This window comes from Hyla sarda, chromosome 2, assembly GCF_029499605.1.
Source record: "Hyla sarda isolate aHylSar1 chromosome 2, aHylSar1.hap1, whole genome shotgun sequence".
Classification (NCBI taxonomy): Eukaryota; Metazoa; Chordata; class Amphibia; order Anura; family Hylidae; genus Hyla; species Hyla sarda.
In genome coordinates this window covers 407,046,484-407,190,662 of record NC_079190.1, presented here as the reverse complement: position 1 = coordinate 407,190,662, position 144,179 = coordinate 407,046,484, and the positions used below count along the sequence as shown (strand labels likewise).

The window sequence follows — 144,179 nt, the reverse complement described above, 5'->3', positions numbered from 1 at the left end:
CACAGACTCATATGAGGGCTTTTTTTGCATGATCAATTTGTAATGACAAAATATTTTTAGCGTGTGGAAATTGGAAACCGCAATTTAGCTAATTTTGTAGGCTTCCGTAATTCACGCTGTACATTTTACAGTAAAAATTATTTTATTTAATGTTTTCTTTATTCTGTGGGTCAATACGATTAAAACGATACCCATAGTTACGTGTTTTTCTATTATTGTACTGCCTAAAGGGGTTATCTAGAAATCGAAAAACAGAGATAACTTCTTTCAAAAATGGCCCCGTGTCTGTCTCCAGGTTGGGTGTGGTATTTCAACTTGGCTCCATTCACTTCAATAGAACTGAGCAGCAGAAGCACACCGAACCTGGAGACAAACAGGGAACGTTTTTTGAAAGAAACTGGCTCTGTTTTTTGATTCCTTAACCTCTAAAAAAAAAAAAATATATATATATATATTATTTTGACCACCTCTAACTTAATAATTTTTCAACATTCAGGGCTGTATGTGGGCAAATATTTTGAGTCGTGATCTGTAGTTTTTATTGGTACCCCATATTAGTACCGCTTATATGTAACTTTTTAATTGTATATCGCACAACAAAGAAAGAAAGCGGAGCACTCACTGTTCCCGCTAAAGGCCTGACGAAGTGCTCAGGGGCGTGACACGGTCTGTGGCCTGACATCTGAACTCCCACCAGATCCACCTGCTGCCTCCCTGTTTGGACCGATGTGGTCTATGTATTAGAAGTCCTTGTCTGCCTGCAACGGGAACGGTGAGCGCTCCTTTCTTTGTTGTGTGATATAGATGCTGTGTTTTTTTTGGGCGTGTAGCGCCACCTGCCATCTGGACACCTGGGTCCGTAATCTTGTGCAGTTCTCAGTATAATTGATTTGTGTTGTGGTGGTGCCGGCAATTTTCTCTTGGGGGATCAGCAACTTTTTAATTGCTTTTTATAAACATTTTTTGGAATGTGGAACAAAAAAGAAACAATTTTGATCTTTTTTTCCTTACATCACTGCCGGCTGTCTCCCACACAGAGAGGAAAGAAGAGGAGAAGAACAGGCACTGTTATGTATATAATATTCTATACTTTTTAGAATAACAGTGCCCGTTCTTCTCCTCTTCTTTTCTCTCTGTGCGGGAGATGCAGTGGGTTCTTTTGCATTTCACAAGAGACAGAGAGCTTGTTTACTCTCTGCCTCCAGTATTGCCCAGGCGCATGGAGGCATCAGACAGAGCGAGTGAGCTCGCTCTGTAAGGTAACATCAGATGGCACTCACATAAGAAAAGTAAGGGGCACATGCTCTGGGACCTGGGTGTTAATCACACAGCAGTCCCAGCGCTGGTGTACAGGGGATAGGCGTGGCCGCCGTAGGGAATAGCGAACCCCAGGCCGCTCCTATCCGACTGTCGGTGGCTGCAAGTTAATACGTTTTTTTGAGATAATAAAAGCTGTAATAAGAACGATATGGATGATACATATTCTACACATCATACACAGACTATGATTAGATTATATGCTCCAAATCTCATGATAGTTATGCCTTTAACATCCCTTAAGTGACCAATTTCAGAGTGACCTTTGGTACCAACAACTGATCATGAGTATAGGCTGCAGATCAGTACTTACCCTGTACGTTGGGAAGGGTTTAATGAATTGTTTATATATTTATTGTTATTGTAATAGTGGTGGGGCAGGGATTGTAGGCATCTTCTTTAAAAGCTTCTGATATATTTAAACTTGTCACAAATTTTTGTCTACATTTTATAATGTTACAACAGGATATTTACATAGCGGAACCAAGGGGGGAATTCATTATTGTAGCATTTTTGTACACCTTTTATTGTGTGCTTGTAATGTGTAGGTGCACCACATTTATTAAAAGGTCACGGAGAAATTAATACATTTTGTGCAGGTACACATTTCTAGGATTTTCTCTGGTTTATTCACTGCAAAAAATTTTGCAACGTTTTTCTCCTTTCTTCACGTACACCATAAAGCTAAGCCTGGTGTATTTTTTCAACTTTTTGGAGGTGTTTGTTAACGAATTTATGACTTTTTATTTTTATATAAAAAGTTACAGTTGATAAATTCATTACCCCTGCACAAGACAAACCTTAACAGCTGGTCTGTTCACAGTTTTGAAAAAAAGGTGTACACCAAAAAGCTGCAAAAATATATACACAAATATACACACAAAAACAGCTCTAAAGACAATAAATGCCCCCCATAGTTCTTTTAGTTAGGCATATAAAATAACCTTATATTTGTATTGAATAGTAATTATTGGAACAGAGACTGCTAGCTGTGTAGTTTTACTGTAAAAAATCTGCGTTAGTTTCCAAGGCTAATCCACACTTCTATTGACTTTAAAGGGGTTATCCAGGAAAAAAACTAACGTTTTTTTTATATATATCAACTTGCTCCAGAAAGTTAAACAGATTTTTATACTACTTCTATTAAAAAGTCTTAATTCTTTCAGTATTTATGAGCTGCTGAAGTTGAGTTGTTCTTTTCTGTTTAAGTGCTCTCTGATGACAAGTGTCTCAGGAACTGTCCAGAGTAGAAGCAAATCCCCATAGCAAACCTATTCTACTTTATGCAGTTCCCGAGACAAGCAGAGATGTTGCCAGACAGAAAAGAACAACTCGACTTCAGAAGTGATAATTATTGGAAGGATTAAGATTTTTTAATAGAAGTCATTTATAAATCTGTTTAACTTTCTGGAGCCAGTTTATATATATCATTTTTTTTTTCTGGAATACCCCTTTAATGGGTGTCAGGGACCTGCACACAAAATAAGTGGCATATCATGGGCTTCAGGCCCACTCCACCCTTCTTGCACTTCCCATGGCTCAGGTAAGGCCTTGGTGGAGCATTGCACACAAATTAGGATAATGCCCCTGTGCCAAAGCTATGTACACAATTTACCTGTAAACACCATCAAATACTTCTTTTGAAGATATCCCAAAAGTCCTTTCATACTGATGTTTTCCTTCTCTGAAATACATAAAGGAACATCATTTAGTTAGAATTATACGGGTATAGTAGATTGCTCCTTTCTTTTTTCAGAGGCAACTCAGTAATTTTTCCTCTGGACAGGTTTTGATAAATCTCCTCCATAGTTTCCAGACATTTCATTACTTTTTGCTTATTTTTTTTATGTCCATTTATCTGGCATCTCCATTCACGTACATACAACAACACAATTGCCACTGAGGGGGAAAGTTAGGTTTTAGTAATGTACAGTTAATTGGGAAAGTCTTCAGACCCTTTAACTTTTTCACATTTTGTTATGTTGGGACCATATGCCAAAATCAACAAAATTCAAGATTTCTGTACTCAATACTGTATACCATAATAGATACATCAGATCAGAGAATCTTGTTTCTTACAGTCTGAGAGTCCTTTAGGCTAAGTTTCTACTTGGTTTTTTTGTGGCCCAAAAAACACCAGAAAAAAATGCCAGAAAAAAACACCACAACATTTTCCTGTGTTTGGCATTTTTTTTTCTTGCGTTTTTTGCCTTTTAGTGGAAATAGCATTTTTGGCCCCTTTGCCGTTTTTTGAAAATGTGTTGGGTATCAAAAATAAATAAAATGCAGAATGCAGTAGTGATGGAAAAAAATGTATTTAACGAAATTCATAATTTTTTCCATCACTACTGTATCTTTTTTTTTTTTTTTTTATGCTACCCTACGAATTTTATTTAAAAAAGTCCAAAAAAAATCACTAAAGTAAAAAGAAAAGAGTAAAAACCGCTTGCAAAAACGCCAAAGTTAAAACCCACATGCTGTTTTTCTTGGCATTTTTTTTTACTCCCATAGACTTCTTTGGGACAAAAACACCACAATTTCAGGAGAAAATGCTGTAACTTTGCAAAACCGCCAAGGAACTGAAAAATGCCAAAAAAGAGTGAAAAAACGCCAAACTGAAAAAGCACAAAAAACACAAAGTAGAAAAAGAATTTTGCGATTTCTCATTGATTTATAGCTAACATCTGGCCGCAGAGCTTTTCCAATGAAAAAACGCCATGGGGCTGTTTTGGCGTTTTTTGGGAGAAAGATGCACACAAAAAAACTAGTAGAAACTTAGCCTAAGATGATTTGTTGCAAACATCAGACAGGCTATTGTATTGTATATGATTGCCTGTCCAAAATAAGGCCAGTTATTGATAACTCCACCTCCAAATTTGCATAAGCCTATATCCCTCAAAAGTATGTCTCTGGGTGTGTGACCAAGCAGTAGGTGTAAGTGAACATGTGCTTAGGAGCTCCACTGCTTCTTCTACCTAAATATCCAAACCCTGTCAGTGTGCCAACATTTCTTTGGACCCTTTGCCTTCTGTAACCCTGCTGGAGTCCTCTGAAGTGTGTTCGGCAGCTTCTTACATGCTCGCAATGTGTATACCGGAGATCTGATATGCAGTGCAAGGCACTGTATTAGTAGCAGAGTACATAATGGGCAGGGTTAAAGAACTCCTCACACAAGAGTTAGAGACTATGCAATTTACCGCTACATAGATGACGAGCGGCAAAATACAAAATTAACTCTTTGTCACCGCAAGGGCTCAATGAGGTATCGGAAACCATTCTCATTTAAACCAATTATTTTATTGGTTAATTAATATTTATGATTACTGTAAAATATATGTTATGCCATTTTAATCTGTTTCCACTTTCACTGTGACCAATTATCTAGTGCATCATTGCCCCTTTTGTTTACTAATAATTTTCTAATATGCATTATTTTTTTATTACAAGAGATTGAATTTAGATCATAGTTTAGTGATACTTACCCTTAGCTCATATTGTTATCCAGTGCCACCCTGTCATTTCTACAAATGATAAACGGCATAGTCCACATTTCTATACTTATTTTCATTTTTTTGCTGGACAATATTTTAGCCCCGCCCATTTAGAACTCCGCTAATGCTATAGCGCTTAGCGCTGCATATCTGAACAGACAAGAGATCGAGTTCACAGCATAGCTTAGGCTTCTTTCACACTGCTGTTGGGAGCCGGGGAGAATAGCAGGAGAAGAAAATACAGCTTGTGCCATCTTTTTCTGCCTGAAGGCCCTCTTAATAGTGTAAGCGAGCCCTCGGGATCCATTGTGCCCCATCATGCGAACAACTGTTACACACAAAAAAAATAAAAAATGGGAAGCAATGGTAGTGGGAAAGGGGCCTAAGTTATATTAACCCCTAGATTAGATTGTTTTTCAGTGGTATTATTAATCTTTCTATACGCCACCCCGTCATCTCTGTAAGCGGTAAACGGCATAACTCTTGTGTGATGAGTTTTTAAGCCCTGCCCATTTTGTACTCCGATGCTAATACAATGCTTTGCCCTACATATCTGATCTCCTGTATACTCCTTTAAGTCCCGTTGTCTCCCGTCTGCTGCATCCTCCATCATAGAGCGCAGAAAATAGCCGTGCTTGATACGGCGATTGTCTATATCGCTATATTAACCCCTTAAAGACGCAGGGTTTTTCAGTTTTTGCACTTTCATTTTTTCCTCCTTACCTTTTAAAAATCATAACCCTTTCAATTTTCTACCTAAAAATCCATTTTATGGCTTATTCTTTGCGCCACCAATTCTACTTTGCAGTGACATTAGACATTTTACCCAAAAATTAATGGCAAAACGGAAAAAAATAATAATTGTGCGACAAAATTGAAGAAAAAATGCAATTCTGTAACTTTTGGGGGCTTCCGTTTCTACGCAGTGCATATTTTGGAAAAATGACACCTTATCATTATTCATTAGGTCCTATATACCTACTTATATAGGTTTCATTTTGTCGTACTTCTGTAAAAAATCATAACTACATGCAGGAAAATGTATATGTTTTAAAATGTCCTCTTCTGACCCCTATAACTTTTTTATTTTTCCCCGAACAGGGCAGTATTAGGGCTAATTTTTTGTACCGTGATCTGAAGTTTTTATTGGTACCATTTTTGTTTTGATTGGACTTTTTTTTACATTTTTGTTCATTTTTTAATGGTATAAAAAGTGACCAAAAATACACTTTTTTGGATTTTGGATTTTTTTTACGTGTACGCCATTGACCGTGCGGTTTAATTAAAAATATATTTTTATAGTTCGGACATTTATGCACGCGGCGATACCACATATGTTTATTTTTATTTACACTGTTTTATTTTTTTTTAATGGGAAAAGGGGGGTGATTCAAACTTTTATTAGGGAAGGGGTTAAATGACCTTTATTAACACTTTTTTTAACTTTTTCAGTGTTATCGGCGCTTGACTGCTCCTGCCTGAATCTCAGGCACGGAGCAGTCATTCGCCGATCGGACACCAAGGAGGCAGGTAAGGGCCCTCCCGGTGTCCTGTAAGCTGTTCGGGATGCCGCGATTTCACCGCGGCGGTCCCGAACAGCCCGACTGAGCAGCCGGGATACTTTCACTTCAGACGCGGCAGTCAGCTTTGTTTGCCACGTCTGAAGGGTTAATACAGGGCATCACCATGATCGGTGATGTCCTGTATTAGCCGCCGGTCCCGGCCGTTGATAGCCGCCGGGACCGACCCGACATGTCGCGCATATCGCGGGAGCCGGCGGAGGACATAAATATACGTACTTCCTCGTTAAGGGGTTAATACATCAGCGGCGCTTCTAATTTTATTTATATTTTGTTTGTTATTATATTTAGGATTGGTTTTTAATCTATCTGATACCTTATATATGATTTTAATCATTCAGTGTACATCTATGTACTAAACTGTCATTTTGTATGATCTTTGTGAATTGTTTAATTGACGTTACCTTTTAGATTACCTATCACATCTTAATCCTTCCAGTAGTTATCAGCTGCTGAAATTGAGTTGTTATTTTCTGTCTGACAACAGTGCTCTCTGCTGACACCTCTGCTTGTCTCAGGAACTGTTCGAAGCAAGACAAGCAGAGGTGTCAGCAGAGAGCACTGTTGTCAGACAGAAAAGAACAACTCAACTTCATCAGCTGATAACTACTGGAAAGATTAAAAAACTATAATAGAAGTAATTTACAAATTTGTGTAACTTTCTGGAGCCAGTTGATATAAAGACAAAAGTATTTTCCTTGAATACTCCTTTAAATCTCTCAGTTTGTATCATGCATTGTCCTGACGAAGGGTCTATTCCATGCCGGAAACGTGTTGAATGTGCTATAAATTAAACATGATTTTATTATTCCTTAAGAGCTTAGTCTCTTTTATTCTCATGGTCCAGCACTGCAAAGAAAATCTAGAAAATCTATTTTTATTCCTATTTAAACCATAAATCAGTCATTTAGGCCTTAAATGTGCACTGTGCCCTCTCCCTCCTGAGGTCTGTGATATTTGAAGTAACATTTCAAGTAAAAACTTTTGTATCAATTTAAAAAAAAACAAAAAAAAAAAACAAAGAAGGACCATACCATCCCTTGCCACCTGCTGCCCAATCTCTGCCTAATAATATCATTGATGAGGATTTTTTATACTCTTCTACTCCCTTTCTCCTCCATTCCCTTCTTATGTATAAGGCAAGAGGAAAACACTGACTGACAGGCGGTCCATTCGGACATGGTCCGAGGGCCCGGCCGGGTAAATGGCCCGCTGCAGCTGCTGAGAATCCAGGACACTTGTCCCGGATCCCCAGTCAGACAAGCGCTAGTTTCTGCTGATGTTTTTTTCTATATAAATATCCCTACTCTGCTCCTGCTCTGCGGAGACAGGCAGCAGCGCTGGGATGAAAGGTATCTCATTGATGGCTCCGCCCCCAGCACCGGAAGAGTATGGAGGCTGAGAGCTGACAGGCCTCCCAGGAACACAGAGCGGCCGTTTCATGTGAGTGATGGATGTCCCTATGTCCTGCCTCTCTCTCCCCTGAGTATAACCTGGGGGTGGGGGGGTGTAAAGTAGCAGCCCAGTGGGGTCACTTTCCCTCCTCCAGTGTCCACAGGTCATCAACACGTCACATTACCAGAACAAGTTTTGGAAAAAATTGTGGTAAAAATGGCGTGGTTTTACCGCAATTTTTCAAAAAACCATTTTTGCCACGATTTTCCCCCCCAAAATTTCTGGTAATATGACCTGTTGGTGACCTGTGGACACTGGAGGAGGGAATGTGATCCCACTGGGGCAACAACATGTGAACACACCGCTTGTTTATTTGTCATTAACCCCTTAATGGTCTATTCACACGTACAGTATTCTGTGCAGATTTGATGCAAAGGATTTTCTGCTGCAGATTTCAGTGTAAACTGAATGACTGAACACAGCTTGAAAAAATCCTGCACATCATCAGTATACTCACACACATCGCAGCCACTCCCCCTGCTCCCTGAGCTAGGCTGAGAGCAGCCCCGATGTGTGTGGGTATACTATGCATGCGTGCGGTGACTCACACATCAAAGCATGTCTGCTCATAGGGGCAGATTGCTTCTATGAGCAGGCACAGATGAAGGTACCCTGTAAGGTCCATTGCCGGCGGATCCGCAGCATAAAATACGCTGTGGATCTGTCCGTGTGAATGAGCCCTAAGGACGCAAGGCGTACATGTAAGCACTGTGCCTGCTCCCACTGTGTTGTATAAATCATTAGCTAGGACCCTCGGCTAATGCCAGACATGACCAATCAGGCTGATGTCCAACATTAAAGGGGTACTCCCGTGGAATTTTTTTTTTTTTTAAATCAACTGGTGCCAGAAAGTTAAACAGATTTGTAAATGAAAAGCAAAAAGAAGCCTATTTGTTGTACTCCCCACAGTCTGTCTCTCCCCTGTCTATTGCATGTGAGTATGCCATGAATAAAGAAGGATCTCACATGAACCAGCATGGTGAGTTGCCGACTTTTCATTCATTCTTCCACCAAGATTTGTAAATGACTTCTATTAAAAAATCTTAATCCTTCCAGTACTTATTAGCTGCTGAATTTCTTTTTGGAACACAGAGCTCTCTGCTGACATCATGGCCACAGTGCTCTCTGCTGACATCTCTGTCCATTTTAAGAACTGTACAGAGTAGGAGAAAATCCCCATAGCAAACATATGCTGCTTTTGAAAGTTCCAAAAATGGACAGAGATGTCAGCAGAGAGCACTGTTGTCATGATGTCAGCAGAGAGCTCTGTGTTCCGAAAAGAAAACCATTTCCTCTGTAGTATTCAGACCATAAAAAGTAATGGAAGGATTAAGATTTTTTTTAATAGAAGTAATTTACAAATCTGTTTAACTTTCTGGCACCAGTTGATTTAAAAAAAAATAAAAAGTTTTCCATGGGAGTACCCCTTTAACCCTTTAGACGCTGCTATCAAAGTTGATGGCAGTGTCTAAAAGCATTAAAACGCATGTGCTATTCAGTTAGGGAAGCTGATCGGGACAACAGCAGCAAAATCACAGAGTCCCAATCAGCTGGGAGGAAGGCTGAAGGGCCCTACCTGGCTCAGTTCCGTCAGATTGGCGCTCCAGGAATATAGGCAGCCTGAATAAATAGAACACCTATAACACTGATCAATGCAGTGCTATAGTAGAGCATTGTTCAGTGTTTGCAAACAAAAGGTTTCATGTGACAGTTCCCTATAGGGACTTAAAATGGTGAGAAAACTTTAATATAGGACTCAGGGCTTTTTCATTTTTGCACTTTGGTTTTTTCTTCCTCATCTTCTAAAAATCTTAACACTTTCAATTTTCCACCTACAGAACTATATGAGGGCTTGTATTTTGTGCCACCAATTTTGCTTTGGAATGACATCAAACATTTTTCCAGTATTGCTGAGTTTTGGTGACTTCATATACCTTCATCTATAATAAGAAAAAAAAGACCAAAGAGCCCAATCTGAACAAGAATGGTACAGATAAAAACTACAGATCACGAGTCCTCATACATCGCCATACACGGAAAAATAAGAGAGTTATAGGGGTAAGAGGATGATTTGAAACATACACATTTTCCTACAAAAAGCTATAATTTTTTTAAAGTAGTTAAATAATACAAACCTATATAAAGTGGGTATCGTTGTAATAATATACTATTATCATAAAGATAATGGCCCAGATTTATCAACCTGTGTGAGAGAAAAAATTGAGTGATTTTTCCACAGCAACCAATCACAGCTCAGCTAACAAACTCTGGTAAAGTGAAAACTGAGCTGTGATTGGTTGCTGTAGGAAAATCACTCCACTTTTTCTCTAACACAGTTGATAAATCTGGGCCAATGTGTCATTTTTGTGTAGTAACAAATCCCTCCAAAACTTGCAAACTGTGCTGTTTTTAAAAGAAAATTCGACCCATAAATATTGTTATTTGCTTTCACCATAAATTTTATGGTAAAATAAGTGATGTAATGACAAACTACCTAGCTAGTTACCTGGATACTTATATACCAGGCTACCTAATTACACACCTACTTACATACCTACCTGGCTACCTACCTACCTGCCCTTTTTACTGTGCAGGAGGGCATTATAACAGTTTGGGGTCTATAGATAGGGAGATTGTGTAGAGGAGGGGAGGGCACTGTAAAAATGCAGAGTGTAACATGTTTGTCTAACATATGTTTTGGCTTGAAGAAGTCGACATGGCGGTCTCATACGAACAGAGGGAAACGAAAAAGGACGACACTGATCAGAAAAAATGTTGATTGTGAGCCCTCAATTGTAACTGTAATCATTTATATGGTATACACATTGTGTGTACAGCTGGTATCTACCACTATTTGAGAACTGTATGGGGGAATACTGGTGTGTGTATAGTGGTTCAATTCAGTACAGTATGTTGGTATTATCCAGTTATTGTGTGGATATATATTTATATATATATATATATATTTACCGTATTTATCGGGGTATACCATGCACCGGCCTACAACACGCACCTGCATTTTACCAAGGATATTTGGGTAAAAAAAGCTTTTTACCCAAATATCCATGGTAAAATGAGGGTGCGTGTGTGTGCGTGTATACCCCGATACACCCCCAGGAAAGGCAGAGGGAGAGAGGCCGTCGCTGCCCGCTTCTCTCCCCCTGCCTTTCCTGGGGTCTAGAGCCCTGCTGCCGGCCCTTCTCTCCCCCTGGCTATCGGTGCCGCTGCCCGTTCTGTCCCCCTGACTTTCGGTGCCGGCGCCCCATTGCCGGCGCCGATAGCCAGGGGGAGAGAAGCGGCGCCGACAGCCAGGGGGAGAGAAGGGGCAGCGGCACCCATTGCCGGCGCCGCTGCCCCATTGCCTCCCCCCATCCCCGGTGGCATAATTACCTGTTGCCGGGGTCGGGTCCACGCTGCTGCAGGCCTCCGGCGTGCGTCCCCTGCGTCGCTGCTATGCGCTGCACGGCGCGGCGCATGATGTCAGTGCGCCGCGCCGTGCATAGCAACGACGCAGGGGACGCACGCCGGAGGCCTGCAGCAGCGCGGACCCGACCCCGGCAACAGGTAATTATGCCACCGGGGATGGGGGGAGGCAACGGGGCAGCGGCGCCGGCAATGGGTGCCGCTGCCCCTTCTCTCCCCCTGGCTATCGGCGCCGCTTCTCTCCCCCTGGCTATCGGCGCCGGCAATAGGGCGCCGGCACCGATAGTCAGGGGGACAGAACGGGCAGCGGCGCCGATAGCCAGGGGGAGAGAAGGGCCGGCAGCAGGGCTCTAGACCCCAGGAAAGGCAGGGGGAGAGAAGCGGGCAGCAACGGCCTCTCTCCCCCTGCCTTTCCTGGGGGTGTATCGGCGTATAACACGCACATAGACTTTAGGCTAAAAATTTTAGCCTAAAAAAGTGTGTGTTATACGCCGATAAATACGGTATATATATATATATTTTACCCCTTAGATAGCCCTCCATATGTGGTACGTAAATCGCTTCATGCTAGGCATGGGATTGGCGCTGCTTGATGGCTGGCACACTCCTGAATTGGATGCAGGGGGTAGACCAGGGGCCATGGGGGCTATATGGCCTCACAGCCTCAGGTCCCCCGGTTACTGCCAGACCTATGCCCTCTTTACACGGGGGGAGGAGTGGTGGTTCTGCATACCAGGGAGGCTCCCAGTCCTGAAATGCTAATAAGTTAATAGATACCCATACCCCTTGTGGGACTAATGCCAATGGAGTCGGCTTTCATAATGTAGAGAGCTTTTTCTTTTATATATATACTATTTTGTTTATTTTGTGTTTTTGTCATTATTTTCATTTCATGTATTATCTTCATCATTATTATTTTTTTATAAAAAATGTTTTTTTTTATTATTTTAGTTTTAATTAATTATTTTCATTTTTATTAATTATATTTTATTTTGCATTTTTCATTTACCTTCTCACACATTGTTAGGTATATTCAGCCATACAGACACAGACACAATACATGTATTCATTCATTGCACATTGGATATTTTTTTCACTTATTTATTTAGTTTTCCTTGCCCACGGCCGCTGCGTTTGTGTGTCAGTGGGCTGGACCCGGGTACTGGGCATCCATGTTAGAAGTGTTCCCGACGGGTGGTCTCCATGGAGACGGCGGTGCTGTCAGCGCCGCCGTTGCCATGGAGACTTTTGGTTGATGGTCACGTGTTAGCTCCTGTGATCGCATGGCGCCCCACGTGACTGGCCAGGCATCCTGGAAACAGGATGTGAACAGATTAGGAGATTTTCTGGCGCAGGCGCATACTCTTTGTATACAAGCCAAACGTGGCGAACGGCATGGCAACAGAGCGGGTAGGCGTTTTCTGTATATGTATATTTAATTAATGTTTATATGCATCAGTGGTGTATTATTAACTATTATTATGATGGAGTTTTGTATATTCAAGCCACATTGCTTTTAAAACTTTCACTGTGACACTGTACACATTATATATGTACCTATGGTACTCTTAAGCACTTTATTTTTTGTAAATTGCACTGTCATTTTATGTATTTTTATCACTGTATTGATTAATTATGTAATTACTGTTTATTATTGAGCTGGGTATATAACCCCAGCCTGTGTGTGGTATCACTATGCTTGAAAAAAGCTCCATTGAGGGGCTGAAACGTCGCACTGTTTGACATGTGGAATAAATAAGTTATTTTTTTGGATATTTGGAGTGCCGCACCATTTTTTGAAGTTATCAATTGGCTGTGATCGAGCCTGAGGAGCTGGCACCCGTCTACTGTGGTATAGTAGTGCTGCATTTTTTTGGACATCTATCTAATGATTGGTTTGCTGGCACACTAGAATGGAGTCTGATTTAGATGAAGTTTTTTCCCATGTCTCTTCATATGCTGAAGGGGAAGTTAGCAGGATTTTGAATGGCGTCCAGGGCGATGCTACTTTTTTAGCGGTACCCACTATTGCGGATATTAAACGTAATTTTGAATATGAATCCAAAAGGATCATTATGTTGGAATTGCACCTTGTGACTTTGGGTGAATACTATAAGTGCAAGAGAATACCCAGGGGCATGCGGTCTAGATTGAGACCAACTGTTTTCACTGATAACAATGACTTTAAAAAGAAATTTGAAGAGATCTCTGATCATTATGCTTTGGACATTATTTTACTTAACTTGGATTTTTTACAAAAGGAATTGTCGACAGCTAAAGAGAAAATGTGTGTATTTGAGACCAATTTGACAACCATGCTTTCGGGTGATGAACTCTCTGCATATAAAGACAAAACTAAGGAATTTTTTGATAAGTTCAGGAATGAGACCATGGATACTAAAAAGAAAAAGTGGCACAGAGATCTGGGAGACTATAACAAGGGACGTGTGTATACCTGGAACCAGATGGATTTCAATGATGGAAGACAACAAAGCGGGACTCCCTGGCGGGGGAAGAAGAATAAAATACCGTTTGTTAAAACCAATGACCAATCTTCTTTTTTAGTCAAGGACTCTTTGACTGCCGAGCCTCCACCCAATACCCCCTCAAGAGACCAACAAGAAGGGGCGGTCGGCGACGACACAGGCAACGTAAAGACAAGGAATCAGAAACAGGGCAAGTTACAGTTCGCGAAACCACAGAAGAAGAAGAACTGAGTTCCGCCAACACTGTGGTAAATATCTCCTCTTATGAACTCACTAAGTCACAAATTTTGCTGTTATCCAAAGGTCTAACCTTTTGTCCCATTACTAGTCCAGATTGGTTTGCTTTAGAGTGTGACTTACAAGGCTTTTTTAGACGTCTTAAACTCAAAATCTGGTTTGATGTTCATGATAATTCCAGTGTTACCCCCCTAGATGCGGAGAGAGGTTGTGAATTACATTTAAAACAGTTTGAGCTGTTCAATCAGTCCTCTTTCAATCCCACAGTGGTCTCCCATCCTTTGGAGACATATGTGGGACTGGTTAGGAGTGATATTGAACGGCTCAGAACTAACGTTGAAACCAATGGGATTCAACACAGTAATTTGTCCAAAGATGAACATGTGGCTTTGAAAGAATTGGTCCAGAACCACGACCTCACCATAAAACCCGCAGACAAGGGCGGTGGGGTCGTGGTGATGGACACAATTAAATACAGAAATGAAATATATCGACAACTTGTTGACACCAATACTTACTGTAAACTAGACAGGGATCCTAGAAGCGACATCATGACAAAACTGACTGGTTTGATTGACCAAGCATTTGAAGAGGGGATTATTGATGATAAGTTGAAAGAATTTTTGATTGTGAGGTTTCCTGTCACTCCTTCGATATACGTCTTGCCGAAAATCCATAAATCACTAGTTGATCCACCTGGAAGGCCCATCGTTTCGGGCCGGGACTCCGTCCTTAGCCACGCCTCTATTTTTCTTGATAAGATATTAAGACCATTTGTGTTTTCGGCAAAGTCGTATATACGTGACACTAGTGATTTCTTGAACAAAATCAACAACATCAGAGCTCCCCCCAATGTAATTTTGGTGTCCTTTGACATAACTAGCCTTTATACTTCTATTAGGCATGAGGCAGGTATTGATGCGGTTAAACATACATTGTCTAAATCACAGTACTCCATGGCGGCCCAAGACTTTATGTTGCAGTTACTTCATTTAATATTGACCCATAATTATTTTATTTTTGAAGAACAATATTTTTTGCAACTAGTCGGGACCGCCATGGGGACTAATGTGGCGCCCATGTACGCCAACCTCTACATAGCGGCCATGGAGGAAGGTGTCGTCTATTCATCCCACCACTTCAGACATTGTCTGGGGTGGTGGAGATTTATTGACGACATCTTCCTCCTATGGGAAGGGTCGCTGGAGGAACTAGAAGAGTTCCATACATTTCTTAACAGGATTGATTCTGCTATACAATTTACTATGGTTCAGTCTAGTGACTGTGTGAGTTTTCTTGACGTGTTGGTTAAAAATGAAGGGGGCACATTACACACAAGCCTTTACTCTAAATCTACAGATAAGAACACTCTATTGCATTACACCAGTTGCCATCCTAGGAAAATGGTACAGTCTCTCCCCTTCAGCCAGATGCTGAGGGCGAAGAGAGTGATTGATGACGAGGAGACCTTAAAAGAGACACTTGACAAAATGACCGGTGACTTTACTGTCAGGGGATACCCACGTAGATTGGTGGACCAACATAGGAACACTATATCACTTATGACTAGAGAATCTACTATGACAGCTAGACCCAAGACCAAGATGAACAGAATTCCATTCACCTCTACATATTCCACGTGCAGTGGACAAATTTCTACTATATTGAATAAACATTGGAATATTTTAAGCAGGAGCTTTGGTGATATTGTAGAATTCAACAATAAGCCACTAATGTCATACAGGAGGTCCAAGAACCTCAAGGACAGACTGGGACAGAGTACATTACCATCTAACATTGATCATGCCCAGACGACACTTGCCACACCTAAACTGGGTTCATTCCCTTGTTTGGGGTGTGTGAACTGTTCATTAATGGTCAAAGGATCTAGCTTTGTACATCCTCTCACCAAACGGACTTACTCTTTGAAGTTTTATCTCACATGCGACTCTACTTGGGTTATCTATGTGTTGTTTTGTCCTTGTAAACTCCTATATGTGGGTCAAACCACATGGAGCCTTAAGACAAGGATGAACAACCATAGATACTCAATTAGACGAGCGAAACTTGACTTGCCAGTTGCCAAACATTTCTGTGAAAAGGGTCACAACGAAAAACAGGTCAGATTTATGGCCATTGACCATGTGCCAGTCCCAGCGAGAGGGAGGAATAGACTGGCCAAGCTTAGAAAAAGAGAACTTTGGTGGATACACCAATTGAACTGTTTGAAGCCCAATGGATTGAACGTTGAATTTAATGCCATTTAGATAGAACCCTGAGAGACATTTTAACCTGCCATTCACTTCTTCCTTCATACATATGGTGGTGATACCCATATTGTATATTGATATCTTGTTTTTATACCTTTCAGATATGGAAGATAGGAAGGATTCGATGGAATGTGAAGAAATACGCCACCCGTTCTGTGCCTATTTACATATCACTATGTTTTTTGTGCTGTTCTGTATCTACAAAAAAATGTTTTTTATGGTAGTAACCTATTCTGACCGGTTTAATGGATGCTACAGCGCTCGGGTTCTAGCCTATGTAACTGATGTAGCGCAGCTGCTGTGGAAGGGACATCACTGATAAGATTACACACATTTTGCACTAGTGTATTTTTCTTCAGCATTCACCATTTTTTGTTTTTTCTTAAAACAATTTTTAATCTTATTTTTTCATTTTTATATTTTTTTATTTTTTTCATTTATTATTTATTTTTTTTATTTTATTATTATTATATTTTTTTGTTGTATTTTAATTAATAAGTTTTTTTCATTTTGTCTTTTTTTCTTTTTTTATTATTATTATTCATCTTAGGGTTCTGTAGGGATGTGTTTTACCCCTTAGATAGCCCTCCATATGTGGTACGTAAATCGCTTCATGCTAGGCATGGGATTGGCGCTGCTTGATGGCTGGCACACTCCTGAATTGGATGCAGGGGGTAGACCAGGGGCCATGGGGGCTATATGGCCTCACAGCCTCAGGTCCCCCGGTTACTGCCAGACCTATGCCCTCTTTACACGGGGGGAGGAGTGGTGGTTCTGCATACCAGGGAGGCTCCCAGTCCTGAAATGCTAATAAGTTAATAGATACCCATACCCCTTGTGGGACTAATGCCAATGGAGTCGGCTTTCATAATGTAGAGAGCTTTTTCTTTTATATATATACTATTTTGTTTATTTTGTGTTTTTGTCATTATTTTCATTCCATGTATTATCTTCATCATTATTATTTTTTTATAAAAAATGTTTTTTTTAATTATTTTAATTTTAATTAATTATTTTCATTTTTATTAATTATATTTTATTTTGCATTTTTCATTTACCTTCTCACACATTGTTAGGTATATTCAGCCATACAGACACAGACACAATACATGTATTCATTCATTGCACATTGGATATTTTTTTCACTTATTTATTTAGTTTTCATTGCCCACGGCCGCTGCGTTTGTGTGTCAGTGGGCTGGACCCGGGTACTGGGTGTTACGCCGAGCGCTCCGGGTCCCCGCTCCTCCCCGGAGCGCTCGCTACACTCTCGTTACTGCAGCGCCCCGGTCAGATCCACTGACCGGGTGCGCTGCGATACCGCCTCCAGCCGGGATGCGATTCGCGATGCGGGTGGCGCCCGCTCGCGATGCGCACCCCGGCTCCCGTACCTGACTCGCTCTCCGTCGGTCCTGTCCCGGCGCGCGCGGCCCCGCTCCCTAGGGCGCGCGCGCGCCGGGTCTCTGCAATTTAAAGGGCCACTGCGCCGCTGATTGGCGCAGTGGTTCTAATTAGTGTGTTCACCTGTGCACTCCATATATATACCTCACTTCCCCTGCACTCCCTCGCCGGATCTTGTTGCCCTTGTGCCTAGTGAAAGCGTTCCCTTGTGTGTTCCTAGCCTGTGTTCCAGACCTCCTGCCGTTGCCCCTGACTACGATCCTTGCTGCCTGCCCCGACCTTCTGCTACGTCCGACCTCGCTTCTGTCTACTCCCTTGTACCGCGCCTATCTTCAGCAGTCAGAGAGGTTGAGCCGTTGCTAGTGGATACGACCTGGTCACTACCGCCGCAGCAAGACCATCCCGCTTTGCGGCGGGCTCTGGTGAATACCAGTAGTGACTTAGAACCGATCCACTAGCACGGTCCACGCCAATCCCTCTCTGGCACAGAGGATCCACCTCCTGCCAGCCGGCATCGTGACAGTAGATCCGGCCATGGATCCCGCTGAAGTACCTCTGCCAGTTGTCGCTGACCTCACCACGGTGGTCGCCCAGCAGTCACAACAGATAGCGCAACAAGGCCACCAGCTGTCTCAACTGACCGTGATGCTACAGCAGCTACTACCACAGCTTCAGCAATCATCTCCTCCGCCAGCTCCTGCACCTCCTCCGCAGCGAGTGGCCGCTTCAGGCCTACGACTATCCTTGCCGGACAAATTTGATGGGGACTCTAAGTTTTGCCGTGGCTTTCTTTCACAATGTTCCCTGCACTTGGAGATGATGTCGGACCAGTTTCCTACTGAAAGGTCTAAGGTGGCTTTCGTAGTCAGCCTTCTGTCTGGAAAAGCTCTGTCATGGGCCACACCGCTCTGGGACCGCAATGACCCCGTCACTGCCTCTGTACACTCCTTCTTCTCGGAAATTCGTAGTGTCTTTGAGGAACCTGCCCGAGCCTCCTCTGCTGAGACTGCCCTGCTGAACCTGGTCCAGGGTAATTCTTCCGTTGGCGAGTACGCCATACAATTCCGTACTCTTGCTTCTGAACTATCCTGGAATAATGAGGCCCTCTGCGCGACCTTTAAAAAAGGCCTATCCAGCAACATTAAAGATGTTCTGGCCGCACGAGAAATTCCTGCTAATCTACATGAACTCATTCATCTTGCCACTCGCATTGACATGCGTTTTTCCGAAAGGCGTCAGGAGCTCCGCCAGGATATGGACTTTGTTCGCACGAGGCGTTTTTTCTCCCCGGCTCCTCTCTCCTCTGGTCCTCTGCAATCCGTTCCTGTGCCTCCCGCCGTGGAGGCTATGCAAGTTGACCGGTCTCGCCTGACACCTCAAGAGAGGACACGACGCCGCATGGAGAATCTCTGCCTGTACTGTGCCGGTACCGAACACTTCCTGAAGGATTGTCCTATCCGTCCTCCCCGCCTGGAAAGACGCACGCTGACTCCGCACAAAGGTGAGACAGTTCTTGATGTCTACTCTGCTTCTCCACGCCTTACTGTGCCTGTGCGGATATCTGCATCTACCTTCTCCTTCTCTACTATGGCCTTCTTGGATTCCGGATCTGCAGGAAACTTTATTTTGGCCTCTCTCATCAACAGGTTCAACATCCCGGTAACCAGTCTCGCCAGGCCCCTCTACATCAATTGTGTTAACAATGAAAGATTGGACTGTACCATACGTTACCGCACGGAGCCCCTTCTAATGTGCATCGGACCTCATCAAGAAAAAATTGAGTTCTTGGTCCTCCCCAATTGCACTTCCGAAATTCTCCTTGGACTACCGTGGCTCCAACGACATTCCCCAACCCTGGATTGGTCCACGGGGGAGATCAAGAGCTGGGGTATCTCTTGTTTCAAGGACTGCCTTAAACCGGTTCCCAGTACTCCCTGCCGTGACCCTGTGGTTCCCCCTGTAACCGGTCTCCCTAAGGCCTATATGGACTTTGCTGATGTGTTTTGCAAAAAACAAGCTGAGACTCTACCTCCTCACAGGCCTTATGACTGTCCTATTGACCTCCTCCCGGGCACTACTCCACCCCGGGGCAGAATTTATCCTCTGTCCGCCCCAGAGACTCTTGCTATGTCTGAGTACATCCAGGAAAATTTAAAAAAGGGGTTTATCCGCAAATCCTCCTCTCCTGCCGGAGCTGGATTTTTCTTTGTGTCCAAAAAAGATGGCTCCCTACGTCCTTGCATTGACTACCGCGGTCTTAATAAAATCACGGTAAAGAACCGCTACCCTCTACCTCTTATCTCTGAACTCTTTGATCGCCTCCAAGGTGCCCACATCTTTACCAAACTGGACTTAAGAGGTGCTTATAATCTCATCCGCATCAGGGAGGGGGATGAATGGAAAACGGCATTTAACACTAGAGATGGACACTTTGAGTATCTGGTCATGCCCTTTGGCCTGTGCAATGCCCCTGCCGTCTTCCAAGACTTTGTTAATGAAATTTTTCGTGATCTCTTATATTCCTGTGTTGTTGTGTATCTGGACGATATTCTGATTTTTTCTGCCAACCTAGAAGAACACCGCCAGCATGTCCGCATGGTTCTTCAGAGACTTCGTGACAATCAACTTTATGCCAAAATGGAGAAATGTCTGTTTGAATGTCAATCTCTTCCTTTCCTAGGATACTTGGTCTCTGGCCAGGGACTACAAATGGATCCAGACAAACTCTCTGCCGTCTTAGATTGGCCACGCCCCTCCGGACTCCGTGCTATCCAAAGTTTTTTGGGGTTCGCCAATTATTACAGACAATTTATTCCACATTTTTCCACCATTGTGGCTCCTATCGTGGCTTTAACCAAGAAGAATGCCAATCCTAAGTCCTGGCCTCCTCAAGCGGAAGACGCCTTTAAACGGCTCAAGTCGGCCTTTTCTTCTGCTCCCGTGCTCTCCAGACCTGACCCATCTAAACCCTTCCTATTGGAGGTTGATGCCTCCTCAGTAGGAGCTGGAGCGGTTCTTCTACAAAAAAATTCTTCCGGGCATGCTGTTACCTGTGGTTTTTTTTTCTAGGACCTTCTCTCCGGCGGAGAGGAACTACTCCATCAGGGATCGAGAGCTACTGGCCATTAAATTAGCACTTGAGGAATGGAGGCATCTGCTGGAGGGATCTAAATTTCCAGTTATTATTTACACCGATCACAAGAATCTATCCTATCTCCAGTCTGCCCAACGGCTGAATACTCGCCAGGCCAGGTGGTCTCTGTTCTTTGCCCGGTTTAATTTTGAATTTCACTTTCGCCCTGCCGATAAGAACATCAGGGCCGATGCTCTCTCTCGTTCCTCGGATGCCTCGGAAGTAGAGCTCTCTCCGCAACACATCATTCCTCCTGACTGCCTGATCTCCACTTCTCCAGCCTCCATCAGGCAAACTCCTCCAGGGAAGACCTTCGTCTCTCCACGCCAACGCCTCGGAATCCTCAAATGGGGTCACTCCTCCCATCTCGCAGGCCATGCGGGCATCAAGAAATCCGTGCAACTCATCTCTCGTTTCTATTGGTGGCCGACTCTGGAGACGGATGTTGTTGATTTTGTGCGGGCCTGCACTGTCTGTGCCCGGGACAAGACTCCTCGCCAGAAGCCTGCTGGTCTCCTTCACCCTCTGCCTGTCCCCGAACAGCCTTGGTCTCTGATTGGTATGGACTTTATTACAGACTTACCCCCATCCCGTGGCAACACTGTTGTTTGGGTGGTCGTTGATCGATTTTCCAAGATGGCACATTTTATTCCTCTTCCTGGTCTTCCTTCAGCGCCTCAGTTGGCAAAACAATTTTTTGTACACATTTTTCGTCTTCACGGGTTGCCCACGCAGATCGTCTCGGATAGAGGCGTCCAATTCGTGTCAAAATTCTGGAGGGCTCTCTGTAAACAACTCAAGATTAAATTAAACTTTTCTTCTGCTTATCATCCTCAATCCAATGGGCAAGTAGAAAGAATTAACCAGGTCCTGGGTGATTATTTACGGCATTTTGTTTCCTCCCGCCAGGATGACTGGGCAGATCTTCTACCATGGGCCGAATTCTCGTATAACTTCAGAGTCTCTGAATCTTCTTCCAAATCCCCATTTTTCGTGGTGTACGGCCGTCACCCTCTTCCCCCCCTCCCTACTCCCTTGCCCTCTGGTTTGCCCGCTGTGGATGAAATAACTCGTGATCTTTCCACCATATGGAAAGAGACCCAAAATTCTCTCTTACAGGCTTCATCACGCATGAAGAAGTTTGCTGATAAGAAAAGAAGAGCTCCCCCCATTTTTTCTCCCGGAGACAAGGTATGGCTCTCCGCTAAATATGTCCGCTTCCGTGTTCCCAGCTACAAATTGGGACCACGCTATCTTGGTCCTTTCAAAGTTTTGTGCCAGATTAATCCTGTCTCTTACAAACTTCTTCTTCCTCCTTCTCTTCGTATTCCTAATGCCTTTCATGTCTCTCTTCTTAAACCACTCATCCTCAACCGTTTCTCTCCTAAACTTATTTCTCCCACTCCTGTCTCCGGTTCTTCGGACATCTTTCCTGTAAAGGAGATACTGGCCTCCAAAAAGGTCAGAGGGAAACCTTTTTTCTGGTTGACTGGGAGGGCTGTGGTCCTGAAGAGAGATCCTGGGAACCTGAGGACAATATCCTAGATAAAAGTCTGGTCCTCAGGTTCTCAGGCTCAAAGAAGAGGGGGAGACCCAAGGGGGGGGGTACTGTTACGCCGAGCGCTCCGGGTCCCCGCTCCTCCCCGGAGCGCTCGCTACACTCTCGTTACTGCAGCGCCCCGGTCAGATCCACTGACCGGGTGCGCTGCGATACCGCCTCCAGCCGGGATGCGATTCGCGATGCGGGTGGCGCCCGCTCGCGATGCGCACCCCGGCTCCCGTACCTGACTCGCTCTCCGTCGGTCCTGTCCCGGCGCGCGCGGCCCCGCTCCCTAGGGCGCGCGCGCGCCGGGTCTCTGCGATTTAAAGGGCCACTGCGCCGCTGATTGGCGCAGTGGTTCTAATTAGTGTGTTCACCTGTGCACTCCATATATATACCTCACTTCCCCTGCACTCCCTCGCCGGATCTTGTTGCCCTTGTGCCTAGTGAAAGCGTTCCCTTGTGTGTTCCTAGCCTGTGTTCCAGACCTCCTGCCGTTGCCCCTGACTACGATCCTTGCTGCCTGCCCCGACCTTCTGCTACGTCCGACCTCGCTTCTGTCTACTCCCTTGTACCGCGCCTATCTTCAGCAGTCAGAGAGGTTGAGCCGTTGCTAGTGGATACGACCTGGTCACTACCGCCGCAGCAAGACCATCCCGCTTTGCGGCGGGCTCTGGTGAATACCAGTAGTGACTTAGAACCGATCCACTAGCACGGTCCACGCCAATCCCTCTCTGGCACAGAGGATCCACCTCCTGCCAGCCGGCATCGTGACACTGGGCATCCATGTTAGAAGTGTTCCCGACGGGTGGTCTCCATGGAGACGGCGGTGCTGTCAGCGCCGCCGTTGCCATGGAGACTTTTGGTTGATGGTCACGTGTTAGCTCCTGTGGTCATGTGATCGCATGGCGCCCCACGTGACTGGCCAGGCATCCCGGAAACAGGATGTGAACAGATTAGGAGATTTTCTGGCGCAGGCGCATACTTTTTGTATACAAGCCAAACGTGGCGAACGGCATGGCAACAGAGCGGGTAGGCGTTTTCTGTGTATGTATATTTAATTAATGTTTATATGCATCAGTGGTGTATTATTAACTATTATTATGATGGAGTTTTGTATATTCAAGCCACATTGCTTTTAAAACTTTCACTGTGACACTGTACACATTATATATGTACCTATGGTACTCTTAAGCACTTTATTTTTTGTAAATTGCACTGTCATTTTATGTATTTTTATCACTGTATTGATTAATTATGTAATTACTGTTTATTATTGAGCTGGGTATATAACCCCAGCCTGTGTGTGGTATCACTATGCTTGAAAAAAGCTCCATTGAGGGGCTGAAACGTCGCACTGTTTGACATGTGGAATAAATAAGTTATTTTTTTGGATATTTGGAGTGCCGCACCATTTTTTGAAGTTATATATATATATATATATATATATATATATATATATATACACACACTCCTTATATACAGGTATTATTGGTCATGTAAAATTATCTTACCTACGTTATATATATTTTATTTTATTTTGTATGTAGAAGTGGTGTATGAGGAGGGATTTGGGTAGAATAGGGGCAGGGTAGCGGTGTGGCCAGGGGCCGACAGGGGGCCCTTGCTTTATTTGGTCCGGGGGCCCTAAGTGTTGTCAGTCCGCACCTGGTTAACTATCTTGGTGCAGACCATATAGTTAAATGAAGATCTGGGACACCGGGATAAGAAGTGACACTTACAGTGGTCGGACCCCAACTGCTTAGACACTCCTCCCCTGATCTGCAGATAGGGGATATGTGTCTTCTGTGGACAAATCTCTTTAGCATGGTTAAATTCTATCACATGGTATATCTTAAAATAACTTTAAATACAAATGAAAAGAGTTTAAATGGTAAAGTGTTTATTTTATTTTTTTTATAAATGGGGGTCCTGGTCTGGGTCTTTCTGATTGTGGAGTCTACATATTTTTAAAAAAATCAACAACACAGGAACATTATGAGTCATGTTTTATGTGTAATTTTATCATCTATATTTACACACAGTACCTTACAGCTTGCGGTAGGAAGTGACAGGATTTATATACAGAATTAGAGTAATGGGTCATCATGTGATAGAGTGTCCTTGGGCTGGACTTGACCAAGTATTCAGTGGAAACATCAGAATTTGAATAATAACCTTAAAAGAAATAAAACAAAAGTAGGACATCTATCAGTTCCATGAAATTGCAGCTAACATTTTACTTAGCCTGTAAATATTGACTTTATCAATTAATAAAAGATCATATTATATTACTGCACTCAATATCCCAATGGGACAAAATGAAAACAGATTGTTAGAAATCTTTTCACATTTATTGTAAAGGAAAAACCAAGAATATTTTATTGATCCTTTACCTATTACATAGTTGAAGCACCTTTGCAGCATTTACAGCCTATTTGTTACGCCGAGCGCTCCGGGTCCCTGCTCCTCCCCGGAGCGCTCGCCACATCCTCGCTACTGCAGCGCCCCGGTCAGATCCACTGACCGGGTGCGCTGCGATACCGCCTCCAGCCGGGATGCGATTCGCGATGCGGGTGGCGCTCGCTCGCGATGCGCACCCCGGCTCCCATACCTGACTCGCTCTCCGTCGGTCCTGTCCCGGCGCGCGCGGCCTCGCTCCCTAGGGCGCGCGCGCGCCGGGTCTCTGCGATTTAAAGGGCCACTGCGCCACTGATTGGCGCAGTTGTTCTAATTAGTGTGTTCACCTGTGCACTCCCTATGTATACCTCACTTCCCCTGCACTCCCTTGCCGGATCTTGTTGCCATTGTGCCAGTGAAAGCGTTTCCTAGTGTGTTCCTAGCCTGTGTTCCAGACCTCCTGCCGTTGCCCCTGACTACGATCCTTGCTGCCTGCCCCGACCTTCTGCTACGTCCGACCTTGCTCTTGTCTACTCCCTTGTACCGCGCCTATCTTCAGCAGTCAGAGAGGTTGAGCCGTTGCTAGTGGATACGACCTGGTTACTACCGCCGCTGCAAGACCATCCCGCTTTGCGGTGGGCTCTGGTGAATACCAGTAGTAACTTAGAACCGGTCCACTAGCACGGTCCACGCCAATCCCTCTCTGGCACAGAGGATCCACCTCCTGCCAGCCGAATCGTGACAGTAGATCCGGCCATGGATCCCGCTGAAGTTCCACTGCCAGTTGTCGCCGACCTCACCACGGTGGTTGCCCAGCAGTCGCAACAGATAGCGCAACAAGGCCATCAGCTGTCTCAACTGACCGTGATGCTACAGCAGCTACTACCACAGCTCCAGCAATCATCTCCTCCGCCAGCTCCTGCACCTCCTCCGCAGCGAGTGGCCTCTTCCGGCCTACGACTATCCTTGCCGGATAAATTTGATGGGGACTCTAAGTTTTGCCGTGGCTTTCTTTCGCAATGTTCCCTGCACTTGGAGATGATGTCGGACCAGTTTCCTACTGAAAGGTCTAAGGTGGCTTTCGTAGTCAGCCTTCTGTCTGGGAAAGCTCTGTCATGGGCCACACCGCTCTGGGACCGCAATGACCCCGTCACTGCCTCTGTACACTCCTTCTTCTCGGAAATTCGAAGTGTCTTTGAGGAACCTGCCCGAGCCTCTTCTGCTGAGACTGCCCTGCTGAACCTGGTCCAGGGTAATTCTTCCGTTGGCGAGTACGCCATCCAATTCCGTACTCTTGCTTCCGAATTATCCTGGAATAATGAGGCCCTCTGCGCGACCTTTAAAAAAGGCCTATCCAGCAACATTAAAGATGTTCTGGCCGCACGAGAAATTCCTGCTAATCTGCATGAACTCATTCATCTAGCCACTCGCATTGACATGCGTTTTTCCGAAAGGCGTCAGGAGCTCCGCCAGGATATGGACTTTGTTCGCACGAGGCGTTTTTTCTCCTCGGCTCCTCTCTCCTCTGGTCCTCTGCAATCTGTTCCTGTGCCTCCCGCCGTGGAGGCTATGCAAGTTGACCGGTCTCGCTTGACACCTCAAGAGAGGACACGACGCCGCATGGAGAATCTTTGCCTGTACTGTGCCGGTACCGAACACTTCCTGAAGGATTGTCCTATCCGTCCTCCCCGCCTGGAAAGACGTACGCTGACTCCGCACAAAGGTGAGACAGTTCTTGATGTTAACTCTGCTTCTCCACGCCTTACTGTGCCTGTGCGGATATCTGCCTCTACCTTCTCCTTCTCCACTAAGGCCTTCTTGGATTCCGGATCTGCAGGAAATTTTATTTTGGCCTCTCTCATCAACAGGTTCAACATCCCTGTGACCAGTCTCGCCAGACCCCTCTACATCAATTGTGTTAACAATGAAAGATTGGACTGTGCCGTGCGTTACCGCACGGAACCCCTCCTAATGTGCATCGGACCTCATCACGAAAAAATTGAGTTTTTGGTCCTCTCCAATTGCACTTCCGAAATTCTCCTTGGACTACCGTGGCTTCAACGCCATTCCCCAACCCTTGATTGGTCCACAGGAGAGATCAAGAGCTGGGGTACTTCTTGTTTCAAGGACTGTCTTAAACCGGTTTCCAGAACTCCCTGCCGTGACCCTGTGGGTCCCCCTGTAACCGGTCTCCCTAAGGCTTATATGGACTATGCAGACGTATTTTGTAAAAAACAAGCTGAGACTTTACCTCCTCACAGGCCTTATGACTGTCCTATTGACCTTCTCCCGGGCACTACTCCACCCCGGGGCAGAATTTATCCTCTGTCCGCCCCAGAGACTCTTGCTATGTCTGAATACATCCAGGAAAATTTAAAAAAGGGGTTTATCCGCAAATCCTCCTCTCCTGCCGGAGCTGGATTTTTCTTTGTGTCCAAAAAAGATGGCTCCCTACGTCCTTGCATTGATTACCGCGGACTTAATAAAATCACGGTAAAGAACCGCTACCCCCTACCTCTTATCTCAGAACTCTTTGATCGTCTTCAAGGTGCCCACATTTTTACCAAACTGGACTTAAGAGGTGCTTATAATCTCATCCGCATCAGGGAGGGGGACGAATGGAAAACTGCATTTAACACCAGAGATGGACACTTTGAGTATCTAGTCATGCCCTTTGGCCTGTGCAACGCCCCTGCCGTCTTCCAAGACTTTGTTAATGAAATTTTTCGTGATCTCTTATATTCCTGTGTTGTTGTGTATCTGGACGATATTCTGATTTTTTCTGCCAACTTAGAAGAACATCGCCAGCATGTCCGCATGGTTCTTCAGAGACTTCGAGACAATCAACTTTATGCCAAAATGGAGAAATGTCTGTTTGAATGTCAATCTCTTCCTTTCCTAGGATACTTGGTCTCTGGCCAGGGACTACAAATGGACCCAGATAAACTCTCTGCCGTCTTAGATTGGCCACGCCCCTCCGGACTCCGTGCTATCCAACGTTTTTTGGGGTTCGCCAATTATTACAGACAATTTATTCCACATTTTTCCACTATTGTGGCTCCTATCGTGGCTTTAACCAAGAAGAATGCCAATCCTAAGTCCTGGTCTTCTCAAGCGGAAGACGCATTTAAACGACTCAAGTCTGCCTTTTCTTCTGCTCCCGTGCTCTCCAGACCTGACCCATCTAAACCCTTCCTATTGGAGGTTGATGCCTCCTCTGTGGGAGCTGGAGCGGTCCTTCTACAAAAAAATTCTTCCAGGCATGCTGTTACTTGTGGGTTTTTTTCTAGGACCTTTTCTCCGGCAGAGAGGAACTACTCCATCGGGGATCGAGAACTACTGGCCATTAAATTGGCACTTGAGGAATGGAGGCATCTGCTGGAGGGATCAAAATTCCCAGTTATCATTTACACCGACCACAAGAATCTATCCTATCTCCAGTCTGCCCAACGGCTGAATCCTCGCCAGGCCAGGTGGTCTTTGTTCTTTGCCCGTTTTAACTTTGAAATTCATTTTCGCCCTGCCGACAAGAACATTAGGGCCGATGCTCTCTCTCGTTCCTCGGATGCTTCGGAAGTAGAGGTCTCTCCGCAACACATCATTCCTCCTGACTGTCTGATCTCCACTTCTCCAGCCTCCATCAGGCAAACTCCTCCAGGGAAGACCTTCGTTTCTCCACGCCAACGTCTCGGTATTCTCAAATGGGGTCACTCCTCCCACCTCGCTGGCCATGCGGGCATCAAAAAGTCCTTGCAACTCATCTCTCGCTTCTATTGGTGGCCGACTCTGGAGACGGATGTTGTTGATTTTGTGCGGGCCTGTACTGTCTGTGCCCGGGATAAGACTCCTCGCCAGAAGCCTGCTGGTCTCCTTCATCCTCTGCCTGTCCCCGAACAGCCTTGGTCTCTGATTGGTATGGACTTTATTACAGACTTACCCCCATCCCGTGGCAACACTGTTGTTTGGGTGGTCGTTGACCGATTTTCCAAGATGGCACATTTTATTCCTCTTCCTGGTCTTCCTTCAGCGCCTCAGTTGGCAAAACAATTTTTTGTACACATTTTTCGTCTTCACGGTTTGCCCACGCAGATCGTCTCGGATAGAGGCGTCCAATTCGTGTCAAAATTCTGGAGGGCCCTCTGTAAACAACTCAAGATTAAATTAATCTTCTCTTCTGCTTATCATCCTCAATCCAATGGGCAAGTAGAAAGAATTAACCAGGTCCTGGGTGACTATTTACGGCATTTTGTTTCCTCCCGCCAGGATGACTGGGCAGATCTTCTACCATGGGCCGAATTCTCGTACAACTTCAGAGTCTCTGAATCTTCTTCTAAATCCCCATTTTTCGTGGTGTACGGCCGTCACCCTCTTCCCCCCCTCCCTACTCCCTTGCCCTCTGGTCTGCCCGCTGTGGATGAAGTGACTCGTGATCTTTCCACCATATGGAAAGAGACCCAAAATTCTCTTTTACAGGCTTCATCTCGCATGAAAAAGTTTGCCGATAAGAAAAGAAGAGCTCCCCCCATTTTTTCTCCCGGAGACAAGGTATGGTTCTCCGCTAAATATGTCCGCTTCCGTGTCCCCAGCTACAAACTGGGACCACGCTATCTTGGTCCTTTCAAAATCTTGTGCCAAATTAATCCTGTCTCTTACAAACTTCTTCTTCCTCCTTCTCTTCGTATTCCTAATGCCTTTCATGTCTCTCTTCTTAAACCACTCATCATCAACCGTTTCTCTCCCAAACTTGTTTCTCCCACTCCTGTTTCCGGTACCTCTGACATTTTCTCCGTAAAGGAGATACTGGCCTCCAAGACGGTCAGAGGAAAAAAAAATTTCTTGGTCGATTGGGAGGGCTGTGGTCCTGAAGAGAGATCCTGGGAACCTGAGGACAACATCCTAGACAAAAGTCTGGTCCTCAGGTTCTCAGGCTCCAAGAAGAGGGGGAGACCCAAGGGGGGGGTACTGTTACGCCGAGCGCTCCGGGTCCCCGCTCCTCCCCGGAGCGCTCGCCACATCCTCGCTACTGCAGCGCCCCGGTCAGATCCACTGACCGGGTGCGCTGCGATACCGCCTCCAGCCGGGATGCGATTCGCGATGCGGGTGGCGCCCGCTTGCGATGCGCACCCCGGCTCCCGTACCTGACTCGCTCTCCGTCGGTCCTGTCCTGGCGCGCGCGGCCTCGCTCCCTAGGGCGCGCGCGCACCGGGTCTCTGCGATTGCGATTTAAAGGGCCACTGCGCCACTGATTGGCGCAGTTGTTCTAATTAGTGTGTTCACCTGTGCACTCCCTATGTATACCTCACTTCCCCTGCACTCCCTTGCCGGATCTTGTTGCCATTGTGCCAGTGAAAGCGTTTCCTAGTGTGTTCCTAGCCTGTGTTCCAGACCTCCTGCCGTTGCCCCTGACTACGATCCTTGCTGCCTGCCCCGACCTTCTGCTACGTCCGACCTTGCTCTTGTCTACTCCCTTGTACCGCGCCTATCTTCAGCAGTCAGAGAGGTTGAGCCGTTGCTAGTGGATACGACCTGGTTACTACCGCCGCTGCAAGACCATCCCGCTTTGCGGCGGGCTCTGGTGAATACCAGTAGTAACTTAGAACCGGTCCACTAGCACGGTCCACGCCAATCCCTCTCTGGCACAGAGGATCCACCTCCTGCCAGCCGAATCGTGACACTATTGTCTTCTTAGATGTGATGCCACAAGGTTTACACACCTGGATTTGGGGATTTTCTGCCATTTCTTTCCCTGCAGATCCTCTCTAGCTCTGTCAGGATGGATGGTGGGCTGTCAGTGGAAGCCATTTTCAGGTATCTCCAGAGATATTAGATTGTGTTCACATCATTGCTTTGGCTGGGTCACTAAATGAAATTCACTAAGCCAATCCTGTGTTGTTGTGGTTGATAGGGGAAAATAAATCAAAACCTGTGATGGGAAGAGTGATAGCAACCATTCAGATAGCTTCTTTAATTTTTCAGAGGCCTTTTTTAAAAATGAAAGAAGCAATCTGATTGGTTGCCATAGGCAACTGGTCAACTACTCCTCTGTGCAGATTTTGAAAATCTTCCCCATTGTCTTGGGAGGCTTTTTTCTGGCCACTCATCTATAATGGCCAGGTGGAGTGCTGCTGTGATGGTCGACCTCAAAGTTTTTCGATGATTTGACAGTTAGCCAGCTGAAAGTGGATTTCTCATCGTCTTTAGTTACATGACGTGGTGGACATGTCTGCCCTAGACAGACTGTTCCATTTTCTCTCTCCTTGTATTGTGCCATCTCTGCAAACAGAAAGTAGGATGTGGCCAGGGTATGAGTACTGAAACTATGTCTCTACTGAGGCACATGTAGCAGCATCACAAGGCTGCGTGGGAGATTAGAGATGATCCACAACATGAGGAAAACTTTGCCCCCACTGCTGCTCCTTCAGATCAATCCTAACTGTCTAGCAGACAGGCCTGGTCTACAGGCAGCACATTCTCTGTTTCATTCTCATCGGGGTTGTGGCAGAGAGGGTGGGCCACTCCATGCAGTTGTTGGACATGCCACAGTAGATAATTGGAGTAGTAGGTATGGCCAGGGCCAATACAGGTCTGTTTCGAGTCACTTGCAGAACGAGGAAAGTGTAATGACACCTCTGTAGTGCTAAGCAGAAGGATAGCATTAGCCATGAGGGGGGAATTGTATGAGGATAGTCAACCTCTGGAGTGTGATGTTGAGATGCTGGAGGTGGAAGCAGTGGCTGGGCGTAGCACTAGTGAGGAGTTTGATGATAACTACAATGTAGTGTTGGACTAGACATAGGAAACAGGTGAGGAGTCAGTGAAGAACAGCGAAGCTGAGTTAGGGCCAGAATTCCTGTCAAACATAATAGATGTAGGTCTGCTGTTCTGATCACCTCAGGAGATGGCAATGCTGCTTCATGCTGTAGGTTCAAAAAGAAAACCTTCCAGAGGAGGGGCACAGGCAGGTGGTGCCTTCCCTGCCCGGTATTCTGCTATGTGGAATTTTTTTTCTACCTTGCCAGATGCTCAAAACGTGGCACTGTGCCATCTCTGCAAAATAAAATGTAGGATGTGGCCTGGGCATGAGTACAGAAAATATGTCTGTACGTAGGTACGTGTAGCAGCATCATAAGGCTGCGTGGGACAGTAGAGATGACCCAAGTGAGGGAAACTTTCCCCCTGCTGCTGCTCCTTCAGATCCCTCTCAATTGTCTTGCAGATAGGCCTTGTCTGTAGGCTGTACAATCTTTTTCTTTTTTTTGTCCTCATCAATGTTGTGGCAGAAAGGGTGGGCCACTCCATGCAGCTTTTGGTTCACATGCCATGGTAGATAATTGGAGTAGTAGGTATGGCCAGGGCCAATCCAGTTCTGTTACGGCATACTAAATCAAAATTCTGTAGATTGCGGTTCCACCACAATAAGGCCAGGAAATTATAATGACACCTCCAAGGTTGTGTCAATCCTGTTCAACTTCTGAAACCTGAAGCCTATCTTCCTCCTTATTCAAGTCTTCCTCCATGGACATTTTGCATCCACACAGGAAAAATTGTAGCTTACCCTCCTCCCCCTTCCATTAATCAGTGCAAAATCAAGCGTTGCTATGCTGCATTACATCTGCTAAGCCTGGGTGAGAAAAGCCACACAGTAAAGAATTAGCAGCCCTGTCTGCAACAGGAAGTTTCACGCTGGCTTTCTGGTCATGATCTGACATTAGGAAACATGGTAACCAATACAGCACAAACATTGTAAAAACTGAGTCTTGGTGGCATGACCCAATCTCCTTGTACAGCACACAAGCTAAATCTGGTCATCAAATGTTTCCTGAGAAATTGTCTGGCTACATGCAGGAAATTTTGCATTCTGTTTAGCTGTTCTTATGTTTTTAAACATATGTTTTTAAACATGCCGACCTACAGTGACAAAACAGTCTGCCTCAACACTGCCTCATTTGCGACATTCCATCACAGTTGAACTCAACATTACGCATGTTGGACTGCCTATACCAGCATAGCGAAGCAGTGACACGGATTGGCAGCTAATCAGAGACATCTGTCACATGTTCCAGCATTTCAAAGAGGCAACAGGATTTGTCAACAAGGACAACAGCGGAATTAGTGACATAATGCCGCCGATGATTGAGGAAAGAGGGATGAAAGAGAGTTCCCATCTGACTGAAATCTGCTGAAGACAGGGGATGAGGAGCCTACACAGGATGACAGGGATGATGATCCAAATGAGGACCATGACCAACTTTGGCAGTATGGGATGGAGGCAGAACAAACTGGGTTCTCAGAAGAGCTGGCAAGGATGACTAGCTATATACTTTCTTGCTTGCGCAGGCATATTGCACACTTAAAGAAACTAGATGATTACTGGATAGCCAAACTCTTAGACCCTCGGTATAAAGCCAAAATAGGGGATTTTTTTTTCACCTTCTGAGAAAGAGGCTAAATAGAATTTTTATAGGGAGAAGCTATGCAGCAAGCTTGCCATGATTTTCCAGCACCAAAACAGCTATCGAATGGGGGTCCAGTTCCTGCTCCCTGCTGAGTATATGCTGCACTCCCTCTGCCAGCACTACTACTGCAAGAGAGTGTTTTATGCTGTGCTTTATGTTCATGCCTTTTCTGTAGGTCTTTGTAATACCACATGGGCACACTAGCCATCTTTCCTGAATTTGTGGGGTCATCTTGTTATGAGAAATGCTACATGCTTGAGTTATGCTGTTTTATTAAATTATTTTATGCTGTGGCCTACAGTTTTACTGTTTCTGTTCGCAATCTGTCTTGTTTCCTGAACGTGTGATATAATTCTCTGCCTTATCCCTGGCATATTCACCTACTATGTCATTGTGTATGTCTTTTCAATAAAATTGCAATTTAAAAAAGAAATGTTGTGCTGGGAGGTTGTAAGAATCTGCCTCAAAGAGGAGAGCAGCAGCGGAGAAAGATCTGCTGGCGAGGTGGAGAGATAACAGCTGATCCCAGACAGCCTGTGTGAAATCAGTGAGAGAAACTGCAGCTGGACTGACCTGGTTACAGGTGGTATGAGGGTAAGCCTAAAGCCTTCTCCCCTGTACCACAACAGGACACCCTGTCTTCTTACTAAGAGTAGAGGTCTTGAGGTTCGGTGACGGACATTCACAAAGTTTTCACATCCCTACCTCAGATGCTCCGTTGGGTGGAGGCAATGCTGCAGATATGTACCCCAGCTCCCAGATAGCGGAGGCACGGGATCAGCCTGCCAAGAGAGGTAATACAGGTAGGGGACCCCAAAGACACGGGTGGGTATTTCTAAAAATGTGCTGTATGAAAGTGTGTGCTCTGTTACATGGCAACCACAGGGTCCCAGATTACTGAGAAAAAAAACTGTAATTTCATTGAACTGCTTGTATCCCATATTCAAAACTCCTATTAGGACATTTTATTTTTCTTGAAATAAAGTTACCTTTATTGTTTTGTAAGTCAACGTTCAAAAGTTTCAGTCCAACACAGGCATCAAGCAGCTGCTCCATCCCATCCACACTGGTGCCCAAGCGAGAAGCGATTGTTGCAGCTGGAATTGGTTCCTGTGCTTCATGTAGTAAATCAAAAACTCCCACTTCACATGCTGTAAACATGGTCTGCAAGGGAAAGAGCGACAAAATACTTTAGAGTCTCTACTTCCTATCAGTACTAGAATTATTATGACATATTACTAGAATTAGCATTAACTTTACAGTTAGTGAGGACCTGACCTCTGTGACCCAAACCAACAGTAGGAATGAAGGGGGCTGTATTTGCTTGTTTCTTTCAGAGTTTCCACATGCACAATTGCACTTCCAGCCTCTTGGCTGTGCAGGAAATTACAGCCAGTCATTTGTGTATGCCATCATTTTTTTTTTTATATAATGATGACTTAAATAATGGGTCTGCATCAGATTTTCCACAGCGGAGATATAGTCGCTGGAAATTTGCAAAGGAAGGCCACCCCCGATTCAAACTTGCAGCTGTCTTGCATTTAAATATGCCAATGTGAACAAACCTTTAAAAATGTTTGTCCATCTTCATAGATATATGGTATCAGAGCGTGAGTAAATGCCCGAACAAACAAAATATAATATTAATGATCCTGTATGGTGAATGGCGTAAACATAAAAAAAAAAAAAAAAGGCAGACTAACTGTTTGACTTGAGCAGGGAACAGAACAGAGCCTAAAGGTTGAGAATTTTAACAACAAGTAAACAGCAAAGTGTCTTATTATTACATAAGGAACAATATAATAAAAGTTTAGTTTGGTCACAGGTGCTCTTTAAGGCCAAAATGGGCTGTGTCTTTGAGGGGTTAAGCGGTTAAAGTATTATTGTCACTTATATAAACTTATGATATGTCATCCAAATGTGTCAAAAGTTTAGATCATATAAGGTCTCAGTTCTGAGACCTGCTGCGATCGTGAGTAATAACTGGCTGAAGCGCGCTTCACTGTCCGACTGGCCTCCCGATCCGACTGATGAGCTCTGACCGATCAAAGTGGAAGAAACACTGGGAACTGCCTGAATAGTATTCCTTTATACCAAATACAATCTGTAAAATGAAGCATGAGAAACCATGGCTGTAGGGTTGTGTTTAACAATAAAAATAAAAAAACAACTTCTAATTCTATGCTATTTTGTGTTCACAGCCTTTCTTCCCACCCCAATCACACAAAGAAATGCATTACTGTTGTTTAGCATTATATAAAATGTTCATTTTTTAGACATGTGAATATTTATTTATTGTAGTGTCTGATACAGAATGTCTTAAGACTTCAGTAATGGCTGATGCTGGTTCTTACTATTATCATGTTTTATAAATTCTAAACTATTGAGCACATTTATACAACTTAGTAAGACACATATTATTTTTTTCTTGTGCATATGTGATCCACACAGCATTTAGTTAAAGGGGTACTCCCGTGAAAAACTTTTTTTTTTAATCAACTGGTGCCAGAAAGTTAAACAGATTTGTAAATTACTTCTATTTAAAAATCTTAATCCTTCTAGTACTTATTAGCTTGTGAATACTACAGAGGAAATGGTTTTCTTTTTGGAACACAGAGCTCTCTGCTGACATCATGACCACAGTGCTCTCTGCTGACATCTCTGTCCATTCTAAGAATTGTCCAGAGTAGGAGAAAATCCCCATAGCAAACATATGCTGCTCTGGACAGTTCCTAAAATGAACAGAGATGTCAGCAGAGAGCATTTTTTAATAGAAGTAATTTACAAATCTGTTAAACTTTCTGGCACCAGTTGATTAAAAAAAAGTTTACCACGGGAGTACCCCTTTAAGATTGAATTTGATAAAACTTCCAGGAGGTTCAAGTGTCCACAGACAAATGCTTAAAATTGTGGATGTTCAATTGAAGAAGTTATATCTGCAACAATGCAGTGGCGTCTCCAGCTTTTATTTTATTTTATTTTTTGAGGGGGTACACACACTGGGGGCCAGGACAAAAGTAGGGGGGATGCAATTATAACAACGCTATATTTATATATTGCAGGGGCACATAGGGGAGTTTCCATTGACTTCAAAGGCATCTTCAGCACGTATCCAAGGGGAAAAGAAGTGACATGTCACTTATTTTCTGTCGTCGCATGCTGTTTGGCAAATAAATGAGTGCGCTTCTGCACCAAAAACCATGCAGTCTATGTGAACATGCCTTTAAAGGGTTTTTCCAAAATTATTAAATTAGCACTGTCAGATTCAAAAACGTTTTATATGTAATAGCTCTTGACAAAACATTAATCTTTCTAATATACCTCATAAGAAAATGTTTCATTTTTACAGAAATTATGGCTTAAAATATAGTGGCTTTGTCCAAGCTGAAGCACAAGCATAGACAAAATCCAGTAAGTGAGGCTGGGCTAGCACTCCTTTGTGTCTGATAGGACAGGAGAGAACACAAATGAGTCGTATCAGACAAGAGATAGCACAGCGGAGTCCTATCAGACAGGAGAGAGAACAGAGGAGTACTATCAGACAGGAGAGAGCACAGAGGAGTGCTATCAGACAGGAGAGAGCACAATGGAGTCCTATCAGACAAGAGAGAGCACAGAGGAGTCCTATCAGACAGGAGAGAGCACAGAGGAGTCCTATCAGACAGGAGAGAGCACAGAGGAGTCCTATCAGAGAGGAGAGAGCACAGAGGAGTCCTATCAGAAAAGAGAAAGCACAGAGGAGTACTATCAGACAAGAGAGAGCACAGAGGAGTACTATCAGACAGGAGATAGCACAGAGGAGTCCTATCAGACAGGAGAGAGCACAGAGGAGTCCTATCAGACAGGAGAGAGCACAGAGGAGTGCTATCAGACAGGAGAGAGCACAGAGGAGTACTATCAGACAGGAGAGAGCACAGAGGAGTAGTATCAGACAGGAGAGAGGACAGAGGAGTACTATCAGACAGGAGAGAGCACAGAGGAGTGCTATCAGACAGGAGAGAGCACAATGGAGTCCTATCAGACAAGAGAGAGCACAGAGGAGTCCTATCAGACAGGAGAGAGCACAGAGGAGTCCTATCAGACAGGAGAGAGCACAGAGGAGTCCTATCAGAGAGGAGAGAGCACAGAGGAGTCCTATCAGAAAAGAGAGAGCACAGAGGAGTACTATCAGACAAGAGAGAGCACAGAGGAGTATTATCAGACAGGAGATAGCACAGAGGAGTCCTATCAGACAGGAGAGAGCACAGAGGAGTGCTATCAGACAGGAGAGAGCACAGAGGAGTGCTATCAGACAGGAGAGAGCACAGAGGAGTACTATCAGACAGGAGAGAGCACAGAGGAGTAGTATCAGACAGGAGAGAGGACAGAGGAGTACTATCAGACAGGAGAGAGCACAGAGGAGTACTATCAGACAGGAGAGATCACAGGGGAGTAATATCAGACAGAAGAGAGCACGGAGGAGTACTATCAGACAGAAGAGAGCACAAAGGAGTCCTATCGGACAGGAGAGAGCACAGAGGAGTAGTATCAGACAGGAGAGAGCACAGAGGAGTCCTATCAGACAGGAGAGAGCACAGAGGAGTCCTATCAGATAGGAGAGAGCACAGAGGAGTCCTATCAGACAGGAGAGAGCACAGAGGAGTCCTACCAGACAGGAGAGAGCACAGGGGGGTCCTTTCAGACAGGGGAGAGTACAGAGGAGTGATATCAGACAAGAGAGAGCACAGAGGAGTGCTAGCCCACCCTCATGCCTGTGCTCCAGCTTGGACAAAGTCATGATTATTATAAGCCATGATTTCTATAAAAAGGAAATTACATTTCCTTATGAAATATATTAGAAAGATTAATATTTTGCCAAAATGTACAACGTATCAAAAGTTTTCGTTTCTGACAGTGGCCATTTAAGTTAACCCCTATCCACAGTACAGGGGGTAACAAACAAATAGATGGGAGTCTGATTGCAGGAACCCTGCCAATCCTGAGGATGTAGACACAGTTTTCCCTGGAGTAAACAATGTGGACCACACCTGAGCAGCCACTGCTCCAATCATTTTCTATGGGGCCGCTGAACATTTCCATGTACAGGTGTGGTTCCCACCATTCATTCTGGGGATAGTTATGTCCCCATCCTCATGATCAGTGGGGGTTTCAGCAGTCAGACCCCCACCAATCTGCTAGTTATCCCCTTTACGGCTAATAGGTGATAACCTAATGAGATAGAAGTATCACTTTAAACTGCTGCTTTAGCCTATAAAGCAGTGGTCTAAAAACTGTGGATCTCTAGATGTTGCAAAACTACAATTTTCAGCATGTCCAGCAAGCCAACAGCTGTCCAGGCATGCTGGGAGTTGTAGTTTTGCAACTCCAAGCATGCCTAAACTCCCTGTCTGACACACAATGAGAACATACACCAGCACTACTTAGCAGTAGCCATACTTGCCCATACATGTTGTCATCATATTGTTACTGACCAAATCCTGTATACTGAGAGTAATAAGTGAGAAGATAAATTGGGTAGGGTAGATTGGAGATTGGGGAAGAGTAGGTAGACCTCCCCCCCCATTACGTATTAAGGTCTCTCCTTTAGGTAGACAAAGCCTTTTGCAGGTGCCCCAAGCAGGTAGGTGCCACCTGTTGGTAGGTCCCCCTGTTGGCAGTAGCAGCCCCCTATAAGTAAGGGTTACTTCCTGTTGATAGGTCCCCCAGTAGATAGTAGCAGTTCCCATATATAGTAGCTGCGGCCCCACCCTAAGGTTGTAGGCTGCAGCAGCCCCCTTTAGGGAGTAGTTGTAGAAGTCCCCGTTAGGTAGTAGCACTAGAAGCCCCCTTTAGGTAGTTGAAAAAGCATCTATTCAAAGTAGCATATTTTAGATATACATTTAGGTATACATAGTAGCTTCTTTAGGTACTCATAGTAGCTTCCTTAAAGGGGTACTCATGTGGAAAACATTTTTTTTTCAAATCAACTGGTGCCAAAAAGTTAAACAGATTTGTAAATTACTTCTATTGAAAAATCTTAATCCTTCCAGTACTTAATAGCTGCTGAATACTACAGAGGAAATTCTGTCCACAGTGCTCTCTGCTGATACCTCTGTCCATTTTAGTTCATCATAACTATAGGGAAGCAATAGTAGCCCCCTTTAAGTAGTAATAGTAGCCCCCTTTAGTAACTCATAGTAGCTCCATTTGGGTAATAATAGAAGCCCCCTTTAGGTACTAATGGTAGCCTAGTAGCCCCCACAAGGTTGTAATAGTACCCCCTTTAGCTAGTAATAGTACCCCCCCCCCCTTTGGGTAGTAATAAAAAACCCTTTTGGAAAGTAATAGTACCACCTTTAGGTAGTCACGGTACCACCATTTAGATTGTAACAGTAGTCCCCTTACGGTAGTAAAAGTAGCCTCCTTTAAGTAGTAATAGTACCCTCTTTGGGTAGTTATAAAACCCTCTTTAGGTAGTTGTCATACCCCCCTTTAGGTAGAAATAGTAGCCCCCTTTAGATAATAACAGAAGTAGCCTTTTTTAGGTAGTAACAGTAGCCCCCTTTAGGTAGTAATCTTAGACCACTTTAAATAGTAATATTAGCCCCTTTTAGTTAGTTAAGATTGAAAAAAAAAAAAAAAAAAACACAACCCACTCACCTGGCTTCAGTGTAGCGTGGTCTCTCCTCTCATCTTCTCCTCCAATCTGTGTTCTGGCGCATGATGATGCAGTCACTCATGCACAAGAGCACAGAGGAAGGACTATTGGGCCTCTTGTGACTGCCTGCATATTGTGGACGGCCACAAGAGTGATTGAAAAGGTGAGGAGCCAATGGCTTTTTTCTCTGTCAATTAGTGAAGCACTGCATTCAACTATAGGCGCGTCTGTAACATGCGCTTATAGTTAAATCAATTCCGGACTGGCAGGTGTAGTTAAGTTTTACTACACCAACCCAGAGGACAGCACTGCCCACCAATCAAATGCCTGATGGCCAGCCCTGATGGAGCAAATATTTTAGTTGGGGGGGGGGTGTACATTGGGGGGGGGGTTTACAGCTGGAATCTCTGCCGCCAACCTCACGGGGATCCCACTGTAACAATGCAAATAAATTCTTACCTTTGAGACTAAAAATCCATAAGTATAGTTAAGAAGTTTTTGCACATACTCATCTTCTTCTGAGGAGCACATGTTGGTGTGATATGAAGCAGCTCAGTCAGTCCTTATAAACTGCTCTCCAACCAGAGATAAGTTATTCCAGAGGACTTAGCATGACTCAGACATTTGCTTTACCATCAGATCTATTTATAAGGAAACAACAGTAGTTGGTTTAGTATTGATTACTATTTAGCTTCATTGACCCTTTCATGGGCAGAATTGTCTTAACTTTTTTTCTTAATCTACCCCAAAATGTTTTGTTGGGATACATTTAATTTGGCTTTCTGATTATTAAACATTGGAGCTGATATTAATTTTGAATATATTTTTTTGGGGGAAAAATACATTATCTCTGGAAAAATAAAACGATAGCCAAATGTCATAGATGTCACAAGCAGGTTGTAGTCTCATGAGACTTCTGACCTAAAATTCTTCAACGGTCACCGTTCACTATGTTGCATGTTGCACTGTGACATTGACCACATACATGCAGTATTTGTGCAGTGTGACCAAATTAGCCGTGTATTCCCAGTCTTAAACGCAGCTTCTGAACATGATAATCATCCAAGTACAGAAAAGGATAATTATTTTTGCCATAATGTACATGCTGTGTAAACTAAAGGTGAGAAAAATACACAGATCCTTTTCTCATCCTTCGTCTTTGTATTTTTCTCATCACATTACTTTGCACAGGCCTCAAGTGTCACTGTATACTCATTTGGTATTTGTGCTAGGTGTTTACGTTGATTATGTTATAATTTTTGCATATCTACTGTTTTATTGTATTTTTTTTTTTTTTATAACAGTTAGCCCTTTTGATATTTCTATGGTTACATGCTGAACCGCTCCAGACTTTGGAGGTTCTCAGTGAGGACCAGTGGCGTCGCCACAGGGGAGGACATTTAACACTGCCATTACTGGACTTTAGATTGACTTGGGAGACATCTAACCCAGACTTGGGGTACTTTACGCTACATCCACGGAATTGCTTACCGCAAGGGGTGAACTTTGACTTTTGGACTGGAGTTGTCAGAGGCTTTCAGTCTTATTATTCTTAAATTACCTTATGAGGCTCTTTCGGCTCTAAGACAACTTTTCCCCACAACTGGACTTCGAATGACTTGACCTGGACGGCGGGACGCTAACGGTTTAGTGTAGTTGCTCAGCACTTGAGTTCTCCATTGACTATGCAGACTCCTCTGACTTGGACACTGCACTGATTTCCACTTTCTCCTCCTTGCCCAGGACCTGACTTCCTCCTTCTAGACCCCAACTAGAAGATAGCAGACACTTCTACACTAACTGACTCCTCCCTATCTAGCCAGACCAGGGCGCTTAGGGCTTACAACTCTAATTGGCCACAGCGATCACATGACATCTCTGCAATTTTCCCTTAAAGGCACAGTACACTTTATACAGAATAAACAGCATACATTGGTATAAAACATGGGACAAAAATGCAATATTAAATAATTATTTCCCTGGATCTGTGGGCCGAAACAGAAAACTGAGGCAACACCTACCTGATAGGGCAGGTAGTGTAACATGTTCTGTACTGGGTGACCAGACTAGGGCAATACTAGGGCAATACTAAGTGTAGATAACACTTATGTACATAAGGGAACTACTCACAGACCATCTCCTCATTTTCTTTCTATACTTGTTTTTCGAAAAGATTTTCTTTTCATGTCTTTACATCACTGCTTGACTGAAGACGTTGTCCACGTGACATGGTTGCATTATGTGGATGATGTCTTCATGCTATTGTCATGATTCGAGTGAGGAGAAGATGATGCAGGCCCACGTCCCTCCGATGTCAGTCATTTAAATGGTTAAAATCAAATTACAGCAAGCGGTCAAACTGAAGCACAGTGTGCATACATATGCAAAGGATATGCATGTAAATGGATCTCAAGCTATCCATACAACTAAAAGCTACCCAAACTCCATAATATGAGGCTCTACAGTTTAAAGTCCAAGCTATTTGGTAAACAGATATCCTAAAGAAGAGTAGGTGGAGCACTCGGCATGTTTGGAGTAGTAAATCTTCATTGTTCATGCAATTAAGACATTAAAATCAAGGCATAACAAAGGGGTAGAAAACAGAGTGCGGAGCATGGACTGCGAAAGCAGTTTAGTAATTCGATACTTCTTTTACACCAGCCAGAAGTAGTGTCGCAGTCCCAGCTCCCTGCTCTGTTTTCTACCCTTCATTTATGCCCTGATTTTATCATGTCTCAAATGCATGAACAATAAAGATTTTTTAACTCCAAACATGGTGAGTGCTCCATCTTCACTTTCTTCTTTTGGATATCTGTTTAAATGGTGAAATGCCGTTGTGGTGGCCAATATAGAAGTGGTACTTCTGTACAATCTGTGGTCCTTTTCAGGTGGATTCTGTCCTAGTCGCCTGGCCCCACACTCCTCAGGACTCTGGTTATGTGATTGTTCATACAAATGGTTAATGTATTTTATTAAGATGTGTATACCTTTAAGTCCTGTTGTTAAGACATGTAACCAAGGAAGGTGCCAGTGACCAGGTGACTAGTGGGTGACCTATAGGACCCCTCCAAAGTCCTCCTATATAAAACTAAGGGAGGAGTTAGGGTGCTTTCACACTACGATTGTAGTGTATGGTTGCTGGATCTGGCCCGAACCCCATTAATTTCTATGAGCCGACCGGAGTCAAACGCTGACTCCGGTTGTCTCATTTTTGCCCCGTATACAGTTTTCTGACTGTACCTAAAATCATGATATACCACGGTTCTAGGTCCGGTCAGAAAACCGTATTTGGGGAAAAATGAGACAACCGGAGTCAGCATTTGACTCTGGTCGGCTCATTGAAATGAATGGGGTTCAAGCCAGATCCGGCTGGGATACGGGAGCGGATGGTTTTCGCCCCTCCCAATCAGATCCAGCAACCGTAAACTACAATCGTAGTGTGAAAGCACCCTTAGCTAGCTTTCTTGAGTTCAAGTCTTAGCCGAGGAGCAGTACAGTCAAGACCTACGAGTGTCCCTTCACCCTGAGGGATTTCAAACAGAGGATCCAGAGCTTGTTTGTCTTTTACTCTTTCTCTCCTAACCAACAGGTGCAACTGCTAACAGGACAACTCCAGGGACCGGTACTCGAGAGGAAGCCTGCACCTGGCCAGCATCTGAGGAGGCGACAGTGGAACAGATCTTTGAAGGACTGTACCAGGTATTCGAGTCACATTCTCCATCAGAGGTACTTTGCCAGCTGCATGAAAGGCGACAAAAGCTAGGTGAGACCTTGAGAGCGTATGCTGTAGCCCTAAAGAATGCCCTAGAGACTGTCCAGTGTTACGCCGAGCGCTCCGGGTCCCCGCTCCTCCCCGGAGCGCTCGCTACACTTCCCTCACTGCAGCGCCCCGGTCGGTTCCACGGACCCGGGGCGCTGCGTTACTACCTCCGGCCGGGATGCGATTCGCGATGCGGGTAGCGCCCGCTCGCGATGCGCACCCCGGCTCCCGTACCTTACTCGCTCCCCGTCAGTTCTGTCCCGGCGCGCGCGGCCCCGCTCCCTAGGGCGCGCGCGCGCCGGGTCTTTGCGATTTAAAGGGCCACTGCACCGCTGATTGGTGCAGTGGTTCCAATTAGTGTTTACACCTGTGCACTTCCCTATATCACCTCACTTCCCCTTCACTCCCTCGCCGGATCTTGTTGCCCTAGTGCCAGTGAAAGCGTTCCTTGTGTGTTCCTTGCCTGTGATTCCAGACCTTCTGCCGTTGCCCCTGACTACGATCCTTGCTGCCTGCCCCGACCTTCTGCTACGTCCGACCTTGCTTCTGTCTACTCCCTTGTACCGCGCCTATCTTCAGCAGCCAGAGAGGTTGAGCCGTTGCTAGGGGATACGACCTGGTCACTACCGCCGCAGCAAGACCATCCCGCTTTGCGGCGGGCTCTGGTGAAAACCAGTAGTGACTTAGAACCGATCCTCTAGCACGGTCCACGCCAATCCCTCTCTGGCACAGAGGATCCACTACCTGCCAGCCGGCATCGTGACAGTAGATCCGGCCATGGATCCCGCTGAAGTTCCTCTGCCAGTTGTCGCTGACCTCACCACGGTGGTGGCCCAGCAGTCACAACAGATTGCGCAACAAGGCCAACAGCTGTCTCAACTGACTGTTATGCTACAACAGTTACTACCACAGCTCCAGCAATCATCTCCTCCGCCAGCTCCTGTACCTCCTCCGCAGCGAGTGGCCGCTTCTGGAATACGACTATCCTTGCCGGATAAATTTGATGGGGACTCTAAGTTTTGCCGTGGCTTTCTTTCCCAATGTTCATTACACTTGGAGATGATGTCGGACCAGTTCCCCACTGAAAGGTCTAAGGTGGCTTTCGTAGTCAGCCTGCTGTCTGGAAAAGCCCTGGCTTGGGCCACACCGCTCTGGGACCGCAATGACCCCGTCACTGCCTCTGTACACTCCTTCTTCTCGGAGATTCGAAGTGTCTTTGAGGAACCTGCCCGAGCCTCTTCTGCTGAGACTGCCCTGTTGAACCTGGTCCAGGGTAATTCTTCCGTTGGCGAGTATGCCGTACAGTTCCGTACCCTTGCTTCAGAATTATCCTGGAATAATGAGGCACTCTGCGCGACCTTTAAAAAAGGCCTATCCAGCAACATTAAAGATGTTCTGGCCGCACGAGAAATCCCTGCTAACCTACATGAACTCATCCATCTTGCCACTCGCATTGACATGCGTTTTTCCGAACGGCGTCAGGAGCTCCGCCAGGATATGGACTCTGTTCGCACGAGGCGTTTCTTCTCCCCGGCTCCTCTCTCCTCTGGTCCCCTGCAATCTGTTCCTGTGCCTCCCGCCGTGGAGGCTATGCAGGTCGACCGGTCTCGCCTGACACCCCAAGAGAGGACACGACGCCGCATGGAGAATCTCTGCCTGTACTGTGCTAGTACCGAACACTTCCTGAAGGATTGTCCTATCCGTCCTCCCCGCCTGGAAAGACGTCCGCTGACTCCGCACAATGGTGAGACAGTCCTTGATGTCTACTCTGCTTCTCCACGTCTTACTGTGCCTGTGCGGATGTCTGCCTCTGCCTTCTCCTTCTCTGCTGTGGCCTTCTTGGACTCTGGATCTGCAGGAAATTTCATCTTAGCCTCTCTCGTCAACAGGTTCAACATCCCGGTGACCAGTCTCGCCAGACCCCTCTACATCAATTGTGTAAACAATGAAAGATTGGACTGTACTATACGTTTCCGCACGGAGCCCCTTCTAATGTGCATCGGATCTCATCATGAGAGGATTGAACTGTTGGTCCTCCCCAATTGCACTTCTGAAATCCTTCTTGGACTTCCCTGGCTTCAACTCCATTCCCCAATCCTGGATTGGTCCACTGGGGAGATCAAGAGTTGGGGGCCCTCTTGTTCCAAGGACTGCTTAAAACCGGTTCCCAGTAAACCTTGCCGTGTCCCTGTGCTTCCTCATGTAACCGGTCTCCCTAAGGCCTATATGGACTTTGCGGACGTTTTTTGCAAAAAACAAGCTGAGACTCTACCTCCTCACAGGCCTTATGATTGTCCCATTGACCTCCTCCCGGGCACTACTCCACCCCGGGGCAGAATCTATCCTCTGTCCGTCCCAGAGACTCTTGCCATGTCTGAATACGTCCAAGAAAATTTAAAAAAGGGCTTTATCCGTAAATCCTCCTCTCCTGCCGGAGCCGGATTTTTCTTTGTGTCCAAAAAAGATGGCTCTCTACGTCCTTGCATTGACTACCGCGGTCTTAATAAAATCACGGTTAAGAACCGCTACCCCCTACCCCTCATCTCTGAACTCTTTGATCGTCTCCAAGGTGCCCATATTTTTACCAAACTGGACTTAAGAGGTGCTTATAATCTCATCCGCATCAGAGAGGGGGATGAATGGAAAACGGCATTTAACACCAGAGATGGACACTTTGAGTATCTGGTCATGCCCTTTGGTCTATGCAACGCCCCTGCCGTCTTCCAAGACTTTGTTAATGAAATTTTTCGTGATCTACTATACTCCTGTGTTGTTGTATATCTGGACGATATCCTGATTTTTTCTGCCAATCTTGAAGAACACCGCCAGCATGTCCGTATGGTTCTTCAGAGACTTCGTGATAATCAACTCTATGCCAAAATAGAGAAATGTCTGTTTGAATGCCAATCTCTTCCTTTTCTAGGATACTTGGTCTCTGGCCAGGGACTACAAATGGACCCAGATAAACTCTCTGCCGTCTTAGATTGGCCACGCCCCTCCGGACTCCGTGCCATCCAACGTTTTTTGGGGTTCGCCAATTATTACAGGCAATTTATTCCACATTTTTCTACCATTGTGGCTCCTATTGTGGCTTTAACAAAAAAAAATGCCGATCCCAAGTCTTGGCCTCCTCAAGCGGAAGACGCCTTTAAACGACTCAAGTCTGCCTTTTCTTCGGCTCCCGTGCTCTCCAGACCTGACCCATCTAAACCCTTCCTATTGGAGGTTGATGCCTCCTCAGTGGGAGCTGGAGCTGTCCTTCTACAAAAAAACTCTTCCGGGCATGCTGTTACTTGTGGTTTTTTTTCCAGGACCTTCTCTCCGGCGGAGAGGAACTACTCCATCGGGGATCGAGAGCTTCTAGCCATTAAATTAGCACTTGAGGAATGGAGGCATCTGCTGGAGGGATCAAGATTTCCAGTTATTATTTACACCGATCACAAGAACCTCTCCTACCTCCAGTCTGCCCAACGGCTGAATCCTCGTCAGGCCAGGTGGTCTCTGTTCTTTGCCCGATTTAATTTTGAAATTCACTTTCGGCCTGCTGATAAAAACATTAGGGCCGATGCTCTCTCTCGTTCCTCAGATGCCTCTGAAATTGAACTCTCTCCTCAACACATCATTCCTCCTGACTGCCTGATTTCCACTTCTCCAGCCTCCATCAGGCAAACTCCTCCAGGAAAGACCTTTGTTTCTCCACGCCAACGCCTTGGGATCCTCAAATGGGGTCACTCCTCCCATCTCGCAGGTCATGCGGGCATCAAGAAATCTGTGCAACTCATCTCTCGCTTCTATTGGTGGCCGACTCTAGAGACTGATGTGGTGGACTTTGTGCGAGCCTGCACTATCTGTGCCCGGGATAAGACTCCTCGCCAGAAGCCCGCTGGTTTTCTTCATCCTCTACCTGTCCCCGAACAACCTTGGTCTCTGATTGGTATGGATTTTATTACTGACTTACCCCCATCCCATGGCAACACTGTTATTTGGGTGGTCGTTGATCGATTCTCCAAAATGGCACATTTCATCCCTCTTCCTGGTCTTCCTTCAGCGCCTCAGTTGGCTAAACAATTTTTTGTACACATTTTTCGTCTTCACGGGTTGCCTACACAGATCGTCTCGGATAGAGGCGTCCAATTTGTGTCTAAATTCTGGAGGGCTCTCTGTAAACAACTCAAGATTAAATTAAATTTTTCTTCTGCATACCATCCTCAATCCAATGGACAAGTAGAGAGAATTAACCAGATCTTGGGTGACTATTTACGACATTTTGTTTCCTCCCGCCAGGATGACTGGGCAGATCTTCTACCTTGGGCCGAATTCTCGTATAATTTCAGAATCTCTGAATCTTCCTCCAAATCTCCGTTTTTCGTGGTGTACGGCCGTCACCCTCTTCCCCCCCTCCCTACCCCCTTGCCCTCTGGTCTGCCCGCTGTGGATGAAATTTCTCGTGATCTTTCCACCATATGGAAAGAGACCCAAAATTCTCTCTTACAGGCTTCTTCTCGCATGAAGAGATTCGCAGATAAGAAAAGAAGAGCTCCTCCCATTTTTTCCCCTGGAGACAAGGTATGGCTCTCCGCTAAATATGTCCGTTTCCGTGTCCCGAGCTATAAGTTGGGACCACGCTATCTTGGTCCTTTTAAAGTTTTGTGTCAAATTAATCCTGTCTCTTACAAACTTCTTCTTCCTCCTTCTCTTCGTATCCCTAATGCCTTTCACGTCTCTCTTCTTAAACCTCTCATCCTCAACCGTTTTTCTCCTAAATCTGTTCCTCCCACTCCTGTTTCCGGCTCCTCGGACATCTTCTCTGTCAAAGAGATTTTGGCCTCTAAAAAGGTCAGGGGAAGAACCTTTTTTTTAGTGGATTGGGAGGGTTGTGGTCCAGAAGAGAGGTCCTGGGAACCTGAGGACAATATCCTGGACAAAAGTCTGATCCTCAGGTTCTCAGGCCCCAAGAAGAGGGGGAGACCCAAGGGGGGGGGTACTGTTACGCCGAGCGCTCCGGGTCCCCGCTCCTCCCCGGAGCGCTCGCTACACTTCCCTCACTGCAGCGCCCCGGTCGGTTCCACGGACCCGGGGCGCTGCGTTACTACCTCCGGCCGGGATGCGATTCGCGATGCGGGTAGCGCCCGCTCGCGATGCGCACCCCGGCTCCCGTACCTTACTCGCTCCCCGTCAGTTCTGTCCCGGCGCGCGCGGCCCCGCTCCCTAGGGCGCGCGCGCGCCGGGTCTTTGCGATTTAAAGGGCCACTGCACCGCTGATTGGTGCAGTGGTTCCAATTAGTGTTTACACCTGTGCACTTCCCTATATCACCTCACTTCCCCTTCACTCCCTCGCCGGATCTTGTTGCCCTAGTGCCAGTGAAAGCGTTCCTTGTGTGTTCCTTGCCTGTGATTCCAGACCTTCTGCCGTTGCCCCTGACTACGATCCTTGCTGCCTGCCCCGACCTTCTGCTACGTCCGACCTTGCTTCTGTCTACTCCCTTGTACCGCGCCTATCTTCAGCAGCCAGAGAGGTTGAGCCGTTGCTAGGGGATACGACCTGGTCACTACCGCCGCAGCAAGACCATCCCGCTTTGCGGCGGGCTCTGGTGAAAACCAGTAGTGACTTAGAACCGATCCTCTAGCACGGTCCACGCCAATCCCTCTCTGGCACAGAGGATCCACTACCTGCCAGCCGGCATCGTGACATCCAGAAGTTAGATGGTATAACTCCTGAGCAGGGCAACAAAGTGTTAATAGACAGATTTATTGATTGAGCCCATAATAAGTGAGACAAGGCCCAATTGAGAATGTTATCAGTCCAAAATCCCAACATGTCATTTCCTGCTTTTAAAAGACTGGCTATCCAAGTGAATGAACCAAGAGGGGTGAAGGCCAGGCCTATACCATCACCGTACCCCTGTCCCCGCCCCAGTGCAACCTACTCTGCCAGTCATCACAGTCTCTGATCTACAGAGTGTTAGGCAGGACATTGGGCAATTGACTAAGGCTATTAAGGAGCTCGCCACCCGGCCTGCTCCATCTGACCGTGAACTGCCCTTGCCTAGGAATTCTGCCCCTGCTCCTTCTCCCCGCAATCCCAGTTACTGTAATCCTCCACCCAATAGATACTCAGGGACCTTTTTGCACCTATTGTAACAAGTCCGGCCATTGGAAAATGCAGTGCTGGGAAAATGCAGTACAGGTCGAAGACCGGTCCTCAGGAAAACAGTCACCAGGTCTAACCTCCAAATGACCTAAATCAGGACTCTCACTTTAAGTCGCCTCCTGTCCCCCTGCAGCAGTTATTGTAGAAGTAATTGTAGAAGTGTGGTAAGCTTGTGGTGGTGTAGGTTATGTGGGGTGTAGCTGTGCAGTGATGAAAGGGTGCTGGTTTAACCCTTAACTGTCGTGACGCCAGGGTGTGGGCTCCTCTGTACATGCTTGTCCTATCGCCACCCGTCACAAGAGCGATAGGGAGGAATAATAAATGATTGTCCACAACCGGATGTTTCAGAAAACTGTCGGAACTTTTACTGCAGGTTTTATGCAAAATTTAACAGGAACAGTGTTTGTACAAGAAGAATCTATTAGGATCCTGACAGTTGGTTGGGACCTTGTGAGTTTTAAGCTCAGGAGATTTATATGCGCTGTTCCGCTGGATTCAGGGGATTGAGTTTAGGTCCAGAAGTCACGCAGACTTTAGCGGGGAGTTGTAGTGTAACTCATGATTTGGTAAGTTGCGGTATTGTCAGGCTTCGGCCTGGTCTTGTCTTTGAAAGTTGCACGGATCTCTCCTCTCTGCTAGTCCGGAACCCAAGAGAGTGAGGATTGGCTGGATGCTCCCTTATATGGGCAGGGGCTTGCCTTGAGCTCATTGGTCCACACCATCTGTCAATCACTTTACACAAGGAATTATGGTCTAAACATGTGACCACACACATGACCTAGGAAGGTCCTTTAACCTACCCTAAGAGAATTAACATTAGTCACATGACACAATTAAATATACACAATTAAACATCACAAAATTAAAGCAGGAAGAGGTGACTAGGGGATATCCCACCAGGAGGATGCTACAGGAACAGAGTAACAGGAACAGGCTTTGGGGGGCACCATACAAGGTACAGTATACTATACGGTACCGGGACACCACAGAAGTAATGCAACTTGCAACATAGTTTAAGCCTTAATTTGGCATAACTGTGATGCTTATGGCATATTTCACCTGTATATCTATGATAAAACGGTATTTACACTATTACGGTCTATGCACACGTACAATATTCTGCACAGATTTGATGCGCCGGATTTTCAGCTGTAGATTTCAATGTAAACTGAATGACTGAACACAGCTTCAAATGCTGCGCATCAAATCTGCACAGGATACTGTACGTGTGAATAGACCCTTAAGCAGAAGAGAGTGTGGAACTATGAAATGGTAAAACTTAGGTATCTTGTATAAAGGTAGAACAGACAGTGGCCAGTCTGAGATGGCAAGTAATAGAAGAGTTCCCAGTGAACGTTCATGTACAGCAGGATAGGAGACACCTTATGCAGAGGGAAACATACTGGGAAACCAGGGTGGAAACATTCGAACCAACTGGATTAAAGGAGATCTGCAATGTAAGACACTTATCCCCTATGCCCCGACACGCCCCCTCCATGTTCCTCTATCAGATAGGCGGAGATGCAGCATTTGTGCATCCCTGCCTCTCCGATAGAGCTGTATGGGGGGGGGGGGGGGGCGTATTTTGTCAACCTGACACGCATTAGCCCCGAACAACCGCGGCAATGGTGGGTCCCTGTACGGGTCCCTATACTTTATCACTTATTCTTCAGGATAAGTGTCTAAGACTGCAATACACTTTTAACCCCTTAAGGATACAGCCCATTTTGACCTTAAGGATACAGCCAGCCTTTTAGTTTTTTCCTCCTCGCCTTCTAAAATTCATAACTTTTATATTTCCATACACAGACCCATATGAGGGTTTTTCTTTTTGCATGGCCAATTGTACTTTGTAATGGCATTACTTATTTTCCCCTAAAATGTATGATAAATCCCCCAAAAAAAATTTGTGTAAGGAAATTTAAAACAAATTCACAATTTTGCAATTTTGGGGGGTTTCGTTTTCACGCTGTACACTTTACGGTAAAAATTAATAATTCAATATGATTAAAATGATACCCATGATTACATACTTTTCTATTATTGTACTGCTTTTAAAAAATCGCAAATATTTTTTTACAAAATCAGTACATTTAAAATTGCCTTATTTTGACTACCTCTAACATTCTAATTTTTCCGTATACGGGATGTGCCATGGTCTTTAGTTTTTGTTATTACCACTTTTGCGTATATGTGACTTTTTTTATAGCTTTTTATAAAAAAAAAATTTGCAATGTGGTATGACCAAAAAGCAGAAATTTTGGACTTTTTTTTTTTAACATTTACGCCGTTCACCATACAGGATCATTAACATTATATTTTTATAGTTTGGAGATTTATGCATGCACCAATACCAAATATGTTAATTTATAATGTTTTTACACTTTTTTGATTAAAAATGGGGAAAAGAAGTGATTTAAATCTTAACAGGGAGGGACTTTTCAAATTTTTTTTTCACTTTTTTTAAAAACTTTATTTTACATTCATTTTAACCCCTTAAGGACGCAGGACATAAATGTACGTCCTGGTGAGGTGGTACTTAACGCACCAGGACGTACATTTACGTCCTAAGCATAACCGCGGGCATCGGAGCGATGCCCGTGTCATGCGCGGCTGATCCCGGCTGCTGATCGCAGCCAGGGACCCGCCGGCAATGGCCGACGCCCGCGATCTCGCGGGCGTCCGCCATTAACCCCTCAGGTGCCGGGATCAATACAGATCCCGGCATCTGCGGCAGTTCGCGATTTAAATGAACGATCGGATCGCCCGCAGCGCTGCTGCGGGGATCCGATCATTCATAACGCCGCACGGAGGTCCCCTCTCCTTCCTCTGTGCGGCTCCCGGCGTCTCCTGCTCTGGTCTGTGATCGAGCAGACCAGAGCAGGAGATGACCGATAATACTGATCTGTTCTATGTCCTATACATAGAACAGATCAGTATTAGCAATCATGGTATTGCTATGAATAGTCCCCTATGGGGACTATTCAAGTGTAAAAAAAAATGTAAAAAAATGTAAAAGTAAAAGTAAAAAAAAAGTGAAAAATCCCCTCCCCCAATAAAAAAGTAAAACTTTCGTTTTTTCCTATTTTACCCCCAAAAAGCGTAAAAAACATTTTTTATAGACATATTTGGTATTGCCGCGTGCGTAAATGTCCGAACTATTAAAATAAAATGTTAATGATCCCGTACGGTGAACGGCGTGAACGAAAAAAAATAAAAAAAGTCCAAAATTCCTACTTTTTTAATACATTTTATAAAAAAAAAATCATAAAAAATGTATTAAAAGTTTTTTATATGCAAATGTGGTATCAAAAAAAAGTAAAGATCATGGTGCAAAAAATGAGCCCCCATACTGCCACTTATACGGAAAAATAAAAAAGTTAGAGGTCATCAAAATAAAGGGATTATAAACGTACTAATTTGGTTAAAAAGTTTGTGATTTTTTTTAAGCGCAACAATAAGATAAAAGTATGTAATAATGGGTATCATTTTAATCGTATTGACCCTCAGAATAAAGAACACATGTCATTTTTACCATAAATTGTACGGCGTGAAAACGAAACCTTCCAAAATTAGCAAAATTGCGTTTTTCGTTTTAATTTCCCCACAAAAATAGTGTTTTTTGGTTGCGCCATACATTTTATGATATAATGAGTGATGTCATTACAAAGGAAAACTGGTCGCGCAAAAAACAAGCCCTCATACTAGTCTGTGGATGAAAATATAAAAGAGTTATTTTTAGAAGGCGAGGAGGAAAAAATGAAAACGTAAAAATTTAATTGTCTGAGTCCTTAAGGCCAAAATGGGCTGAGTCCTTAAGGGGTTAAGGGACTAGTTATAGCATACTGTTCAGGACTATGCATAGGCATAGCGCTTATCAATGTTATCGGCGATCTTCTGCTCTGGTCTGCTGGAAGGCAGATCAGAAGACCCCAGGACAGCGGCAGAGGCAAGGGAGGGGACCTCCGTCCACCATCTTGGCTGATCTAATCCCCACAAAAAGTGTTGCAGGTGATCAGATCAGCCATTTAAAGTGCCACACTGCCTCAGATGCCGTGATCTTTATTGATCATGGCATCTGAGAGGTTAATGGTGGACATCAGCGTGATCGCTGATGTCTGCCGTTACCAGCAGGTCATGGCTGCTGACAGCCACCAGGACCCACCGTGCATGAAGCGACCGCAGCTCCTGCACTCGCGTAATAGCTATGCTGTAAATATACTGCGCTGTGTGCGACGTTACTCGCTGCAGCACCATACATTTACGGCACATGTCCTCAAGGGGTTAAATGAAATGTGCATTTTGAAAGTATTTTGTTGCAGCTCGGTTTTTCATTCATTTCTTATGCTTGCACCTTAGGTTAATCTTGATTATACTGATCTTAACAAGAAAAGCACAATGTTATAAGGTTTTATATTTGTATTCTGACATTCAAGTGCAACCATTAGGTATCTAAACCTGTCTAAAGCTTCATTATGTACACCCCTGAAATATTGCACGGCAGGTTCAAGCTCAGGTTAGTCAACATCTGACTGAGGTTGTAACACTGAAAAGCAAATACTTTTTGAAAAGCAAATACAGCAAAAAAATTTGAAGGTATCTTCTTCAAGATAGACTATGAGTTGTTCCCTCATGGATATGCCTATTTTATCTGTCCCCTCCTATTGTTCTGTATGGCTCTATTGGCGTTTTTAATTCTCTTAATGTTTGTCATGTAGATACCGTCCATAGGGCATGGAAGAGAGAGCCCTGAGCTTCCAAAGAACCCCTTTTTCTGACTATTGTATAGACACTCTAAATAGTGGCTCTACAACTTAGACAATCCATACACTAACTAAAGTGCACGCCCGCACCATGCCGCTCAGCACAGCACCCTGTCTGACTGACTCTGAGGCTGTCCCTGTCTCCCAGTCCCAGTCTAAAACTTCACCTGTGCAATGCTGTGCGGCCGGATCTGCGGAGGGACGCTGCGGAGGGACGTTGCGGAAGTGACGTCACTCCGCAGACCAGCCAGGACGTCACTCGCCGAGACTGAGAGGAGACTGGAGAGGTGCTGCGGTAGTAGGTAAGTGTGTCTGTTACTATGTGTGTGTCAGTGTTTGTGTGTCTGTCAGTCAGTGTTTGTCGGCCAGTGTGTGTGTGTGTGTGTGTGTGTGTCAGTGTTTGTGTGTCTGACACTGTCAGCCTGTGTGTGTGTGTGTGTGTGTGTGTGTGTGTGTGTGTGTGTCTCTGTCTGTGTCTCTCTGTCTCTGAATTCCACCCCACCCACCCCAATTAACTGCCTATACCTATGGGGAAGGGGGGGGGGGGGTAACTGCCTATACCTATGGGGAAGGGGGGGGGGGGGGGTAACTGCCTATACCTATGGGGAAGGGGGGGGGGGTAACTGCCTATACCTATGGGGAAGGGGGGGGGGGGGTAACTGCCTATACCTATGGGGAAGGGGGGGGGGGTAACTGCCTATACCTATGGGGAAGGGGGGGGGGGGTAACTGCCTATACCTATGGGGAAGGGGGGGGGGTAACTGCCTATACCTATGGGGAAGGGGGGGGGTAACTGCCTATACCTATGGGGAAGGGGGGGGGGGGTAACTGCCTATACCTATGGGGAAGAGAGGGGGGGGTAACTGCCTATACATATAGGAAAGAGAGAGGGGGGGGGGTAACTGCCTATACCTATAGGGAAGAGAGAGGGGGGGGGTAACTGCCTTTACCTATGGGGGGGGGTAACTGCCTATACCTATGGGGAAGAGAGGGGGGGTAACTGCCTATACCTATGGGGAAGAGAGGGGGGGGTAACTGCCTATACCTATGGGGAAAGGGGGGGGGTAACTGCCTATACCTATGGGGAAGAGAGGGGGGGTTACTGCCTATACCTATGGTGAAGAGAGAGGGGGGGTAACTGCCTATACCTATGGGGAAGAGAGGGGGGGGGGGTAACTGCCTATACCTATGGGGAAGGGGGGGGGGTAACTGCCTATACCTATGGGGAAGAGGGGGGGGGTTAACTGCCTATACCTATGGGGAAGAGGGGGGGGGGGTTAACTGCCTATACCTATGGGGAAGAGGGGGGGGGTAACTGCCTATACCTATGGGGAAGAGAGGGGGGGGGTAACTGCCTATACCTATGGGGAAGAGGGGGGGGGGGGTAACTGCCTATACCTATGGGGAAGAGAGGGGGGGTAACTGCCTATACATATAGGAAAGAGAGAGGGGGGGGGGTAACTGCCTATACCTATAGGAAAGAGAGAGGGGGGGGTAACTGCCTTTACCTATGGGGGGGTAACTGCCTATACCTATGGGGAATAGGGGGGGGGGTAACTGCCTATACCTATGGGGTAGAGGGGGGGGGTAACTGCCTATACCTATGGGGAAGAGAGGGGGGGTAACTGCCTATACCTATGGGGAAGAGAGGGGGTGACTCTGCCTATAGGGAATGGGGGGAAGGGGGTATAACTACCTATACTTATTGGGGGGCTACCTAACTTTATACCTAAATGCCTAACTACTTACCTACATACCAGGCTATCTAACTATGTACCTGGCCTTCATACATGGCTGCCTAACTACCTACTTAGCCCCCTACCTACCTGGCTTGTCACCTACCTACATATCTGGCTTCCTGATCTACCTACCTAGTTACCTATTTACCTGGCTACCTACCTACCTGCCCTTTTACTGTGCAGGACACCAAGGAGGGCATTATTACAGTTTGTGGGCCTATAAATGGAAAGATTGTTGAGGAGGGGAGGGCACTGAATATATGCAGAGTCTGACATGTTTTTCCTGCAGATGTTTAGAGATCCACATGGCGGTCTTATCCAGACGGAGAAGAAAAGGAAAGAGGACGCCGCTGATCATAAAAGATGTAATTGTGAGTCCCAAAATGTAACTGTAATCACTTATATGGTATATACATCCTGTGTACAGCTGATATCTACCGCCATATGGTCCTGTATATAGTCACTTATATGGTATACAGATCCTGGGGGACATGTATCAAAGATTTTACCCCTGTTTTGTGTGTATTTTTTTGCGCAAAATTTTGCGCAAGCCCTTTTTTTGCGCAATTTTTTTGCGCACGTTTTGGTAGAGCATGTCCTCCAGATGTGGCTGAATCAGGGTACCTTGGAGTGACATCTATAGTACACATGGATTTATTAACTGCGTACTTTTTTTTTACACCAAAAATTTGGCCGCAAGAGCTGTTTTTTTTGCGCAAATATAAGCAATCTTGGACTTAACGTAGCAAGATGCTCTAAATCATTGATTCTATTTTCCAAAGAGTGGATTTAGGAGATTACTATATTTACCCGCAATTTATGAAGCTCATTGCACTTGATTGATAAATTTAGCGCTTCTGCACATAATTTAGAATTTGGGAAAAGGGGTAAAATGCTTCTACCATACACAAATAATGATACATGTCCCCCCCTGTGTACAGCTGATATCTACCGCCATATGGTCCTGTATATAATCACTTATATTGTATACAGATTCTTTATAGTATACTGGTCTGTATATAGTGGTTTTATACAGTACAACATTTTCAGTTTTCTACCTACAGAGCTATATGAGGGCTTTATTGGCATCAATTTGGTTTTGATGATTTTTCATCCTATTTTTTGTTGTTGGTAGTGTGTATACAGAGGAGCTGTTACAATGTTTGCATTTGCACTATTTGGTGAGGTTGTCAAATGTATTTATATTCTATTTATATTTGCTGGGTATCCCCTTAAATTTATTGCCTGTTGTTAAATAAATGTTATTTACAATTGTAAGTTTTATTCTCTAAATGTAATTTTTTTGTGCAATATAGGAAAGTTCCCCCCGCATATATATTGTATCCATCCCATCCCCTCTGCCATTTCTTTACCCCCCCCATCCCCCATGACATTTCTTTACCCCCCCCCATCCCCCATGACATTTCTTTACCCCCCCCCCCATCCCCCATGCCATTTCTTTAACCCCTGATCCCTCGTCCTCTGTGCAATCGGCCCCTCCCCTTTTTTTTAGCTCCACCCCCACATAGCCACACCCACGGTCGGTATTTTTCTGAGGGAAAGGTGGCAACCCTAGCGCCGATGAGTGACGTCACCGGCGCCTGTGCTGCATGGGGGCGGAGGTCACGTCTCCTCTGTGTAGCTTCAGATGCGGCTCACACAGAGGGGATGCCTTCACCTGTATGTACGTGTATCGCGCACACAGGAGAATGTAGCGCTGTCTGCTGGGGATCTGGGACGAGTGTCACGGATCCTCAGTAGTGGTGGCGGCGGCGGTTCAGTCCGTGTCGTCACTAGGTCATTTCATCCGGGGCCCCAGATGTTAGCACACAGGCCCCAAATGTCAGCTGCCCTGGACTTTTTTTTTTTTTTTTAATAATCTTTACATTTTTTTAATATACATATATATATATATATATATATATATATATATATTTATTAAACAGTGGGGCCGATCTGTCCTCTGCAAGGTCCTCTTCGCAGGTACGCAGAAGGGGATCTCGCTCAGGGCCGGTCCTCCGGTCCCAAGTTTATTAGGCCGGGGCAGGAAGTCGGGACACTGCTACTTTAAGAGTAGCAGAAGTCTGTGCGCAGGCATGCTCCCTGCCCCGGCTGTTCGCTCGGAGCAGGACGAAAGCTCGGAGCTGTAATCCCTACAGGAGCAGCCAGGCATGACCAGCAGCCCGCCCCGACATCATATACACCCTGCCTTGTGTCACCTGCAGCCCGGAAAGGTAAACAGGGGGGGGGTTAAAACAGAGGGGTCAGGGGTCAAAAGATTGTGAAGGAGGGGGTCTGTGGAGGGACAGAACAGTGCAAAGGAGTGGTGGCAAAGGGGTCTAGGAAGGGGCAAAGGAATGTAGAGGAGGAGGGGGCAGGGAGCAGAGGGGTCTGGGGGGAACTTAGGGGTCTAAAGTAGGGTTGCCACCTGGCCGGTATTTATCTAACCAATCCTATAACTCCCTGCATGTTGCACCATATACTATACCATTGTTTCCCAACCAGAGTGCCTTCAGCTGTTGCAAAACTACAATTCTCAGCATGCCCGGACAGCTGTTGGCTGTCTGGGCATGCTGGGAGTTGTAGTTTTGCAACAGCTGGTGGCACGCCTGGTTGGGAAACACACACCCATACTGTATTCTACTATATAGACCAACATGCTGGGAGTTGTAGTTTTTGTTTGGGGCAGCTGCTGAGCCACAGGCTGTATCAGGGCATGCTGGGGATTGTAGTTAGTAACTAACTGCAACTCCAGAATTGAATCAAAAAGACAAAAGAAGGTGATCAAAAGGCCACATCAAAACAAAAATGCAACCGTTAAAAACTACAGATCGGGGTGCAAAAAATTAATATTAAATATATAAATTTAATTATGCTAATCAGTATAGCTGGTATTTTTTTTGCAAGAAAGGTGGCGACCCTTTTCTAAAGGGGGACTTAGGGGTCTGGAGAGCAGAGGGGTCTAAATGAGGACTTAGGGGTCTGGAGGAGTCAGATGTGTCTGGGGAGATTTAAGTGTCTGAAAGAAGAGGGTAGATATGGGTCTGGGGGGGGGGGACTTAGGGCTCAATCACACTGTGGACATTCTTTCAGCGAAATTCCGGGATACTAATGCATTGTGCACATTGCGGAATTACTACAGGGCAATTCTGCCATTGGAATGGACGTCCAACCATTAGAATGTTCATTCTGTGGGCAGAATTCACCCAGAATGCATTGCCAGCAGCGCCTGCAGAAGGCGGACATTCCACCGGTTGAATGTCCGCAGTGTTAGGGGTCTGAAGGAGGAGGGGAAAGATGGGTCTTGGGGGACTTTGGAGTCTGGGTGAGGAAAGTACAGGGGGGGGGGGGGGGGATTCTGCCATACAGAAGAAACAGTGTGTGGCCATATTATGTTTAGGGGTACAGTGTGTGGCCATATCATGTTCAGGGGTACAGTGTGTGGCCGTATTAAATTGAGGGGTAAAGTGGTTGGCAGTATTATATTTAGGGGTACAATGTGTGGTCATATTAAATATTAAATTTAGGGGTACAGTGGTTGGTTGTGTTACATTCAGGGGTACAGTGGTTTGCTGTATTATATTCAGGGGTACCGTGGTTGGCAGTATTATATTCAGAGGTATAGTGGTTGGTCGTATTACATTCAGGGGTACAGTGGGTGGCTGTATTATATTCAGGGGTACAGTGGTTGGCTGTATATTATTCAGGGGTACAGTGGTGGGCTGTATTATATTCAGGGGTACAGTGGTTGGCTGTATATTATTCAGGGGTACAGTGGTTGGCAGTATTATATTCAGGGGTACAGTGGTTGGCAGTATTATATTCAGGGATACAGTGGTTGGCTGTATATTATTCAGGGGTACAGTGGTTGGCAGTATTATATTCAGGGGTACAGTGGTTGGCTGTATATTATTCAGGGGTACAGTGGTGGGCTGTATTATTGGTTGGCAGTATTATATTCAGGGGTACAGTGGTTGGCTGTATATTATTCAGGGGTACAGTGGTCGGCAGTATTATATTCAGGGGTACAGTGGTTGGCAGTATTATATTCAGGGGTACAGTGGTTGGCTGTGTATTATTCAGGGGTACAGTGGTTGGCTGTATTATATTCAGAGGGTAAAGTGTGTGACCGTATTATATTCAGGGGTACAGTGGAAGGTTGTTTTATATTCGGGGGTACAGTATATGGCAGAATAATTTTCAGATGTCATAATATTTAGTAGAGTTATAATAATCATTGTCTTCATACAGAGGATGTAGATCTGCTGACATAGTGAGGAACCAATGATGTCCGGGCGTAAGACTCTACAGAGAAGATGGAGCTGGAAGAAGTCCTGATATCTGGACCAACAGAGAAGACGTCACTCAGGTCAGTGATATCCTTGTGTATTCTCCTGACTGTCCCATCACTGCTGTAGTCACTTTTAAGTTCTGCTGTGATGATGGGTGACACTGTACTCCAATCTGTGGTCTCCAGCTGATACAAAACTACAACTCCCATAATGCCTGAGGCTCCAGACATGATGGGAGTTGTAGCTTTACAACAGCTGGAGATCAACCTGGGGGTTTTAGACTATGCAGCACATTTTATTTTGGTGGGGTTCTGACTGCTGGGACCCCCACCAAAAAATAAATGGGCTGCAAATTCTACTATGCCTGGGCCTATTTTTGGTCCCAGTCCGGCCCAGGCTGCCCGTGACTGTGCACAGGGGAAAGATCTACAAAGAAGATGGTGACTGAATAGAGGATTTTTTATTTTTTTTTAAAGCAAGTGTCCCTACATGTACATATGTGTGTGAGCATGTGTGTGTAGATATATATGTATGTGTGTATATCTGTGTGTCTATGTAATGTGCCTGTGTATGAATATATAAAGTGCATGTGTGTGAGTGTGTATCTGTACAAAGTGTATGTAATACGGGGGGGGGGGGGGAGGGCTACTGTATAATAGGGGCAGTGATACAATATAAAGAGGGGCAACCAGGGTGCCTCCAGCTGTTGCAAAAGTAGTAGTTTTTCAACAGCTGGAAGCACTTTAGTTAGTAAATACTGCTATGTAAACCCATGTACAGGGTAAGTAATGTAATTTCATACAGTGACCCCACTCACTATACTCACTATTCTGCATACATTACATAACTTATCCTGTACTGATCCTAAGTTATATCCTGTATTATACTCCAGAGCTGTACTCGCTATTCTGCTGGTGAGGTCACTGTGTACATGCATTACATTACTTATCCTATACTGATCCTGAGTTATATCCTGTATTATACCCCAGATCTGTACTCACTATTCTGCTGGTGAGATCACTGTGTACATACATTACATTACTTATCCTGTACTGATTCTGAGTTATATCCTGCATTATACTCCAGAGCTGTACTCACTATTCTGCTGGTGAGGTCACTGTGTACATACATTACATTACTTATCCTGTACTGATCCTGAGTTATATCCTGTATTATACTCCAGAGCTGTACTCGCTATTCTGCTGGTGAGGTCACTGTGTACATGCATTACATTACTTATCCTGTATTGATCCTGAGTTATATCCTGTATTATACCCCAGATCTGTACTCACTATTCTGCTGGTGAGATCACTGTGTACATACATTACATTACTTATCCTGTACTGATCCTGAGTTATATCCTGTATTATACTCCAGAGTGGCCCCACCCACTGAGCGGCCCCGTTCCATTGCCCCTCCTTTTTTGGCTCCACCCTCGGCCATGACCCATGCCCTAGATCTTTTGGAGGCCTAGCAACGCCCCTGCCTGGCACCCCCCTTGAGAGTGGCACCCGGGGTGGTATACCCTGCGGTTTTACGATCACTGCCGCACGCCGGAAGTGATCGGAATGGGATGACTGCTGTAATCACACAGCAGGCATCCCATCACATCACCCATTTTTCGATAATCGCTGTGATTGGCCGGTCAATTCTGACCAGCGAATTATTGCGATTCCATGCCAATCGGGTCTCTGTGGACCCAGTGGCATGGAAGATAAGGGTGATTGGTGCTGTGTGAGACAGCACAAATCACCCTTGAGCATCAAGAGAGAGGGGGATCTCATTTCACCTCCCAATCTCTGCTATTGGTTGGTCGGACCTCTGTACAATCCGGAGGCTCCGGACCAGTGATCCGGTACTTGGTAAGGGACAGAGGGGGCTAGGCAGGGACAGTTAGGTTTAAAAAAAAAAAAAAAAAAAAGAGCCCACAGCCTTCCTTTGCTTCTGCACATGGGTAATAGTCATCCAAGTACAAAAAAGGATGATTATTTATTTAATGTACATGTGTAAACCAAAGTAGTAAGAAAAATACACAGACAGATCCTTTTCTCATCCTTCGTCTGTGTATTTTTCTCATCACATTACTTTACACAGGTCTCATGTGTCACTGTATACTCCTTTTTTTTATTTGTGCTAGCTGAGTTTACATTAGTTCTGTAATATATGTTTCTTTTTTCCGATAACAGCTAGCCCTTTTGATATTTCTGTGGTTACATACTAAACCGCTACAGACTTCGGAGGTTCTCAGTTAGGACCAGTGGTGTCACTACAAGGGGGGGGGGGGCAATTATCCCCCTAACTACTAACCAATCCCACCCCCCCCCCCCCCAGGCTCATAATGTTTATTCTCCCACCCCTCCCAACCGTAGTCCCCACAGCAATTCAACCTTATGTGGTTTATTCAAACGATCGCCCACAGTAGCAAGCTCTTTCAGACTTGGCTAAGCAATTATCAAAGTATATACTAGGACAATATTGACTGTAGCTAACCAACTAGATATGTTGAACACTTATGTTCATAAGGGAACTACTCACATACCATCTATGGTATGAAGAGGAGAGATCATTGTTGTTCTTCATTCATTGAACGAACATCACAAATCTATCAAACTTTCTCTTTCTTATAATGTCATTCCATTTTTACACTAGGAAATTTATAAAAAAAAACAAGGGTATTTCTTAACCACATTATAAAGCAAGCCAACAGATAGAAATTACATGCTTCATTGAAAAAGCCTTCATTCTCCCTCAGTGTTTAAAGGATGACCTAAGAGTTAGTTTATACAGAGCCTGTAGAATTTTGAGTAGTAATGAGGAATATCAGAAAAATAAAGGAAATTATTATACAAAAATGTGTTAATAAAGGATAAAGTAGGAAGAAAGTCAAGGCAGAAGATTAAAAAAAAAAAACTAGCAACTAACCACTTCCTGACCCATGACATACATGAATGTCATCAGTCGAGTGAGGGGAAGAAGACATGGCCCGCAAGATCGATACAATGGCAGCAAGCGGTCTAACTGAAGCACAGCATTCACATATAAAACTAGCAGAGGATATAAAGGCTTTTGGCAGCCTGTAAGAATGGTACTTATCAGTGCATAACATTTGCACAATGTAGTAGTCTGATTAACCCCTTAATTACGCAGCCCATTTTCACCTCTAGGACACAGCCCTTTTTTGCACATCTGACCACTGTCACTTTAAACATTAATAACTCTGGAATGCTTTTACTTATCAATCTGATTCTGAGATTGTTTTTTCATGACATATTCTACTTTAACATAGTGGTAAATTTTTGTGGTAACTTTCTTGGTGAAAAATCCCCAAATTTGATGAAAAAATTGAAAATTTTGCATTTTTCTAACTTTGAAGCTCTCTGCTTGTAAGGAAAATGGATATTCTAAATAAATTTTTTTTGGATTCACATATACAATATGTCTACTTTATGATTGCATCAAAAAATTGACGTGTTTTTACTTTTGGAAGACATCAGAGGGCTTCAAAGTTTAGCAGCAATTTTACAATTTTTCACATAATTTTCAAACTAGCTATTTTTCATGGACCAGATCAGGTTTAAAGTTGATTTGAAGGGTCTTCATATTAGAAATACCCCATAAATGACCCCATTATAAAAACTGCACCCCCCAAAGTATTCAAAATGATATTCAGTAAGTGTTTTGACCCTTTAGGTGTTTCACAGGAAAAGCAGCAAAGTGAAGGAGAAAATTCAAATTTTTTACACTTGCATGTTCTTGTAGAACCAATTTTTTAATTTTTACAAGGGGTAAAAGGATAAAATTTATACTTGAATTTGTAGCCCAATTTCTCTCGAGTAAGCACATACCTCATATGTCTATGTAAATTGTTCGGCGGGCGCAGTAGAGGGCTCAGAAGCGAAGGAGCGACAAGGGGATTTTGGAGAGTATGTTTTTCTGAAATGGTTTTTGGGGGGCATGTTGCATTTAGGAAGCCCCTATGGTGCCAGAACAGCGAAAAAAAAACAAAAACACATGGCATACCATTTTGGAAACGAGATCCCTTGAGGAACGTAAAAAGGAATTAAGTAAGCCTTAATACCCCACAGGTGTTTCACGACTTTTGCATATGTAAAAAAAATATATATTTTGTGTTTCCCCCCAAATTTCACATTTTTGCAAGGGTTAATAGCAGAAAATACCCCCCAAAATTTGTAACCCCATCTCTTCTGAGTATGGAGGTACCCCAAAAGTTGACCTGAAGTGCACTACGGGCAAACTACAATGCTCAGAAGAGAAGGAGTCATATTTGGCTTTTTGAGAGCAAATTTTGCTCGGGGGGCATGTCGCATTTAGGAAGCCCCTATGGTGCCAGGACAGCAAAAAAAAAAAAAAAAAACACATGGCATACCATTTTGGAAACTAGACCCCTTGAGGAACGTAACAAGGGATAAATTGAACCTTAATACCCCACAGGTGTTTCACGACTTTTGCATATGTAAAGAAGAAAAACATTTTTTTACCCAAAATGCTTGGTTTAGCAAAAATTTTACATTTTTAAAAAAGGTAATAGCAGAAAATACCCCCCAAAATTTGAAGCCCAATTTCTCCCGATTCAGAAAACACCCCATATGGGGATGAAAAGTGCTCTGCTGGTGCACTACAGGTCTCAGAAGAGAAGGAGTCACATTTGGCTTTTTGGAAGCAAATTTTGCTCTGGGGGCATGCCGCATTTAGGAAGCCCCTATGGTGCCAGGAAAGCAAAAAAAAAACAAAACACATGGCATACAATTTTGGAAACTAGATCCCTTGGGGAACGTAACAAGGGTTAAAATGAACCTTAATACCCCACAGGTGTTTCACGACTTTTGCATATGTAAAAAAAAACTTTTTTTTACACTAAAATGCTTGTTTTCCCCCAAATTTTACATTTTTACAAGGGATAATAGCAGAAAATACCCCCCAAAATGTGTAACCCCATCTCTTCTGAGTATGGAAATACCCCATAAGTGGACGTGAAGTGCACTGGGGGCAAACTACAATGCTCAGAAAAGAAGGAGCATCATTGAGCTTTTGGAGAGAGAATCTGTCCATGTGCATTTACAAAGCCCCCCGTGGTGCCAGAACAGTGGACCCCCCCCCACATGTGACCCCATTTTTAAAACTACACCCCTCACGGAATGTAATAAGGGGTGAAGTGAGAATTTACACCCCACTGGCATTTGACGGATCTTTGGAACAGTGGGCTGTGCAAATTAAAAATTGTATTTTTCATTTTCACAGACCCCTGTTTCAAAGATCTGTCAGACACCTGTGAGGTGTAAATGCTCACTATACCCCTTGTTACATTCCGTGAGGGGTGTAGTTTCCAAAATGGGGTCACATGTGGGTATTTATTGTTTTGCGCTTATGTCAGAACCGCTGTAAAATCAGCCACCCCTGTGCAAATCACCAATTTAGACCTCAAATGTACATGATGCACTCTCCCTTCTGAGCCTTGTTGTGCGCCCGCAGAGCACTTTGCGCCCACATATGGGGTATCTCCCTACTCAGGAGAAATTGCGTTACAAATTTTGGGGGCTTTTTTTCTTTTACCGCTTGTGAAATTTTAAAGTATGGGGCAACACCAGTATGTTAGTGTCCAAAAATGTTTTTTTTTACACTAACATGCTCGTGTAGACCCCAATTTTACCTTTTCACAAGGGGTAAAAGGAGAAAAAGCCCCCCAAAATTTGTTAGGCAATTTCTCCTGAGTACGGCGATACCCCATATGTGGCCCTAAACTGTTGCCTTGAAATACGACAGGGCTCCAAAGTGAGAGCGCCATGCGCAACTGAGGCCTAAATTAGGGATTTGCATAGGGGTGGACATAGGGGTATTCTAAGCCAGTGATTCCCAAACAGGGTGCCTCCAGCTGTTGCAAAACACCCAGAATGCTTGGACAGTCAATGGCTGTCCGGAAATGCTGGGAGTTTTTGTTTTGCAACAGCTGGAGGCTCCGTTTTAACAAGGATACCTTTTTCATTTTTATTGGGGGGGGAAGGGGGGGGTGGACAGTGTATGTGTGTATATGTAGTGTTTTACTCTTTATTTTGTGTTAGTGTAGTGTAGTGTAGTGTTTTTAGGCTACATTCACACTGACGGCGGATTACACTGAGTCTCCCGCTAGGAGTTTAAGCTGTGGAGGAAAATTTGCCGCAGCTCAAACTTGAAGCGGGGAACTCACTGTAATCCGCTGCCAGTGTGAATGTAACCTGTACATTCAAATGGGAGGGGGGGCAAAACTACAACTCCAAGCATGCACTGACAGAGAACCTATTACCTAACTCAGTATTTCCCAACCAGTGTGCCTCCAGCTGTTGCAGAACTACAACTCTCAGCATGTACTGATTGCCAAATTGAATGCTGGGAGATGTAGTTATGCAACAGCTGGAGGCACGCAAGTACAACTCACAGCATGCCGAGACAGCCTTTTGCTGTTCCTGAATGCTGGGAGCTGTAGTTTTGCAAGATTTAGAGGGTTTCAGGCTGGAGATCACTGACAGTGGTCTCTAAACTGTAGCCCTCCAGATGTTGCAAAACTACAAATCTCAGCATGCTAAGACAGCAAACTGCTGTCTGGGCATGCTGGAAGTTGTAGTTTTGTAACATCTGGAGGGCTACAGTTTAGAGACCACTGTCAGTGATCTCTAGCCTGAACCCCATCTTGCAAAACTACAAATCCCAGCATGCCAACACAGCAAACAGCTGTCAAGGCATGGTGGGAGTTGTAGTTTTGCAACATCTGGGGGGCCACAGTTTAGAAACTACTCTTCAAACTGTCGCCCTGCTGATGTTGCTAGGCAACAGACTGCCGAACACGCCGCCGCCATACTCACCTCCACCGCCGCCGCTACTGCACGGTTCCCCCCGCTGTGCCCGGACACCGATGGGTGGGCATAGCGGGGGGAACCGAACTTTAACCCCCCCGCCCCCAGTCTGCTATTGGTCGGTCGCTCCAACCGATCAATAGCAGGGATAGGAGGGGGTGGCACCCCTGCCACCTCACTCCTATCCCTTCAGGGGGATCGAGGGTGTCTTGGACACCCCCGAACCCCCTTATTTTATCGCTGCGCCACTGTTGGTGGGCAGGGGGAGAGCGCTCCCCCTGCAAACACCATAGATGCCGTGATAAGAACTGATCACGGCATCTATGGGGTTAATGCTGCCGGGACCGGCGCGATCGCGGCCCCGGCAGCTGCGGTGGGACTCCGGCTGTGATTGACAGCTGAGTCCCGCCGGCGATCTCCTGCGCTGCCCGCGGCAGAGCAGGAGATCGCTTGAACGTATGCATACATCCATTTGCGTGAACGTGTAATTCGCCTGGACGTATGCATACGTCCAAAAGCGGGAATGGGGTAAAGAACATGTCATTTACCACCCCAGTATATAAAATCACTGGATGTGGTTTCCATACATTTAGACACACGAGCCCAAAACAACAGCAAAAAATACCGTTGTATCTCATCTTTTTCATCATATGGTGCCTTTAATTCCAAGTACAAAAAAATTTAAGGAAGCTCACAACTACATAGTATACACAAAAACCTGAGTTCAACATCTCTTCTACTAAGAAGACATATTTTATTAGACAACACTAAAAATTCATATATTCTTGTAATGACAATACATAAATTCACTGAATTAGATACTTTAGAAGTATCGTCATCTCACATCTTCAAAAAATGGAGTATAATTTTATAAACATACTTTATCCTCTTAAACATTTTGTTAATTGCATCAAGAACACATATTCTCCAACTTAATTATTAATCTTTCCAAGTAGTTTATAATTAGTGATGAGCGAATCAAATCTGACGAAGTCGAATTCGTTCCGAATTTCATGAAAAATTAGATTCCGACCGAATCCCACCTTGGACTTGATTCTAAATAACAAATGTCTTCATTAGCAACACCCCTGCGATCGTCCTGTACAATGTATAGATGTGAGCGGCTTTCTCCTGTGCTCGCATCTCTGCAATAGATAGGACGATCGCAGCGGGTGTCAGGCGTGACACCTGCTGTGATCTGTCCTTAACTGCATGTACTACTGCTCCCAACATGGAGCGTACTCTGTTCCATGCTGGGAGCTGTAGTACCTGCATTAATAGACAGATCGCAGCGAGTGTCACTTCTGACACCCAATGCGATCGTCCTGTATAATGTATAGATGCGGGTGGCCGGCCGCTCTTCTCTGGTCCCACTGTAGTATGAGTATATGCCATATCTATACCTATTATTCATAAACCTATTATTCATAGGTAGCACCCGCTATCCAAAAGTCTTCTTCATAAATTTCTACAATTGTTGTGTTTTTTGGAGGGATTGTGAAGCCCTAGTGTGTACTCATGCATCAGCCAACTCCAACCTGTGTCATTCAGGCAATATATAGGTAGCACCCGCTGTCCTAAATATTCTTACATTTTTTTTAAAAATGGTTGTTTTTTCTTTGGGATTCTGAAGCCCTGGTGTGTACTCAATGCTGCTTCCTGCTACACTCTGTCAGCCAGGTTGGTCCTGTGACAGTGTGCTACTCCATCTCCACATCCTCCACTGTGTCTTAAGCCTCCACTGCCCGGACAAGTCTCAGTGGCCCTTCAGCATACCATGTGTGCAGGTCACGGCGGTGTCAAGCTGTTCTTCACATGGTTTGCCTTGGCGAGAAGTCTTGGAAACAATAGCCGGTCAGGGCAATGGAGACGTTGCACCTAAATCTCACGGCCACATGAGCCCTGTGGCAGCTTGTTGGATTTGGTCCTTCGTACCCACACGCTGGGGTCCGGGACACGCAAAGGCTGTTTTAAATTTCAAATCAAAAAATGATGGCGCTGCTGGGCCTGAGTCTGGGAATTTCAAATTTTCTCATAGATAGCACCCGCTATCCAAAATCTTTTAAAAAAATTTCTAAAATTGTGGTGTTTTTTGGGGGGGATTGTGAAGCCCTGCTGTGTACTCGTGCATCAGCCAACTCGAGGCTGTGTCATTCAGGCAATATATGGGTTACTGATGCCGCTGTGGGGCCTGGATCTGGGAATTTCAAATGTTCTCATAGGTAGCACCTGCTATCCAAAATATTTTTCAAAAATTTCTAAAATTGTGGTGTTTTTTGGGGGGGATTGTGAAGCCCTGGTGTGTACTCATGCATCAGCCAACTCCAGACTGTGTCATTCAGGCGATATATGGGTTACTGATGCCGCTGTGGGGCCTGGGAATTTCAAATTTTCTCATAGGTAGCACCCGCTATCCAAAATCTTTTTTTAAAATTTCTAAAATAGTGGTGTTTTTTGGGGGGGATTTTGAAGCCCCGCTGGGTACTCGTGCATCAGCCAACTCCAGGCTGTGTCATTCAGGCAATATATGGGTTACTGATGCCGCTGTGGGGCCTGGGTCTGGGAATTTCAAATTTTCTCATAGGTAGCACCCTCTATCCAAAATCTTTTTCAAAAATTTCTAAAATTGTGGTGTTTTTGGGGGGGATTGTGAAGCCCTGCTGTGTACTCGTGCATCAGCCAACTCCAGGCTGTGTCATTCAGCCACTATATGGTATCCTCATGCTTCAGACTCATTCAAGCTGTGTCATTCAGCCACTATATGGTGTCCTCATGCTGCCAACACCTCCACACTGTGCCATTCAGCCACTATATGGTATCCTCATGCTGCCAACACCTCCACGCAGTGCCATTCAGCCACTATATGGTCTCCTCATGCTGCCAACACCTCCACGCTGTGTCATTCAGCCACTATATGGTGTCCACATGCTTCAGCCTCATCCAAGCTGTGTCATTCAACCATTATATGGTGTCCTCATGCTGCCAACACCTCCACACTGTGCCATTCAGCCACTAAATGGTCTCCTCATGCTGCCAACACCTCCACGCTATGTCATTCAGTCACTATATGGTCTCCTGACACTGATGCCACCACCAGGCTCTGTAATTGTGCTGCTGTGCGGCAGTGATTCTAAAAGCGATGCCGGTAATCTGCACGTTATTCTGAATAACAGTATTATTTCATTAACCCAGCACACTCCATATGCATTTTAGAACACAGCAAAGTGTTCTATACCCCTATAGAGGCTGTATGTAGGCTAGAAATAGCCTTTTTAAATATAGATTCACCGCAAAAAAATTGGGATCGAAACAAACTTTTTCGGAAAATTCGGCGAATCAGCTGAATCGAATTTTTGAAAAGTTCGCTCATCTCTAATTTTGAACTCTAATTTTGAGATCCAAAAATTCCAGCTCATGCCTATCAATTGTGCTCGTGAAAAAAAGACCCAAATTATTTTGATTGAGACATTTGACAAATCTTTGAAAATCTTCCTCAGTAGAGTTCCAAATCATAAGGACATCATCAATGTAATGAAGCCATATAGAAATATGGTTCGTCCAATGTGCCATCTCCTCAAAAAACAAAAATTGGTCCTCCCACCAGCCGAGGTACAGGTTTGCATAACTGGGGGCGCAAGGGCTTCCCATTGCTGTACCTCTCTGCTGGTGCAAGGACCGCCCCACAAAAGTAAAAAAAAAAATTGTTAGTACAAATTTTAACAACTGGAGTACCATCTGGCTGTGCTCATTGTATTGAATGCCCCTACTCCGCAAGAAAAATTCTACCGCTCCTATCCCTTTATCATGAGGAATAGAGGAATATAACGCCTCCATGTCAAGGGAGGCTAAAAATGCCCCTTCCTCTAATTTCAGATATTCAATAGGCTTGAGTACATCCGTGGTGTCTCTAACGTATGATGGCCTCAGCACCGAGTCAACATATTGACTCGGCGCTTGGGTCAGATTGTCTATGCCCGACCCTATGGGCCTACCACGTAAAGGCGGATATCCTTTATAGATTTTTGGCGTGGCATAAAAACATGCCATCTTATGACATTGGGGTTTAAGATACTCATACTCAGTCTTGTCAATCAATTTAACGGATAGAGCTCCAGTCAAAATGGTCTCCAGCTCCTCGCTAAATTCTCTAGTGGGGTCTCTTGTTAATTGGACATAGCATTGTTTGTTGTCCAAGATTTTGAGGCACATAGCCTTATATTCCTCCCTGGTCATCAACACAATATTCCCTCCTTTATCGGAGGGCTTGATGACCAGGGAGGAATCCCTTTCAAGAGATACAAGGGCCTGCCTTTCTTCAAAATTCAAATTTTGTTCTGTGATTTTTTTGGAACTCAAAGATCTAAAAGCCTGCATCACAGTTTCCACAAAGATGTCTATGTTTGAGTAGTCTCCTATTGGGGGAGTTTTTTTTACTTGTCTTGTGTAACGCTGTAAATGGACCCCTACCTTCATCAATATCACTAGCATCATTCAATGACTGCATATCTCTAAAAAGAGACATGTCTTCCGGTTCAATGCCCAATGTTTGTCCCTCTCTAATATCTCTTATTGCAAAAAAATATTTTTTCCATTTAATATTTCTGGCAAAGAGATTAATGTCCTTTGTCCAAACAATAATATAAATATATATGTACAGGCGCTTTAAATGGCTAATGCATGTTTAATGTACACACTTTTTATTGTGCTATTTCTTACAACCAATAGATATATTGTATGTTCAATTAAACCAAGAATGCATATGTACAGGCAATTTATATGGCTATTGCGTGTTCAATATACAAGCTTTAAACGGTGTTCTCTTACTACCGAGTAGGTATACTGTTTGTTCCATTAAAATTGATAAGATTTGAATTGCCAATGCATGCTCAATGTACACTCCTTTTTTTTTTTTTTTTTTTTGCACTGTAATCTTACAACTAGGTAGGTATACTGTGTTCGAGATTAAACCAAAAATATATATATATATGTACAGGTGCTTTAGAAGGCTAATGTGTGTTCAATGTACAAGCTTTTTATTGCTCTGTTAACTTTCAACCAGGTAAGTATACTGTGTGTTCGATTAAACCAAGAATATAAATGTACAGGCACTTTATATGGCTAGTGCATGTTCAATGTTCACGCTTTTTTGTGCTTTGTTATCTTACAACTGGGTATATAAACTGTGTGTTCAATTAAACCAAGAATTTATACATACAGGTGTTTTAGATGGCTAATGCGTGTTCAATATACACACTTTTTATTGTGCTGTTAACTCATAACCAGGTAGGTTTACTGTGTGTTCAATTAAACCCTTAAGGACAATGAACATAAATGTCCATCATGGTGAGCTGGTACTTAACGCGTCAGAACATACACTTACGTCCTGTACATGAAGTGAGTATAGGAGGGGCTCTCGCTTCATATAGAGCAGGTCCCAGCTGCTATCAGCGATGTACACCATTAGCACCTTACATGCTGTGATTAATATTGATTACGGCATATGCGGCAATGTGGCTATTTCGATGGCTGATCTGTTCACTTGTGGCACAACCATTGGGATCAGATCTTTCAAAATTGCATACCGAGGTTTCATTACTTGCCTCTGGCCGCTCTCACAGGGTCTTCTTCTCTGGTCTACCTTCTAGCAGACCAGAGTAATAGATTGCCAATAATACTGATCAGTGCTTTACATATGCATACCACTAAACAGTATTAGCAATCTAATGATTGCTAAAAAATAGTCCCCTATGGAAATACAAAAAGTGTAAAATATTATGGGTTAAAACAGTTTTGAAAAAAAGGAGTAAACCCCTCCCCCAATACAAATTTAAATTGCCTCTTTGCAATGGCAGAATGTGCAGTTTTGCCAGACAACTAAAGTCTATGTACTATCACATCATATCTAAACCAGATTGCCACTGAAACTCCAATATAGAAGAGTTGTCTGCCATAGTTAACCTGTGATGTACATGGTGAACAGAAACAACTCCCAATAATGTTGTTACGCTGAGTGCTCCGGGCCCCCTGCTGGCCTCGGAGCACTCACAGCGTGTGTCCCCAGGCAGCGCTCCAGCGTCACAGCGTGTGCCTCCCCGCTCTCTAGGGCGCGCGTGCACCGGGACTCTTAGATCTAAAGGACCAGTGCACAGGTGATTGGTGTCTGGTCCAATGTGGTTCATTAAGGGTAAAGCTTTGTGAGAGGGAGTGCTGTTTGGACTTAATTAGGCCTCACCTGTGCACTGCCTATAAGTACCGTCTCCTCCCACAGCCTCCTGCCGGATCTTTGTTGCCTTTGTGCCTGAGAGAAAGCATTCCTTGTTCCTGTGTTACCCTGCCTGTTGCCGTACTCGTTGCTACTGACTACCGCCTGTGAACCATTGCTGCCTGCCCTGACCAATTGCTACGTCTGACTACGCCTTTGCCTGATCCTCTTGTACCTTGCCTTATCTCAGCAGCCAGAGAGGTTGAGTCGCTACTGGGTGGAACGACCTGGGAGTTAGTTGCCGCAGCAAGTCCCTCCCGCTTTGCGGCGGGCTCTGGTGAAAGCCAGTAACTCCTTAGACTCCGTTCCCCTGGTGTGGCCCACGTCATCACCTCTCTGGCACAGCGGATCCACCACCAGCCTCCGCTACCAGCCCAGATCCTGACAAATGTAAAGTAGCAAAGTAACTTGGGAATAAGAAAATCATGTCTGAAACATGTTGATCGTTTTTCATGCTGTGGACCTGCACAAGTGCATTTTTAAGCTTCTTGTCTCCAATGGGGATATTTTTAATGGATTTGAAAATGGATATTTATTCCTTGTCTGCATTCAACACTAACAAACAATACTTTCAGAATGCAAATTTATTGAAAGACTCAGGGTTGACCCAGGTAGAAACAATGTTTCTAGATGTGCAGTAACATTTAATGGTTTCACTTGGGACATCTACATGATCATTTCTTGAAACATTTAAAAACTCTATTTTTTTTTACCATACAGACCCATTAAAATGTTTGAAATGGTTTTTTTTTTTTACACTGAAAGAAAAGGAGAAATAAAATTACTATGTGTAATATTGATGAAAGCATTAACACCTTACTCCTCCCCTCGACATCTTATCCCCTATCCTTTGGATGTCTGATCGCGGGGGGCCCCTCGGCTGCGGCACTCCAGACATCCAATGCACTTGAGTGAACTTTGCCCCATGCCGGATGACTGCTGATGCAGGGCCGAGGCTTGTGACGTCACGCCCATGCCCCCTCAATGCAAGTCTATGGGAGGGGGGCATCACGCCCTCTCCTATAGACTTGATTTGAGGGGATGTAAATTTCCTCATATGGCTGTGTAGGTGGAAACAGTTATGGCTATTTAAACATGAGGAGGAAAAGACAAAAACACAAAGATGAACAATTGTTGCAGTGTAGAAGTGTTACAGAGGTTATCTAGATATTAGATTAAAAAAATTCAAAAAAAAGTCCCAAAATGCATTGAAACAACAAAGTAGCAGTTAACCCCTTCATGATCCGGTGTCTGAAGAATTTGGCCTGCTTCCTAACTTCAAAGTCAACATATCCAAGTCGGAATTGCTTAAAATTACCCTCTCTGCTGATCACATTTCTAGGCTTTCCCTTTCTCAAGGACTACGATAATCCCCTTATCTCGTGGATTAGCAGGTGTAATGTCCTACCGACTTATGTGGTCCCTAAAATTGTATGCAAACTTCAAATGCTTACAATAGCACTTCCTCCATCCTTCTTCTCCTCAGGAGGATATTCTCCGCATATCTATGGAGGTATAAAAGACCTAGGATGGCACACTCTCTTTTGGCTAGACCTGTGGAGGCGAGATAGGCATTCCTGATATACAGGCTACTTATAGGGCCATTCAGTGCTGTAGTTGGTTTGCATGCTCCTCTCCTTCCTCCACTACCTCTTCTCAACACTCTTACTCTGAATTCTCTTGGTCCCAGTGGGAGTTTGGTCCTCATTTCTTGAAAGGCTTCTGGCTGCCCAGACGGAGGCGTTACTCCCACTTGGACACATCCCTCCTGTTCTCGAGCATATTAAATGTCTGGTTTTCTCTTTCTCCCTTACTCTCTCCATCTATCTCTCCTTTACTCTCCTCTGCACTGATACCTGAGGTCGTGAATCATGTCTCACCTACATATGCTCCTACTTGGTTGAAACTCACTCATATTCCCATTAAACAATTGTTTCAGGAGGGAGGGGTCCCAACAGCAGACATGTTGCGATCTCTCCTCCCTACTGTTCATTTATCTTTTCTACACATCCAGCACCTGCAGCATTGTTGCACACTGTTTTTAGCATAAACGGGCAAGTTGAGAGACCTGACGGATTTTGATTCACTTTTGGATTGCCCCCCTCGGAACTCTCATAGACTGTCATTTGCCCATAAACTGTGTACTGAGCCAGCACACTCTTTCCATCCGGGCTACCTAGCCTCATGGGAAAAGGAACTTTGAATCAATGTTGACGGCATGTTGGCCGTCTTGATATCACTTAATTGTTGCTCTGTTCTCCATCCAGTGGGAGAGATGTTGTTCTTACTGCAGAACAGAGCTCTGCTGCTACAAATGGGTTCGATGATATTCCTCTATTGGATTTAACATGTGTACCTCTGGCATCATCCCCCCCCCCCCCCCCCCACTTGCAATCTCTGATGTCAGCCATTACTAGCAGATGTCAGTTGCTGATAGCAGTGGTCATCTGCCAGTTATGAAGTGGACCCGACTTGTGGGCCCACACAGGGCCGGTTTTAGACTAAGTGTGGCCCTGGGTAAAAATGAAAAATGGGGCCCCCAGATTGCATGACCAAAGATCACTATGTTGCACCCCCTGAATTGTGCTGCATCTCGGCTAATGCGAGTAAATGAGATTGCGCTGCAAACCACAAATGACTACGATATGAGAAACTTATTAATTCCATCAAGGATGAATTTGTGTCTGCGGTAATTTGGGGTCGCAATGTGACCCCATTTAGTGCAGATCAGCTCAGCTCCCCCCTTTGCAAAGTGCATGGACACCTGTGGAGCAACAGCAACTTGTAAGGACATACGTAGAGAAATCCAGCGCAAAAAAGCATCATAAAATGTATGATCACGGGAAAACACAGGGTCACAGAAAGCCATACATTTTATGATGCTGTTTTAAGGGTTTAATAAACCACCTAAAGAGTAAGAACTGATTTGTGCTGGATTTCTCTGTGTGACCACATTTACTTAGATTAGTTGAGATTCAGCACGATTCAAGGAGAACAACATGGTGATCTTTGACTGTGCGACCCATTTTTACCATGTAGCCCTGACCTTATATTGTAAGCTTGTTCTTTATACAGTAATAGTCACCGCACACAGATAAACAGTGATCTTTTCAATGCTACCTCTCAGTAATAACGCCCACATATACTATAAGGCTAAGTTCACAGACAGAATGTCCACATGGAGAATCTCCGTGCAGATATTCCGCAAACTGCAGGACACCGACATAATATGCCGCCACTAGGACTGCACAGGAATGCAGCGTCTCATAGACAGCCATGCATTCTGTGCGGACACAGAAAAGGGAATTTCCATGCCGGAAACATCTGTGGATCTGCCGGTGACCAGACCCATTTTGTGCCTCCAGCTGTTGCCACCCCCCTTCCCCTGCCTCACCCGACCCCTGGCATGCTGAAAATTTTCGGAATGCTGCTGCAGTGGACTACCCCTTTAAGTACGCAGCATAGTTCCCCCCCCCCCATATTAAGTTGGCAGCACAGTTTCCCCCCACATTAGGTTGGCAGTATAGCTCCCCCACATTAGTTTGGCAGTATAGTTTCCCCACATTAGGTTGGCAGAATAGTTCCCCCACATTAGGCTGGCAGTATATTTCCCCCACATTAGGTTGGCAGTATAGATCCCCCCACATTAGGTTGGCAATATGTTCCCCCACATAAGGTTGGCAGTATAGATCCCCCCCCCACATTAGGTTGGCAGTATGTTCCCCCACATAAGGTTGGCAGTATAGATCCCCCCCCACATTAGGTTGGCAGTATGGTCCCCCACATTAGGTTGTCAGTATGTTCCCCCACATTAGGTTGTAGTTCCCCCACATTAGGTTGGCAGTATAGATCCCCCCCCACATTAGGTTGGCAGTATGTTCCCCCACATTAGGTTGGCAGTATAGTTCCCCCCACATTAGGTTGGCAGTATGTTCCCCCACATTAGGTTGGCAGTATGTTCCCCCACATTAGGTTGGCAGTATGATCCCCCCCCCCCACATTAGGCTGGCAGTATGATCCCCCCCCCCACATTAGGCTGGCAGTATGTTCCGCCACATTAGGCTGGCAGTATGTTCCCCCACATTAGGTTGGCCGTATGTTCCCCCACAGACATACAGCCTACAACCATATACAGTGTATGGCTGGAGGCTGTATGTCTATGTATTGCCCTGCTTCAGTGCTTCACTCCCACCTTACTACTGGAGTGACACACTGTAACAAGCCCCCTTCACATGTAATTAGCATACTAATGGGGTGACACACTGTAACAAACCTCCTCCTCATGGAATCTCCTTTCTACTGAGGTGACACACTGTAACAAACCTCCTCCTCATTTAATCTCCTCACTACTGGGGTGCCACAGTGTAACAAGCCTCCTCTTCACGTAATCTCCTTACTACTGGGGTGACACACTGTAACAAACCTCCTCCTCATGTAATCAGCTTACTACTAGGGTGACACACTGTAACAAACCCCCCCTCATGTAATCTCCTAACTACTGGGGTGACACACTGTAACAAACCTCCTCCACATGTAATATCCTTACTACTGGGGTGACACACTGTAACAAACCTCCTCCTCATGTAATCTCTTTACTACTGGGGTGACACACTGTAACAAACCTCCTAATATCCTTACTACTGGGGTGACACACTGTAACAAACCCCCTCCTCATATATTATCCTTACTACTGGGGTGACACACTGTAACAAACTTCCTCATGTAATCTCCTTACTACTGGGGTGACACACTGTAACAAACCTCATACACACATCATGCATACATACATACATACATCATAGATACACATCTAACACACATACACACATCATACATACACATAAATCTATCATGCACACATAATATATATACACACATAATACAAAATCATACACATACATATACAATACACATCCCCAACCCAAAGCCTCTCCTTACCCCCAGGAGATGATTGCTGGAGATCGGGTTGGCTGAGGCTGCCTTGCTTCTGTGCCAGGGTCACGTCAGCGGGGGCTCCCAGTAGCCCCTGGCCTCCTCAGCCCTGCAGGGCCGCACATAGTAGAAGTTAAAAAAAAAAAAAAAAAAAAAAAAGTGCTTGCCTGGTCCCCTGAGCAGTGGAGCTCAAGCAGGATGTGAGGGGAATTTACTAGTGGAGCACTGCCTGCCGCGTTCCTCCAAGCGTGGTGACGTCTGATTAGGGGAGCACAAGCAGTGCTCCTCCAGAATGCTCAGGACAGGGGGAGGAGTATTAGTGCCTTAGGCCCTGAATACTGCATTTTTCACAAATTCGCGGTAAAATTGCGGCAAAAAAACGCTGCGATTTTACCGCGATTTTGCGCAAAATGGAGTATTGTTAGTAATGCCCCAAAGCTTTTCAGGGGCCCCCTTTTGGATGGGGGCCCTAGGCAATTGCCTAGGATGCCCCGCCCTAATGCCGGCCCTGGGCCCACACAATATTCCCCTTACTTGACAAACAACATACATGTACATCCTTGGTCAGGAAGGGGTTAATTACCTCCGGTAAGTACCCTGGTTTTTGTTTATGAGCAGAAGTCAGATGACCACTTCCGCCAATTAGCAACTTCAGGGGTCACATGCTATAGCTCCCATCACTAAGGGGTGATGCCAGAGTTACCATTAAGGCCACTGATTGGATGCAGCGTTCACATGACATTCGTTAAAAAAAGAAGGCTTGGGTGCCAGCGGGAGTCTGAACAGGGGAATAGGGCAGGATTGAAGAGGTGAGTAACTGCAGCTATGCTATTTCAATGAATTAAAAAATCTAATACATTCAAGAAAATTACATTTAGCCCTACTTCCTTCCCAATATTGCATTATATATCTTTCCAGTTGCTTTGACTTTAATGTCCATGAAGCCAGAGTCTGTAAGGAGCTTGATATATTCAGATGGCGTCCGTTCCTTTCCTTCTGTCATGACCAACATGTTTAATGACCACATTTGGGAAATGACTGGACCACTTCTGTCTTCATTTAAAATGATTTCAACTAGAAGCACTCCACCTCCTTAACATTACCAAGAAAAATAAAGAATCAATCATAAGAAATATTATACATTTCTAATTTTAACATTAGTTTCAGTGTATAATAACACAATATATATGTGTGTGTGTGTGTGTGTGTGTGTGTGTGTGTATACCCAACAACTGAAGGTGATGCTACAGTACAGCTGCAAAAAAATTAAAAAGCCAAGTTACAATAAAACTCAAAGTAAGTACAATCTAAGTAGCTGTGTAGGATTACAGTATATACACTCATTGATTAAAAAAAAATAAATGCACCCAGATAGAAATGTCAGAATGCTGCAAAAAACTCAGCTGAGAGTTGCCTCAGGAACGTATGTAAATGATTACAGTTGTGGCCTGATTAGACACTGGTTCTTGCCACGAGAGGGCATAAAAGTGACTCAGAGGCTACTATGCTTCTGAAAGACACAAAGACATTTTTTAGTTTACAGACTTTGAGGTGGAGCTTATAATTGGACTAAGAGAAGCAGGATGGCTGTTTGGACAAACTGTCCGTCATCTAGGCCATTCTAACCAAGCTGTTAGGAGGTGCTAGGAACAATGGTTACACAAGGGCATGCACATATGGTTAACAGGCTCTGGATGGCCCAGACAGACCACCAGTAGAGAGGATTTCTGATCTGCTCACAAGCATGAGAGGCTCCCACAGTTTCCTAAATCCCCATATAGACACAGATGGCACCTTCATTACACAACATTGCTTTTGCATTTCAAGGCACTTAAGAGCAGTTAATTTATTGTCATGGTTCCCATTATATGTCCAGCCATTGACTGGTAGCCAATGTAACAATTGTTTGCAGGGGTGTCATGAAGGAGAAACCTGGACTGCTACAGACTGTAACTGTATAATCTTTAGCTACCAATCCAGGCTCTGCTTGTGGTCTTACAATGGTTGGGTTTGAGTAGGAAGCCTCATGGGGGGAGATTTATCAAAACCTGTCCAGAGGAAAAGTTGCTGAGTTGCCCATAGCAACCAATCAGATCGCTTCTTTCATTTTGCAGAGGCCTTGTTAAAAATGAAAGAAACGAGCTGATTGGTTGCTGTGGGCAACTCAGCAACTTTTTCCCTGGACAGGTTTTGATAAATCTTCCCCATAGTGAGTAATTCGCTCCTGCCTTTGCTGCGGTGGGACATACTGCCCCAAATGCTGGTGTGATGATCTGGGGAGCCCTTGACCTAGTAGTGATACTAAGGATGCTAACAGCTCATGCCACATGTGTTGCAGGATAATGCACTTGGAAGGTCTTTGCCAGACAGTAACACTTCTTTGGCTTGTCAGGTTGCCAGGTTTAATATTATTTGAGCATTTATGGTGAGCCAGCTTCAGCAACCTACAAGTGTGCAGGATCAAAAGTGTGCAGGGCCAAACTGCAATATCTGTGACCAAATGTTCTGCAGGATGCCTCCATGCCCAACTAACTTGTATCCAGGCTAGAAGTGACCCGACAGGGTACTAGAGCCTCCTTTCACTTGTAAAGTTTTCCACAATAAACATATTCTTTTGCTCAAATATTGTACTTATATATATAAAGCATCATTCCATTTACACACACTGTTTCAATACCAACAGCTACATTTTGGTGCATTATTTGTGTTGTCAATGAGTATACAGTATATTGTGGCATTGTGCTCCCTGAGAAGGCAGTTTTATGGCAGTGAAATTCAGAATAAGGTGCAGTGGAGAGAGAGGTGGCTCACAGTCCTTCCACCCCATGGTCTAGCACTAATTGGGCTCAGCAAAAACCACCAGGGGAAGCTCTTTAAATGGGTACTCCGATGGAATCAACTGGTGCCAGAAAGTTAAATAGATTTGTAAATTACTTCTATTTAAAAATCTTAATCCTTCCAGTACTTATCAGCTGTTGTATGCTCCACAGAAAGTTATTTTCTTTTTTAATTTCTTTTCTGTGTGACCACAGTGCTCTCTGCTGACACCTCTGTCCGTGTCAGGAACTGTCCAGAGCAGGATAGGTTTGTTATGGGAATTTGCTCCTGCTCTGGATCGTTCCTTACATGGACAAAGGTGTCAGAAGAGAGCAGTGTGGTCAGACCGAAAATAAATAAAAAAGAAAAGAAAATAATTTACAGCAGCTGATGAGTACTGGAAGGATTAATATTTTTAAATAGAAGTAATTTACAAATCTTTCTGAAGATGCTAAGGTCTGTTGGTCATGTGAACAGGCAGATCCTGCGGCTAAAGTCTTGCTGCGGACTGTATACCCACAGTGTGCACAAGGCCTTAGATGTGTTTTTATACCTATTTTACAAAGTGTAATAATCCTCGAGATTATAAACTCACCAGGTCTACAAGACTGGTAAATCTTTCTCAGCAGTGCAATGCATTTTTCTTCTGTCCAGTCATGAATAATCCTGGCCAAAATAAATAGGTCTGCCTCCGGAAGAGGATCATTAAAGAAGTCTCCTTTAATAAAGAAGCAAAGACATTGTTATTTTCAAAACACATCAAAAACAGAAATATATGACCAGAAAAGTTCAAAATAAAACAATGCCTAAAAGCAATGCATTTATCACAAGAAATCAAATATCAGTTTAATAAATTATAGACTATTCCACTACTTCTGCAAAAAGAAAAGTCTGTTTAGTTCACAAAAGGGTTATTTTAAAATGTTTTCATTAGTTATATAGATATTTAGGTGCCAGTGTCATAGAAACATCATTGCTTGTTTACAGTCATTTTCTATTACATCCCATAAAGAAATTAAAGGGTGACTTTTTTTTTTTCAGATTTGTAAATTACTTCTATCAAAAAATTCTTAATCCTTCCAGTACTTATTAGCTGCTGAATACTACAGAGGAAATTATTTTCTTTTTGGAACACAGAGCTCTCTGCTGACATCATGACCACAGTGCTCTCTGCTGACATCTCTGTCCATTTTAGGAACTGTCCAGAGCAGCATATGTTTGCTATGGGGATTTTCTCCTACTCCGGACAGTTCTTAAAATGGACAGAGATGTCAGCAGAGAGCACTGTGGTCATGATGTCAGCTGAGAGCTCTGTGTTCCAAAAAGAGTACCCCTTTAAAGAAGCAGCATGAGGAATATTTATCCTAACACGTCCTCCTAGTCACCAAAATCAACAACAATTAGTGCTTTGTATTTATTAGATCTCAGACATTTCTCTTTTTTATGTATACATTTCAGGGAACAACAATTACATATACTATATCTATACACTTTAGAATTACAGTGTAGAATTAGGAAAACAATACACAGATACAAACTTTTTGCTGCCATTTCTTTCTTTCTATATGGTTTATACTTCACCTTCAAGGAAATGTATCTGCTTCTCCTTATCTGTCACAAAATGTTTCTTAGCTGTTTGCACAACCTTTGGCAGGTCCATAATGGTGACTGTTGAATCCTTATATGTAGATACAATTTGTTTTGCAAGACCCCCTGAACATCCTATAAAATAAAAAGTTTAGTTTTTTCTGTGTAAAATACTAACATAATATGTATTGCGAAAAATCAAAGCAAAGTATATCACTACTATACAATAACAAATGTCTTTATTTGTTATTTGTGATGCAACAAAAAGAGAAGTATGCTTTCTTTTCTTGAAAACTGGATGATTTAAAGTAGATCTGTTTGCGGATCTATGTAAATACAGACATATACATACATACATATGTATTACAGTTAAAACTGGCTTACCTTAACCCCTTAAGGACGCAGGGTTTTTCAGTTTTTGCATTTTCGTTGATTCCTCCTTACCTTTTAAAAATCATAACCCTTTCAATTTTCCACCTAAAAATCCATATTATGGCTTATGTTTTGCACCACCAATTCTACTTTGCAGTGACATTAGTCATTTTACCAAAAAAATCCACGGCAAAACGGAAAAAAAAAATAATTGTGCGACAAAATCGAAGAAAAAAACGCCATTTTGTAATTTTGGGGGCTTCCGTTTCCACGCAGTGCATATTTCGGTAAAAATGACACCTTATCATTATTCTGTAGGTCCATATGGTTAAAATGATACCCTACTTATACAGGTTTAATTTTGTCGTACTTCTGGAAAAAAATCATAACTACATGCAGGAAAAATTATACGTTTAAAAATGTCATCTTCCGACCCCTATAACTTTTTTATTTTTCCACAAACAGGGCGGTATGAGAGATCCATTTTTGTGCCATGATCTGAAGTTTTTATCAGTACCATTTTTGTTTTGATCGGACTTTTTGATCACTTTTTATTAATTTTTTAATGGTATAAAAAGTGACCAAAAATACGCTTTTTGGACTTTGGAATTTTTTTTACGTGTACGCCATTGACCGTGTGGTTTAATTAACGGACAGTTCTGACATTTATGCATGCGGCAATTCCACATATGTTTATTTTTATTTACACTGTTTTATATTTTTTTATGGGAAAAGGTGGGTGATTTAAACTTTTATTAGGGAAGGGGTTAAATGATCTTTATTACCACTTTTTTTACTTTTTTTTTGCAATGTTATAGCCCCCATAGGGACCTATAACATTACATACACTGACCTTTTACACAGATAACTGGCATGTATTAACATGCATGTGATCAGTGTTATCGGCGCTTGACTGCTCCTGCCTGGATCTCAGGCAAGGAGCAGTCATTTGCCGATTGGCACCGAGAAGGCAGGTAGGGTCCCTCCCGGTGTCATGTAAGCTGTTCGGCACTGCGGCGGTCCCGAACAGCCCAACTGAGCAGCCTGGATAGTTTCACTTTCGCTTCAGACGCGGCGGTCAGCTTTGATCACCGCGTCTGAAGGGTTAATATAGGGCATCACCGCGATCGGTGATGTCCTGTATTAGTCACGGGTCCCGGCCGTTGATGGCCGCCGGGAGAGACACGATATGATGCGGGGTCACCGCGTGACCCCGCGGCATATCGCGGGAGCCGGCAGGAGGACGTAAATACATATCCGTCGTTAAGGAGTTAATGAAAATCAGTTCTTACTGAACGCCTTTGTCAAAACTAGAATTTACTGCTGTTACCCAGTTGAAACCAGTTTTTACTGAGCGCCTTTGTTGGAACTAGAATTCACTGCTAATCAAAAATCTGAATGTCAGTTAAAACTGGTTTAAACTGAAGAAAGCTCATTTTAACAAAATGACTCAGTTAAAGGAATATTCTGCCAGAAAATATCATATCCCCTATCCTTCGAATAGGGGATAAGATGTCTAATCGTGGGGGTCCCATCGCTGGGGACCACAGATCTCCGCTGTGGCACCTCAGTCAGCCAGTGGACGGGGCGAACTCCGCTCTGTGCTGAATCACTGGCGACTACAAACGCCATGTCCCCTCCATTCATGTCTATGTTTTCTGGTGGAGTACCCCTAAAAATTGAATGACTTGAATACATGAAGAAAATCAGGCACTTGATGATGTAGAGGTATTCGATGACTCAGGAGGTATTTGCCTGGTATGTATCGTTGAATCTGTTTTAAAACTAGTTTTAACCAGGGAAACCTGTTTAAGTGAAATAAAACCGTTAAAAGCAATTAACAGTGTTGATTGAGAACTGTAAACATTTCTATGACCTTTATGAAATAAAGGATATAATATTTGCTTGTATTAGCAGTAACACAAGGCGTTCAGTAAAAACCTGGTTTGAACTAGGCAAAAGCAGTAAATCACAAGGGCATTCAGTCAAAACTGGTTTTCACCAGGGAGGCGTTCAGTCAAAACTGTTTTTTTTTTTTTACCAGGGAAAAGTAGTAAATTCTAGATTTCACAAAGGTATTCAGTCAAAACTGGCTTTTGACTAGGGAAAACCAGTTTCAACTAAAAACCAGTTTTAACCCCTTAAGGACCAAGCCCATTTTAACCTTAAGGACCAGGCCAATTTAATTTTTTTTCATTTTTGTTTTCACATTTTGTTTGTTTTCTTGTTTTTTCTGTGACCAATTGTACTTTGTAATAAAACCTCTCATTTTACCATAAAATGTACGGCGAACCCAAAAACTAATTTTTTTAAGGAAGGAAATTTAAATTAAAACCACAATTTTGCACATTTTGGAGGGATTTGTTTTCACACTGTACACTTTAAGGTAAAAATGACGTGTGTTCTTTATTCTGTGGGTCAATACAATGATTAAAATGATGCCCATGGCTAGACACTTTTATATTTTTGTACCGCTTAAAAAAAATCTAAAACTTTTTGTACAAAATCAGTAATCTAAAATCGCACTATTTTGACCACCTATAACTTTTTAATTTTTCCATATATAAGGTGGTATGAGGGCTCATTTTTTGTGCCATCATCTGTACTTCTTATTGATACCACATTTGCATATATAAAACTTAAAAATATTTTTTTATACATTTTTTTGGAATAAAATGTGACAAAAAAGCTGCATTTTTGGAAATTCTTTAACTTTTTACATTTACGCCGTTCACCGTATGGGATCAATAACATTATATTTTGATAGTTTGGACATTTATGCATGCGGTCATATCAAATATCAATATTAAAAAAATGTTCACGCTTTTGGGAAAAACTGACAATTTTCATTTTTATTGGGGGAGGGGATTTTTCACTTTTTTACTTTCTTTTTACATTTTTCAAATTTTTTTGTTTATTTTTCATTACATTTTTTTACACTTTTTATGTCCGCATAGGGGACTATCTATAGCAATCTTTTGATTGCTAATACTGTTCAGTGCTATGCACAGGACATAGCACTGATCAGTATTATCGGTGATCTTCTGCTCTGGTCTGCTTGATCTTAGACCAGAGCAGGAGACGCCGGGAGATGGTCAGAGGCAGGTGAGGGGACCCCCATCCGCCATTACAGATGATCGGATCCCCACGGCATCGCTGCGGGCGATCAGATCATCTATTTCAACATGAGCATTGCCGCAAATGCCATGATCTGTACTGATCACGGCATCTGAGGGGTTAATGACAGACATCATGGATGACGGCCATTACCGGTGGGTCCCTGGCTGCCATGCATGACCCAGAACCTGCCGTGTATGATGCAAACATCGCTCCGATGCTCGCGGTCATACACAGGACGTAAATGTACGTCCTGGTGTGCAAAGTACCGTCAAACCAGGATGTACATTTACGTCCGTGGTCCTTTAAGGGGTTAACTATATATATATATGTATGTGTGTGTGTGTGTGTATCTCAAAGCCGCTTTCCCTGGGGGGTTATATAACATCATACACAACAATGAGAAGCGTATGTCAAGTAGTAGCAGGATCCCGTCTGCAGCCCCCCAGCTTACAGATAGTGAAATGAGTGGTGCAGGCTTCAAGATAGGTAGCAGGATCAGCGTGACACTAACAGTATCAGAGTAGGTACGGCAAGAACAGTGCAAAAGATTTATTCAACAAGATGCAATGTGTTTCACTGTGCATGTGCAGCTTCCTCAGGCATGACAAAACAAGGTAAGGTTGGTACTAGAGATGAGCAAATCCAATCTGATGAAGTCAAATTCATTCTGAATTTCATGAAAAATTTGATTCGGACCATGCTGGGAGCTGTAGTACCTGCATTAATAGACATATTGCAGCAGGTGTTACTTCTGACACCCAATGCGATCGTCCTGTATAATGTATAGATGCTAGTGGCCGTCCGCTCCTCTCTGGTCCCACTGTAGTATGAGTATATGCCATATATATACCTATTATTCATGTTTCCCACAGAGGAACTGGAACCATCTGGCCAATCACAGCTCTCTGAGGGACATATGAATAGGTGTATATATATGTATGTATATGTATATATATATATATATATATATATATATATATATATATATACGGCAGTGCAGGGGACCGTAGAAGAGCGGCCGGCCGCATCTATACATTATACAGAAGGATCGCAATGTGTGACAGAAGTGACACGAGCGATCTGTCAGTTAGTACAGGTACTACTACTCCCATCATAGAACAGTGTGTTCCGTTCCACGCTGGGAGTAGTAGTATTACCTAAAAAATAAATTTAAAAGTGAAAAACACACCCACACTACATTTTTATTAAAGGGGTATTCCAGGCAAAAACTTTTTTTTATATATCAACTGGCTCCAGAAAGTTAAACAGATTTGTAAATTACTTCTATTAAAAAAAATCTTAATCCTTCCAATAGTTATTAGCTTCTGAAGTTGAGTTGTTGTTTTCTGTCTAACTGCTTTCTGATGACTTGCATCCCGGGAGCTGTCCAGCTCCTATGGGGATATTCTCCCATCATGCAAGGGATATTCTCCCATCATGCACAGCTCCCGTGACTTGACATCATCATTGAGCAGTTAGACAGAAAACTTCAGAAGCTAATAACTATTGGAAGGATTAAGATTTTTTAATAGAAGTAATTTACAAATCTGTTTAACTTTCCGGAGCCAGTTGATATATATATAAAAAAAAGTTTTTGCCTGGAATACCCCTTTAATGTCGGCTGCATTTTTAGTGGATTTATAAAGATAAATTTAGTTAAATACAATTTTTTCCATCACTACTGTATCTTTTTTAATATTTTAATGGTACCCTATGAAATTTTATTAAAAAAGGTATCTCCAACCCTTTTTTGGATCGCTAAAGCTCATATTTTCTCAGTTATTACATCCTAAACTGACCATTCTAATAACCGATGCAAACTGATACCATTTAGTGGCTTCAATTTGCATCAGTTTTTCATCCGTTGGTATCAGCCATCGGCAGAATCCTGCAGCCGGGACTACTACTCCCATCATGGAACAGACTTCTTTCCATGATGGCAGTAGTAATTCCCTTGCTGCGGGAGTCTGCCAGCGACTGGGGAGGCTACATTAGTGTTTGTACTACTACCCCATCATGGAACAGACTCTGTTCCATGATGGGGGTTGTAGTACAGGGGCTGAGGGATTGATCGCGCCGGGTCTTACTTCTGAGACCTGATGCGATCAGAAGTTATTAAATAGGAGAATGGATGGCATGCTCCACTCCCCTGCGATGTACGATGTATTTTTACTTTACATATTTAAACTCCCCGCAGGGCAGCAGCGGGGATATGTCGGGCAGCGGTGGCGGTGAATGAATGAAGCAGCGCACAGGGGAGACAGGTCCCTCCAATCTCTGCTGCTCATCTCTTTCAGATACTGAGATGAGCAGCAGGGTATGGAATGGCGTGTCCCTGCGGTGCGCTGTGACTTTTGATCGCATCAATTTACAAAAGTGAGACCCAGTGTGATCAATCCCTCAGCCCCTGTCCTACAACACCCATCATGGAACATAGTCTGTTCCATGATGGGGGTAGTAATAAAAACACTAATGTAGCCTTCCCAGCAACCGATAGACTCCCAGAGCTGGGGAACTAGTACTCCCATCAGGGAAAGAAGTCTGTTCCATAATGGGAGTAGTAGTAGTCCCAGCTGCGGTAGTCTGTAGTCAGAGGTGTTAAAACGGACATAAAATAATGGTACATGACGGATGTTATAACAGGTCTTAACGGACGTATATGCCCATTGTATCGACAGACATTATTCAGCCGTTAGCACCCATTATTTCATCTGTTATTATACATCCGTTTTTTAATTATACAATACAGAAAATAGATGTTTAATAACTGTTGAATAATCTAAAGTGTGAAAGAAGCCTAATAAAAATGCTGTGTGTGTTTTGTTTTTGTTTATTTTTACATTTTTTAGGTAGTACTACTACTCCCAGCATGGAACACACTGCTCCATGATGGGAGTAGTAGTACCTGTACTAATTTACAGATCGTCTGTGTCGCTTCTGACACCTGTTGCGATCCTCCTGTATAATGTATAGATGCGGTCGACTGCTCTTCTATGGTCCCCTGCACTGTTGTGTATATATATATATGGGAAATATGAATAGCTGCATATATACACATCAGTGCAGGGGACCATAAAAGAGTGGCCGGCCGCATCTATACATTATACAGGAGGATCACAGCGCTGCGATCTGTCTATTAATGCAGATACTACAGTTCCCAGCATGGAGCAGAGTATGCTACATGTTGGGAGCAGTAGTATCTGTAGTTAAGGACAGATCGCAGCGGGTGTCACTCCTGACACCCGCTATAATCATCCCTCATCCCTGAGATGCGAAGCGGCTTTCTCCTGGACCGGAATTTCTACTCTGTACTCCGGCCGACCACTCACCATTCATAATTCCCAGTGAGAGCGGAGTTTGGATACCACCATCCGATCAATCCCCACTCTGGGTGGAAAATATGAATGGGTCAGGTGAATTTCTATTCACATGACTGGCCTGTTCGGAGTATAGTGCAGAGATGTGACCGCTGTATAGAGCCGCTCCGCATCTCTGCTATATTATGGACAATCGCATCGGGTGTCAGGAGTGACACCCGGGGCAATCTGTCTATTATTACAGGAACTACTACTCCCAGCATGGAACAGTGTGTTCCATGATGGGAGTAGTAGTACTACCAAAAAAATAAAAAATAAATTAAAAAAAGTTAAACACACAACATTTTTATTATTGTTGGTTACTTTTTTAGGTCCCTGCCCACCCACATAAATTGATCCCTGTTTAAAAATTAACATTAAAAAATGTTTTTGTCTTTCAATTTTTGGGAGCGGGCAGTGACTAGAAAATTCAGCTCTCATTAAAAATGTATGAGGAGTGCATTTCATAATTTTTTTCCTAGTTTTTGTTCTAAATCACCATTTTTTTTATTTTCACTTTACTTTTTTAGCCCCATTTTTAAAATTTAGCGCAGAATTGTCTGGTCCCTGCCTGCTCCCGAAAATTGAAAGACAAAAAAAAAAAAATGATGTGATGTGAATAGAATTCACATTTCTTATTCATATTTCCCGCAGAAAGCTGTGATTGGCAAGATGGTTCCAGCCACTCATAGCTCTCTGCGGGGATTATAAATAATAGGTGTGTATATATATATATATATATATATATATATATATATATACACACACAGCATATACTCATACTACAGTAGGACCAGAGAAGAGCAGCCAGCCACCCGCATCTATGCATTAAACAGGACGATCGACTCTGATGTCAGAAGTGACACTCACTGCGATCTGTATTAATGCAGGTATTACAGCTCCCAGCATGGAGCAGAGTGAGCTCCATGTTGGGAGCAGTAATATCTGCAGTTAAGGACAGATCACAGCAGGTATCACTCATTACACCCGATACGATCGTCCTATCTAGATGCGAGAAAGCCACCAGCATCTATATATTATACAGGACGATCGCAGTGGGTATCAGGAGTGACACCCAGGGCGGTCTGTTTATTAGCATAGGTACTACTACTCCCATCATGGAACAGTTTGTTCCATGCTGGGAGTAGTAGTGCTACCTAAAATATGTATTAAAAAAATTGAGAAAAAAATTAAACAGACACACTTTATTAAACAATTATTAAAATACATTACTAATAAAAATTTGTAGAGAATTTATTTGGATCAAATCAAAAAAATGTTTTAACCCAATAAGGACCCTTGACGTACGCGTACGTCATGACACCCTGGTACTTAAGGACCCACGATGTACGCGTACGTCATGGAGAATTCCGGCCCCCGCCACGCACCGGGCGGGGATCGGACTGGGATGCCTGCTGAAATAATTCAGCAGGCATCCCGTGCAAAGGCCCAGGGGGGTCATCAGATCCCCCCATGTCGGCAATCGCGGAAAATCGCAAGTAAATTCACACTTGCGATTTGTGTGATTCCAGGTCATTACGGGTCTATGGTGACCCGGTGACCCAGAAAAGAAGGGGGATCGTGGGTGTCCATGACACCCACAATCCCCCTGAAGGGATAGGAGTGAGGTGGCAGGGGTGCCACCCCTCCTATCCTTGCTATTGGTTGTCTAGACACGACCACCAATAGCAGATCGGGGGCGGGGGGGGGGGTTAACTTTAGTTTTCCCCATCCTGCCCACCCACAATAGGCGGGGCAGGACAGGGAAACCTGACAGGGACCGGCGCGGAAGATCCACTTACCAATCCGGAGGCTGCGGGCGACGGAGATCGGCGGGCGGCGACAGAGATCGGCGGGCGGCGACGTCGTGCGGCTGGATCCTACGGAAGCCGGTGAGTTGCCTAGCGACATCTGGAGGGTACAGTCTGAGACCACTAGATAGTGGTCTCTAACTGTAGCCCTCCAGATGTTGCAAAACTACAACTCCCAGCATGCCCAGACAGCTGTTTGGGCATGCTGGAATATGTAGTTTTGCAAGAGCTGGAGGGCTACAGTTTGAGACCACTATCTAGTGGTCTCTAAACTGCATCCCTCCAGATCTTGCAAAACTACAACTCCTAGCATGCCCAAACAGCTGTTTGCTGTCCGGGCATGCAGGGATTTGTAGTTTTGCAACAGCTGGAGGACCACAGTTTGGAGATAACTTTGCAGTGGTCTCTAGCCCTCCAGATGTTGCAAAACTGCAAATCCCAGCATGCCCAAACAGCTGTCTCAGCATGCTGGGAGTTGTAGTTGCGTACCTTCAGCTGTTGCATAACTACATCTCCCAGCATGCCCTTTGGTGATCAGTACATGCTGAGAGTTTTAGTTTTGCAACAGCTGGAGGCACACTGGTTGGAAAATACTGAGTTAGGTAACAGAACCTAACTGAAGGTTTTCCAACCAGTGTGCCTCCAGCTGTTGCAAAACTACAACTCCCAGCATGCACGGTCTGTCAGTACATGTAGTTGTGAAACAGCTGGAGATTTGCCCCCCCCCCCCCCCCCCATGTGGACGTACAGGGTACATTCACACGGACAGGTTTACAGTAAGTTTCTTGCTTCAAGTTTGGGCTGCGGCAAATTTTTTGCCGCAGCACAAACTCCTAGCAGGGAACTCACTGTAACACGCCAGTGCGAACGTACCCTAAAAACACTACACTACACTACACTAACACATAATAAAGAGTAAAACACTACATATACACCCCCTTACACTGTCCCCCCCCCCCCCCCAATAAAAATTAAAAACGTATTGTACGGCAGTGTTTCCAAAATGGAGCTTCCAGCTGTTGCAAAACAACAACTCCCAGCATTACTGGACAGCCACTGACTGTCCAGGCATGCTGGGAGTTAAGAAACAGCTGGAGGCACCCTGTTTGGGAATCACTGGCGTAGAATACCCCTATGTCCACCCCTATGCAATCCCTAATTTAGTCCTCAAATGCGCATGGCGCTCTCTCACTTCAGAGCCCTGTCGTATTTCAAGGAAACAGTTTAGTGCCGTACTCAGGAGAAATTGCACTACAAATTTTGGGGGTCTTTTTCTCCTTTTACCCCTTATGAAAAGGAAAAGTTGGGGGCTACACCAGCTTGTTAGTGTAAAAAAAAATATAAAAATTTACACTAACATGCTGATGTTGCCCCATACTTTTTATTTTCACAAGCGTTAAAGAAAAAAAAGACCCCAAAAATTTGCAACGCAATTTCTCCTGAGTACAGAAATATCCCATATGTGGTCGTAAAATGCTCTGCGGGTGCACAACAAGGCTCAGGAGTGAGAGCGCACCATGCACATTTGAGGCCTAAATTGGTGATTTGCACAGAGGTGGCAGATTTTACAGCGGTTCTGACATAAACGCAAACAAATAAATACCCACATGTGACCACATTTTGGAAACTACACCCCTCGGGGGGGGGGGGGGGGGGGGGGGGGGGGCTTTGTAAACGCACATGGCCCCTGACTTCCATTCCAAACTATTTTTTTCCCAAAAGTTCAATGGCGCTCTTTCTCTTCTGAGCATTGTAGTGCGCCAGCAGAGCACTTGACGTCCACACATGGGGTATTTCCATACTCAGAAGAGATGGGGTTTCAAATTTTGGGGGGCATTTTGTCCTATTACCCCTTGTAAAAAAAAATAATTTGAGGGAAAACTAGCATTTTTTTTGTGGAAAAAAAAATGTACACATCCAACTTTCACGAAAAGTCGTCAAACACCTGTGGGGTGTTAAGGCTCACTGGACCCCTTGTTACGTGCCTTGAGGGGTGTAGTTTCTAAAATAGTATGCCATGTGTTTTTTTTTTTTTTTTCCTGTCCTGGCACCATAGGGGCTTCCTAAATGTGACATGCCACCCAAAAACCATTTCAGCAAATTTTGCTTTTCAAAAGCCAAATGTGACTCCTTCTCTTCTGAGCATTGTAGTTTGCCCGCAAAGCATTTTATGTCCTAACATGGGGTACTTCCATACTCAGAAGAGATGGGGTTACACATTTTTGGGGTCATTTTGTCCTATTATCCCTTGTAAAAAAATTATTTGAGGGAAAACTAGCATTTTAGTGAAAAAAAAAATCATTTTCACATCCAACTTTAATGAAAAGTCGTCAAACACCTGTGGGGTGTTAAGGCTCACTGGACCCCTTGTTACGTGCCTTGAGGGGTGTAGTTTCCAAAATAGTGTGCCATGTGGTTTTTTTTTTTGCTGTTCTGGCACCATAGGGGCTTCCTAAATGTGACATGCCCCTCAAAAACCATTTCAGAAAAACTCACTCTCCAAAATCCCACTGTCGCTCTTTCCATTTTGAGCCCTCTACTGCGCCCGCCGAACACTTGACATATACATATGAGGTATTTTCTTACTCGAGAGAAATTGGGTTACAGATTTTAGGAAGATTTCTCTCCTTTTACCCCTTGTAAAAATTCAATAACTGGGTCTACAAGAACATGCGTGTGTAAAAAATGAAGATTTTGAATTTTCTCCTTCAATTTGCTGCTATTCCTGTGAAACACCTAAAGGGTTAACAAACCTTTTGAATGTAATTTTGAATACTTTGAGGGTGCAGTTTTTATAATGGGGTCATTTGTGGGGTATTTCTAATAAGAAGGCCCTTCAATTCCACTTCAAAACAGAACTGGTCCCTGAAAAATTTCGATTTTGACAATTTTGTGAAAAATCGGAAAATTGCTGCTATACTTTGAAGCCCTCTGATGTCTTCCAAAAGTAAAAACATGTCAACTTTATGATGGAAAAGTAGACATAGTGTATATGTGAATCAATATATAATTTATTTGGAATATTCATTTTCCTTATAAGCAGAGAGCTTCAAAGTAAAAAAAAATGCAAAATTTACAATTTTTTCATCAAATTTTAGAATTTTTCACAAGAAATGATGCAAGTATCGACAAAATTTTACCACTAACATAAAGTAGAATATGTCACGAAAAAAACTATCTCGGAATCAGAATTAAAGGTAAAAGCATCCCAGAGTTATTAATGTTTAAAGTGACAGTGGTCAGTTGTGCAAAAAATGGCGTGTCCTACAGTGAAAATTGTCTGGGTCCTTAAGGGGTTAAAGTCAACGAATCGGCCGAATCAAATTTTTCAAAAATTTGCTCATCTGTTGTTGGTACTTCAAACTGAAAAGCATAATTAAGTAGATAACCTAAAAAACAATAGTGTATAACAAGGGTCATAGTTCTTTCATACAGCAATGAATAAACATGCAATTTCAAAATTAAAAAAATTCTCACATACTGGAAAATATGTATATACATACTTTATCCAGCACAGTATGAAGGACATACAGTGGTCCCTCAACATACGATGGTAATCCGTTCCATATGAACCATCGTTTGTTGAAACCATCGTATGTTGACAGATCCGTGCAATGTAAAGTATAGGAAGTTGTACTCACCTGTCCCCTCCGCTCCGGACCCGTCACCGCTGCCCTGGTCCACCGCTGGTCACCGTTGCCGCTGGTCCATCGCTGTCACCGCCGCTCTGGAACGTCTCTGCTGATCCGGTACGTCGCTCTCATGTCGCCATCATCACGTCACTACGCACGCCGCTCCTATTGGATGATGGGACTGCTTGCGCGGCGACGTGATGAAGACGATGGAGAGCGCCGGCGATGGAGGGGATCCCGAAGAGGATGCTCCGGAGCCCCGAGGACAGGTAGGAGACCATCACCGGAGCACACGGGGCACCGTAAACGGCTATCCGGCGGCAGCTGAAGCCGTTTATGCGATGGCCCCGACATACAAAAGCATCGTATGTTGATGCTGCCTTCAAAATGCGATGGCCTCTGAGAGGCCATCGCATGTTGAAATTATTGTATGTCGGGGCCATCGTAGGTCGGGGGGGGTCACTGTATTATAATTACCACAAATCAATATGAAAGATGGATAAGTAATATTTATATATAAACTCAACATACCCCATCAAGCTAAATATAAAAGACATAACTTCAGCTAAGCAAAAATATGAAAATTATATATAAACACAAGCATATAATAATATACCAATTATAAGATTATATATTGTGATGACTCGCTCTTGCAGACAGGTGCGGTTGCAGTATAGAGGCATGGGAAAGGGACTTTTTAACTCAAAGTTCAGCGTTTTATTCAAACTTGGCAAACAGCAAACAGTCTTTAAATGCAGAACAAAGGAAAAAGTAACAAAAATCCACCTATATTCCTTAGGTGTTTGTTCACACCTGTGTCCATGCCATGCGGCCTCCAGGCAGTCTGATGACCAGCTTCCAAACTCTCAGGGAAGAACTCCACACTCAGCTCTCTATGGCAGTGTGAGCTGCAACTAGCAAATCCCCCTCAGCTGGGGAGGCAGCCTAGCCTTAAGGCCAACAAAAGACATTCCCAGTAAGAGCCGTCCCAGAATGGCCTTCCAGCCATACTACTCCCACAGTGTCAGTCTGCATCGCAGCACAGACACTGAATAAATACCGACTCTTACTTCACCAAGGCCAGGAGCCTTGGTGACACATCGCTCATCAGCCACCATGCCTTCACCTTCTCACAATATATATTATATATTTTTTTTTATCCAAATCCAGTCATATAATATGACCTACATTGAAAACAAAAACAAACTCAATTAACAAAAGTTTTCTGTAGTTTTATTAAGACCTTGTGGAGTTAATGTGCCAAAGTTAAAAATCCAAAATGATTCTCGATTAGTAAGGTGTTGCTTACTGTTTGGTACATTTTTAGGGATCATTTCTAATATTGTTAAACACAAAGATTCAATATTGTTATGTGTTCTGTGGTAAAACGTCTCGAGACACTATGAAGTAAAAAAAAACTATTTTTAATATTAGATCTATGTTTACACATTTGTGACCCCACTGTATGCACTATGCAGTCAACCTACTGCAGACAGCAACTGCACGATCAAAAGTTTGGGCACCCCAGGCAAGAATTTGTATTAATGTGCATAAAGAAGCCAAGGAAAGATGAAAAAATCTCCAAAAGTCATCCTATTACAGATTAGACATTCTTATAATATGACAACAAAAGTTAGATTTTATTTCCATCATTTACACTTTCAAAATAACAGAAAACAAAAAAATGGCATCTGCAAAAGTTTGGGCACCCTGCAGAGTTAATATCTTGTACTGCTCCCTTTGGCAAGTATCACAGCTTGTAAACACTTTTTGTAGCCAGCCAAGAGTCTTTCAATTCTTGTTTGAGGTATCTTTGCCCATTCTTCCTTACAAAAGTCTTCCAGTTCTTTGAGATTTCTGGACTTTCTGTCACGCACTGCTCTTTTAAGGTCTATCCATAGATTTTCAATTATGTTGAGGTCAGGAGATTGTGAAGGCCATGGCAAAACCTTCAGTTTACGCCTCTTGATGTAATCCCCCGGGGATTTCGAGGTGTGTTTAGGATCATTATCCATTTGTAGAAGCTATCCTCTCTTTAACTTCAGCTTTTTCACAGATGGCATCAAGTTGGCATCCAAAATTTGCTGAGATTTTATTGAATCCATTTTTCCTTCTACTCGTGAGATGTTCCCTGTGCCACTGGCTGCAATACAACCCCAAAGCATGATTGATCCACCCCCATGCTTAACAGTTGGACAGAGGTTATTTTCATTAAATTCTGTTCCCCTTCATCTCCAAACGTACATTTGCTCATTCCGGCCAAAAAGTTTCGTTTTAACATCATCGGTCCACAGAACTTGTTTCCAAAATGCATCAGGCTTGTCTATATGTTCATTTGAAAAGTTCAAACGCTGATTTTTGTGGTGAGGACGTAGAAGAGGTTTTCTTCTGATGACTCTTCCATGAAGACCATATTTGTACAAGTATCTCTTTATAGTGGAATAGTGTACCACAACTCCAGTGTCTGCCAGATCTTTCTGGAGGGACTGTGAAGTCAAATGTAGGTTTTGAATTGTTTTTCTCACAATCCTGTGAGCTGTTCTGTCTGATATTTTTCTTGGTCTTCCAGATCTTGCTTTAACCCCTTAAGGACCGAGGATTTTTCCATTTTTGCATTTTAGTTTTTTCCTCCTTGCCTTTAAAAAATCATAACTCTTTCAATTTTGCACCTAAAAATCCATATGATGGCTTATTTTTTGCGCCACCAATTCTACTTTGTAATGACATCAGTCATTTTGCCCAAAAATCTACGGCGAAACGGAAAAAAAATCATTGTGAGACAAAATTGAAAAAAAAAACGCTGTTTTGTAAGTTTTGGGGGCTTCCGTTTCTACGTAGTACATTTTTCGGTAAAAATGACACCTTATCTTTATTCTGTAGGTCCATACGATTAAAATGATATCCTACTTATATAGGTTTGATTTTGTCGTACTGCTGGAAAAAATCATAACTACATGCAGGAAAATTAATACGTTTAAAATTGTCATCTTCTGACCCCTATAACTTTTTTATTTTTCCGCGTATGGGGCGGTATGAGGTATACCATTTTTGCATTGATAGGACTTATTGATCGCTTTTTATTCATTTTTTCATGATATAAAAAGTGACCAAAATGCACTATTTTGGACTTTGGAATTTTTTTGCGCGTACGCCATTGACCGTGCGGTTATATTTTTATAATTCGGACATTTCTGCGTGCGGCGATACCATATATGTTTATTTTTATTTACACTGTGTTTTTTTTATGGGAAAAGGGGGGTGATTCAAACTTTTAATAGGGAAGGGGTTAAATGATCTTTATTCACTTTTTTTTTTCACTTTTTTTTTGCAGTGTTATAGCTCCCATAGGGACCTATAACACTGCACACACTGATCTTTCACATTGATCACTGGTTTCTCATAGGAAACCAGTGATCGATGATTCTGCCGCTTGACTGCTCATTCCTGGATCTCAGGCACTGAGCAGTCATTCGGCGATCGGACAGCGAGGAGGCAGGTAGGGACCCTCCAGCTGTCCTGTAAGCTGTTCGGGATGCCTCGATTTTGCCGTGGCTATCCCAAACAGCTCCCTGAGCTAATTGGTATGCTTTCACTTTAGACGCGGCGTTCAACTTTGAACACCGCTTCTAAAGGGTTAATAGCGCGCGGCACCGCGATCAATGCCGCTCGCTATTAGCCATGGGTCCTGCCGTGGCTCCGCGTTATAGATCGGGAGCGGACTCATGATGTACCGGTACGTCATGGGTCCTTAAGGAGTTAAAGGGGTTATCCAGGAAAAAAACTTTTTTTATATATCAACTGGCTCCAGAAAGTTAAACAGATTTGTAAATTACTTCTATTAAAAAATCTTAATCCTTTCAGTACTTATGAGTTTCTGAAGTTAAGGTTGTTCTTTTCTGTCTAAGTGCTCTCAGATGACACTGTCTCGGGAACCGCGACATAAGTACTGAAAGGATTAAGATTTTTTAATAGAAGTAATTTACAAATCTTTTTAACTTTCTGGAGCCAGTTGATATATATAAAAAAAGTATTTTCCTGGATAACCCCTTTAACTTCCACTGTTCCTGATGACTGCCATTTCTTAATTACATTCCGAGCAGAGAATATTGACATCTGAAAACGTTTTGCTATCTTCTTATAGCCTTCTCCAGCTTTGTGAGCGTCAACTATTTTCAGTTTCAGATTTCTAGTCAACTCCTTAGAAGAACCCATGGTGCTGATTGTTGGGGCAAGGTCAGATGAGTCTGGGCATTTAAAACCTTTGAGATTGACATCACCTGGTCTTCCCAGATGATGATTGAGAACAATCCATGACACTGGCAGGTCTCAGCTTTGCAAAGGGGGCAGTGCATGCTATAAATTCTGCAGGTTGCCCAAACTTTAGCATACGCCATTTTTTTGTTCTGTTACTTTGAAAGTGTTAATGATGGAAATAAAATCTAACTTTTGTTGACATATTATAAGAATGATTAATCTGTAATTTGATGTCTTTTGGAGATGTTTCCATCTTTCCTTCTTTATGCACATTAATACAAATTTTTACCTGGGGTGCCCAAACTTTTCATCCCCACTGTAAAAGGTAAATAGCAAAACAAGTATCACATCTGACTGAATGAATAATGGGAAATTTCTTCCCTGTTTGGAATGATTCAAACATGGTGAAATTTTCCTTAATCTCATAGCACAAAAGCGGCAACAACTTTTATTGCATGGTAAACAGCCTAATGATGTGGATAACATTTTTTTTAGTCTATTAGGGGCCACTAAATTCTGCACATTTTTGGAACGTCTAAGGTAACTCCCGGATTTTCCGGTAGGATTTCTTTTAAGACTAGGTCATTTACCTCTCAACATACGTTTAATTTTGTTAGCTTCACAATTATAGCTAGTTATAAAGTTATAGCTGAATTTTCTTTTCCATTCCCTTACTCCGGTTGTGACCTTTAGTCATATTTTTGGAAGAGGTAAGATCAGATTGTTTTATACTTTTTTACTCTGCAGTAAGCATCGGTGTAACACTCACGTTTCAGAAGACAGGAAATCAGGTGTATGTGGATCCGCTGTACCTGTGTGGCAGATGACTTGGACCGTGCCAGGGAAAGCAGGATGGGCTTGCTGCTGCAGGCGACACCCAGATCGTAACCCCCGGCAACGGCTCGACCACACAGGTGGCTGAGGAGATGTGAAGCACAGAAGGGATGAGACAACTCGTAGTCAGGATAGCTGTAGGTCAGGGCAGGCAGCACAGTAGCGTAGTCGGGATGTAGCAGAAGTTCAGTAGGCAGGCGGCAGAGAAGCAAGGTCAAGGTCACAAGAGCAGGAGATGTGGTACACAGCAGGGCAATACAAAGGAACGCTTTCTCTAGGGCACAAGGCAACAAAGATCCGGCAGAGAACTGAGGAGGGTGGAGGAATTTATCAACAAGACACAGGTGGTTACACTAATGAGTGTACTGGCCCTTTAAATCTTAAAGCTCCGGCGCGCGCACGCCCTGAGGGACAGGGACACGTGCGCCGGAGCAGAGAGGTGGAAGCAGAGGCAGGGGAAACACCCGGAGAGTGATGGACTGGGGCTCACATGCGGTTGCGTCGCGCAGTGCGAGTCCCAGCCCCGTCGGCAGCAGAAGGTAAGGGGACCATGCGCTCACGGCCAGCCTGTGAGGCCGGAGCGCATAACGTAACAATCGGTAAGTAAACCATCCGGATATCCTTTGGCCTTTAAGATGGCTGCCTTGGCTATGAAATCTATATCAGTAGTGCAATTCTTGCGTATCCACAGTTATTGTCCATAGGGGACATTTTTCAGCAAGTTAGGATAGTGAGCGCTCCTATAATCTAAACAGCTATTCACATCCACTTGTTTAAAATAGTTCTGGTGGATGTCTTACCAGAATTGTTCAAAATCTCCAAATCCCAAAACTGTAAAGCATCAGAAGAAAAATGCAAAGTAAACTGAAGCCACCATGTGTTCTAATTCAGAGATCAAACAAATTCCCTTTCTTCCGGTTCAGTGCCTGTCCAAATTATAAATAAGTCATCTACAAAGCGGCAGAAAAATGCAATATGTGAACACTGTTATGTTGAGGGATTTAAAGCACCCCATGAAAAGATTAGCATAACTAGGGGCGACAAGCGTCCCCATAGCACAGCCTCTGTTCTGCCTATACAAAATCCCATCAAAAGAAAACGTCATTGGGGGAGATTTCTCAAAACCTGTCCAGAGGAAAAACTACCCAGTTGCCCATAGCATCAGATCACTTCTTTAATTTTTAACAAGGCCTCTGCAAAATGAAAGAAGCAATCCGATTGTATCCTATGGGCAACTGGGAAACTTTTCCTTTGCACTGGTTTTGATAAATCCCCTCCATTATGTTGCAATATAAACTGTATGGAATTAAGGAGAGAAATAGCTTGATCATTGCTCATAGTAGGGTCATTAAGAAGATAATCACCAATGTTTGCTATGCCCAATTCCGTATTACATCTAAAGAAAGAAAAGAAAAAGAAGAAGGTGGAGAAATACTACTAAGTTCATTGGTGAGTTGCGTGGAATCTTCTAAATAAGAAGGTAATTTCAAAACATATGGTTGTAAAAATAAATTAGGAAACATAACAGGAAAGGTTTACTTTTATGGATTATGGATACCAGAAATAATAGGATGAGCCGGAGGATTTATTGCACACTTATGGGGTTTGGGTAGATAAAAAATTGGTAAAGAATAATTTTTCATAGAAAAATGTATGCTCCCTTTTATTCTGCAAAGACTTCTCCACTGCTTATTTTATTAATTCATAGTATTCAGATGAAGGGTCAGTGGGCAAGATCTCATAGTACTCAACATCCAAAAGAATCCTTAAAGTCTCCTGAATATAACTCACAATTCAGAATAGCAATGCCCCCGCCTTTATCGGCAGGGCGGATAACAATACCACTGTTATTCTGTAACGATTTGATGGCTTACCTCTCTGAAAGGGACAAATTGTCAGTGCTTTTAAAAATGACAGATCTCTCCCTTAGGAGATTAAAATCTTTCATGACCATAGCATAAAATGTGTCAAGGTTGCTCCCCTGGTGTAACCTCAGGTGTAGTAAAAAATATTTGCATTTAACGTAGCTATAATAATACGATGAGAAGCAACATCCTGATCATTATGTTGAGTCCTGTTCTAGTAATGAAAAATGATGTGTAAGGGTTAATTTTCTTATATATTGATACATTTTTTTTTAAATTGGAAATAATTAGGGTGCGATACAGGAATATACAGGGGACCCCCGCAATCTTGTATTCGCCACCCACCTGTTTGAGCTGCACGCCGTGATGCCAGCTCACAAACAGCCGGGTGGCAACCACAGGGCCGAGTATCGTCACCCCCGTGTGACATCACCCCCCGCCCACGCTATGCAAGTCTATGGGAGGGGGCGTGATGGCCGTCACACCCCCCTCCCATAGACTTGCATAGCGTGGGCGACGTCACACAGAGGCGGAGTCGTGACATCATGATACTCCAGCCTCGTGGTTCGCCACCTGGCTGTTTGTGAGGAGGCACCGCGGCGTGCAGCTCAAACAACTGGGTGGCGGATACAAGATTGCGGGGGTCCCCAGCAGCGGGACCCCTGCGGTGAGACATCTTATCCCCTATCCTTTGGATAGGGAATAAGATGTCTCAGGGCCGGAGTACCCCTTTAATGCCATACAGTTTATTAAACAGTTTATTTTACAACATAATGGGGGAGATTTATCAAAATCAGTGCAGAGGAAAAGTTGCCCAGTTGTCCATAGCAACCAATCAGATTGCTTATTTCATTCTCCAGAGGCCTTGCTAAAAGTTAAAGAAGAGATCTGATTGGTTGCTATGCACAACTAGGCAGCTTTTCCTCTGGACAGGTTTTGATAAATCTCCCCCAATGTGTTTTCTTTTGATGGGATTGTGTATAGGCAAAACAGAGGCTGTGCTATGGTGACGCGTTTCACCCCTAGTTATGCATATCTTTTTATAGGGCGCTATGAATCCCTCCACATAGCACAGTCTCTGGTCCATAGTTCACATATTGTGTTTTATAGATTATTTATTTATAATTTGGACAGGCACAGAACAGGAAGAAAGGGAATTTGTGAGATCTCTTAATTTAAACTTACTTTTCTTACTCAGTTTACTTAACATTTTTCTTCCGATGCTATACAGTTTTTGGGTTTGGAGACTTTGAACAATTCTGGTCAGATCTCCACCAGAATTTTTGTTTTTGTTTTAAACAAATGGATGTGAATAGCTTTTTAGATTATAGGAGTACCCACTATCCTAATTGGCTGAAAAACTTCCCCTACAGACATTATCTGTGGATACACAAGAATTGCACTACTGATACAGATTTCATAGCCAATGCAGCCATTTTAAGGGAACATTTTTCTGCCAAAGGATAGCCGGATGGTTTACTTACGCAAGCTTACCGCAGTGTAAAAATATACAACAATCTGATCTTACCTCGTCTAAAAACATGACTAAAGGTCACAACCGGAGTAAGGGGGTGGAAAATAAATTTAGATATAATTTTATAACTATTATTGTGAAGCTAACGAAATTAAAAAGTATTTTGAGACATAATTGGCCTATCATTTTAAATGACCCAGTCTTGAAAGAAATCCTACCAAAAAACCCAGGAGTGACGTTTCAGAAATTTGCTGAATTTTTTGGCCCTAAATAAAAAAAGGTAAAAATACATACAAAAACAAGAATCATGTAAATCTCATTACAAGAACTTTATCTACATCATTAGGCTGTTCACCTTGCAATAAAAGTCATTGTTACTGTTGTGCTATGATTAAAAGGAGTGCTCCAACTGGTGCCACAAAGTTAAGATTTGTAAATTACTTCTATTTAAAAATTCTTATCCTTCCAGTACTTAGCTGCTGTATGCTCCACAGGAAGTATTTATTTCTGTAGTTCTTTTCTGTCTGACCATAGTGCTCTCTGCTGACACCTGTGTACATGTCAGGAACTGTCCAGAGCAGGACAAAGATTTTTAAATAGAAGTAATTTACAAATCTGTTTAAATTTCTGGCACCAGTTGATAAAAAAAAAAAATTCCACCAGAGTACCCCTTTAACCCCTTAAGGACGGAGCCCATTTTCACCTCTAGGACGAAGCCCTTTTTTGCAAATCTGACCACTGTCACTTTAAACATTAATAACTCTGGAATGCTTTTAGTTATCATTCTGATTCTGAGACTGTTTTTTCGTGACATATTCTACTTTAACATAGTGGTAAATTTTTGTGGTAACTTGCATCATTTCTTGGTGAAAAATCCCAAAATTTTATGAAAAAATAAAAAATTTAGCATTTTTCTAACTTTGAAGCTCTCTGCTTGTAAGGAAAATGGATATTCCAAATATTTTTATTTGGATTCACATATACAATATGTCTACTTTATGTTTGCATCATAAAATTGACGAGTTTTTACTTTTGGAAGACACCAGAGGGCTTCAAAGTTCAGCAGCAATTTTCCAATTTTTCACATAATTTTCAAACTCGCAATTTTTCAGGGACCAGTTCAGGTTTGAAGTGGATTTGAAGGGTCTTCATATTAGAAATACCCCATAAATGACCCCATTATAAAAACTGCACCCCCCAAAGTATTCAAAATGACATTCAGTAAATGTTTTAACCCTTTAGGTGTTTCACAGGAAAAGCAGCAAAGTGAAGGAGAAAATTCAAAATCTTCATTTTTTACACTCGCATGTTCTTGTAGACCCAATTTTTGCATTTTTACAAGGGGTAAAAGGAGAAAATGTATACTTATATTTGTAGCCAAATTTCTCTCGAGTAAGCACGTACCTCATATGTCTATGTAAAGTGTTCGGCGGGCGCAGTAGAGGGCTCAGAAGCGAAGGAGCGACAAGGGGATTTTAGAGAGTACGTTTTTCTGAAATGGTTTTTGGGGGGCATGTCACCTTTAGGAAGCCCCTATGGTGCCAGAACAGCAAAAAAAACACATGGCATAACATTTTGGAAACTAGACCCCTTGAGGAACGTAACAAGGGATAAAGTGAGCCTTAATACCCCACAGGTGTTTCACGACTTTTGCATATGTAAAAAAAAAAAAAATTCACTAAAATGTGGGTTTCCCCCCAAATTTCACATTTTTGCAAGGGTTAATAGCAGAAAAGACTCCCCAAAATTTTTAACCCCATCTCTTCTGAGTATGGAGGTACCCCATAAGTGGACCTGAAGTGCACTACGGGCGAACTACAATGCTCAGAAGGGAAGGCGTCATATTTGGCTTTTTGAGAGCAAATTTTGCTCGGGGGGCATGTCGCATTTAGGAAGCCCCTATGGTGCCAGAACAGCAAAATAACCCCCACATGGCATACCATTTTGGAAACTAGATCCCTCACAGAATGTAATGAGGGGTACAGTGAGCATTTACCCCCCACTGGTGTCTGACAGATCTTTGAAACAGTGGGCTGTGCAAAATTTTTCATTTTCACGGACCACTGTTCCAAAGATCCGTCAGACACCTGTGGGGTGTAAATTCTCACTGCACCCCTTATTACATTCCGTGAGGGGTGTAGTTTTCAAAATGGAGTCACATGTGGGTGTGTTTTTTTATTTGCGTTTGTCAGAACCGCTGTAACAATCAGCCACCTCTGTGCAAATCACCTCAAATGTACATGGCGCACTCTCCCTTCTGGGCCTTGTTGTGCGCCCCCAGAGCACTTTGCAGCCTTTAGCCCTCAGCCCAGAGGACTCCACAGCTTCACTGTCAGATGGGGGTAAAAAACAACAACAACCACTTGACAGTGCTGACTGCTTTATAAGCCTGCCAAGACCCAGCCTGGAACGTGTGGAATAGTCACCCACCCAGTACATTGACTTTTCCCAGTAAAAGCCGTTCCGTATCAGCTTTACAGCTATACTAAACAGCTGAAGTGTCAGACTGCAATCTGCAACACTGACACGTGAGAAAAAACATCTCTTACCTCACCAAGGCCAGGAACCTCAGTGACACATACCGACCATCAATGATGGCCCCTTGTTCCTTCCTACAAGATATATATATATATATATTTTTTTTTTGTGTGTGTGTTTATATATTTTTTATATATATTTTTGCTTAGCTGAATATATGTTTTTTATATTTAGCTTGATGGGGTATGTTGAGTTCATATATAAATATTACTTATCCATTTTTGATATTCATATTTGTGTTTATTATAATATGTCCTTCACATTGTGCTGGATAAAGTATGTATATACATATTTTCCAGTAACTTTGATATTGCATGTTAATTTTGTTTGTATATGTATGTAACTTTTTTAGTAATGCGGAAAACACCAGCACACAAAAATTAGGTGAAAAAAACTTGTGGATTTATTTCATTATTCCAGTGCAAAAATCAGGAGAGCAATGTTTCTGCGCCTCTAGCCGCCATTATCAATTATCAATGGCTTGATAATGGCGACGAGAGGCCGTGGAAATGTTGCTCTCCTGATTTTTGCACTGGAATAATGAAATAAATCCACAAGTTTTTTTCACCTAATTTTTGTGTGCTGCTGTTTTCTGCATTACTACTACAAGTGGAGTCCTAACCCAGGCACCCGCACAGCGTGCACAGAACGCAGAACTCTTACAAGGTTGTGCCGCTCTCCTTGGGATATATGTAATTTTTTAGATATGATTTAATAGTATATTTGTTGCCATATCATTTATATGAGTATGAACAAACTATGGCCCTTGTTATATACTATTGTTTTTCAGCTTATCTACTTCATTATACATTTTAATTATTACTAAGAAGGAAAAAGTTAATCTCTTGCTATATAAGCATCAACCTTACCTTGTTTTGTCATGCCTGAGGAAGCTATGCATGCGCAGCGAAACGCGTTGAATCTTTTTTACTGTTCTTGCTGTGCATGCTCTGATCCCGTCAGCGCAGAGCTGATCCTGCTACCTGTCTTGTAGCCTGCACTACTTGTTCCATTGCCAAAATGGAGTCTGATTTGACAAGCTTAATAAAATATGGGATAACACTTATCCCCTACTGCAAATTCTTATATTACATAGCTTAGTAAACTCCACAGTCAAGAAAATTCTAATATTCTCTTTAAATTATCCAAATAAATACATTATTCTTTATAATATTTCAGGTGCTGCAGATCTACAGTTTGAAAAGTATGGGAGATTATAAAAAAAGATGACAGAGTTTCGAAATCATCAATAACGGTCCGCAGCATCTGGAGTGTTAAAGAACTCTCTGCAAAAGCAATCTTTAATTGGGCACAGCCATTAAATTATTATTATAATTTTTTTTTTACATATGATACAGCAGGTAAAATAAATAGGATTTGTAATTTACTTCCTGTAAAAAAAAAATATATTTTTATGTTTCTTTCATGGCCTTATAAATCTTGCCACTAGGGGGTCTCCCTTCTGATCAAGACCGCATTCCGTCTGCTCAAAAGCACAGACTTTGGTCTCCTGCTGGTCGGACTGGCAGGAGAACAAACTCAGGAAGTACTGTCTGGCCATAGGCAGTGAATAGCACTTGCTTTCTGCCTACGTATGAAACAGGGAGAGCGAGTGCTATTCACTGCCTATGGCCGGACAGCACTTCCTGAGTTTAGTCTCCTGTCAGTCTGTCCAGCAGACCAAAGTCTGTGCTTTTGAGCAGATGGAATGTGTTCTTGAGCAGAAGGGAGACCCCTAGTGGCCAGATCTATAAGGCCATGAAAGTGACAAAAAGCCTTTTTTAATTATTATTTTTTTTTACAGGGAGTAAATTACAAATCTTACTTATTTTACCTGTTGTATCATATGCAAAAAGCAAGTTTCAGGCCCACGCAATCTTTAGCTTTAGCGTGGGTAGACACAGGCCACACTGAGAGCCACAGTTGTCGGGGCAACATACCATGTTTAGTGAAGTTCCATGCACAAATCCTTTTCTGAGTAATGAAACTCATACACAGGACTTAGCTTAGTATGGTACGATTGCCTTGGCAACTTTTACCTTTCATGCTGGAGCTGAAGATCGCATGGGCAAGAAACTTGGTACTTTAACAAAGCACTGCTACAGAAAGGGTCTCTATCACTGCTCTCCTTTGTATAATAGGTTTTGAAATTACAATGTGACATTTATACAAATACAACTAAAATGAAAATGGGAAAATTCTATTGACTTCATGTAAATATTTATTTCTATTACCTCCAAGATCATAGACAGTGTGGAATGCAGAGAGGTCAAAAGCTTGGATAATTCCTTTCCCACAAATATTCCATATTGAGTCCATAAAACGGATAAAAGTCAAGATTTCCTCTTCTGATCTGATGTGGTGGAATCACAAACATATTGGTTACATGAATACAAAAACCCGACAAGGTACTAAACAAAGCAGGATAAAATCTAGATATAAAAATCATAGACAGGACAGATAACCATGGACAAACTCAGGATACATGTGCTCAGACAGAAAAAGGTTCATAAAGAAACATGGTGAAATTACCAGCCCAGAGCAGCACCTGAAGAGGCTTTATATACCTGTGGTGTCCCGGTACCGTATTTCATACCGTACCTTGTGGTGGGGTCCCAAAGTCAGAGTCCCTAGGAACAGTGGGGGTCCTCTTCTTTTTTTAATTTTTTTTTTAATAAATATTTTTATTTCTTTTAAATATAAAATTTACAAAAATACAGTATACGGTTCCAATGTGCATAACAACACCAGTTAAAAAGGAAAGGCCATACAGCCATACTTATACTAGTCTGTATCCGAAAAAGTATACATATTCATTATTAATACCCCCCCCACCCGACCTTCTGGCCCCGAGAGAGAGAGGAGAAGCGGAGAAAAAAAAATAAAATAAAAAATTTAAATTCAAATCTACCATATATTCCAAATCTTTCTACATTCTCTTTGACCCCGCTTGCTCCCTGTCCATCTAAACTCCTTGTCTTTCATAGTTTTTAGCCCCTCCTTCCATTCCTCTATCTGCAGTTCTTTAGGGGATATCCAGTTCCTTAGTATGATCAATCTAGCGAAGAACAGAGTCCGATGTAACAGACACTCGTATTTTCCCATATTACCAAAAACTCCTAGCAGTATAAACTCTATCATACGAGGTATCTTCAGAGGAATTCTGGTTTCTACCTCTTTTATTACAGATTCCCAGAAAACCGATATCTTCTCACATGACCAAAAACTATGTAGATAATCCGCTTCATCCAAACCACATTTAACACATTGTGACGTAGTCTTCACCCCCATCCTATATAAATGAAGCGCGGAGTAGTGGGTCCTGTGTAGTATCTTAAATTGTGTAATTTTATGTTCCATATTACGGGAAACCTTACTTATATTTTGGGCCATAATGTCCCAATCATCTTCAGACACAGTACCCACTATCCGAGACCATTTTTCTTTAATTCTATCAATCCCCCTTATTCCAATAACCTTATTTAATTTCTTATACAAAATTGAAATTCCTTTTTTTTTTAAAGTGCTCTATTTTAATTAGTGCTTCTATAAAGTTGTGTTTCTGTGCTACATATACCTCCTTATCAATCGCGTTATGGACTGCATGGCTAACCTGCCAATAATACAGCCAGTCATTATCATTAATATCATACACCCTTTTTATGTGATCAAATGAAAAAAGTTGTCCGTTATCGAATATTTGTTCCAGTCGTTTTATACCCTTACTATCCCAAAAAGTTGACTCACAATCAACCAATTCTTTAAATTTATTATTAGTCCATAAAGGTGTGAACCCAAAACTATTTTCTATATGTAATTCTTCTTTTAATCTTGCCCATACTTTTTTTAAATTTGTGCAATAACAGCGTGTTATCTTCTCATCATACTCATCCAATTCCAACACTTCAAATATGTTCTCCTTCTCCTTATCTGCTACAATCTTCCTCCAGTTTACAATTCGTACCAACTGCGCAGCCAAATAGTAAACAGAAAAGTTGGGCATATCCAGTCCCCCCCTATCTCCGGGGGCCATAAAATATATGTACTTCAAACGGACCCTTTTTCTTCCCCACAGCAATCTACCCAGTATTACTTCTATCTTCCGGAACCAACCCTTGCCAATCCACCTTGGCGAGGCACTAAGGAGAAACAGGATCTGTGGAAGGACCACCATCTTTACTATCGCCATCCTTTCTGACATCGAGAAAGGCATTTTAATCCATACTTCTACTCTCTTCCCTAGACTATTTAATAAGGGGCGTAAATTATTAGTCACAAATCTATCGTTAATGGCTGCTATTTTTACTCCCAAATAGGGGAAACATTCGCTTTTTTTTAACACGGATAATCTTCCCACCATCTCCCCCATGTCTTCATCTAAGGGGAGCATTGTAGATTTACTCCAATTTATCTCCAACCCGGATAAAGGGGCAAATATATCGAACAATTTCATAATCCGGTCCTCTTCTTTAGTTAACCCCTCGTCACCCCTCAGTTAGCTAAAATTTGTGTAAATAAAAGTGTAAATATGTATATTTAAGATGCCTACCTTGTTAGCGTCGCAGGACCTGCGGGTCATGTGACTTGGTTCACAGAACTCTATGGTTTGCTAAAGGACCTTTGGTGGTTCTAGTCAGATGATCACCCACAATCTTATGTAACGGTGAGTGGCAGCTAACATGGACCAATCTAAAACGGTTCAGCCCCTGCCCATATAAGGGAGCTGTGGCCACTAATCTCTCTCTTTCCTCATGGGCTGCTGATGAGGTAGGATCTGCGCAGCTGTCATCGGCAACCACTAGGCCAAAGCCTTGCGGCCTCGGCCATAAACCAAATTGTGAGTTATTACAATTCCCCAAAATATTCGCAAGATCACTGGACTTAAACCAACCCCTAAATCCAGCAGATCTATGCAATCCAATTCTCCTACTCCAAAGAGAGCTTACCGGTCCCGACCAACTGTCACTCATTGCCGTGCTGTATAAAGACTCTGTTATCTGGACTGTTACTGTTACTGCATGTACAGAAAATCTTCAGTAAAGTTTCTACAAGTTTTCCAGTTCAGCACCGGTTGTGGACAATCCGTTATTCTAGACTCACCTATCGCTCTTGGGAAGGGTGGCGATAGGCCCAGCATTACCTCAGAGTTTTAACCCTCACCCTGGCGTCACAAGTGACAAGGGTTAAATTAACCCTTCATATACTACAGCTACACCCCAACTCCCCAACACCCCCCCCCCCCCCCCCGAGGCTTACCACATACACTCCCAGTGCTAAAGGGCTGTAAGCATTAACTCTCACATTACCAGAGAGAAAATAACACTGAAACTGTTTAGACATAAACAGCATGTCTTAACAGGTCCCAAAGAAGAAAATATCAAAACACAGAAAAACGGACATTACATAACAGAATCAAATTCTTTTAGTTTATGCACAAAAAATACTTAAAGAGGTACTCCGGTGGGAAACTTTATTTATTTTTATTTTTAATCAACTGATTTGTAAATTACTTCTATTAAAAAATCTTATTCCTTCCAGTATTTATTAGCAGCTCTATACTACAGAAGAAATTATTTTCTTTTTGGATTTCTTTTCTGTTATGACCACAGTGCTCCCTGTTGACACCTCTGTCCGTGTCAGGAACTGTCCAAAGCAGGAGAAAATCCCCATAGCAAACATATGCTGCTCTGGATAGTTCCTAAAATGGACAGAGGTGTCAACAGAAAGCACTGTGGACAGACAGAAAAGAAATCCAAAAAGAAAAGAATTTCCTCTTTAGTATACAGCAGCTAATAACTACTGGAAGGATAAATTTTTTCATAGAATTAGTTTACAAATCTATTCAACTTTTTGGCACCAGTTGGTAAAAAAAAAAATTTCCACCGGATTACCCCGTTAAGGCATATAAAGTGACCTTAGACCTTTGATTTATATTGATTCTGATTTAAAGAAGTAAAAAAAAAACTTTACTTTGAACAGTGACTGCAAGACGTGTGTTTTATTGCTGTGGAAACCACACTGGGTTCCTAAGCAAAACACACTCCCTTTGAGTTTAATGGGTAGCAGGGAACTGTACAAAAAATCACTTTGCGCTGTTTAGCCTCAGGCCCACTCCACCACTCTTGTGCTGCCCATGGCCGAGGGATAATGCCCCTGTACACACTTTACCTGTAAATCCATTCAAATATTTCTTTTGAAGATATCCCAAAAGCATTTTCATACTGATGCTTTCCTTCTCTGAAATACAAAAAGGAAAATAACTTAGTTACATTTTTAGTTTCCAGACATTCTATTACTCACACTTTTATGTCCATGTAAAATTATATGAGATCTTAGGATATGAATTTGTTTAATATACAATTATAACTCAGGCAGGGTATGGTATTCTGTGAAATGTATATTTGTTTTACTTAACTCAAGTAACTCAATTTATTCCTCCAATGGTGACCGTGTGATATATGTATTATTTAACAGTCCAGTTACATGGCATCTCCATTCCTGTACATACAACAGCACTATTTTCATTGTGGGTGAAAGATATGTTTCAGTAATGTACAGTTCATTCAGAAAGTCTTCAGACCCTTTAACTTTTTTGCATTTTGCTATGTTGCGACCTTATGCTAAAATCTACAAAATTCAAGATTTCCCTCATCATTCAGTACTCTCCCATATATCATCTATTCAGTACTATATCCCATATTGAAAATGTAAGAATAAAATCTAAAGGGGTACTCATGTGGTAAACATTTTTTTTTTTCAACTGGCACCAGAAAGTTAAACAGATTTGTAAATTACTTCAATTAAAAATCTTAATCCTTCCAGTGCTTATCAGCTGCTGTATACTCCACAGGAAGTTGTACAGTCTTTTCAGTCTTACCAAAGGGCTCTCTACTGACACCTCTGTCCGTGTCAGGAATTGTCCAGAACAAACACAAATCCCTATAGCAAACCTCTTCTGCTCTGAACAGATCCTGGCATGGACAGAAAGTTATCTGTTTAACTTTCTGGCACTAGATTTGAAAAATATTTGTTTTCCACCAGAGTACCCCTTTATGAAATTTTTGAAAATCACCTAAAAAGGAAAAAAATAGAATTTTGCATGGACATGTGTTGTCATGTGTTGACATGTGTGTGGTGAGCAGGGTGGCGTATATGGGTGATGTGACTATAATGTTGTGGAGCTAGGAATGTGAATCCACCACACTCCAAGGATAAGTGGTTCCTGATGCCAAGCGCCGGGTAAGGAAACCACTTGAAAACTTTACTTTAGGAATTGCAGCAGGATGATACAAACAGAGCAGTTTAACTTTAGTGCAATTTCGCTGAAGGATGCTATATGGAAACACAGTTGTTGTAATGGCACTTTGGGACTCCGTCTAAGATTTGACTTGTTTCAACTTAAAGGGGTACTCCGGTGCTTAGACATCTTATCCCCTATCCAAAGGATAGGGGATAAGATGCCTGACCGCGGGAGTCCCGCCGCTGGGGACCCCCGTGATCTTGCACACGCAACCCATTTGTAATCAGTCCCTGGAGCGTGTTCGCTCCGGGTCTGATTACGAGCGATCACAGGGCGGGTGGCGTGTGATGTCACGCTCCGCCCCTCAATGCAAGCCTACGGGAGGGGGCGTGATAGCTGTCACGCCCCCTCCCATAGGCTTGCATTGAGGGTCCGCTATGAGTGGACACACAAAGCTACCCAGCCGAAGCAGGGAGCTCATTACTGTGACTGTTGCATAATGTGTAGGATCACATGGTGGACATCCGCAGCATATTACATTTTTTTTATTAGATTCATTTAATAAATGGGATGGTCTTGCTGCGGCGGTAGCAACCAGGTCGTATCCACTAGCAATGGCTCAACCTCGCTGACTGCTGAGAAGGCGCGGGACAGAAGGACTAGGCAGAGGCAAGGTCAGACGTAGCAGAAGGTCGGGGCAGGCGGCAAGGTTCGTAGTCAATATGGATAGCAAGAGATCTGGTAACACAGGCTTTGGACAACACTAAACGCTTTCACTGGCACAAGGCAACAAGATCCGGCAAGGGAGTGCAGGGGAAGTGAGGTATTATAGCCAGGGAGCAGGTGGAAGCTAATTAGGCTAATTGGGCCAGGCACCAATCATTGGTGCACTGGCCCTTTAAGTCTCAGAGAGCTGGCGCGCGCGCGCTCTAGAGAGCGGAGCCGCGCGCGCCAGCACATGACAGCCGGGGACCGGATCGCATCCCCTCCGGCAATGTCAGTGCAGCGCTCCCGGTCAGCGGGTCTGACCGGGGCGCTGCAGGGAGAGAGACGCCGTGAGCGCTCCGGGGAGGAGCAGGGACCCGGAGCGCTCGGCGTAACACCTCGGCATAGAGACAGCACTTGTGTCTTGAATTGAGTGGCAGGGTGGCGTTGGAAGGAAAGTAGGGTGACTGCAGCCCCTTATAAGCCTTCCAATTGGGCATCCACCGACAGAAGACGTCTCAACCTTTTGGGTCATTATTTGGCGCTCAAACTCGGAGCCGCTGCTGATACAATGAGCATCTCAGCTATAGTGCAGGACCACTACAGCTCGGGCCTCCGGAGACCACAGATTGAAAAAACCTGGCCAGGTAAGGAAAGCTTTATTTTCTTATATCTGTGCCCTCCTGAGATCTGTGGCTGTGGGTCCTGCACTAAGACTGGGTTTTAGAATAGCTAAACTCCTGTGATAGTGGGTCTATTTGAATAGACAAAGAACCAATATACCTTCTGTCCGTTGGATAAGTACACTGTTACTCCGCAAGGAGACATGGAATGAATGTATGAGCCAAGAGAGGAAAGTATGTGATTTTATGAGGGTATTGCCGAACTGATCTGTGAAAGCGCCTAACGGGGTCACAGATTATGCTTAAATCCCATACTATCACATAAACCATTATCTGGCTGCTAGCATGAGCCTGGAATAAATCATAAGTCCAGGACAGGATTTGTGTGATAAGCCCGTGTAGTCTGGGGGGAATAAGGTGTGGTAAAACACATCTAGATGGACACTGACCCTATAAGAGTGATGTGGATGACAGTTATTGCTATTGGTTGCATTTATCTATTCGCTTTGTGGATAGGATACAGAATTGTCATGCATCACAGGAAAAGGCCAGGAGAGCCTTTTAATATACTAGTCGCCTAAGGAAGGGGCAATGATGGAAAGAGGTTTTCCCCAATAAGCTACTTAGGACTGGACGGCTAGTATGAGTTAGCTACAGGAAAAGGCCAGGAGAGCCTTTTTAGCATATTAGTCGCCTTGGAGGACGGCAACGAGGGAATAGATACCTTCCGAGGTTTTCCCCAATAAGCTACCTAGGACCAGACGGCTAGTATGAGTTAGATAATGTCTAATACAGAATTTTCGGGTAAAGGCCAGGAGAGCCTTTGTAACCTATTAGTCGCCTAAGAGTAAGGCAACGAGGGAAAGACACCTTCCGAGGTTTTCCCCAATAAGCTACTTTGGACCGGACGGCTAAGAATGGGTCAGCTAATGTCCAAGAATGACGGAGAACCCCAGATACACGCTCTTAAATGGAACCAATCATCAGATTTTACCCTATATAAAGCTTGGCAAAGCGTTATATAGGGTAAAATTGTTGTCCTCACCATCCCCGGGGGATGCTCCTGCCCCCATGGATGGTGAAGATATAAAGTTATAAACTAGTCGCCGCCGCCGTAAGTAGTCACATGGGCGGGGAGCTCTTCTCATCTACTCCCGTTCTTCGGCCGACAGCGATGCCCCCTCCGCTTGATTGATGGGCCGCGTCATTGTTCCGCTCACTGAACAGATGGAGCAGAGCGATGACGCGGCCCATCAATCAAGCGGAGGGGACGTTTCTCCCGGCCGAAGAACGGGAGTAGATAAGAAGAGCTCCCCGCCCAGGTGACTACTTACGGCGGCGGCGGTGACTAGGTTATAACGTCATATCTTCACCATCCCTAGGGGCAGGAGCATCCCCCGGGAATGGTGAAAATAAAGATTTTACCCTATATAACGCTTTGCCAAGCGTTATATAGGGTAAAATCTGATTATTGGTTCCCTTTAAAACAATCCTTGAAGAGTTACACAGCAAGGATGCAGTAGTCCAGCTAGGGAGAATACTGAAGGAATTCCATGTTCCAAAAAATGACCAATTGAATCCAGAGGTTTGGAAAAATATTGCAGAAAGAAAGAAAGGCATAGTGAAAGATCACAATTGGGATTATCAAGTCAGATGCCTGATCAGTACCTCCACACAATGTGTTGAGGAAGGTTGGACATATGACGATAAGAAGAAAAAATGGAAAATAGAGACCTCCAGACAGACGTTTACTACCTCTCTTAAAAACTCTTGTACGCAAAGACAGAGAGAAAGGGGGACGGTAACAGTAGGTACTCAAACCCCGACCCAGACTGTATCTGACTATTACCCTAGTCTAGAAGGTTCGGACATGAGCAGTGACGCAATACAGAGACTGTTTGTACGTGCTTTTGTGGACGGTCTAAGACCCCAGAGAAGGGAAAAAAATAAGTACCCCCAACTGGAGGACGGCAGCTCGAGCCCCAGACCTGTTAGCAAAAGCCCAGGGGATAGAACTTGACCTGAAGGAAGGCCCCAACAAGACCACAATAGCATATGTCTCTGAAAAATCCCAAGGCGGGGGTCAGAATAAGAAAAGGAGACATGCCCCGGAAACCCCCAATTTGTTATTATTGTGACAAGACAGGACACATAAAAAAGAACTACAGAAAACGTATTGCTGACAAGGGGAGTGACACACAGGACACAACAGGCAAAGACAGTCAGCATCAGACAAAAAGAGATGCTCAAACTCAGGACTGACCTGCCATTTGCTAGGTCACCTTAAAGGGCAACTCCCCTGCCCTTATAGTTCCCGTGACCATAACTAGCAGGACTAAAGGGATGTACGGAGTTAAGAATGAAATCAGAATGTGACAGTGATGGAATACTGAGTAATCAGCATTTGGAAAGACAGAAGGTTAAGGGAATGTTGACAAGTTGAGTTGACTAAAACAAAAGAAGAAAATAGAAGCTTTCTGTGAAATCTATGTGTATGTTTGTTTGGTTTGTCAAGTTGTGTTGTCTACCGTGTATGTAGAACATGGCGTGTCTAACATGCTACATTTTTAAGTGAGTCTTGTGATGGTAGAGAACGTGAAATGAAACTCTTTTTTTTTTCTCTTCTCCTCTCTTCTTTTTTTTCTTCTTTCCCTTCTCCTGATACCTTTATGGTCTAAAAATGGTGTCCAGGGACTAGCCAGCGTCCAAAAATTCCAAGAGGAGGGGTTTGTACGTCACATACTGTAGACAACGAAATAAGTGTTTACCTTATGGGATAGTTTGTGAATGCTTTTTAGTAAAAGTGGAAGTTGCCAGATTAGTGGAAACTCTGGAGTATGCAATGTTTTAGTTGAATGAAGCGGAATATAATCTCTCAGTGAAGTTGTTTTAGAAGGCTACTGATAAGCTTTTGTGTCTGAAAATGTTTATATATATATATATATATCTTTGTGTCACTATTAGTTTTGTTTGGTTGTGATTTCTGATCTCCAAAGATAAAGTTCAATGTTTGTGTTTACTAATCCTGATCCTGTGTCTTGATATCTGTTTAATATCAGTTTTTTAATTGTATGTTACTGATCATTCTTGGATTAGTCATTTAACCCTTTGCCTCTTCTTGCTTATGATGTGTTCTTAATATGTACTGTTCTGTTCTGTTTAACACCCTTGTATTTAGTTCAGACATAGGCTGGTGACGAGTTGTCATGTTATCTGTGATTTATTGCTATGTGAATCCCCTTTTTCTGTGCTTGTATTTTTGAGTCTCTTACAGTCCGTAATCAAAGCTGACAGAGCTTTCAACGACGCTACAGAAGGGGGGGGGGGGCAGCCCCCTCCTTTTTTCCTGTCTGTCTCTCAAGACTTTCTGTGTGAGAGCGGCATTGATAGTGGTCTTACTTTTTTTTTTTTCTCTCCCTCATGTGACCTTGTAGTAACAAGCTGTTTCTCTCTGCTTTTGGCTCCAAGGGGGGGGAGGAAGGAGGGGAGAGAAGATTACAAACTCTGTGTATAATAATAAATCTGATGAATGCCTATATAGAGTTAATGTTACAGGAGACAGCAGCATGACACCAAGTAGTCAAGAACTGAACAAACTCTACCTGGTTGCCCAGGGCAAAAAGGCAATGAGTTGGCTGCACTAACTGGAGCTTACAGACTTGGCTGGGGTAAAACCGCTAACAGACTTATCTGGAAGACTTTTCACACCTCTTCAGGCAGACCAATCAAAGATGCAGAGAGTTAAAGCACTCATGGAGGGGCTGCTAATGTCAGAGGAGGTGGGAATTGTCAAAATTAGGGCCCATACTAAGACTGGTGCTTGCCAAAAATAATGAGTTGGCTGACACCCCTACAAAGGCAGTCGCCGCACTGCCAGTAATATCTGCCAGAGACATGGAGGTAAGCGTGAGAAAAAAAACCTTCACATCAGGCAGATGTTGCTGTAAAAAGAATCTTGGAGGATGTTAAGAGACAGAGGAGGAAAGACGGCATATGGGGGACTTCTGCAAAAGTCTGCCTGCCTAGAACTCTGTCCCCAATGATAGTCCAAGTAATACATGGTAAAACACATTTGTCCAAAGGGGCCATGCTGCAAGTCATAGACAAATCCTGGATAGCCCCTGGTATCTCCACTACTGTAGTAGCTTTTCTTCAAGCCTGTATGACCTGTGCTTTATACAATCCAGGGAGGACTATACCAGCCCCCTGAAAGTATACCCAAAGCCACTCTGTCTGCTCTAGAGAGTCAAGGTAGATTACATAAGCTTGATCCCTTGTTCAGGCTATGTGTTTGTCTTGATGTGTGTTGATCTCTTTAGGCTGACCTGAGGCCTAACCCATGGGGAGGATGTATTACAGTTATAACATTAGTATGAGAATCTTTCCTCATATGTGTAGTTCTTGTGAAAGTATCTGAAACTAACATGTGGGCAAGTGTTGTCTTTCCTCCTAGATCCAGACAGCATTGAAGGAACCCACACTCTACAGCCTGGAGGCTACGTGTATGTAAAGAAACATACCAGGAAGTCCCTTGAGCCCTGATTTGAAGGAACATATCAAGTCCTCTTGACTACAGCCACTGGATTCATGCATCACACTGAAAAAGGTCTGTATCTGACCATGACAATACTTTGGTTTCTGTTTAACTGTCTAATATGTTACATCATAACCTTACATGACAAAAACTGGCTGAATAATACACTTTTTCCTCAAGGTACCGGAGAAGAGTGTCATAACATGACAGGACACAAAATGTAGTGAATCCTCATATTACCAGCCCTATGACCCGACATGTAATAACCCAGATGTAAGTTACTGTGGTACATTAGGACAGAAACCTGGATGGTGCTACATGACTAACGCCTCAAGACTGATTGACATAGTTAATAAACTGATAAATCAACATTCCTCATATTGGGAACTCCCAAGAGACACATATTGGGTATGTGGAAGGAGGGCCTACAAGTGGTTGCCAGTAGGGGTTAATGGTACATGCACCCTAACCAGACTCACTCCCTCAAGTTTTGTGATACCCAGCAAAGATGCTGACATGAGAGCAGTCCCAAGACACATGCTATACCAGAGAGCAGCAGACAACAAGGAAAGAGAAAATGGAAGACCACACATAGTTCAAATGGGAACCGCCAATAAACTCTTCAGCACTCTATTTGTTTCTCCATAATGAACCCAGCTACCTGGTTGAAAGGTATTGGAGGATGCATAGGAGGTGCCTTACACTTTATATTACAAGTCGCAGTTGTTATTCTTTTATCTTATTTAGTTATAAAGCTTTTGATGATATGTATAAGTCACTGCACAAATAGAATCAGTAAATACTGAGTCTTGTTTACTTCAAATGAATGGGTTAACATAAACATTTTATGCTGTTTTCCCAGGATGTAGAAGAAATAATGAAGTGATAAAATAATGAAATTTAAGAAGACTTGGTTCCCTCGGACAACCCGCGGTCTGGGATAGTACCTGAGGAAAGACCTGCTATACACCTGACCTGGAGGATTCAGTTCTTTCAGATGATGATGTCAAAGGGGGAAATTATGGAATTGGGTAGAAGAGACTCCATTTTGTCTTCTAGAGAATCCATTTTTTTTTTAAGTCTAAGTGACTGCATTCTATCATTCTTGTTTTTTCTACATAACTCCTGTGTTTATGGACTAGAAACAATTAGTATCTTATATTCAAGGCTAACGGGATACAAGAAAGGAACATCTTATCTTTTTCTTCCACAAATGTGTCCTTGAAACAATGGCTTGTTATGTATTCAACTTTCTGCTGACTATGCAAATGATTTATGGATTCTTGTGTTTCATACAATGTAAAGTTTACTGCGCATGCCCTATTGAAAATCAGCTATATAAAAAATACACTTGAGAAGAGGGTCAGACTTGTATTGCCCTCGGCTTAGAGACAGCACTTGTGTCTGTGTCTTGATTTGAGTGGCAGGGTGGCGTTGGAAGGAAAGTAGGGTGACTGCAGCCCCTTACAAGCCTTTCACGCACTAATTGGGCATCCACCGACAGAAGACGTCTCGACCTTTTGGGGTCGAACCTAAAACTATATTTATAGTTTTTTTAACAGAAAATAGTTGATATAAGGTGTTCATTTATAAATACTCAAGCATATGTTTTTTAAGACACGGTTCCCCTGGGCACCTCCCTTCACCTGTCTCCTCCTATTAGGTTCATACAAGGTGGTCCGACAAAGTGCATTATGGGCATCGATTGAATGGAGGTTTGATTGCGGACTCTTTCCTGCTTCCGGACACCGAGCACCGGGTGAAGATCCAAGCCAGGACTGTGGTCACACGGCACCTATACACGAGCGATCGCTATGCTAGTGCTAGTAATGTACTATTCAGGAATTCATATAAAAACACATATCTGCCCCTATCATCGACACTTCATTTTTATGTATAAAGACAATACCAGTTACATAATTAGACAAAACAGAATGCAATTCATATTTCACCTGAGTTTTTTTGGAGCCCTGTCACCTAAGTCCCTTATAAACTTAGTCTCAATGAAAGTGAATCGGACACCTTGTTCATCGGCATTTAACCAATAAACAGGCTTATAATGTGGGAGAACCTGATTTAAAAAAGTTAAAACTCCCCCAGATCCGTGGTCCGGTTACAGAGATCTAGGCTGTATACAGGTACCACTGCTAAGCTCCCCTAGGCAATGAAGTCGGAGTAGGTATACAGAGCTTCCCTGCCTCCTTTCCCTCTGCTGCCACATTCCTGCCCACCTTGTAGCGACATGAGCAAAGAAATATTTATAAGGTGGGCGGGCATATAAGAGCAGGAGGGGACAAAGGAAGGGAAGTTCTTTATAATGGTTGTGTGCGCCTCAGCCAATGATTTACTGAGCAGCAGTGTGATGTATTGACCTCCACTATTGGTCTTAATCGGGCTTAATATGTCATACTGTTGTATCATACATCAGTTTTAGACCTATCATTTTTTGTGTGTGTTATTTTTTGAGGCGCTATTCCATTTTTTGTAGGCTATATACTTTAAAGGCAACAAATTTCCGTTCCATTTTTTTTTTGCTAACTTGCGTCTCATTTCTGATGAGTGTTGTCACCATGACGCCATCTGTTCCGAGAGAATGAGCATGTTACTGCACAATGTGATGTGCAACACAGTTCTGAATGTTCTCTATACAACTCTGCTGCTTTTTACCTGGTTCTATTAATAATAGACCTGGATGAGGAGCAGCTGGGCCTTTATAGAGGAAAGAATAAACTATTATACTTGATAAAGGGTTCAGTCAGAACTAGAAACATGTTGTGAAGTGCTTTTTATCTGTATTATTATGAATAAACCTGCTAATAGGTTGAAGAAGTGCCTATTCTGGATCATCTTTTCGTCTCTTCTATTGCACCCCTGGGAGAAGACAGAGCTAACCTTTTTGCAAAAGGCTATCAGATTATCACCCATAACCTTTTCTGTTAAGTTAACTATTTGTATGTTACAACGATGAGAGTGATCTTTTAAACTTGTCAGTTTAACCTATATTTAGGTATTTTCTATCTTTTTAAAATCTCCCCATATCACAGTCATACTATCTCTAGCTGAATGTATAAGTCGGCAGTAGACTTATTTGATTTTGGGGGTAGTGTATCTCCTCCCTGCTTTCCCTTGTGCCTCTTCCACCCCAAATACAGAGAAAATGGATCCTGGTATAGGAATTTCTAGACCAGCTGAAGATGTGTCCTTTTGGGTTCATGTTCCTGTATCGGTAGAGGAAATTTTTTTTGTTCCAGAGCCCTGATCTTTTGAGAAGGGCCCTCCTCTTGACCTTGTCTGTTTGGCTTTTGCTGGCATCTTGTCTACTTTAAAGTTTTACTGCTGTACGGGTCAATCCCCTCCTCCTGCTATAACAGTACCCACAATTAAATGTAAACAGAGGGACAACTGATGGTGAGATAACAAAACTGTGATTCAAACCAAGCCCTTCGACTGAATGAAGCACCAATGCTGAAGAGAATATAGCAATACAGCACTACTGCTTACCATAGTATTAATACATAATGTTAAATCTTACAAAATGTTAGAATATCTGATGCCTCGTACCTTTCTGCTGTTTCCTTGCATGATTCATTCAGGCTCCTCTATTCAACTCTATGGACTTGACAAAGCTAGCCATGAAGACCATAGCGTTATGTTTGACTACTGATCCTTTCTCCCACAAGAGATATGGGATCCCCGTTCTTGTGATCAGTGAACGTATCAGTGGTCAGGCCCTTACTATTTAAGAGACGAAGAAATCAGGATGTCCTGGCAAGGAGTCCCAAAGAGATAATCCGACTTGTGGCTTGCAGCAATTTTCCAATAAACAACATCTAGTAGGGATATTTGGTGCAAATAAAAGCTGTTTCATTGCAAGTTAGAGCATACAGGATAAGCAGGACAACACTTTTCAAAAGGTAAATCCCTTTTCCCTGATAACGAAAAGGATTTACCTTTCAAAACGCGTTGTCTTGCCTTAGCCTGTATTCTGTAAAATACTGCAATAAAACAACTTTTATTTGCACCAAATATTCCTACTGGACATTGTGTATTGGAAAATCGCTGCAAGCCACAAGTCGGATTTTCTCTTCGGGACTCCTTGTCAGGATATCCTGATTTCTTCTTCTCCTCTGCATATGGCTCCTATATGGAACCGAGTCCGACAGCCAGCTGCTTCCAAATTTATGCTTAATCGTCAGAAAGCACCTACTACAGAGTACCTACCAGCGCAGCATCTAAAGTGAGCACCAAAGAAATCTGTTCATTTTTTTGCCTTTTTACGTAAGAGTGTGTGTTCTGTATTTATTTAGGGAGTCTGTATTAAATTTTGGAACATGGTTATAATAACAAAAAACTGTGGATAAGGGAATGTCCTTTAGAAATGGGTGGGGCACACAGCCAAAAAAAATTTGCAGAGCACTCACAGGGTATCACTTTTTATAAACTTATTCTGAATCTCCCTAATGTCTTTTTTCAGGAGTTGGAAAGTATGGTGTAAGTGTGCAAACTAAACCACATTTTTTACTCAAAAGTATGAATATTTACAAAATATAGCAAACAAAGGAACATTACAAGTCATGTCTTATGTGTAATTTTATCATCCCCATTCTCTATTATAATTAATCATACAGTACCTTACAGCTTGTGGTAAGAAGTGGCAACACTTATATACGGTATTGGAAAAGTACATCATCATGTGATAGAGTGTTCTAGGGCTGGACTTGACTAAGTATTCAGTGGAAACATGAGTATTGGAATAATAACCTTAAAAGAAATAAAATATCAATAGGACAGCTATCACATACATGTAAATGCAGCTAAATATTATAGTAACTTTGTAAATATTGTTTTTGTCAATTAACATAAGAACATATTTAAAATGAAGACTTACAATGCATTGAAAAAGTCTTCAGACCCTTTAATGTTTTCACATTTTGTTATGTTATGCCTTGTGCTTAAAAAAAATTAAAAATAAAATATAAAACTATAAAATATAATGTTTTTCTCCCATCATTTTTTCCTCAATATCCCAGGCTTTTGCTTCAAGGGGTACTCTGGTGGAAAACAATATTTTTTTAAATCAACTGGTGTCAGAAAATTAAACAGATTTGTAAATTGCTTCTATTTAAGCATCTTAATCATTCCAGTACTTATCAGCTGCTGTATACTACAGAGAAAGTTCTTTTCTTTTTGAATTTATTTTCTGTCTGACCACAGTGCTCTCTCCTGACACTTCTGTCCATGTCTGGAACTGTCCAGAGCCGGATAGGTTTGCTATAGAGATTTGCTCCTGCTCTGGACAGTTCCTGAAATGGACAGAGGTGTCAGCAGAGAGCACTGTGGTCTGACAGAAAATAAATTCAAAAAGAAAAGAACTTCCTGTGGAACATACAGCAGCTGATAAGTTCTGGAAGGATTAAGATTTTTAAATAGAAGTAATTTACAAATCTGTTTAACTTTTTTGCACCAGTTGATAAAAAAAAATGTTTTTCACCCTTTAAAAAGGTTTCTGCCTAAAAGTCTTCTCACTTCTGACCATGCAGAGAGCAGACAGGCTGGTCTGCACTTTAGTCCGAGCTACACCAGATAAACTGGTTCCAACCCTTTGTGTAGTTGAAGCTTTGTTTGCACTGACTGGTTCTTAAGCAGGAAAAGGGTTACACTTTGGAGACTACTTCCTTAGAAGATTATAGCAGATGCTGTCTGAGGAAAGTTCATGTGATCAAGGGTCCATTCATCCCTAAACATATGTAAATATTTAGCTCCCCAGTGGATATAAAATCATTCAGGTGTTTACTACATTCAGAAAGTTTTGAGACCCTTTTAACCTTTTGAGTTGTGACAACAGAATTTTAGAACTTTTTGCTAATTTATATATATAAAAAAAAATTGCATGGATTTTAGACCCTATGTTATGACATGTGAAATTTTGCTTTGGGGCCTCACATTTCTCTTGATCATCTTTGGGACGTTTCTACACCTTGACTGGAGTCACCATTGTATATTCCATTGATTGGAAATGATTTGGAAAGATACAGGTACAATTCCCAGAACTGACCACCACACCAAACAAAGTAATCAGGAAAGAAGGGCCTTGCTAGGAGGGGACCAAGAACCCAGTGGTCACTCTGGCTGTTTTCCAAAGAACCTGTATGTAGGTAGGAGAAATACAGTAAGGCAAGGAGGTGGTGGTATCATGCTGTGAGGGTATTTTTCAGTGGCTAGGACAGGGAGACTAGTCAAATTTTAGGGAAAGCTGAATGGAGCAGTTGGATAGAGAGATAGTGTCAATAAAAACATGATCAAAAGTGCTTTGGACCACAGAATAGGTTGAAGGTTCACCCTACAACAACACAATGACCCTAAATGTCTTTTAGTGGACTAGCATGAAACCTGACTTGAACCCAGTTGAACTTTTTAGGAAAAACCTGAAAATGGCTGCCAACCGATGGTCCTCAAATCCAGTTGTACAAACCTTGTGGCATCATACCTAAGAAAACTGGAGGTTGGAATCACTGCCAAAGGTGCTTCAACTAAGTACTGCGTAAAGGGTCTGAATACTTACGTCAATGTATTTATTTATTTTTTTCAATAAATTAGCAAATATCTCTAAAATACAGTTTTATCTTTATCCTTACCGGGTACTGAGTGCAGATTAAAGGGGTTATCCACAATAAGGTGATTTTAGTATGTACCTGGCAAGCAGTAATGGACATGCTTAGCCCCTTAAGAACGCAGGGTTTTTCCGTTTTTGCATTTTTTCCTCATCACCTTCTAAAAATCATAACGCTTTTAATTTTGCACATAAAATTCCATATGATGGCTTATTTTTTTGTGCCACCAATTCTACTTTGCAGAGACATTAGGCATTTTACCCAAAAATCCACGGCGAAATGGAAAAAAAATTCATTGTGCGACAAAATTGAAGACAAAATGTAATTTTGTAACTTTTGGGGGCTTCCGTTTCTACGCAGTGCCTTTTTTGGTACAAATAACACCTTATCTTTATTCTGTAGGTCCATACAGTTAAAATGATACCCTACTTATATAGGTTGGATATTGTCGTACTTCGGAAAAAAATCATAACTACATGCAGGAAAATTTATATGTTAAAAATTCTCATCTTCTAACCCCTATAACTTTTTTATTTTTCCGCGTACGGGTCGGTATGAGGACACATTTTTTTGTGGCGTGTTCTGAAGTTTTTAGAGGTACCATTTTTGTATTGATTGGACTTTTTGATCGCTTTTTATTCATTTTTTCATGATATAAAAAGTGACCAAGAATACACTATTTTGGACTTTGGATTTTTTTTGCGCGTACGCCATTGACCGTGAGATTTAATTAATGATATATTTTTATAGTTCGGACATTTTCACACGCGGCGATACCACATATGTTTATTTTTATTTTTATATACACAGTTTTTTTTCTTTATGGGAAAGGGGGGTGATTCAAACTTTTATTAGGGAAGGGGTTAAATGACCTTTGTTAACTTTTTTTTTCCCCTTTTTTTTTGCAGTGCTATAGCTCCCATAGGGACCTATAGCACTGCACACACTGATCTCCTATGCTGTTCCCTGCAAAGCAATAGCTTTGCACGGATCAGTCAGATAGGGGCTCGATTGCTCAAGCCTGTAGCTCAGGCTTGGAGCAATCAATCGACCATCGGACGCCGCGGAGACAGGTAAGGAGACCTCCGCCTGTGTCCCAGCTGATCAGAACATCGCGATTTTATCGCGATGTCCCGATCAGCCCGACTGAGCTGCCAGGAAGCGTTTACTTTCGCTTTCAGAAGCAGCGGTCAACTTTGATCGCTGTGTCTGAAGGGTTAACAGCGCGCGGCACAACAATCGATGCACTGGGACCGGCACCGGGCGTAGGGCGTACAGGTACATCCTACGTCCTTAAGGAGTTAGGAAGGATCTGCACTTGTCATGAGATTACCATAACACTGTGACTAGCTCTTTGTTAACTGGTATTTCCTGTTTGACTTTTCTTTTTTTGACTACAAATCCCACAATTCCATTTTCCTCCCTCCCACACATCAGCCACACCACCCATTGAAACATAAATGAGCTGCATCCATTCAAAAGACCTGTGGTTTTCAATCAGGGTGCCTACAGCTGTTGCATATTGATCTCTATCCCACCAAGCGATTGCTCCATCCATTAAAGCAGACAGGCTCCCTGTCATCAGCTGAATAGCGAGTCAAGTCTCGGTCGCATTGCAAGCTGGGAAAATTCGGAGACAACAGTCATTTTGTATGCTGATAAAAATAAATATTGGAGTGAAAATCACAGAAGAATTGTGAGAAAACTGTCAAAATTCCTGGAATACCCCTTTTATGTTCTGGCTAGGGATTTTTTTCTTTGTTTTAACATTTTTACTCATAGATTTCTCTAAAGGACTTGTTTAAATGTTTTACACAACACAGCTAAAAGGGTTCTAAAAATATGGTAAAAATTTTTTTGTTGCATTTAAGATAAATAGGTCTAAAGTTCTAAACTGATGCATTAAGTGAAATTACCGTATATACTCGAGTATAAGCCGAGTTTTTCAGCACGATTTTTAGTGATGAAAACGCCCCCCTCGGCTTATACTTGAGTGAACTCTCTGCCTGTCAATCCCTCCGACCTTCGTCATCCCCTTTAGTTTTCTACTCACCTCCCCTTGGTGGGAAGGAAGGTTGGGCTGGTCCGGGTCATCTATGCTGCAGGGACCGTCCAGTGGGGAGGGTTAATCGTTCCGGGCTGTCCATTTTCACCAGGAGACCCTCTTCTCCGCTCCGGGCCGGCCCCGGCATAGTGACGTTGCATTGATGACGATGCACAGGGACGTCCGTGCGCAGCAGACGTACCTGCACATGAACGTCCCTGTGTGTCATCGTCAAGGCAATGTCACTAGTCCAGGGCAAGCCCGGAGCGGTGAAAATGGACAGCCCGAAACGACTAACCCTCCCCATCGGACGGTCCCTGCAGCATAGATGGCCCGGACCAGCTCCCCCTTCCTTCCCACCGAGGGGAGGTGAATAGAAAACTAAAGGGGGGTTCTGGATGATGACGAAGGCCTGGCAGTGGTCTTCAACCTGCGGATCTCCAGATGTTTCAAAACTACAATTCCCAGCATGCCCGGACAGCCGATGGCTATCCAGGCATGCTGGGAGTTCTAGTTTTGCAACATCTGGAGGTCCGCAGGTTGAAGACCACTGAAAGGGATTGACAGGCGGTGGTGATGAAGCGGTTTTGATGATGAGGGTGATGATGACAAGGTGATGATGATGGGGTGATGATGACGGGGGTGAAAATGACAGGGTGATGATGACGGGGTTGAAAATGACAGGGTGATGATGACGGGGTGATGATGATGATGGGGGGTAAAAATGACAGGGTGATGATGACAGGGTGATGATGACGGGGGTGTTAATGACAGGGGGGATGATGTATTTTCCACCGTAGGCTTATAGTCGAATCAATAACTTTTCCTGGATTTTTGGGGTGAAATAAGGGGCCTCGGCTTATATTCGGGTCGGCTTATACTTGAGTATATACGGTAAACATATTTCCTATGTACAAGCATTTCCGAAAATGTTATGTATGAAAGTGTGTGCTCTGTTACAAAAATAACAGGATCACAGTTTAGTAAAGAAACCAGGCATTAAATTTGACTGCTTGCACCCTATATTGCAAACTCTTAAGCTAAGTTTCCACTTGGTTTTTTTCTGTCAGTTTTTGGAAAACTGCCACTGCAGTTTTTGAGCCAAAGCCAGAAATGTATTCAAAAGGAATAGGACATATAAATGTAGGGCTCATACTTCTCCTCCCTTATGAATCCACTTCTGACTTTGGCTCAAAAACTGCAGTGGCAGTTTTTCAAAAATTGCCAGGAAAAACCCAAGTGGAAACTTAGCCTAATTAGGACATTTTATAATTCTTGAAATAAAGTTACCTTTATTGTTTTGTATGTCAACTTTCAAAAGCTTCAGTCCAACACAGGCATCAAGCAGCTGCTCCATCCCATCCACACTGGTGCCCAAGCGAGAAGCGATTGTTGCAGCTGGAATTGATTCCTGTGCTTCATGTAGTAAATCAAAAACTCCCAGTTCACATGCCGTAAACATGGTCTGCAAGTGAAAGAGCGACAAACTACTTTAGAGTCTCTACTTCCTATCAGTACTAGAATTACTATGGCGTAATGGTGTTTACTAGAACTGGCCATGACTTAAAGGGGTACTCTGGTGGAAAACACTTTTTTTTTTTTTTCTATCAATTGGTGCCAGAAAGTTAAACAGATTTGTAAATTACTTCTAATTAAAAATCTTAATCCTTCCAGTACTTTTCAGTTGCTGTATACTACAGGGTAAGTTGTATTTCTTTCTCGAATTCTTTTCAGTCTGACCCCAGTGCTCTCTGCTGACACCTCTGTCCAGAGGTGTCAAAATAGAGCACTGTGGTCAGACTGAAAAGAACTCCAGAAAGAAATACAACTTCCTGTGGAGCATACAGCAGCTGAAAAGTACTGGAAAGATTAAGATTTTTTAATAAAAGTAATTTACAAATCAGTTTCACTTTGTGGCACCAGTTTAGTTAAAAAAAAATGTTTCCCACTGGAGTACCCCTTTAACAACTGGTGAGACCTATGTGACCAAAACAATAGTGGGAATGAAGGGGGCTGTGTCTGTTTCCTTCAGTGTTTCCTTCAGCTGCACTTCCAGCCTCTCAGCTGTGCAGAAAAATACAGCCAGCCATTTGTGTATGCACCCAATTTGTGTGATAAGAAAGAATGGTTTCCATCTTCCGAAGGTCTCCATGCTGGCTACACAGCGTTCTGTTAATTAGGCATGCCTCATGCAGACTCTACTAGCAAAGTGCTGATCTCACATTGCTCTGTATTATCTAGAAAAAAAAAGTCTTTAAAATATTTTTTTTTAAATACCCCACCTAAGCAAAAATTCAAATCACCTCATTATTCCATTTTTCACATACACATGCGGAATTTTCCAAATTTATGAAGTTAAACATTATTGATCCCATACTGTTAAACTATAAATAAATACATAAATAAAAACAAAATTATTTCAGATTTTTGGTCACATTATATATCAGGAAAACATTAATATAATGGGAATGTACAGATCACTTTGCAAAATATTAGCCCTCAAATAGCCTCCAGAGATCAGACAAGCGGGATTTTAGGCATACTTATTTTGTTTATTAAAAAAATAAAATTAAAAAGGAAAACATGTCAGTTTTCCAATAAAGTGCACTGTATTTAAACAAAATCCCCAAAAATTGAATTTTTTAACTTCCCCCACAAACAATTTTTTTTTTTTTTTGGGCTAGAGATGAGTGAACTTTTCAAAAATTCGGTTCGGCCAATTCGCCAAATTTTTCCCCAAAGTTTGTTTTGGGTCAAATAAATTCATGGCGAAACTGTATTAAAAACGGCTATTTCTGGCCTACAGAGGGCCCCAATAGGGGTGTAGAACACTTTGCCTTGCTGTAACACGCATAGGGAGTATGCTAGGTTAGTGAAATCATATTGTTATTCACTTTGGCATGCAGTTTACAGGTATTTCCATTAGAATCGCCGCTGCTGAGCGTCTATGTGGCAGAAGGGAGACCATAAGGTGTCAAAATTGAAGATCTTTTATGTCATATTTAATGTAATTTGATGTGAAAATTTAATTTTTACACTACCCATTCTGGTGAGCATCGAGCTGGCGGCCCTCCGCCAGGCGAGATACCACCTGTTCCAACCCCTGCCTTTCAGTGCCCCTCTGATTATGAAAGTACGAATGTTTCATTTAATCAGTTATGGTTCATTGCTATTTCTCCAGCATGTTTCATTGGATTCTTGTGATAATTCCACAGCTCATAAGACGTCGAGGGCCAAAGGGCTTAAGTCTTGAAAAAATTACAACCTCTAAGATTAAAAGATGAATGTAAAAATCTCTATTGAAGATGTATGTTAGCTACTGCTACCATCAAAACATTTTTTTGGCCCAGGCCAAGCAGCAACAGTAAGCCAAGTAGTTCCTGAAACACACAGAGTGGAGCAGGAAGCAGCATGAGTACACAAGAGGGGTTCACAAACCCTAACATTAAAAGGTGAATGTTTAAATCTCTATTGAAGAGGCATGTTAGCTAGTTATACCATTCATAAATGTAAGGCCCAAGCCCAGAAGCATCAGTAAGCCAAGTAGTTCCTGAAAGACACAAGAGCAGTCAGACGCAGGCATCAGCAGTACACCTGAGGGTTTCATAACCCCTTACATTGAAAGATCAATGTTGAAATCTCAATTAAGGATTTATGTTAGCTAGTGCTGCCATAACATATATTAAGTTAATCCCAGTCCCAGCAGCATCAAAAAATGATGTATTGGCTGAATGACACAGCCTGGAAGTGGGGAAAGCATAAGGAGCCCATATAGTGTCTGAATGGTACAGCCTGAAGGTGGCTAAAGCATGAGGAGACCACATAGTGGCTGAATGACACAGCGTGGAGGTGTTGGCAGCATGAGGAGACCATATAGTGGCTGAATGGCACAGCCAGGAGTTGGCAGCAGCATGAGTAGACACTAGGCCTTCACAATCCCTAAGATTAAAAGATGAATTCAGAAATTTAAACCAAAGATTTTGAATAGCTAGTGCTACCTACCATAACAAAATTTTTATTCCCAGACCCAGGCTCAGAAGCAGTATCAGTAAACCATATATTGCCTGAATGACACAGCCTGGAGTTGGTTGAAGCATGAGGAGACCATTGAAATGTATAATTTTTTTATTAAAATTTAAGATTTTGAAATTTAAATTAATGATTTTGAAATTAAACTTTTAACTCCCAAGTTTTAGTGTCCCGGACCCCGGCGTGTGGGTTCAAAGGGCCAAATCTAACAAGCCCCCTCAGGGCTCATGTGGCCATGAGATGTAGGCGCACCATCTACATTTCCCTGACCAGCCATTGTTTCCAACACTTCTTGCCAAGGCAAACCATGTGAAGAACAGCATGACACCACTGTGCCCTGCACACATGGTATGCTGAAGGGTCACTGAGACTTGTCCGGGCAGTGGGGGCTGAGGACACAGTAGAGGATGATGAGGCAAAGTCGCACACTGTCACAGGACCAACGGGCTGACAGAGTGGAGCAGGAAGAAGCATGAGTACACAAGAGGGGTTCACAACCCCTAAAATTAAAAGAAGAATGTTGAAATCTCTATTGAAGATGCATTTTAGGTAGTGCTCCCATCCAAAAATGTAAGGCCCAAGCCCAGAAGCATCAGTAAGCCAAGTAGTTGCTGAAAGACACTGTCAGGAAAAGGCATCAGCAGTACACAAGAGGATTTCATAACCCTTAAGATTGAAAGATCAATGTTGAAATCTCAATTGAGCATGTATGTAAGCTAGTGCTAACATCCAAAAATTTAAGGCCCAAGCCCAGCAGCATCACTAAGCCAAGTAGTTCCTGAAACACACAGCCTGGAGCAGACATCAGCATGAGTTTACAAGAGGGCTTCACAACCCCTAACATTATGTTAATGTTGAAATCTGTTTAGAAGATGTATGTTAGCTAGTGCTAACATCAAAAAATGTTAGGCACATGCCCAGCAGCATCACTAAACCATATAGTTGCTGATAAACACAGCCTGGATCAGGCAGCAGCAGAAGTACACAAGAGGGCTTAATAACCCTTAATAACTGAAAATTAAAAGGTGAATTTTGAAATCTGTATAGAACATGTATGTTAGCTAGTGCTAACATCCAAAAAAATTAGGCACAGGCCCCGCAGCATCAGTAAGCCAAGTAGTTCCTGAAACACACAGCTTGGATCAGGCAGCAGGATGTGTACATAAGAGGGCTTCACAACCCCTAACATTAAAAGATCAATGTTGAAATCTTTATTGAGCATGCATGTTTGCTAGTGCTACCATACAAAATTGTAGGTAATATCCAAGACTGTCCCAGCAGCATCAGAAAATAATATATTGGCTGAATGACACAGCCTGGAGGTGGGGAAAGCATAAGGAGCCCATATAGTGTCTGAATGGCACAGCCTGGGGGTGGCTGAAGCATGAGGATACCATATAGTGGCTGAATGGCACAGCCTGGAGGTGGCATCAGGAGTCCTGAAAGTGACCCTAATGCAAGGAATTTCTGAATTTCTTATGTTTTGCAGTATCCATGGCAGCACAATGAGAGAGCCTGGAGGTGGTAGCATCAGCATGAGGAGACCATAGAGCAGCACAATTATAGAGCCTGGAGGTGGCAGCATCAGCATGAGGAGACCACAGAGCAGCACAATTATATAGCCTTGAGGTGGCAGCATCAGCATGAGGAGACCATAGAGCAGCACAATTAGAGAGCCTGGAGGTGGCAGCATCAGCATGAGGAGACCATAATGCAGCACAATGACAGTGCCTGGAGGTGGTAGCATCAGCATGAGGAGACCATATGGCGGCACAACGACAGAGCCTGGAGATGGTAACATCAGCATGAGGAGACCCTATGGTGGCACAATGACAGAGCGTTGAGGGGGTAGCATTAGCATGAGGAGACCACAGAGCAGCAGAATGAGAGAGCCTGGAGGTGGCAGCATCAGCATGAGGAGACCATATTGCAGCACAAAGACAGAGTCTGGAAGTGGCAGCAATAGCATGAGGAGACCATAGAGCAGCACAATGACAGAGCCTGGATGAGGCAGCAGCAGCATGAGGGCCATGCCAACTGAGGGTTGAGTGTGAGGAACCCTCCGACTGTTGACTGGGGGTGTCGGATGTCACTTGAAATGAAGTGGATGGCCAAGTGAACAATCAATCACAGTTGCTGGGTTGCTGGTGGCGACACGGCTGCTAGCTGACACAGGGAGCTCAGACCTATCACTGTGACTCCAGCTGGCACACACCCCTACTTCTGCCTGTGCCTGATGAAATTAGGCCTCTGCCACTCCTCTTTGCACGTCCTGGCAATACTCTTCCTGACACACTTATTGCGTATATGAAGGGAGTACAATACGCTTCACTGCACTTAAAACAGTATTTGTCTAGAACAGCAGCAGGTGTGTACTATTGGCTGTCCTTTCACAGTATCTTGGCCCTTGACAGATTAACAATTACAAAATAGTACACTACTTAGATGTAGGTATGCGGTATGCACAGATTAGGGCAGAAAAATGCACTACAATATGCTTAAAAACTCTGTATTTTTGTAAAACACCAGCCGGTGAGTACTACTGCTTGAACTTTCACAGTATGTAGGCTCTTGACAGATTAACAGGTACAAAATGGTACACTACTTAGACGTACGTATGCGGTATGCACTGATGAGGGCAGAAAAATGCACTACAATAAGCCTAAAAACTCTGTATTTTTTTAAACACCAGCCGGTGAGTACTTTTGCTCTGACTTTCACAGTTTGTAGGCCCATGACAGATTAACAGGTACAATATGGTACACAACTTAGATATAGGTATGTGGTCTGCACGTATGATGGCAAAAAAATGTGATACAGTACACTTGGAAAACTTATTTTCATAAAACAATTAGTTTTCCCTGGCCTTTCACCATAAGTAGACTTGTTACAGATTAAAAGGTACAAAATAGTGCACTACTTAGATGTCGGTATGTGGTCTGCACATGTGAGGACAAAAAATGCACTACAGTACACTTGGAAAACTTATTTTCATGAAACAACACCTAGTGATTAGTTTTCCCTGGCCTTTCACTGTATGTAGGCTTGTTACAGATTAACACGTGCAAAAAAGTGCACTACTTAGATGTAGGCATGTGGTTTGCACGTGTGAGGGCAAAAAAAAATTGCTTTACAGTACACTTGGAAAACGTATTTTCGTAAAACACCAGCCGGTGATTACTTTTGCCTGGACTTTCCCAGTATCTAGACTTGTTACAGATACAAAATAGTAGACTGCTTTGATGTAGGTATGTGATATGCCCGTATGATGGCAGAAAAATGCGATACAATGAGCCTAAAAACTCTGTACTTTTTGTAAAACACCAGCCGGTGATTACTTTTGGCTGTCCTTTCACAGTATGTAGGCCCTTGACAGATTAACAGGTACAAAATGTTACACTAATTAGATGTACGTATGCGGTATGCACTGATGAGGGCAGAAAAATGTGCAACAATACGCCAAAAAACTCTGTATTTTTGTAAAACACCAGCCTGTGAGTACTGTTGCTTGGACTTTCACAGTATGTAGGCCCTTGACATATTCACAGGTACAGAATAGTAGACTGCTTTGATGTAGGTATGTGGTATGCACGTATGAGGGCAGAAAAATGCACTACAGTCTGCTGAAAAATTATATTTTTGCACAGCAGCAGGACACAACAGTGCAGCACCACAAAAATAAGAAAAATGTGTATTAAACCCAAACTTGAACTCTGTCACAGAATATTAAGAATGGTGTGAACTACTGGTTATTATACCATCTAGAGATAAGCAGCAGATGATTTCTTGTGGGTAAATCATTCCTGCCTCCTGTGATACGGTTCATGAAGTTAAGGCAGCTTGTTGATATGTATGAGGCAACGAAAAGCTATCTGCCCCTGTGATAAAATGCTAAATAAAGTTACTGGGAGGTTATGGCTAGCATAAGAATCCTTCTCAGTGAGAACAAGCACTGCTCTCTGACCACAACACTCATGTGACTAGCAGTTGGAAGTGGAACGCTGCGGTATAATCAATTCAGTGTGTCTGTGTAACACACTTGCAGTCACTCCTCTCTCTCTGCAGTGAATGGTATGAAATGAGGAGCCGCAAAATGGCTGCCAATTATATAGGGCTGTGACATCACAGGGGTGACTGAATGTTGATAGGCTGCATCCCGCATGTGATTCAGGGTCATCACGCCTACCTCCCTTCCTGCCTTGCCTTCCCAGCATTCCCTGCCCCATGTACTGACATGTGGATCCGCCATTTTAGGTGTCCTGGAGCCTGGAACACTGTTAAATGGAGTTTAACGAAGCCATTTGCGCAATAGAATCGCGGCAATATTCGCATTCGTTGCGAATGGAATAAATCATGAAATTCATAATGAATTTGTGTTCGTCTGCTTTGATTTGCTCATCTCTAGTTTGGGCTTACATTTATGGTAAAATTAAAAGTAGAATTTAAAAGTACATTCGTTCTTGCAAAAACAAGCCCTAATATTGCTCTGTGAATGGAATAACAAAAGAATTATGTCTCATAAAACGTGAGGAAGAAAAAAATGAATACGCAAAAATTAAAATTGGCCTGGTCAGTGTGGCCAAAACAGTTTGGATCTTTAAGTGGTTAGGTCTCAGTACTTAGATCTGCTGCGATCGTGAATAAGAACTCGCTTAACTTTTTTTTTTTTTTTTTTTGAAACGTCTGAAAAACTGGGATGTGCCAGAATGATATTTACTCCAAATCTACACTGCTCAAAAAAATTAACACTAAGATAACACATCCTAGATCTGAATGAACTAATCGTATGAAATACTTTTGTCTTTACATAGTTGAATGTTCTGACAACAAAATCACACAAAAATTATCAATGGAAATCAAATTTACTAACCCGGAGGTCTGGATATGGAGTCACACTCAAAATCAAAGTGGAAAACCACACTACAGGCCGATCCAACCTTGATGTAATGTCCTTAAAAAAAAGTCAAAATGAGGCTCAGTACTGTGTGTGGCCTCCACGTGGCCGTATGACCTCCCTACAACGCCTGGGCATGCTCCTGATGAGGTGGTGGACAGTCTGTGGTGCATCGTGGGGTTGGTGGATGGAACGAGACATGATGTCCCAGATGTGCACAATCGGATTCAGGTCTGGGGAACGGGTGGGCCAGTCCATAGCATCAATGCCTTCCTATTGGAGGAACTGCTGACACACTCCAGCCACATGAGGTCTAGCATGTCTTTCATTAGGAGGAACCCAGGGCCAACCGCACCAGCATATGGTCTCACAAGGGGTCTGAGGATCTCATCTCGGTACCTAATGGCATTCAGGCTACCTCTAGCAAGCACATGAAGGATTGTGCGGCCACCAAAAGAAATGCCACCTGTGATGACTCGCTCTTGCAGACAGGTGTGGTTGCAGTTATAGAGGCAAGGAATCAGGATTTTCAAATCAAAGTTCAGTGTTTTATTCACACTTGGCAATAACAAAACAGTCTTAGTGCAGTAAAAGGAAAAAACAACGTACACCTGCGTTCCTTTAGGTGTTGGTTCACACCAGAGTCCATACCGTGCGACAATAACAAAGTCTTTTCCAGGCCTCCAGGCAGGTTGCTCACCAACTTTCAGACTAGAGCCAGAGCATGGAGTACTTCATCTCCCCACTCACACAGAGTAAGCTCCAAACACGCAATCCCCTCCAGCTGGTGGAGCAAGCTGCCTTTAAGGCCAACAAAAGGCAACCTGGATTGTGGGGAATTGCCCCCACCACACACTTGGCCATTCCCAGTAACAGAGCCGTCCCGGGTTAGCTTTACAGCTAGACTACAACTGCAGTGTCAGTTTGCAATCTGCAGCGCAGACACTGGAAAGTTACCGACTCTTACTCCACTGAAGCCAAGAACCTCGGTGACACATACCGACCATCCACGATGGCCCCTTTCACCTTCTCACACACCCCACACTAATACTGAGCCACCGCCAAACCAGCCATGCTGGAGGATGTTGCAGGCAGCAGAACAATCTCAACGGCGTCTCCAGACTCTGTCACGTCTGTCACATGTGCTCAGTGTGAACCTGCTTTCATCTGGGAAAAGCACAGGGCACCAGTGGTGAATTTCCCAATCTTGGTGTTCTCTGGCAAATGCCAAATGTCCTGCAAGGTGTTGGGCTGTAAGCACAACCCCACCTGTGGATGTTGGGCCCTTATACCATCCTCATGGGGTCTGTTTCTGACTGATTGAGTGGACACGTGCACATTTGTGGCCTGCTGGAGGTCATTTTGCAGGGCTCTGGCAGTGCTCCTCCTTGCACAAAGGCGGAGGTAGTGGTCCTGCTGCTGGGTTGTTGCCTCCTCCACGTCTCCTGATGTACTGGCCTGTCTCCTGGTAGCGCCTCCATGCTCTGGACACTATGCTGACAGACACAGCAAACCTTCTTGCCACAGCTCGCATTGATGTGCTATCCTGGATGAGCTGCACTACCTGAGCCACTTGTGTGGGTTGTAGACTCCATCTCATGCTACAACTAGAGTGAAAGCACCGCCAGCATTCAAAAGTGACCAAAACATCAGCCGGGAACCACAGGAACTGAGAAGTGGTCTGTGGTTACCACCTGCAGAACCACTCATTTATTGGTGGTGCCTTTCTAATTGCCTAAAATTTCCACCTGTTGTCTGTTCCATTTGCACAACAGCATGTGAAACTGATTGTCAATCACTGTTGCTTCTTGAGTAAACAGTGTGATTTCACAGAAGTGTGATTGACATGGAGTTACATTGGATTGATTAAGTGTTCCCTTTATTTTTTTAGCAGTGTATAAAGTGAAGTATGAAAAACCATGGCTGTGTTGTGTTTTTAAAAAAATAATTCAAAATTTCATAAGGAATGAAAACTTCTAATTCTGTAAATAATGCTATTTTGTATTCACAACCTTTCTTTCCACCCCTATAACACAAAGCAATGCATTACTGTTGTTGTTTAGCATTATATAAAATGTTCATTATTTAAATATGTAAATAAATATTGTAGTGATAGAATTTCCAGAAATGGCTGATCCTTGTCTTATTATTATCATGTTATATAAATTCTAAACTTTTTCTTGTGCATATAGCGGGTGAAATAAGTATTAAACATGTCACCATTTTTCTCACTAAATGTATTTCCAAAGGGGCTATTGACATAAAATATTTAACAGATGTTGGTAACAAACCAAACAATCCATACATACAACTAAATCAAGAAAATTTGGTCATGTTCAATAATGTGAAATGACACAGGGAAAACAGATTGAACAAATGAAGAAAAGGTACAAAAAGGCATGGAAAACAAAGACAACAGCTGAAATCTATCAGCAATTAAAAAGCAATCCAGCCCCTTGTCAATGCAAATGAATATTAACTGGTTCAGTCCCAACTGATGGCCTACAAAAAAGGTCTCACATAAGACACATCTCATGATGGGTAAAAACAAAGAGCTGTCTCAAGACCTTTGCAACCTAATTGTTGCAAAACATGACAATGGCATTGGTTACAGGTGCATTTATAAGCTTCTGAAATAAGCCTCAAAACACATTTATAACACTGCCTAAGAGCTCTAAAGCCCTGTCTAACACTGCCAGAAATGTAGTCAAAGTGTTTACCATGCAAGTTAATGTCAACTTTACAGCAATAAGTGGTAACCTATGGTGACTGACAGCTTGTTTAAATACAGGCTAGTGGATTTTGTATGCTTTTTAACACTAAAATAAACTTGCATAATGTATCCCTGGCTGTTGGCAAATGCCTGCCGGTGTTAGAATGCACACAGAGGTTTTGGAAGATGCAATACATTTTTCCAATTGTTCCAAAAATTGTCCCTTTTTGGGAGTAGCAACAGTTTTTGAGTCTGGCAAGTGAAGAAGATGTAATGGATTTTTTCAAACATTGCAAAAATGATCCCTTTTTGGGAGTTCCAACAGTATTGGTGTCCCAAAAGAAATAGCTTTTGTATGAAGAGCCAAAAAAAATTATCTCTTTTTTGGGAATCATGGGTTGTCGCAGTAGTAGTAGGAACCAGCATACAGCAGGAAGTGGTGGAATGATGAATGTTGTAGTATCCAACTTACAGCAGAAGGTGGCAGACTGGTGAGAGCTTTAGTAGCCAGTGTTAAGCAATAGGTGGCAGACTTATGTGAGTTGTAGTATCAAGCACACAGCAGAAGGTGGTGGACTGGTGGAAGTTGTAGTACCAAGCACTGTATGGAGTAGCAGGGACTAGTATTAGCTTTACCCAGTGGACAACAAGCAGTGCTGAATTAGTGTTTGCTTTAGCCAGCAGACAGCATGCATCGGTAGACTACTGATACTTGAAGCAAGGCCGTGAGATGCATCCCTATGTGCTTACATAGAGCCCTAATTCCTAAAGTTTGGCCCTGGCTATGGTAAAAATTATACCATTTTTTTTGGTTCATAGGTTGTATATGTTTAGGACTGGTGGTAGTTGAAGTAGCCAGTGGACAGCAGTCAGTGGTGGACTAGTGGTAGTTGTAGTAGCCATGGTGCATTAGTGCTAGTTGTAGCCAGCAGACAGCATTGTTGGACTATTGATAATTGTAGCCTTGTGATGACACTTCATATGCTTTTATAGAGCCATAATTCCTAAACTGGGACGCAGGTTATGCCTTTTTTTTTTTTTTTTTTTCAGAGACAGCACTGTGCCTGCTTTGCTGCATCTGGTAAGATAGTAAAGAATTTCCACACAGCAGAATACCGCAAAGAGATAGGTCTACTGGCATCCGACTGTTCACTTTCCTGTGGAAGGCTTTTTTCTGAAGGCTGCAGATATAGTAACATCACCGTCACCTGCTCCTGAGCTAATCAGAACAACAGGCCTGCTTTTCATCATCAGAATTCTGACTGTCCCCAACACTCCTCTAAGTATAAACTTCTGATGTCTGCTCCCCCTTAACGTATGCACCATGATGCCTTACAGTATCCTCATTATGCCTACCACCACCAGTCCCAGTAGGGCTATGCTCGGCCATTGTTTCCACCTCTAGCACTTCTACAACACCCTCCAAAGGCTGACTGTGACACAACTCCTCCTCGTGGCTAATGCAATCCTTTTGTTTAACATTGGGGGGGGGGGGAGCAAAGACAGATGATTAAACAGACTGTCTAGGATGGACATTTCCACCATGTTATGGAAATGACAGAGAATCAACTGACTGGCTCACTGTCATATTGTCAGACTCTTCTTCCTCCTCCTGAGAAGGCCTCGAAAGAATCAACCATTCCACAAGGGCCGTACTTTAACCACACAACCCCTAAAAAAAGTGAGAGCTTTTTGCTTGCTGTTGTGGCTGCTATTACTACCACCAGGCACCTGGCTGCTGCTATCTGTACTGATGCTTGTACTGCCACCAACATTCTTACAGGCAGAGGACATTATTTACAGAAAGTAACTGCACTTAAGATGGCTAATGTTTGTTCAATTTTAATGCTTTTAACTGCATTGTGATGTTACAACCAGGTAGAATTGCTTTGTGTGCAAATAAACTCAGAAAATACACATAACTGCGCATTAGGTGGCTAATGCATATTCAATGGCAAGGATTTTAACAACGTTGTTATGTTACAACCACACAGAAATACTTTGTGTACAATTAAATAAATAAAAATATATATAACTGGGCTTTAGACTGTTATGCTGCGTTTACAATGCTTTTAATACGTACTGCTAAAATACAGGTCCACTGCTAAAATCTGCCCCTTGATTTGCGCAATTTACTAGATATTTTAATGTGGTATTTTTTATGGGTTTGATCACTGCTTTCTGGGATTTGTAGTACACCAACACACTACTGACATTATAGGAGGTCCCTATCTTAGGTGAGCTCCCTAAACAATGCTTTTGCCTGCTAGTTATATGATATTTTTTCTGGGCTGGATGAATCACTACTTGCTGTCATTTGTAGTGCACCAACACAATTCTGCATGAACTACTGACAGAAGGTCCCTGTCTAAGGTAAGCCCATTAAATAATGCTTTTCCCTACTTACAGAACAGGAGGTCCCTGTCTGAGATCAGCCTACAGATTAATGCTGCAGCTTGCTGTGGAATTGCATAGATTAGAATTTGTGAAAGCTTTCTGGCATCAGCAGTGCTTGTTCCCTCTCTCTCTGTCTCTCTCCAAAAAGGTGGCCACATGCAGTACATGGGGCTTTATTTCTGTCTTAAACCCACCCCCTGTGCTGTGTCCTATTGGCCTGGGAGCTGATTGACACATAAACCATCCATTTTTTTTTTATTGTGTTACTATTGCGCACACAGCCAGGTTTGCAGGAACAGAGAAAAGTTTTGCAGTGATCTCCAAACAGTGACCCTCCAAATCTTGCAAAACTACAACTCCCAGCATGTCCAGACAGCAAACGGCTGTCTGGGCATACTGGGAATTGTAGTTTTGCGAGATCTGGAGGGCCACAGTTTTAAATTTTTTATTTTCATGTCCCACTTTAACAAAAGTTTGTCAAACACCTGTGGGGTGTTTAGGCTCACTTTGACCCTTGTTATGTTCTTTGAGGGGTGTAGTTTCCAAAATAGTTGCCATGTTGTGGTTTTTTGCTGTTCTGGCACCATGGAGGCTTCCTGAATCCGACATACTCTAGTTTCCTTCAGAGCCCTCTAGTCAGGGCCGGCCCTACCATGGGACCCAGCGGCACTTTAAAGGGGCGGCACTGGTCTGGCGAGCGACGTTGTGCAAGGGATGTTCCTCCACAGACCCATGCAGAAGGACATCAGTGACGTCACTCATCAGGCCACCGTCAAAGAGAAGAAGCGATGCTCAGGCCAGGTGAGTGTGTCTGTCTGTGTGTGTCTCTGTGTGTGTCTGTGTATGTGCCTCTGTGTGTCTGTCTGTGTCTGTGTGTCAGGGGGCTATGCTACCTAATGTGGGGAAATTGCTACCTAATGTGGGGAAACTGCTACCTAATGTGGGAATCTATGCTAATGGGGAAACTATGCTACCTAATGTGGGGGAATCTATGCTACCTAATGTGGGGAATCTATGCTACCTAATGTGGGGGAATCTATGTTACCTAATGTGTGGAATATATGCTACCTAATGTGGGGAATCTATGCTACCTAATGTGGGAAAACTATGCTACCTAATGTGGGGAAACCGCTACCTAATGTGGGAAACTTTGCTGCCTACCTAATGTGGGGGAACTGCTGCCTACCTAATGCTTTTTTTTTGGGGGGGGGGGAGGGGGCTGCATTTCACTCTTGGACCCAAGCAGCACAATGTCTTGTGCTAGCCCTGCCTCTGGTGCACCCATAGAGCACTTTACATCTCTATTTCCTTACTCGAGATAAATTGGGTTGCAAATTTTGGGGTGCTTTTTCTCCTTTTATCCCTTGTAAAAATGAAAAAGAAAATGGGACTACAAGTACATACGAGTGTAAAAAATTTAGCTTTTTAATTCTCTACTCCCCTTTGCTGCTAGGGCTAGGGTTTGTGGGGGTTAACAAACTTTCTGAATGTCATTTTGAATACTTTGAGGGGTGTCGTTTTTATATTGGGGTCGATTATAGGGAATTTCAAACATAAAGACCCTCAAATTCACATCAAAATTGCACTGGTTCCTGAAAAATTCAAACTTTGAAGCCCTCTGGTGTCTTAAAAAAGTAAAAACATGTCAACTTTATCATGCAAAGATGAAGCAGACATAAGTATATGTGAATCAATACATACTTTATTTGGCATGTCCATTTTCCTTACAAGCAGAGAGTTTCAAAGTTGAAAAAATGGCAAATTTTTTAATTTTTCATGAAATTTTTAAATTTTTTACCAAGAAATGATGCAAGTATCCACACAACTTTACCACTAACATAAAGTACAATGTGTCACGAAAAAACTATCTCAGAATCAGAATGATAAGTAAAAGCATCCCAGAGTTATTAATGCTTAGTGACCGAGGTCAGATTTGCACATAATGGTCCTTAAGGGCAAAATGGGCTTCGTCCTTAAGGGGTTAAATAAATATCAGTATGCATGTTCAATATTTTTTTCCCTGTGTCATTTGACATTATCACACATATACTGTATTTTTGTTCTTATTTGTTTTGGTTTCTTTGCATTCATTGTTTGGATTACTTGAGTTGTTCCCAACATCTTGTAATAATTTCATGTCAATAGCACCTATGGAAATA

At 43.2% G+C, this 144,179-nt stretch overlaps 2 protein-coding genes and 1 long non-coding RNA gene across 4 annotated transcripts in view; 1 reads left to right on the top strand and 2 right to left on the bottom strand.

The window, feature by feature from the left end:
• LOC130356826 (acetylserotonin O-methyltransferase-like) overlaps positions 1-34,350 on the bottom strand; it is a 61,445-nt gene extending 27,095 nt beyond the window's left edge. The window contains exons 1-3 of one of the 2 annotated variants that reach the window (XM_056558813.1): positions 34,179-34,350; positions 24,382-24,511; positions 2,933-3,001 (exon numbers count right to left, since the gene is read on the bottom strand). In XM_056558813.1, coding sequence (XP_056414788.1) covers positions 2,933-3,001; positions 24,382-24,511; positions 34,179-34,350 — 371 coding nt within the window. Of the gene's footprint in view, positions 1-2,932; positions 3,002-24,381; positions 24,512-30,447; positions 30,857-34,178 lie in introns of those variants that run through there. The other variant, XM_056558814.1, reaches the window with a different exon arrangement.
• Positions 34,351-58,341: 23,991 nt separating this feature from the next.
• LOC130356825 (uncharacterized) lies at positions 58,342-119,774 on the top strand. The gene is made up of 4 exons (XR_008889010.1): positions 58,342-58,473; positions 60,491-60,608; positions 119,252-119,404; positions 119,513-119,774. It is a non-coding gene; the product is annotated as an uncharacterized LOC130356825 (long non-coding RNA).
• Positions 79,451-129,371, bottom strand: LOC130356823 (acetylserotonin O-methyltransferase-like). The gene is made up of 7 exons (XM_056558812.1): positions 129,278-129,371; positions 123,964-124,093; positions 112,399-112,467; positions 108,465-108,583; positions 82,969-83,109; positions 81,983-82,102; positions 79,451-79,662 (listed from the first exon to the last, which is right to left on the bottom strand). Exons 1-7 carry the CDS (start codon positions 129,342-129,344, stop codon positions 79,451-79,453), a joined length of 858 nt encoding a protein of 285 aa, XP_056414787.1. The 5' UTR covers positions 129,345-129,371.
• Between the last annotated feature and the right edge of the window lie 14,808 nt (positions 129,372-144,179).

Coding starts and splice junctions, on each gene's coding strand:
- LOC130356823 (XM_056558812.1), bottom strand. CDS start 129,344: ATGGAGCAGCTGCTTGATGCCTGTGTTGGACTGAAGCTTTTGAAAGTT. Junction 83,110..108,464: donor CACTGTCTATGATCTTGGAG/GTAATAGAAATA, acceptor TTTATTTTATAG/GATGTTCAGGGGGTCTTGCA. Junction 82,103..82,968: donor GCAGATACATTTCCTTGAAG/GTGAAGTATAAA, acceptor TTATTAAAGGAG/ACTTCTTTAATGATCCTCTT.